General features: G+C 38.3%; 4 protein-coding genes across 7 annotated transcripts in view; 1 reads left to right on the top strand and 3 right to left on the bottom strand.

The window, feature by feature from the left end:
* Nucleotides 1-4053, top strand: part of LOC104602083 (putative methyltransferase PMT25) — a 6927-nt gene extending 2874 nt beyond the window's left edge. Inside the window, exons 4-8 of the mRNA XM_010265652.3 lie at nt 1-67; nt 2004-2178; nt 2305-2577; nt 2949-3143; nt 3246-4053. The exon at nt 1-67 is cut by the window's left edge and continues 44 nt beyond it. Of these exons, the coding sequence (XP_010263954.1) occupies nt 1-67; nt 2004-2178; nt 2305-2577; nt 2949-3143; nt 3246-3462 (927 nt within the window). The 3' untranslated portion in view covers nt 3463-4053. The remainder of the gene's footprint in view (nt 68-2003; nt 2179-2304; nt 2578-2948; nt 3144-3245) is intronic.
* A 26535-nt stretch (nt 4054-30588) lies between these two features.
* On the bottom strand, nt 30589-35932 carry LOC104602012 (coatomer subunit alpha-1). The gene is made up of 4 exons (XM_010265548.3): nt 35544-35932; nt 35059-35303; nt 34103-34597; nt 30589-33958 (listed from the first exon to the last, which is right to left on the bottom strand). The coding sequence occupies exons 2-4, from the start codon at nt 35264-35266 to the stop codon at nt 31005-31007; spliced, it is 3657 nt and encodes a 1218-aa protein (XP_010263850.1). The 5' UTR covers nt 35267-35303; nt 35544-35932; the 3' UTR covers nt 30589-31004.
* Nucleotides 35933-43330: 7398 nt separating this feature from the next.
* On the bottom strand, nt 43331-102698 carry LOC104602014 (uncharacterized). Of its 4 annotated transcripts, none has more exons than XM_088890248.1 (11): nt 102486-102694; nt 102242-102330; nt 100934-101039; nt 73878-73976; nt 73678-73743; nt 63049-63180; nt 62610-62684; nt 58839-58941; nt 45675-45722; nt 43802-43923; nt 43331-43715 (listed from the first exon to the last, which is right to left on the bottom strand). In XM_088890248.1, exons 1-11 carry the CDS (start codon nt 102552-102554, stop codon nt 43614-43616), a joined length of 1011 nt encoding a protein of 336 aa, XP_088746374.1. In that variant the 5' UTR covers nt 102555-102694; the 3' UTR covers nt 43331-43613. The 4 variants fall into 4 exon arrangements, with proteins under 4 accessions (XP_088746374.1, XP_010263853.1, XP_088746375.1 ...); XM_010265551.3 differs by having other exon boundaries at nt 63049-63165; nt 102486-102693; XM_088890249.1 differs by lacking the exon at nt 43802-43923 and having other exon boundaries at nt 102486-102698.
* A 34972-nt stretch (nt 102699-137670) lies between these two features.
* LOC104602015 (aldehyde dehydrogenase family 3 member F1-like) overlaps nt 137671-144179 on the bottom strand; it is a 7392-nt gene continuing 883 nt past the window's right edge. Inside the window, exons 2-10 of the mRNA XM_010265553.3 lie at nt 142555-142623; nt 142189-142285; nt 140729-140935; nt 140380-140504; nt 139828-139932; nt 139545-139717; nt 138862-138952; nt 138612-138761; nt 137671-138051 (exon numbers count right to left, since the gene is read on the bottom strand). Of these exons, the coding sequence (XP_010263855.1) occupies nt 137815-138051; nt 138612-138761; nt 138862-138952; nt 139545-139717; nt 139828-139932; nt 140380-140504; nt 140729-140935; nt 142189-142285; nt 142555-142623 (1254 nt within the window). The 3' untranslated portion in view covers nt 137671-137814. The remainder of the gene's footprint in view (nt 138052-138611; nt 138762-138861; nt 138953-139544; nt 139718-139827; nt 139933-140379; nt 140505-140728; nt 140936-142188; nt 142286-142554; nt 142624-144179) is intronic.

Raw genomic sequence — 144179 nt, 5'->3', positions numbered from 1 at the left:
GGTTATTTTGTTTGGTCAGCGACCCCTGTGTACCAGAATCTGAAAGAAGATGCGGAGATCTGGAAGGGTAGAATCTTATATCTCATCTTAATTTATTTATAATGAGGCTATATTTGAAAGTGCTTATTTGAGAAATTAGTGCTTAAGAATAAGGGCGGAGCTTTGTGGGTGGGTGGGTGGGTGGGGTGGGGGAGTGGAGAGCCATGACCCCCATATGCGGTGAAAATCCCATAATACCAATTTTAAACCCCACTTAGATTTTGGCTCTACTTAAGTTTATTGGCTTTTTTACTCTCCATAGATCCATGATTGTTAGCTTTTGGCCCCCTTCAATAAAAATTCTTAGCTCTGCCATGCTTAAAAATAAGTGATTATTTTCATAAGTGCTTATGAGCATTTGGTAAAAAAATATTTATTTTAAACAAGAATAGTTTATAGGGATGGCAATTTTGTAGGAATTTTTGGGTATCCGACCCGTCTTAACCCTAAATGGGACTTGTTTATCAAAACCCTATAGGGTTTGGGTTTTGACTTTAGGATATCCAATACCCTATCTTCATGTTTATTGGTTTACCCATTTACCCTCATGGTTTAACAATTAAGAACAAGAGTCCAAGAGTTATTGACGGGTAACTCTTGGCTTTTTTTTTTTTTGATTTTTGGTTCTTTGAAATTACAAACTTATTTGTTTACCCATTCTCTTATGTCACTTAGTTTTATTTATTTTTTGACTTATATTATCTTATTTTGCTCTTTTATATGAAAGTGTTCTATATAATGTTGGTTCTTGTTGAATGTTGTTGGTTGATAATGAACTTTGAAGAACATTCTTCTATATACTTAATATTGAAACAAGGACTAAAGTATCAATATTGAGCATCGTATCAGGCAATTTGAATATTGATAGAGATACAAATATGTTTTGGAAACACATGAATACAAACAAAAAATATGGAAAATCTTAGATACACTAGGGAAATACATACAAATTTTATAAATATATTAATAACAGTAAAATTAAGGTCAAATAGCCATAAATAATCATATATACATATACATATCATATGCAAATTCATAATTTTTAATTACTAAAATAATTATTTCATTTTTAAAAATTAAACTTCTATAAATTTTTTGAAACTAAAAATGATTTTTTCGTATACATATAAATTAGTGGATTTGATAAATTCAATGTAATATTATACTCTTAAATGTTTTGTAAACAAAGCTTTTATTTTTTTTGTAAATGATAAATATAGTGTTATTTAATAGATTAAAATATTAACTAATAATTATAAAAAGATATATAAAAATTGTAATATATATATATATATATATACTATTATTAATATTTTATTTGTATAAATTTCTTGGGATTAAAATCATCATTTGATTTAAATTTGGATTTGATAGATTATTTATTTCATTTAGTTATAAAATTTTAATTTTAAATATTATTGCTTTTAATTTTTATTTGGAATTTTTAATCATCAATATGTATTATATGTTTGGATGAATACAAAAGTTAATAAAACTTATTTTATTAGTGGCTTAAAGTAGTGTTAAGAGTTTCTACGCCATCATTAGTTGATTGGGGTTCAAGTCACGCTTTAAATTTTAATAAATGTTTTTTAGTAGAAAGTGTTTATTAACCTTTCAAATCAGGTGGGACGGGTCAGGACAGATTTGAGAAATTGAGAGGAAAGATTAGACGGGTTTGGGAAAGATTTGGCAAAATGAGAGCATTTTGCATAGGTACCCTACTCATTTCCGTTCCTAATAGTACAAGTATTTTAAAAATTTGCCTTTTTCAAATAAATACTTATTTTCAAAATAAATATTTATTTCCAAATGCAGATAAATCCGCTTATTGCAGCCTAAAATAAGTGATTATTTGAATAATCACTTATTTTTAAACACTCGCAATCTTACCCTTACAATCGAATAGCTTTTTCTATTAGCACATGCAGCTTATCACCAACCTTTCTTTCTTGTTATAACAGCAATGTCGGCACTAACACTATCAATGTGTTGGAATCTTGTTACCGTCAAGAAAGACAAACTGAATTCTATTGGTGCGGCGATATACCGTAAACCCATCACTAATGAATGCTACAACCACAGAAAGAACAACAGTCCTCCCATGTGCAAGGATGAAGATGACCCAAATGCAGCGTGGTAGGTTTCATCAATCCTACACATTGGAATTCGTTCTGTTCCTTCTTGCATAGAATTTGAATCCGTCTCTGTCGTCTCTTAATGCTTCTCACTCACTCATCTGGGTACTGCTGCTGTATGTCTAAGGTATGTACCTCTGCAGTCGTGCATGCAGTGGGTGCCTGTTGCTGGGACTGAGAGGGGCTCCCAGTGGCCTGAGGAGTGGCCTCAAAGATTGGAGACGCCTCCCTACTGGTTAAACAGATCTCAGATGGGAATCTATGGAAAACCAGCTCCTGATGATTTTGCTGCAGACTATGAGCACTGGAAAAGAGTGGTGAGAAAGTCCTATCTTAGTGGTCTTGGTATCAGTTGGTCCAACGTGAGAAATGTGATGGACATGCGAGCTGTTTATGGGGGGTAAGGATCAAGGAAATCTGTTGTTTGTTTCTTTGGTTTGGTATAACAGTCATCAAGGCACCACCAACTTCACCAAGGGCCCACTTGGTTCAAGGAATTGGGGATTGGAATAGAAATTGGGATGAATCATTCTAATTTTGACTATTTGGTTGAGCAGAATCAGAATCCCATGCCTATTCCTAGTGGAATGGCATTTCCCTAATTCCCTCCCTTGAAATGAAATCCCATTTCTTCTGATTCCAATTTTCATTCCGATTCTTGTCTGAACCAAACAGGAATAGACCATTTTGATTCCGACTGTGATCAAACAGACCCTAATTACTTAAATTAGAACTGATGGAAAGATGATATGTTCATATTTTGCACTTCAGGTTTGCAGCTGCACTGAAGGACCTAAAACTGTGGGTGATGAATGTTGTGACCATAGATTCCCCAGATACACTTCCCATCATCTATGAGCGCGGTCTTTTTGGGATATATCATGATTGGTGTGAATCTTTCAGCACTTACCCCAGAAGCTATGATCTCTTGCATGCTGATCACCTCTTCTCCAGGCTGAAGAAAAGGTAGGATTCTGTCTTCTACTTGCTGCCATTAAATTATTGTATCGTTTTCTTCTTCTTCTTCTCCTTCTCATTACCATGTTTTAACTGATTTGGATTTCAAAGGTGCAAGGTTGTGCCTGTGATGGCAGAGATCGATAGGATAGTCAAGCCAGGAGGTAAACTGATTGTCCGCGATAAGTCCAGCATTGTGGGCGAAGTTGAGAACATATTGAAATCCCTCCACTGGGAAGTTCGCTTAATCTTTTCAAAAGATCAAGAAGGAATCCTTAGTGCCCAGAAATCTGATTGGCGGCCGAGAACATATTCAGCTTCTTCTTGACTTTCGGAAGTTGTAGTAGCCCTCATGGTATATGGAGATTTTGACCAGTATTTCCAAGGGAAAGCCTGATGAAAGTAGTGCTTCTCATCCTTTGTAGGGTAAGTTAAATTCGACGAATCCGGCTAGGTAGATGCATCTGTTTTGTTTTGCAGATTGCATGTAAATCCGTAAGAGTTGTACAACTATAAACCAATCGAGGAAGAGTTGTAGTTGATGAATGAAGATAGCGTATAAGCATTGGTGTAGTGTAGTCTCCCCAACAGTGATATAATCTCTTTTGAAGGTAAACCAAGGGGGAAGCCTTGTTAAAAGGTGAAAGTTCCTGAACCATCTTGTGGTTGTGTGTAGATTAAACCACGGGTTGCCAAATCAGAAATCCAGGATGTTAGGCTATACTAGTGCTCTCAATTGGAACCACAAGAAACTCCAGCTGCTTCACTACATTTTGGATGAGACTCTGGATCATAGTAATAGTTTTATAGATGTTCAGTTTCATTAAACAAGCTAAAGACTTTATGGAATTATGGTAGAAACCTCATGGTTTGATGAGGCCCCAGATTGTTTACTGACGTACCCCTGATTTTGTACTTGTATTTTTAACATATGCTGTTCTTCTTAATTTGGTAGAAACCACCCTTGTCCAGCTTAGGCATCCACAGAGAACAAAAGATTACTGAAGGTGCAAAATGGAGAAATAACAGTTAAAAAGGTACTCTCTTCTAAAGAGGCCATTCCTATTCAAAACAACTTACCATGCATCACATCACCTCTAACTTGCCCCGTTCACAGCTTTTGGGTGCACCCACATGCTCTTTGAGAGATGGGTTCAAATGCACCCTTCAGATTTAGCAAGTTTTCACAGAGGACTGGATTTTAAACAGTGTAGAACAGAGTCAAAAGACCAACGTAACAGACTTATTTAAAAGGAATTTGAAATAATAAAACCTCTGAAAATATTACCATTAATCTCTAGGATTAATTCCTTTTTTTTTTGGGTAAACTGAAATTCACTGAACTGAAAAGCCAGAGTCTCCGATAAAAGAAGGAATATAGCAAACATTTTATGATCATAATTAAGTTCATTATTTTGATAAAAGTTACAGCTAGGAAAGACAAATCATTCCTAGCATGTACCTCAAAGATCAATCTCCACAACACAACAAAAATCTGCTCATGTAGTTCACTGGAAGTATGGATATGCGCTTGTCATGTAATGAATACCTCGCATCAGGACAGTGATCAGGTGGTATACTGCCACAAATATCAATTGGAGCAAGAAAGAAGACCAATGTGGCATACATTTATTCAGAATTGACAACTAGAAAATGGGAAGAGGAATATCTTTTTTTTGTTAAATGGGTGGTATGCATGACTCCAATTAACTACTGGAGCAATTTAGAGAGTGACTATACAACATGAAGTCTTGACAGAGATGTAGCTTCCCGGTTAGACTAAGTCAAACTAATGAAGATATGAAGAATACAATTACATGCTCAACACATCACTAACATAAATTTAGGAAAAATACTAAAGACAAGGTGATGCTTAAATGCTTTTTCTACTGCAATACATTCTATTTGGCATACTAGAAATGATGCTTCTTTTTTTTTTTGGGTACAATACATTACTCTGCTACTTCTTGAGTTGGGGTTACAGGGTTTGTATCCATCACACTGGATCTAGTGAAAATCAAGCAAACCAGAATGTCTCTTGCATAGGTTTCATATTGTATTTTTCCACTCATTGCAAGATGATCTCTACCAGATGCAGGCTGGACTAAAATAGGTTGTGATGGTCCTGTGTAAGTTCATCATTGGGCTCTTTCTGAGTGTTGCTAAATCTGATGATGCTTCTTTTCTTACACAAAGTGCAGGGATTCCCCCCATGCATCACATAGGGAGCTCCAAAACCAAGCTGCAAGCTCTCAGGGTAGCAACTGGTTTAGCATGAGCATTGGTAATGTAGGACCTCTATGATCCAAAGGTAAGCCTAGGAGGGTAACAATGACATGTAAAGGGTTTAAAGATAACTTTAGGACTAAAGGTAGGGATTTTTAAGAATTGGAAAGGCTTTGGGCCAAATTGTTGCAAACCATAAGATAGGAGAGTGAAAATATAGGAATTTTGAAAAGTCTAGAGCTTTTACCAAAAAATAATGAAAGAAATAAAAGCGAGTTTGAATTTTTCACAAATTTTGTGAAGGTGTTTATTATGGAGAAAATTTATTGGAATGTGAAGGAGATCAATTTGAGACTGAAGCACCAAAGAGAATTCGTACTTATTTTAGGCATAGATGGCATTAGTTTAGAGTTTACTCTGATTAATGCAAAATTTGGTTTAACTGTAAAATTTCTTCCTAGTAAGGTAGTTGTTTGTAATTTTTATATTTGGTAGGGATATAAGTGTAATTTTCATTTTTAGTAGGGGTTTAATTTTAATTTTTAGTTTCTAGGTTTCTTATAAATTCATATTATGTTAGGGCTGTATTATGTTATGTTTTGAAGAATAGAAACTTTGGACTTCTTTTCCTTCTTCGAGTTGTCTCCTCCCTCTCTACTTTCCCCCATTTCTTTCTTTCTTCTTTTCCTCTAATAGGTGCTCCATCAATTTGGTATCAGAGCTAAGGTTCAGTCCCACATTTTTGTCTAGCTCCACCATTGAACCAAAGCAACTACAACTTAATCTGCAATCTTTGTCTCTTTCCACCGACTGAACAAAGGTTAGATGTGTCTCTCCTTCTCTGTCTTCCTTTTCTCCTCCTCCTCCTCCTCCTCTTCTTCTTCTTCTTCTTCTTCTTCTCTCCAATCTACATCTGAACCCTACAACAGCAATCGCCTCTCTCTCTCTGTTTCTTTTTGGTTTGCTTCTCCTTTCTTTCTTTTCCCTTTCTCCTTCTTCCTCAATTATGTTTTCAGCCAAAGAACCTTAACAGTAGCCATCTCTCACCCACTCTCCTTCTCTCTCCTATTGTTCCACTTTCTCTTTTCCCATTGCCTCTTTCTCTCCCAACTTTCCCTTCCTTTTTCTTTTTTTTATTTCTCTTTTCCTCTCTCTTCTTTTTTCTTCTTCCTCTTCTTCCATTCCTATTCCCCACTTTCCCTCTTCACTTTCTTGATGTTACAAATATTCTGCACCATTCCTAGGGGTGGAAACAAATTAATCTTTTCACGATCTATTCAAGCTTGGCTCAAGAAAAGCTTGGCTCAAGAAAAGCTTGATTTGGCTCGGTTTAAATTGAGCATTGAGCTGATCTCAATCCCAATATATAGGATCATTTGCTAATCAAGCTGAGCTTGAGACCAATGAAGCTCGACTCATCTAGCTCGCGAGCCTAATCGAGCCTAATGCTTACATACATACATACATACATAAATACATAATTTTTATTATATGTATAGTAATATTTATATATAATATAATATTTTCATTTTTATGTATAATAATAAATAATTTTTATTTTTTATAGGAAACTTGGCTTGTAGTCAAGCTCAAACTTGCAAGCTTTTGAGCCAAGCTGAATTCAAGCTCGAGCCTAACATTGTTTTGGTAAGTTGAGCTTAAATAGCTAGGTATTCGGCTCAAATCCACCCTTAACCGTTCCTATCCCCTTGGTTATTTTCTTTCTTTCTTTACTTTCCCCTCTCTCCTTCTTTCCTTCTTCTTCCCTTTATTTCCTTTATTTTCTCTATTTCTGCAACCAAGCTAAAAACGCCTCTGCAACAACATCTCTCTCTCCTATTTTTCTATTCCAACTAGTAGCTAATTCTAAGTAAAGAACCCAGTGTAGCAGCAGATGAAACAACCACTTCTTGGGTTGAAACAAAGCTTCAAACAACATTGGAAAGATGTCTTCAATCTCTACAAATTGAATCAAAGTTACATCAGATTATGAAGCCCAAAGCCTTTGTCTTCAACACTGCTATTAGCCAATAGCATGTGTTCCTTCACCAAAACCACAAAAGTGTTTGCTATAGCTGAATCTAGAAATTAGAGGTCACCAGTCCAAAGAATCCTGCATTTAGTTATAGCCAGAATTCCAGAAAAACCATCAAAGTTGAATAGGAAGGTAATTTAGGCACTTCAAGATATCTCCTCTATTTGAGCTTTGGATTAATTCATTAATCTATTGAGTAAATGTTATCAAGTCCTTGGCAATTTTTCATTAAAAAAAAACAAGCCTCTTGTTTCTTATTTCCTACATATATCTCACACCTATATTATTGCATGAGCATAACATAGTTTCTTTTCGGAATTTTAGATTACTTATTTGTGATATTTTAGTTTAGAATTTTGATTACTTATTTGTGATATTTTATCTGTATTGGCATTGCATTCTTATACTTTTATCCCATTAACCTTTCATTAATACCCTATCATTACCAATGTTGAATTTCTACTAGGGTAGAAGCCTTGTCCAAGAGCTAAGAAACCTTGACCAAAGCCCAAGAAGAAACAAAAGAAATTTTCGAAGAGAAGATACAAACCCTTAGTTCAGATATAAATACCCTTAAAGATTTTATGACTGAATTAATGAAACAAACATCTATGTCCACGGGCAAGCATCTTATTGAAGATTCAAAGAATGATCCCCAAGAGTCTACCATAGGAAATAATTATAGAAATGGTCATCCCCTAGGTCCTAGTGCTCAACAACTGGGCATTCTCCAACTCCCACAAGAATTAGCTGATGACGATGAATTTCTAGAATGCGACTTTGAGGATTATCCTAGACATAGATAGTATCACGATAGACATTAGGATAAATTCTCTCCACGTTAATGTTAGGCCCAAGATGATCGAAGAAATTTCCCTAACAATGATAAAATCACAAAGAAGGTCAAAAGTAGACATTTCTAGTTATGATGGTAGGTCAAACCCTAATGCTTTCCTTGATTGGCTAGCAAATATGGAAGATTACTTTGATTAGTATAACATGTTTGATACCCAGCATGTTCTCTTTACCAAGATAAAGCTAGTAGGGTCTACCAAGCATTACTAGTAAGGGGTGCAACGGGACATTGAGTGTCTAGGTGAGGCACCCATCGCTTTGTAGGCTGAAATAAAAGCTAAATTGAAGGAAAAATATATTCCTACATATTATAAAAGGCAGTTATTAGAGTAATGGATGAATTTGAAACAAGGATCGTTGAGTGTGATCGATTACCTTAACCGATTTAAGGATTTGTCTATGAAATGTAATATAAGGGAATAATAATGGGCAACTCTCACCAAGTTCATTAATGGTTTAAGACCTGAGTTGAAAAGGGAATTGAATCTATATTATCCTTACAGCATAGAAGAGGTTTGCCATAAGGCCTTAGAGCTTGAAAAATTCCAAAAGTTGTCTACCATTCATCGTATGTCTTCTCTAGCTAGAGAGGCCCAAGCACCCAAATTGGTGTCTTTTCAAAGGACCAATAGGCTTGCATAGCCATAACTAATGATGTCTAGTGGTAGTAACAGTTCTATCCAAAGAACCAATAGTAACACTATTAATAGTTCACAACAAAAATGGTTGGACATTTAGGGGTGGATTAGAGCCAATCCAAGCCGAATATTTGACTATTTGAGCTCAACTCGCAAAAATAGTGTTAGGCTCAAGCTCGATTCAAGCTAGAGACTTGAGCTCGAGCTCAACTTGATTCAAAAGCTCGCAAGTTCAAGCTCGACTGCATTTCAAGCTTTTTCTAAAAAATAAAAATGATACATATAAAAATAATTTATTTATTTTACATACAAAAAATTAAGAATTATGAAAATTATTTACTATTATACATAAAAATAAAAATATTATATATAAAATATATTATTATATGTATATGTATATGTATATGTATGTATGTATGTATGTATGTATGTATTTATTATAATAGGCTTGATTAGGCTCGCGAGCCTCACAAGTTGAATTTCACTGGGCTCGAGCTTGGCTCGAAGCTCGATCGATTTAAGCCGAGCCAAATCAAGCTTTTCACTAGTTGAGCTTGAATAGTTCATGAGAAGCTTGGGTCATGGCCACCCCTACTAACATTCAATGTTTTAGTTGTCATGGTAAAGTACATGTTGCTTCACATTATCTAAATTGAACTTTATCCATAAGCACGGGTGTATGTAAAAGAGTCTTTTGAGGGTGAAGATGTTGATCAAGTTGTTGAGTCTTTAGAAGAACCCTCTGAGGCTGAATTTGAAGAGGACCAAGGTTGTGATCATCACCTTAGTGTTATGAGGTGTATTCTATCCACTCTTATTGAGACAAATGACTAGAGGTACACTAGCATTTTTAAGCCTATTTTAAATGTAAGGATGTTGTGTGCAAAATCGTCATTGATAGGGGTAGTTCCATAAATGTCATATCCAAATCTACCATATCAAGAATGAAACTTAAACCTGAATCACACCCACAACCATATAGAGTAGCTTGGGTAGATGAGATTTCTTTACCCATAACTGAGAGATGTTTGGTTCCCATCTAAATGGGTGATTATTCAGATAAGATCTGATGTGATGCTCTACCTTTGGATGTTGCTCATGTCTTGTTGGGGTGTCCATGGTTATATGATAGGAATTTCACCCATTATGGTCAACCAAATACATACATCATCAAGCACAATGGGAAATCTATCTTTGTGAAACCAGTTAAACCATCTGAGAAAGACCTAAAAGGGTCTTCCCAATTAACCCTCCAAAAAGGAAACTTTTGCACATTCCGACTCGAAGAGAATTTCAAAGGGAAGGCAGAGAGAGTCAAGTGTAATTTTATTTATTGTGGCTAAAGAAGATGCTAGGGTTGATTTTGTAGAATCAATTATAAATTCACCTGAGATTGCAACCCTACTGAAAGAATTCTAGGATGCGGCCCTAGAAGAATTGCCATGTGAATTACCATCCTTGAGGGATATTCAACATGCTCAAGGATGTGGCCCTAGAAGAATTGCCATGTGAATTACTATCCTTGAGGGATATTCAACATGCCATTGACTTAATCCCAAGATCTCAATTGCCTAACCTCCCGCATTATAAGATAAACCCAAAGGAGCATATTGAATTGCAATAAGTGAACAAATTTTTAGAAAAAGTTTTATTCATGAGAGTTTAAGTACTTGTGTTGTGCCAGTCCTATTAACTCCTAAGAAAGATGGATCATGGAGATTGTGTATTGATAGTCATACAATCAATAAGATCGCAATTAAATATAACTTCTCGATACCTCAACTTGATGATATGTTGGATCTCATGGCCACAATGGTTTTCTAAGATTGATCTTTGAAGTGGATATCACTAGATCCGAATTAGAGTTGGTGATGAATGGAAGGCTACTTTTAAAACAAAGTATGGGCCCCATAAGTGACTAGTCATGCCCTTTGGCTTAACTAATGCACCTAGTACATTTATGAGATTTATGACTCACATTTTATGGCTCTTTATTGAAAATTCTTGGTGGTCTATTTTGATGAATTATTAATCTATAGTCATTTTAAAGAAGACCATCTCAATCACCTTAGGCAAGTTCTTGAGACACTTCGAGCTCAAAAACTATATATGAATTTAAAGAAATGTTATTTTTTGTAGTTGGAGGTCATTTTTTTTCAATTCAGATTTCCTACTAACTTTATTTGCTCTTCACTCTACTTACCCAATTAAATTATACCACCTGTCCCAAACCAAGGTGTCATAATATTTCCAACAACCCAACAAATGTTAACCTTAACCTCCGTTACCTATTATTTTATGCATAGATCTTTTGGGAAAAATCAACTCGTAGTTTTTAGTTCCCACCATTTTCATTACCACTATTGTCAAGCTAAGAGTTTCCCTACAAAAATCAAAGTCTTCATTTACCCCACCAACATTCAACCAAACCAAATCAAATCACAATAAAGGAACTTTGATAAATAAAATACCCAATTTACACCAAAACAAAAGAATAATGCTAGTAGTAGATCTAGGAAATGGAAGAATAAGCTTTAATGTCGTGATATGCACCTCAAATTTAGATCATTCCAACAAAAAAAAACAGAGCAAGTAATCATTAATGGTAACAAATGAAGGTGTTTGTATAGAAATTTTTAAACTAGATGAATTCAATAAACAAGAAGGCAGATCTAAAAAAGCAAAGGGGCTTGTTTTCTCTGGAAAAGGATTGCATCCACCTCTGAACAACAAAGATCAATCCTAATTTGATAGGCTGCCCAGCTTTAAACTGTTATTTGATTCTCTGTTCAGAGTCATCAGATCTGTTATGCTTGGGCCACCATAGAGGAGAGAAAGGGGGAGAGGAGAGAATGGGATCCATTACCCACCTTATTTGAGTTGTTGTATCTATTATCCACCTCATTTGATTTGATAAGGAACAATCAAATCTCTTAACCACCTTATTTGATTGGTCGTTCAGGCTTGAATCGCTTGATATGTTCAAGCTTGGGCCACCGTAGTGGAGAGAAAGGGGGAGAGGAGAAAATGAATTGTTCAAGTATGAGTTGTTGGATCTTTTCAGGCCAGCAATTGACAACTGGTTTGCTAGTTTTCAGTGGGGAATAAACTGTCTCGTGTCATGAATAACTAAAAAAGTGAAAAGTAGGGATTTATTTTTTAAAGATTAAAAAAAGATATAATATTTTTGAAAAACGAAATAAGATAATGGAAGTTAACATTTGATGAGTTGTTGGAAATGTTAAATCTTTTTGACACACAGATAGTAGAAATAGGTGAGTAGGAAATCCACACCCCATTTTTCTAGGATTTGTTGTGTCTTCTAAAGGTGTAGTTGTAGAGTCTTCTCAAGTGAAAGCAATTAGAGATTGGCTAAAACTCACATCCATTACTGAAATTTGGAGTTCCAAGGGTTAACTACCTTTTATAGGCGATTTATTAGAGGATTCAACTCCATTATGGCTCCTATTACTAATTGTATTAAGAAAAGGGAACTTCAATGGACACTATCTGGTTCTAAGGAATTCAAAGAGATCAAAAAGAAAATGATTGAGGCACCTATTCTCCAACTTCCTGATTTTAATAAAGTTTTTGAGGTAGCACGTAATGCATCAAGAGTTGGAATTGGAGGTGTTCTAAGCTAGGAGGGCCATCCAATTGCATATCTTCGTAAGAATCTCAATGATACTAAACAGAAATATTCCACTTATATGATAAGGAGTTTTATGCAGTGGTGTAAGCACTCCGACACTAGAGGCATTATCTATTATCTCAAGAAATTGTATTGTATTCTGACCATCATGATTTAAGGTATTTGCATTCACAACATAAACTAGCTTAGTGCCAAACATGCAAGGTGGATTAAATGTATTCAAGAATATACATTTGTTCTAAACTCATTGTTCTCCAAACCATGAGCATCAATGTGATAGGCTTTGAAAAGTTGAAAGATAAATATCCTTCTTGCCCAGATTTTGGTATCATTTTTCTTGATGTGCAAAGTGGTAATTTATGTGGATTTTGTTATTCATGATGGTTACCTATTTAGAGGATCTAAATTATGTGTTTCCCATACCTCATTGCAAGACTTTTTGATTTGGAAATTACATGCCGGAGGAATAGCTAATCACTTTGGTTGAGATAGAACTATTTCTCTTGTTGATGATAAATTTTATTGGCCATCTTTAGAAAGGGATGTAGCTAAAGTTGTCTTAATGTCGAACATGTCAACTAACTAAAGCCAAAAAGAGGAACATAGGATTATACACACCTTTACCTATACCCCACATTCCTTAGAAAGATATTAACATGGATTTTGTTCTTGGATTGCCTAGAACAGCTAGAGGACATGATTCCATCATTGTGGTTGTGGAAAGGTTTTTCAAAATGGACCATTTTGTCCCTTGCCATAAAATCGATGATGCCTCAAATGTGGCCAAACTGTTTTATAGGAAATTATTAGGTTCCATGGTTTCCCTACTTCAATTGTATTAGATAGGGATGTTAGATTTGTCAATTATTTTTAGAAAACATTGTGGAAACTCTTGGGTACTAAGTTGAAATTCTTAACTGCTTTCACCCACAAACTGATGGTCAAACTAAGGTTGTTAACCGAAGTTTAGGGGATTTACTTAGATGTTTAGTTGGTGAGCACTTAGGTAGTTGGGACTCAATGTTTCCCATTACAGAAATTGCTTATAATAATTAAGTCAAACGATCTACCAACAAAACACCTTTTAAGATTGTCTATGTCTTTACCCATCATACACTCCTTGACCTTGTTTTCTTGCCTCTTGGTGCCCATACTTTTTCTTCTACTAATTTTTCCCAACATATCTGTGATTTTCAGGCTAGTATAAAATGAAAATTTGCTTTAAGTAACGAAAACTATAGACTTTATGCAAATGCACATCGCAAAAGTCAATAATTCAATGAAGGAGATTATGTCATGGTTTGTGTGCAGCCCAAGCATTATCCAAAACACCCCTTTAAAAAGTTATATGCTCGACCCAATGGCTAGGGGTGAGCATTATTTGGTTAATTAAAAAAATGAATTAGTCAAACTTTATTATCTATAATATATATATTAGCATATAATACATATATGATATGTATAAAATATATTATATTGTATTATATTATGTATTAAAATATATAATTCATTATATATGTTGTATAATATATACAATATTTTGGTTTCGGTTCAGTTTTTCATTTAAAAATTCGGTTTATTTAGTTAGGTCTTTAACCGAATAAACCATTTGCTCACCCCTACCAATGGCCCATTTTGCATAATTTGAAATATAGGACCTAATGCATATGAACTTGATTTACCTTCGGACATGGGAATTAGCTCAACTTTCAATGTGAAGGATTTGTTTCCTTATCGAGGCACCTTCGAACCTCCTACTCTACCCGTAGGTGTGCACAACCAGCACTGCTTCACCTTCAGTACCCATACCCATTCTACCCCGAGCTCAGCCTTCACATGCTGAGCAAATTGAGAGTATTCTCCAAGATGAAATTGTCACTTCCAGATTAGGTGGTTTTCAACGTTATCTTTTGAAATGGAAAGGTCACCCTGACATTAGTGCTATTTGGATTTCAGAAGAACTTCATCACCTAGACCCAAATCCATTGGCGCAATATCATTCTCTTACCTCTCTTGAGGGGAGTTCTTTTCTATCGAGGAGAATTGATGGAGATCACTTTGAGACCAAAGCACCAAATAGAATTTTAGGCATAGACAACATTAGTTTAGAGTTTACTCTGATTAATGCAAAATTTGGGTTTAATTGTAAAATTACTTCTTAGTAAGGGGTTATTTGTAATTTTCATATTTGATAAGAATTTAAGTGTACTTTTTATTTTTGGCGGGGATTTAATTGTAATTTTCGTTTTCTAAGCTTCTTATAAATTCACATTATGTTAGGGTTGTATTATGTTATGTTTTGAAAAATTGACACTTTGGACTTCTCTTCCTTCTTCAAATTGTTTTGAAGAATAGTTTCTAAGTTTGTTTCTTTCTTCTTTTCCTCTAACAAGTGTTATATCAAAATGTCATTGAGGGGTGTTAATCCTACTAGAACAAAGAAAAACAAGAAATTTACCCAAGTTGGGCCTTTGTTGCTAGAAGGCCCTTGTGCTTGTCTTTACACTATGCTTTCGAACATTGCTTCAAACAAACAAAGAACATTGGCTTTAAAAAGTATTCACTAGTAGATTTTATAGTGCATAAAATATTCAGTACAAACTTCTTAGTATTTCCAATACCCCCATTGCCTTTTTTTCGTAGACCTTAAGTTTGCTATTACTTATGAAAACAAGTAATCCATAATCCATGCATCCTTTCTTTTCTCTAGCTTAAAACTTAAAACACGATACCATGTCTTCATATTGACCTCTCGTAGAGCTAGCAATTCTACAATAGAAATTTACAAGAAAATGAATAGTAAAAGAGAAACTAAAAATAAAAAAAAAAAAAAAAAAATGTATATAAAAATTAGAAGAAGATCCAAGAGGATGGAGTCAAACAGAAGCATCAAAAAAGTTTCATTTCAGGTGAACTATTTTTGCTGAACATTTCAAGTGAATCTGATGCTTCTCTATCACTAGCGACTTACAAAGGCAAAGAAAATGGAGGGAAGAGCTCTAGTTTAATAGCACTTTGTCGAATCTCCTAATTTTACTATGCTTTCCCTTGCATTCTAACCTTTTCTTGGTCCATGATGGTTCATTTGTTTTAGGATTCAAAAGTTCAATCCCATGTCTATTTAAGCAATAAGCTAAATCAACTTTCAACATTCCATCGGTATCACCTTCAGTGGTTATGAAATCAGCAATGCATAGTACCAATATAACATTTTTGAACTCCCCAATGCTTATCCAAGACAAAGTGATCATCAAGCAAGCTCCTTGACTCCTAAATTTGTAGTGCAACTTCAGTAAACAAACCACACTCAAGACTCAATGAGGACTGTCTTAAAATTATAAACGTCATTATATTCTTTGGATGACTATTGTTGCACCCATTGGATGGTATATGCAAGTTGTTGCTCCTAAATGTAAACTCCCCACATTAAATCTCCAACAAGAAAATGCATCCTCAGATTGAATTGCAATTAGTAAAAAACCAGGAACTCATAAAGAGTACGTAACTCTTTTTTTTTTTTTAATTAGTGCGAAAATTTACATGATGGGTAAAGAAAAACCTTAGAAATAAATATTATGCCAAGAGGGTCAAATGGAAAGACTGCAAGAAAATTATACACAACCATGATGTTTGATGTTTCATGGATTTGACAAGGATGAATGTAGTTTCTAGAACCTTCTTAGGTTTGTGAGTGTGATTTTAGCTAGTCTCAAGCATTCCACTACTGCTGCTTAACAAATAAAGAAAATAGACCGTAGCCAATATAACACATGTTACCAAGCGGCTCTCAAGAGGGAATGGTAGGCAAATTTTCACACCCTTATTCATACTTCTAATATTAGTATAGATAATTATTGCAATTTCAACCATCTTACTTAAAGTTTTATCAAAATACAAATTTACCCTATAGCTGACTCAAATTGAATTCAATGAAAATTCTAGAAAATTACACCCCATTACACCCTAAGTCCAAATTCTAGCAATTCAAGAAACTTGATTTGTGAATATACAATGAACTCTATGACATAAAGAAATTCATTATTATAACAATAATGATCATGTAAATAGAGAGAGAGAGAGAGCTACAAACAGTAGGATTTGGAGAAGACGACAATCCTATTGGAGTAGATGATGTTCTGTACAAATATCAATGTGAGGAGCGCTTTATAAGGAGCGAATCTTAATTCATTTGGTGCGGTCTTTCTCTCTCTTACTCGCTCGTTCACAATTCAAAGGACATTAGGATAACGATATAATGAAACAAGCTCAATCTTCGATGGCAAGTTGGGATCACTTGCAAACAAAAGACATTCCAAGATCATCCCAACATGATCGAAACCGCACATCTCATGCATGGCAGTTTCCACTTTTGTGGTGGATCCCAATCTCATGCAAGATGTGCGGTGTTAGATGATGTTGGGAGGGTGTTGGAACGTCTTTTATTGGCAGGTAATTTAGAATCCTCAGTGGCTACCCACTTGGCGCTATGTGTTAGTAGCTTATCAAAGATCATTCGTTAGTTCATTATAGGCGTGTTCAAATTCGGTTATTAAACAAAAAACCGAATTGAACCAAATAGAATAAGCTAATTCAGTCTGGTTATTTCAGTTTTCAGTCCGGTTCAATTTTATGAGTTTAGAAATTTTGATTTGGTTTCAGAAAATATTCAACCCAATCAAATCGAAAACTGAATTAACCAAAATAAACATAATTCATTACAAGAGCATGGTTATTACCAACTTCTATACTGACTTGGTGCAACTTGGCTTAAACTCGGTGCTCTTTGTCTTGCTCCAACCAAGAACCAACATGCTGGTTCAAGTTCAACTTTACCAATAAAGATGATTGGAGAGATGTTATTGCTAGAGGTGTGCTTATTAAGAGTGTTGTAAGATTATTCCTTCCTATGCTTTATCTACATCTCTGATTTCTCAACAATTTGCACGTACTTTGAATTCCTATGTCGTGACTTTTTGTGGGGATGCATTGGTAAGTCTAATTTTATTTATTTGAAGAAGTGGAGTTCTTGCATTCAAAGTAAGGAAGTGGGTGGACTGGGTTTCATAGATTTCAAAATACTTAATAATAGCGGATGGGCCCCTGCTTCACAAGGGTTGGAATGGAATTATAATATTGCTATTTGCTGTATTAAAAAATACAATGATTTCTTAATAAGAAACTTGTAATTATAAGTATTCATGTCTTGAAACTCATATAAAGACATAAAAGAGATCATCATGTGCTCTTTTCTAAATATTGTTTCAGCAAAGCATCTCATATAAAAGAATACGATCATACAGTGATAGTTTTGAGTTCTACTTCATAGTTGTCCTCTGTTTCACATTGAGAACTCCCAATTGACCCAGACAGTAGGACCATTTGGCCCGAAAACAATCTAGGCAACTGGTTCCGTTTTACCCCAAACCCGGTCCCTAGCCAAAAAACGTTCAATCAGTCAACAACCCGTTGACCCGAGCGGTCGAACCGTCGACTTGTTCAACGGTTTTTGGCCATTTTTATTTTTAATTACTTTTTTAATTTTTTTGTGAGAACGGGCAATTCGTTCAAACTAGACGGTCAAACTGTCGACCTGGAAACTGGTGGTCAAAACGGTTCCATTTCTGGATTGTTTTTTCTAGATGTCAATAATTAAACGAAATAACTTTGTAGTCATAGTCATGGAAAGGGTGGGCATTGCAAGGGATTCCAAAACCTTGAAAGATAAATCCAAAGTGACCTTAAACACAAAAAAAAAAAAAGAAAATGGCGGTAAATCCACCAAACTGGAAAAATCAAGGGAAAAAAATCAAAAAACGGAGTCCAAAGTTTTGCTTTGAAACGGAGCTAAATATACATGCAATCAAAGAAAGAGACAAAGTAGATCATCTTGTAAGAAAATAAAAAAAAAAAAAACATTGCACAAGAAAACCCAAAGAAAAAACAAAAGGGAAGAAATAAAATTGTGGTAAACCCTAGACCATTTTGAACATACCGCACACACTCGAATAAAGCCCACAGTAGAAGAAACCTTTGAATAGTGAAAATCCAAAAGCATAAAAACCATGATTTTCGAACTGTCGTTGACCCAGACAAATGGACATTTCAGCCCGGGTACCGTCCAGGCAACCGGTTCCGTTTTTCCCCAATCCCGGTCCTTGGCCAAAAACCGTTGAATCGATCAATGACCCATTGACCCGGGAGGTCGAACCGTCAACCCGTTGACCCATTCAATGGTTTTTGGCCATTTTTTTATTTTTTTAATTGGGAACCATCTAGGCATTTGGTTCTATTTTATCCCAACCCCGGTCCCTGGCCAAAAACCATTGAATTGGTCAACAACCCATTGAACCGGGCGGTCGAACCGTTGACCCCATTCAATGGTTTTTGGTTGTTTTTTTATATTTTTAATTTTTGTTGCCCAAACGGGTCGTCCGTTCAAACTGGACGGTCGAATAGTCGACCCAAAAACCGGTGGACAAAACAGTTTCATTTTCGGGTTGTATGAGTCACATGCTCGAATGACATAACACGTATGATACTGCTTAATGGAACTCACACACTCAATTTTTTACTTGTAATTTTTGTTGTCAGAACGGGCCGTCCATTCAAACTAGACGGTTGAATCATCGACCCAAAAACCAGTGACCATAACGGTTCCATAATTTTTGTTGTAAAAACGGGTCATCTGTTCAAACCAGATAGTCGAACCTTATGTTTCAATGAAGAATCTTATATATATATATATTAAAGGGAAATACATTAGTATGGCATTTTTTGACCTCAAACAGTTTATGGACCTGGGTTTTTGATCATTCTTTTTGTGATTTACCTTCAAAGGGGAAGAAGTCTGGAGTTTAGGCAATCATGTTGGAATGTAGAAAATTCATATTCTATCAGGTCCATGACCTGACGGCTAGACACCTAAGGATTCACAAGTTGCTAGAATTACATTGAGGGCAAAGGTTACTTTGCTGATTGATCAACAGTCAAATACATGGAAGCATGATTTATTAAACCATCATTTCCTAGTGGTTACACATTTGTGTATAATGTATATATATACATGTTATTTTACATTATATTATATATTTTATATATAAATATTATAACATGACATGTATAATTTATATTATATGTAATATTTTATATTATATAATATATAAAATAAGTTTATATGCATGTTATGTCATTTAATATAAAATATTATAGATATGTAATGTTTTACATATGAAAGACATTGGCCCAGAATCAAGCCCAGGCCCGTGTAGACCTAGGCTAGGGCTTATGTTTCAAGCCCGGAATCCCAGGCTAGGGCGGGCCTAGGCCTAAGCTATAGCCCTTATCATAAGTGCAAAGCCCAGCTCGGCCAGGCCCATGATCACCCCTAATCCACACCTCACTTTTTGATTCCATGTATCTCATATACATTTTATGAATGATCTACACAAAGATCATAAATGTCTAATTTTTGTATTTTATATGATAAATATATTGAAAAAAGGCATTGATAAATTAATATTAATCAATAAATATTAATTTTAATAAAAATGATAGTAAAATAACTAAAAAATAATTTAAATATTTAAAAATATTACTTTATTGATAAAAACATTAAAATATTAATATTTAAATAAATAAAAAAAGAGTGAAAAACGAGCACCTTTGGTTTTGTGCTAGAATTAACATTAAAAATATTATTTTATTGATAAAATATTAAAAAATTAAAATTAAAAAATATTATTTTAAAATTTAAAAATTAAAAAGAAAGAAAAGTATGTAGAAGAGATATACTGTATCAAAATACAGTGTGGAAATGTCGTAGACCCGCCATATCCATGAGATATAAGTGTGGCTGAAATTTTGGGCTATGGACGGAGACAATCCATAGTATATTATGGACCAGTTCCGTCCACGACCAACAGAATGGTGAATTCACCCCATGGCGTGGACCAAAATGGACCATCCACGAGATGAACACACTACCGAATGCCATCTAAATTATTAACAGCCTCCAAACTGCAATCCTCAACTGCATCTATGGCTTTTGGAGAAGTAACATGGTTATCATTCTAGAAATTTAAACATATTCCACCTCGGGCCCATCCTTTTTTTTTTGTGGAAACTGAATTTGCTAAGCGTATAGCCAATTTTGATTCCCTATGTAGCATTTGCGGTCACAGTGAAGAATTACTACAACACCTTCTATTCTCCTATCCAATTGTTATGCATATGTGGTATGTTGCTATTGGGATGAACGTTGATGCAAATCCTTCTTGGGACCTCAAAGACTGGTGCACTGTTGGTATGAAAATTTTGGGGCCATGAAGTGAAGTAAATAGATCCCAATATGAGATTGAATGAAAATGAGTTGTTGGGGCCACTAAGAAAAGAATAAAAAAATTGGGCCCAAGAAAGATATTGGATTGAATATTGAGGATTGAATGAAAAGGAGAAATATACCATTAGATCCAAACCCAAGAGTGTGTTAGGTAGGGCCCACACCTACCACGTAGAGGATTGAATATTGAGACAAAGCCCACCATTCATGGCAATTAGAAAGATTTTCTTAAACTCTCAAATCAATTAGAGAGATTTTCTCTAATCAATTTTAGTGGGGCCCAATTGATTGGCAACCATGCCTAATTAACAATTTGGTTAAAAGGAAAATTTGATTGGATGATTCAAGGAGGATTAGCTTAATTCAATTAATGGATTTCCTTCCTTATGTGGGCCATATTTTCTTGACAAGTGGCACCTTTACAAACCTCTTCCAATCAACCTTTTTTATACAAAGATCACCAATCTGTTAATTGGAGATCTAAACCAGCCAATTTTCTCAAATAATACAAAATTATAATTAAGAGAATCCCTTTCAAATCAATATGTGGGTCCCATGTCAATCAGCATTAAATTCCAACAATGATTGGTGGATTCAAATCAATTTAAATCCTTTGGCTCATCGGCTAAGGGGGAACCTCTATAAATAGACAAGAGGAAGCTCTAGCCCTCCTTTGGACCCTTTCTCCGGTTCTCACACTTCGGCTCCTCAATTCCTTTGCCTATTCTTATTTCTTTCAAGAAAAGGTGGGGGGGGGGGAAGAAGAGACAGCTGCCCCAAGGGAAGAAGGATCAGAATTTTGAATCCTCAACCATTGAAGCACCAAAACAGTTACAGCTTCATGCAACGTCGGTTGAAGGATTCAAGCCTTTGAGTTGCTGCAATCAAAAGCTTCATCAAATTATTACAACCCAAAAGAAAAAGAAAGAAAGTTCTCCTATTTTTGTATGCATACAATTGATCGTTGCATGTTCTTTCTACAACTACAAGTTATCAAGCTTTTCGGATCGTGTCCGTGACAAGCTACAAGTACAGCTTTGGGTTGTGTTTGTGACAAGAGAATCAGAGGGTTTTCTTTGCCAAAAAAAGAGAGTATGTATCCTACTTACATTTCTACAAAAAAATTAAATTTCTTTGATTTATCTTTATTAATTTTTGTGCTCCAAATTTATGCATGAAATTTGTGTCAACAAATTTCTGGCACGCCCGATGGGACCTCTCTTTCATCTCATCTCTCAAGTCGGCACATCAAATTTTTTGTAAGTGATTTGGACACATGGCTCCAAAGAAAATCGTTTCAAGCGTCGTCGGGAACAAGAAAAACTCCACATATAACTCAAGCTCATCCGGATCAAGTGCATTTTTAGCTTCCAACTACAAAAGACCAACCACCCGCCTTATGACAAGGTCCAGGGATCGCAATTGGTTGCACCTCTCGCCTTCTATGAAACTCAAGGGGTTCCTTCAAAAGTCCGAAATGCCAAAAAGGGACCTTTAAGGCTGCCAACGACAAAGGACATTAATATAAAGGAGGCAGCCCCAATGAAAGAATTCATCATAACAAATCCACTTGAGCATCCAAGAGAAGGATTACCCATGTCGGACACGGAATCTAGAACTGGCTCAAGGTTTGACTCTCATCCCAACTCCCCTAAGACTGAAGGGTCCGATTACATACAGACACACTCCTACACTTCGGTAGCACCCGTTATGATGGCGGGAGCTACTACAATGGAAGAACAACTTATTGAGATGGTTGCGGCCATCACTAAGTTAACAAAGATGATGGAAGATAAGGACCTTCAAATTGCTTCTCTCATGAATCGAATGGAACAAATACAAATAACAACATCCAACTAGGGGCCTTCACACCCACTAGGGTACACCCTACAAGTAGACCCTCCCTGAGAGGAGTTGCCAGAACGTACAAACATATGAGACGCCCAACATGCTTCGGTTGCCTCCCTCTCAGTACAACAACTCCAAAACATGATATCTAACACAATACGTGCTCAGTATGGGGGTGTTCCACAGTCATCCTCAGTGTATACTAAGCCATACATTGAGCACATGGATCATATGCCTATGTCGTTAGGGTACCAGCCCCCAAAGTTTCAACCATTTGACAATAAAGGTAACCCTAGGCAACATATTGCGCACTTCATGGAGACATGCAACAATGTCGGGACCTATGGTGATCTGATGGTAAAGCAATTTGTATGATCTCTACGAGGAAATGCTTTTGACTGGTACATTGACCTCCCTTCTGGATCAATCGATAGTTGGGATCAATTAGAAAGAGAGTTATTGGATCGTTTCTACCATACTCGATGTATTGTAAGCATGTATAAACTCACCACCACAAAACAAAAGAAAGATGAACCAGTCATTGACTATATCGATAGGTGGAGAAATCTCTACCTTAACCATCAAGACAAGCTCTCAGAAGCTTCAACTATCGATACTTGTATTCAAGGCACGCATTGGGGTTTGCATTACATCCTTAAGGGAATAAAACCCAAACATTTAAGGAATTGGCCACCCGCGCCTATGACATGGAACTTAGCTTGGCTACCTTTGGAGAACATCACCTGGATGATTTCCAAAGGGAAAAGGAAAAGAAAGATGGTGAAAATGAGATGAAATTGTCTAGACCGATGCAAGTTCTAGCAACCTCAATAGCCCCTCTCAAGGTTATCAAGAAGAAAAAAAGCAAGAAAGAAATAAAATCAAATATTAGCAAGAGAGAAAATCCAAAACTAACTCTTAAGGAATTGGAAGCGAAGGTGTATCCATTCCTTGACTCAAATGTCCCATAAATGTTGGATGCCCTTCTAACCGAAAGCTTATAGAGCTTCTTGATAGTAAATGCCCAGAAGAGGAAGAGAAAATTGATCATCCGAAATATTGTCGTTACCATCGGGTAATTAGCCACCCAGTTGAAAAATGGTTTATCCTCAAAGATAAGATAATGCAATTGGCCAAGTCAGGAGTGATCAAACTAGATCCAATTGAGGACGTAGCGACCACCAACATGACAACCATTACATTTGGATCCTTTGAACTTGAAGCTCTCCAATGCCCTCATCATCCTGTCATCTATGAACTTACACCAGGGGCATCACTAAATCAAAAACAAATCTCCAGTGACCCTTCTACTTGTGGCTATATACTAGGGGCAATACTAAATCGAGCACAAACACAAGCCTTAAGTCCTAAGAAAATCCCTTCACCCTAGTCTGCCATGTCACTCTCAAAAGATGATTGGGCCATCATTACATGTCGAGAGCATCATGTGGCACACCAATCCACTCTACCTTGTGGACAATCAAAGCAAATTAAAAGGAAGGTTCAATCACAGAAACCCCCCAAAAGAAAGAAAAGACAAGGCAAGAACACTGCTATCCAACCACCGTGAGTGATAACTAATGAAGTTCTGAAACAAGCCCCTCAACTTCTAATTACTATACAAGAGTACATAGAAAAAGAATTCTTTTCTAGATGATGTGTAGCTGTGCATACAATCACATGTTACACAAAAAGAAAATGAGTCAAAATTCCCTCCTAGATATGAGCTTAAACTATCTGTATTCCCAGATACGAGCTTAAACTGTCTATTAGAAAAAAAAAATAAATAAATAACTCACTCAATTCACTCCTACATATGAGTGCTCCCAAATATGAACATAAACTGTCTATTAGAAAAAAAAAATCACTCAATTCGCTCTTGGATATGAGCCTAAACTATCTATGCTCCCAGATACGAGTTTAAACTATCTATTAGAAAGAAAAACTCACTCATTTTGCTCTTGGATATGAGCCTAAACTATCTATGCTCATATACAAGCCTAAACTGTCTACAAGACTCTGAGGCTTGAGTATAAATTGCTTTACTCAAAGTTTGCTCCCAGATATGAGCCTAACTGTCTACAGGACTCCCGAGTATGAGTATAAACTATTCAACTTCCAAAATAACTCAAAGTTTGCTCCTAGATACGAGCATAAACTGTTTACAAGACTCCCAATTATGAGTATAAACTATTCAACTTCTAAAATAACTCAAAGTTTGCTCTTAGATACGAGTATAAACTGTCTACAAGACTCCCAAGTATGAGTATAAACTATTCAACTTCCAAAATAACTCAAAGTTTGCTCCTAGATACAAGCATAAACTGTCTACAAGACTCCCGAGTATGAGTATAAACTATTCAACTTCCAAAATAACTCAAAGTTTGCTCCTATATACGAGCATAAACTATCTACAAGATTCCCGAATATGAGTATAAACTATTCAATTTCCAAAATAACTCAAAGTTTGCACCCATACATAAGCCTAAACTATCCACTAAGTGCTCCTAGATAAGAGCCTAAACTATCTAGAAAGCCCCAAATCGCAAGTACAAATCACCTTGTAAACTACGTCATGACTTGATCCTTCTAAAGGTACATAAGCAACCTGAAAAGGTGCAGTCACAAAATAAATTATTTGCATTACTCCTAACCCACACGAGTATAAACTGTGAATGGCAAAATCAAAAACAAAAAAAAGGACTCCTGGCCCACATGACTATAAATTGTGACCAACAAAATCAAAAACCAAAGAAAAAAAAACTCCTGGTCTGCATGAGTATAAATTGCAAATGATTCAAGAAATTTCTGCTCTCGCTTGCAAAAGTGCAAACTTTGCAAGTCAGTGGTTGGAATGCCAATTACAATAACAACCACCAACTTGGGGGGCATTTGTTAGTATGAAAATTTTGGGTGAAGTTCCAATATGAGATTGATGAAAAGGAGTTATCGAGCCCACTAAGAAAAGAATAAAAAAATTGAGCCCAAGAAAGATGTTGGATGCTAATGTATTCCCAAAACAATATTGAGTAGGTTTAAAAGAGAGAGAGAGAGAGAGAGAGAGAGAGAGAGAGAAATATACCATTCGATCCAAACCCAAGAGTGTTAGGTAGGGCCCATACCTACCACATAGAAGATTGAATATTGAGACAAAGCCCACCATTCATGGCAATTAAAAAGATTTTCTTAAACTCTGAAATCAATTAGAGAGGCTTTCTCTAATCAATTTTAGTGGCAACCATGCCTAATTAACAATTTGGTTAAAAGGAAAATTTGATTAGATGATCCAAGGAGGATTAGCTTAATTCAATTAATGGATTTCCTTCCTTATGTGGGCCATATTTTCTTGACAAGTGGCACTTTTAAAACCTCTTCCAACCAACCTTATTTATACAAAGATCACCGATTTGTTAATTGAAGATCTCAAACCAGCCAATTTTCCTAAATAATACAAAATTATAATTATGAGAATCCCTTTCAAATCAATTTGCGGGTCCCATGTCAATCAGCATTAAATTCCAACAATTATTGGTGGATTCAAATCAATTTAAATCCTTTGGACCAGCTCATCGGCCAAGGGAAACCTCTATAAATAGAGGAGAAAACAAGAGGAAGCTCTAGCCCTCCTTTGGTTCTTCCTTGGGACCCTTTCTTCGGTTCTCACACTTCAGCTCCTCAATTCCTTTGCCTATTCTTATTTCTTTCAAAAAAAGGGGGGAAAAGAATGAACGATTGCACCAAGATCAAGGGAAGAAGGATCAGAACTTTGGATCCTCAACCATTGAAGCTCCAAAACTGTTACAGCTTTGTGCAACATTGGCTGAAAGATTTCGGCCTTTGAGTTGTTGCAATCAAAAACTTCATCAAATTACTACAATCAAAAAAAAAAAGAAAGTTCTCCTATCTTGTGCACGTACAATTGATCGTTACAAGTTCTTTCTACAACTGCAAGTTATCAAACTTTTCAAATCGTGTCCGCGACAAGCTACAAGTACAAGTTTGGGTTGTGTTCGTGACATGAGAATCAGAGGATTTTCTTTGCCAAAAAAAAAGAGTTTGTATCCCACTTACATTTCTGCAAAAAAAATAAATAAATAAATTTCTTTGAATTTATCCGCATTAATTTTTGTGCTCCAAATTTAACGCGAAATTTGTATCGACATACACTAATTGGGTTCGTTTGGATAATCCTCTTGAACATTCTGTCTCTACTTTTGCAAAATGCACAATCACTATTTGTGTGTTTGGAAGGCTAGGTGCACATTGATATTTGAGGGAATTAAATTTGATCCTCATCACGTGGTTGCTTCAATTCATTCTTTTGTTCAGGACTTATTTCATTGATTGATTTGAATCCAGTCAATTCTACTATTGCAACTCCTCAACTCCCTTCGCGCCCTCGATGGGTTTGCCCACCGCATATTTGGATCAAAGTGAATTTTGATGGTGCTTGCGTTCTCAAGCAGGAGAAGGGTTAGTTATTCGAGATCATTGTGGCTCATTTATCGTGGCTCAAGCTATTCTGTTTTCCACTCACTCATCGGTTCAATGTGAGGCATTGGCTCTTCTTGAATCTATTAATTTGGTCTTAAAGTTTGAAATGGGCTTTGTTATCTTTGAGTGAGATGCTCTACAGGTAATTGACTCTCTGTTGAGAAGCTTTCTTCACTTCCTTGGCGGATTCACAATATTCTTGCCGATTGTAGAGAACTTCTTTCCAAAATCTCCTACTACTCAATGGTTTTTATAAGATATGGTTGTAATACTATAGCTCATAAGGTGGCACGCCGCGCTCTCGTGGTTCCTAGTAAGCCTGTAAATGGTATTCAAAAATTCGAATTCGAATCTGAGATTCGACATAATCGAATCGAACTCAGATAATTCGAATTGGACATTCGGTCAAATTCAAATACCATTTTTTTACCGAATAAATTATCGGATCAAATTCGGATATACATTGATCTGATCCGATAAATATCCGAACCAATTATATATATAACTAAAAAAAAGTTAATAAAACAATTTCATTGAGAAAATGAGAAATGAGTTTGAAATCCAAGTTTTGACTTTCGAACCTTACCTCTCCCCAGTCTCCACTCTCCATCTTTCAAGTTTCAAACCCTAACCCTAAGTTCCTAACCCTTCGTCCCTCCCTTCGCTGTTGCCGGATGCCGCCCGAGCAACCACCATCATCGGACACCACTCCTCATCCTCCGCTGCCCCGCCTGTACTCTCTTGCCAGTCGTCTCTCATCTTTCCTCTATCTCTCTTCTCTTAGTGACTCAATATCGCTGCCGCCCAAGCAACAACCACCATCAATGGCAGCGTCAGTGATAGGAATCGAGCACCGGTCACCGGCCACTACCATCTCCTTCGTCGTTGCTCAATGCCTCAAGGCCCTCAATCGTTCAGCATCACCGGCCACTATGTTGCAACAGTCCAGCATCAACGGCCAACACTGCTCACTGCTATCGCATTCGCACCGTCGGGAACCCACAATTGCCACCATCACACACTCACACTTGGCCCACTGCCAGGAACCCACGATTGCGGCCGTCAATCCCCTGCATCAAGTAATCGATCGAATTTGAATCGAATCAAATCTAGCCTGATTCAAATCTAACCTGATTCGATTCGAATTCGATCCGTTTATAGGCCTAGTTCCTAGGCCTATCACTTGGTCTTTACCACCAAATTTCCTTTGTAATTTCTGTATCTTCTGATGTATTGGTCCATTGAGTTGAATTAATGTTTTGCCTGCATAAACAAACAAACAAACTTAACCAGTTTGTGTCAATTAGGTGCTCCTTGTATTTAAAGCCCCACCATGTTAATTTTACAATGGATTTTGGATTTCCAATGATATTTTATCTTGATTGTTATCAAAGGTAAAGTAGTTACTTTTTTTCCGTGTTTTTTCACTTTTGTATAAAATCAATATAACAAATATATACATATAAATATTCTTATATTTTCATCCCACATATTTATTTAATCATTCTTCCACTCTTACCAAAACATTTAGGTTGGCGATAACATGATTCAATCATACTAGAGAGAATATTAAGAAACAAATAAAATATAAAAAATATAAAATTAAATTTGTGCTAGATTTAGGACAAAGCATAGCTTTGGAAATAGAAAAGAAAATTGTATAAAGTTCTCTACTCTACGGTTCAAAATATCGATACAAGTCGATATGCCTCAGTACTGTTTTTTTATGTTTTTTTTTAATTTTTTCGAAACTGGTTCAGAGGGGCCAGTTTAAGGCCGATCTACCCCTGAACCACTCACCAACTTGAAACACCCCCTATAGGGGCATATCGGAAAGGCTCCGATATGATACGTATCGGCCGATATAGGCCGATACATATGACGGAATTTTGATCCTTGCTCTACTCTAAAATTAAAACAATATCCTTTTATAAAATTTTCAATAAAAAAATATATAGTCCAGAATGATCTATTATCAAAAAAGAAGTCCAGAATGATCCAGTTCTAGCAAATCCTACTAAGGGCGCATTTGGCTTTAGATTCTCAAAACACTTGTTTGGGCCGGGCCAGGTTCAAGCCAGGCTTTGCCTCTATATTAGCAGAATATATTCAAGCCCAAACCTGAGCCTAGCCCAACTATTGGGCTTAGATCTTGAGCCCAAGCTCAAAGCCCAACCAAGAAACTTAGGCAAGGATTTTTTGTTTTACTCAACTACAAAACTAATTTATTTATATTAAAAAACATCAAAACCAAGGTTCAAAGCATCGATACGTATCAGCCCGTATCGACCGATACATATCATGCCGGTGGCTTCCTGATACGCCCCTACTGGGGGTGTATCGGGGTTCTGACTGGTTCAGGGGTGGAGGATACTTAAACCGACCCTCCTGAACCGGTTTTAAAAAAAAATAAATAAATAAGGGATGAAAACACTATCGATGTCCCCCGATACGCCCCTACCGATGTATCGGGCATATCAATATTTTGAACCTTGCTCAAAACCCAAATATACCAAAAGATCTCAGTATGACTTGAGAAAAAGATAAGAGAAAGAAAAAACTATGTATTATATTTTTATTATATATAACATTATCGAGTCGGGCTTTTGAGAAAACTCTAAGTCCGGCCCAAAAAAAAATCAGGGCTAGCGTTTTGAGCCTGAGCCCAAGCCCGCGAACCCAAAATCTTGTCCAAGCCTCAGTCCAGGCTGGCCCGTCAGGCTACCCAGCAAAAGGAAAATATTCTTCTGGGCACAAATTGACAAAAGAACGAATTAGGTTTGCACTTTTATTTTTCATTTATCAGATGGATCTGATTATGACATGATATCCAATGCTTGCTAATTTTAGCGCAAGTGAGCTGCTTGGTGAATCACAATGCTTGTAGTTGAAACATGGTCATATTTGGCAGAGTAATGAGGGTTGCCGATCTGTTACTATACAAATTACAAAATGAGTTATATGCCACCATTAACAAAAATATCCATTAAGTACCATGTAGCACGCGCGTACCCCTCCAAAACCTTAACCTCAAGATGGACATGACAATTGGCAAGGCACATTAATATCAGGTAAGAAACAAATAAATGGTATAACCAGTAGAAAAATCTGAAATCCACTGGAGTCGACAACTCAGTCACTTGGGACAACGCCAATTTTGCACTCCTCAAATCTCAAAGGAACCAAGACAATGACAAATTGGCTGGCTACATTTTGCACAGAAATTGAATGAAAATACGATTCTGGGTTCTGCGACATGATCGTGATCGGGACTGACTTCAACAAGTAATACTAATTTTAATATCAGGCATGCTACATTGTAATCAAAGAATTGAAATGAACTTTGGCTGCTGCTGTGAGAAAAAGGATAGTAAAAGGGTAAAAGTTCTATTACTACAACCAATTTAAAACCCCATCCACCAAACTCACAGGATGGAGTAAATTGCTTTCTGCACCTGCATACATCGACCAGTCGTCTTACCTATCACTGAACCTTTTAAGTGTCTTTTGCCATTCTTGTTCATGAACAACTAGCAAGAATGGCTAAAGTCAAAATTCTTAAATTGCTTATTACAGTGAAATCATAATTGTCGGAATTCAAAAGAAGAAATGAAAAAAAAAAAGAAATAGAGGGGTAAAAGGAAAGAAAATAACCAAACAATTAAAGAAACTGAACTCTTGCTTTTGAATATTCCTACCTTTGCTCGCCAAGACGAACAGCCAACATAATTGGTGCCACTACCAGCAGGAAAATTTTAAAAAGGCTCCTGATTCAGCAGCTCAATCATCTTTTCTGAGAAGGAGAACAGAGCAGGCCAGATGCATCTGCTCCAACAACTGCAAGCTCACAAACATTACAGAGCTGTCCCTCCTGGGCTGGCACAAACCGCAAACTGCAATATGGGCATGAGACATCCTTCTGCCCCCGGTATATTGGTACATATGTTGCCCCACAAACCACAAATGGGTTTCTGAAATCATAGTTCAATTGGCTAGCATCTTTCATGTTCCTCTCAGCTGCCTGCAGGACTTGCCTGGCCATCTTAGATTGGTTTTCAACAGTGGGGTTAGTCTCCAAAAGCCGTCTAGCAAAGTTTGCAGCTGTGCTGAGGTTCCCTGACTTGTAGCAAACAGTCATGGCATTCAACAATGCAAGCCTCAAGTGAGGCATCTGAAGGTTGCAGTGGGTGAAGTAAGCAGCAAGTTCTTGCTGGCGTACTGGGTTGTCCTTAAGTTCCCTCCTCTTCAATTCCATCTTTAATCCCAGTACGTACTCTTTTGCTATGATAATAAGTTCCTTGACTTCATCTACCTCTCTCCTTGATTCAACAACAATCAGAGGAATGGTGTGCAGGATACTTAGGAAGAGGCGTAGAGCCTCGGTGAATTTCCCAGCTGTTGTTGCCTTGTACCCAGCCTTAAGCTTCTCTTCCAACTGGGAGAAGTTGAACACAAGTGCTGGTGGACTCCTCACATTAGGGCTGGCTGACTCATTCCATCCTCCCTCAAGTGCCAGTGTTATCACTGGAGCTGAAGAAAAAGCACGTAGATGGGTATGGCTGCCAGTATGTAGATCAAGGAACATGGGCTTCAAAGGAGTGAAGTTCTTTATGCCTAGTTGCCTGCTCAATAAGCGCATAGCAGTATCAAAATTGCCAGCAGCTGCATGTTCACCAGCAAGAGACGACCTCTGGATCCAAATCTGGCTTACAGGCATGCCAGGGCTTGGGGCAACAAATACTGCAGAACGGGAGCCAACAGTAGCCTTTGGAGTAACGACCTCGGGTGGGAGCTCCAAATCCTCAAGGTCCCATCCACCCTCTTCCTCATTTTCTCCACACACTTCTCCATCCTCTACCACCACAGCAATGTCACCATTCTGCATGCCATTTGCATCAACAATATCCAAGTCCTCACCCCAATCACCCTCAGCAGCCTCTTCATCATCTTCCTCTGCACCCCTCCCTGCATTATCCAGTCCACCCTCAAAGATACCTTTCATAACCCTCAACAAAGGCCAATCTCCTCCACAGAGAATAGGTGATGGAGGCATCAGAAGCGATGATACTCTCCCCTCTGGCAAGGTTGGAACATTATCTCCCAATTCAGCTGCAAGACGTTCAGCAACATCCTGGAGACCATGGACAGCAGCAGTAACATATGCAAGGGGCAAATGACCAGCATTCTCCAAAATTTTGACACGCTCCTTGACATCACCCAAGTACAGGGCATTATGAAATTGGCCCATCACATCATTTTTTATTTCAGCAATTCTCAGCATTTTAGACAGTTTGTCCATATTCCCTGTTACCAAATACAGGAAGGATAACCTCTCAAAGTTCTTTGTCCTCTGGTATGCATATTCTACAATACTCGCATTGCCCTGGCGCAAGGCCTCTACCCCCAACCTATACCAGTGGTCTTTCTCATCGATCTCCTTAGCTGAAGCAACAGCGATCTGAATGTTACCACTCTCAAGTGCCAAGTTGAATCGAGTTCTCTCATCTTTTACAAAATGAAGAGCAACTTCTGGGAAACCTTTCTGCTGCAAATAGGCAATCATGGCCTGCCCACAGAGCTGTGAGCTCCTGATCATGCTCATAACCTGATCATATCTCTTCTTTAAAAGGGAGAGCTTGAAAACATACTCTGTTGCATCAATTACTATTGTGCGGTTCTTTCCGTCCCGGTCCAAGCAAAATATGGTGTTGCCAGAAACCTTGGTAATGTATATTGGGACATCAAGGGTCCTGATGATCCCACTATCCGCATTAGGAAGGCAATACTTTATATGGTTCAGAGTTGTATATATGAAGACACCATTGTCATCCCAAGCTCCACTTTTTACACGGATGGTCTCGTGAAGAGTGCAACGATGCGTTAGTTTCTTACTAGCAATAATGATAGCATGTTTGCTGAGCAATGCAACAGACTCCATGTCATTTGACCAAACAACATACTTAACAAAAGGAGTCTGAAGATCACCCAGAACAAGTCTTTGCTGCAGGTCAAAGATGACCACTTTATCCTCTGCTCTGCACAACAGATTGCCAGTTCCAGCATAGAATATTGCATCTGTAGCAATAGGAAGTCCACTTTTCTTCACAACCTCATTCTTAAGGTTTTTAACCAATACTTGGTTGCTGCTCTTGTCGAGAACAGCAAACCTGTTTCGAGCCACAAATATGGCTGAACCTCCAATTCCTCTTTTTGCCTCTTGCACTGTATCACCCCTTCCAATGCTGTCTTTGGGTACAATATAAAGTTCATATGAACCCCCATCAGCATCTGAACATACCAAGACGGCATTTTCTGTGGGGCTATAAGACAAAGTCCTAGGGCCTTGGTTTAAGCTGGTGGAACCAGGCCGCCGTATTGGGATAACTTGGTTGTCCTTCTGAGTCGAGAATTCATATAAGCGCAGGAACCGGTCTTTGATGTAGTACAAATTATCACCACTCACAGAAAAAGCAGGTCGTTCTCTCTCCAACTTAAATACAATCATACCACTATCATGACCAGCTGCTAGAAGGTTCATCTCTGGATGAGCTGCAAGAATCCAGAAGCGATCATGCTCCCTACGGAAAGTCTGAACACCTGTCCGCTTTGTTACATCCCACACACGAATGCTTTTGTCCTCTGAATTTGACACAATAATGTCCTGCCTAGCATGGAACATCACACATGACACATTATTCATGTGTCCTCTCAATGTGTCAACTTCCCAAGCCTTTGTATCTGAAAAGAGAGGTTATTTCACTTCAGTTGTTGCTAGCATTCCACAAAGTTCTAAAATCAGATAAAGAAGAAGAGACTGAAGGCAAAATTGAAGAGTAACTTTTTTTTTCTTTTGTTTTGAGGGAGGGTGGCTTATAACATTACCATTCATGCGCCAAAGTTTCACTTGGCGATCATCTGCTCCAGACACAATCAAAGGCAGGCTTGGATGGAATGCAGCCCAGTTGACTCCCCGATCATGCCCTTCTAGGACATATTTAACAACGGCATCAACACCACCAAACAAGTCTGTGTTCATCTGACTAAGCCGCAGAATGTCATCTGCAGGGGACACCGTCTTCTTTCGCAGAGCACCAATATCCCAAACACGAACAGTCTGATCTAATGATGCCGATACAACCAAATCCTCTTTAGGATGGAATGTGGCACACATGACATAATGGTTGTGTCCAGTTAATACAGAAATACAAGTGCGAGATTGCCAATTCCATATTCTGATGGTCTGATCGTCACTTGCACTAACAATCCATGGGTACTCATTGTGAAATTGAACAGTGCGTATGTAATCCAGATGGCCAAGAAGAGTGAACAGACATCGATGCATCTTGTAATTCCAAACTTTAATCTTGTAATCGTCTCCTGCACAAGCCAGCATTTTTCTATAAAACAAAGACTAATGGCCTCTATAACCTTCCAGAAAGCAGATCAGGCATTCAGAAACACAACAATCACATCACAAAAGAACCAAAAATAATGCATAATGCTAAGGGCATTTTATGCATTCGTTAGAGTTTTGATTATTTATATAATTATCAACAACGAAATGCTAAATTTGGGTGTCAAAACAGGTCACCCATGCAATATAATGAAGAACAAGGAACAATTTCTGACACCTAGATCTATTCCTGCAATACCAATCAACAACTTGAGCAATAAATCCCATCAATGAATCTGCTTGAGATTTAAGATTAAAATGGAGGCAATTTAAGCAAAATCAACGCATTCACAAACAACGGGCCTTATAAGTAACTGTGATTGGAGAATTTACAAATGCATGGAAGACGAGAATCAAATGTTCACAGAATAGCAGAATTATGTACCTCCGGAGACAAAGAGCGGCTGAGATTTGTGGAAATGGACGCCACGAACAGGTCCATCGTGCTCGTCGAATCTATCTATAAGAGTACCCATCCTGTAATCCCAAAGCTGGATCACACCGCTGTGAAGACTCGCAAGAATCCATGGTCTTTTACTGTGAAAACTGAGGCCTTTCACTCGATTACTCTTAGTTTCGAATTTCGTCAGCATCGTTTGCAATTAAATTTTAAACCCTAACGACTATGAACTGCATCGAAACATAAAACGAATTTCAGCACAACTTACTCAATCACGGAACACACTAACGCATACCCACAACCACTCCACAGATCAAACCAAGTTCAAAATTGCCAATCAGAACTTGTTTCAATAACCACCGTAACTCTTTGATCCAGATGCCGCAGAGTACAAATCAGATACAGATCTACAAGGATGAATTTTTTCGAGATGACAAAAGATTTCAAGAAAATAGATGAAAATAATTTACCTCAGATCTGAGAAGGAGAAAGTCGGATCAAGCGGACCCTCTGGACGCCTCTGCAGTGGCCACAATCAACGGCAGAGAACGAAGAAAGAGGGAGAGTGAGTGAGGAACGGCGCGTAGGATAAGCAGAGGCAAGAGTGCCGGTTAAGAGGTACGTAGATCGGGAACCCTGAGAAGAGAGAGAGAGAGAGAGAGAGAGAGAGAGAGAAGAGGCAAAGATTTTCAGTTCTCTGGCAGATCTAGCCTCGACTAGTATCTCTGTGTGTATGTTTGTATGTAAGAAAGAAGGAAAACGAGGCGGAGGATCAAAAATAAACGAGGCCAGGGAGATGATTTTTCTCCCTCTCTCTCTTTGTAAATTCACAGATCGAAGAGAAAGAGGGTACTGACACGCGAATTAAAAATGTTTTGGTTCCACCGTGTTAAGGTAGGCGATATTTAAACCTTCTCCGATCTACAAGCATTAAAGAATCTCTGTTGTCAATTTTTACCATTTAGACGGTCGTGATGCTCCGGAGTCGTCTTTCTTGGTCACAAAGGTGCTTATCTGAGAATGAGATATAGGATGGGATCATCAACGGTAGAGATGTGACTTATGGTGCTGTCAAGAGTGTTTTTTACCGTTGGATTGAAGGGAGAATTTTCCCCATTCAAACCCTTCACTCTTAAGAAAAAAGAAAATGTAATCCGAAATCAGATCGAAAATTGACCCGATCGGGTTTGGATAGGAAGAATTTGAGACTAGTACGTGGTATGTGGTCCAACTGTTATTTTGATTTACTTTTGTCGTCAATCTCATCAAGTCAGTTAGCCAGAGGAGAGCTATTTCTCTTCTTGGAATTGGAATTTGGAGGGTGCTAAGAAATGGGCCGGCTTTGGAATTGGATATTGGAAATGGCAATAACCCAATTCAAAATGACCCACATCGGCCCGAGGCTTTGTATCCGTGGTGTGGTGTCGGTGGGCCTTGTGTTGTTCCAAGCAGAGCACGAGGGCTCTTAACGTTCCCAGCGAGGACTCTTATTTGTTGGCTTGGCCCTCCTCAATCCTCATTTTAATTTTTTTATTTTAGGGTCTGTTTGGTTCACAGGTGGAAGTAGAATTGGAATGGTCTATATATTATGGCCTGAAATTCAAATTGGAATCGGATTTGAAATCAGATGGAATGAAATTAGGCATGGTTTTTAAAACCAAATCGGACCAGATGGTCGGATCAGAAAACTGTCGGATTTGAAATCCATTTTCCATAAAATCAGATTTTCTCCAAAAAACCGTTGATTTTGGTCAACAACCGCTGGCCCAGGTAGTTAACCGTTCGAATGGTTTTGCAAATCGGACCCCTAACCGGTTCAGTCTCCGAGTCAATTTGCAAATCGGGTGGATTGGGCCAGGTTTATGGTCATCGCAGGCCCATGCCCGAATTGAGCATGAAGTCAAGCCTGAGCCAGTGTACATTATAATTCGATGCATTCGGGTTGGGTTCGGGATATTGGTAGCTATCTGTATGGACACTTTCCTGTCTCGAATGCGTCTCGTGGTTCCACCAAACCACAGTCAGATTACGATAGACGCTACTTCCTGGATCCACCAACTCTTGCTTATGTTGGTTGAGCGGCTATAAAAATCGAACAAATATGGTTTGATCTTAAGGTGCTATGATATCATACGTCAGGTTGCTCCACCAGAACCTCCAACTTCTGGTGGAGCTATGATATCGAACAAATATGTATGTATGTATGTATGAATGTGTATAATCAGGCTAAGTTCAAGTTGGGGCAAGATTAGGCTAGACTCGGGCTAACTAAGAGTAAGGCTCAGGCCCAACCCGAAAAATTAAAAAGCCTAAATTCTTGGGCCCAAGCCCACCCTAGGGATCGAAAATCCAAGCTCAAATGAGCTCTTATTGTTGGGGTAGGAAACTAATGTGATGTGGATAGATTTTTATAAAGTACTTTTGTACGTATGAAAGTACAAATTTATGAAAAACATGATGTAGCATTTATATTATATGCTTTATACTTTTGTTTTCATACTTTTTAAAAGTACGAAAAATCCTAAAAGCACGAAATCGGTTTTTCATACTTCATGTTTTTTTAGTGCTTCCATTTTCATGTGAACCGGTGGTCACAATTTGATAAAATTCTCAACCCTACCTCTGTTCGCCGTCACAGAAATCATGAATGGGCATGCTTTTGCCAAATAGAAAATGGTATTTTTGTTTTGGAAGACACACTTCAATTTTTTTACCCAAATGGTTTTCAAAGCAAAAATACCAAAGTAAAAGTATTTTATGTACTTTGCACTTTGGTATTTTTAAAAGTACAAAAGTAGAAGTCTATCCAAATAGGCCCTAATTTAGTAAGACAATTTTTAGGTTTAGGCCAACATATTGCATTATCATTTATCATTTTTTGTTCACATCAGTGCCTAGAGGCATTCATGTAGAATTGGGGATGAATCTTGTTTGCCTATAATCAACTAGTGGTGTTTTTCTTTTTTCTATTTTTTTAAGTTATATATAGAGATGCAATTTCTACCCCACCCGGTGGGAACCCACCTCAATGGACTAGGTTTTTCGAGTTCACATCTCCACCCCACAAGGAGCCACCCCACAATGCCCCACGAGACATCACCACCGTGAATTGAGTACATCTCCCAATGATAGTACCAGTCTCGATGATGTCATCATAGGGAGATGTTCCCAATACACGACGGAGATGTGTTGTGGGACATTGTGGGGCGGAGATGTGATCTCGGGTTTTTTTGCTTGAAAGATGGGTTTTGGGATTCTACCACTTGTATGGGTATGAGTAGGCTAAACCCAATCTTCCCTGACCTACATATTGTTGGAAATCATATATAACTTTATGTATTTGATGTTGAATTTAATAATATTTTGAATTTTATGTGAAAGATAATTGATATTTTGTATGTTTTTTACATGCTTTAATCAAATAATTGGAAATCTTGTTGTTTGTTTATGTTATTTTACTATTTATTGCTTATATATAACAAGAAATACTAAGAAATTAGATGTGGATTCTAAACCCAATCCGTCCTACACTTTTAATACAGGAAGGATAGGGTCAAAGAGGGTTTTGCATTTTCATGTGTAGAAAAAGTTTGGATTTTCAAAACCCAATCCATTATGAGTTTTGGAGTAAGTATGAATTGAGAGGTTTAAGGAGGCAGGTGGAGTATAGAATTTACAAAACCCAAAACCACCCTGTTGCTATCCCTAATTATCTAAAAAAAATTTAAGAATAAAGCACCCTAATTATCTATCAAAAAACTTAAGAATAAAGCACTTTAAATAGTTGAACCAACCAGATTTTCCAAATAAATAATGCATAAACAGGATGATGTATTCGAGATCACATCTCCGTCCCACAGCACATCCCCGCCCTGTATTGGGAACATCTCCCGATGATGACATTATTGGGACTGGTACTATCATCGAGAGATGTTCCCGATACATGGCGGGAATGTGCTGTGGGGCGGAGATGTGAGCTCGATGTATTCATGTCTCACCATGACAGAAAGTAGCTGAGACGTCATTGGTAATAAATACCTACTAAGTTTATATTGACAATTGAAGCAAATGCCTATATGTTACTTGGGGATTCGTTACATTTTAGCATTTTTCATCGTTCAACCAAATTGTTGATGTGGCAAGTTACTTAAAGGCAAAAAGTAGAAAAGGCCATTATACCAAACACCTTCAAAAGTTACACCTGCTGAGTGATTACTATTACAGTATTACTACATCACTAAAAATACTAAAAAAATAGCCATTTTTACTTTTCAAAATTAATGGCATGTTGGTCTTCTTTTTAAACTAAATGAAATTCTATCAAAGACCATATGGCTGTGTTTGGTTGTAGTGCAAATTTTGGTCTCACTTTGGTTTTGCTTTTGTTTGTTTGTAATTATCATTTGCATTTTTATCTGATACAAAGTTTATATTTTTTATTATTTTCTTTTTTTTTTTTTTTGCACTTATTGATAGTGCAAATTGTGCATCCCAGAAATTAATACAAAATTCACACCACTTTCCTTTTATCTCAGTTCTTTCTCGGAAGGGGAGATCGGAGACCACATCATCTTGCATCCAACCTTATTACCAGGCAGGTGACCTTCCTACCTTATTACCACATCATGCTTGGAGGTCATTTCATTTTACTTCCTATTGTACTTCTGACAAAATAAATAAGACAGCCAAATCTGAAACAAAAGTAAATCAGCATTTATACAACCCTTTTGTACTCTCATTATCCCAAATATTTACACTAGTGCAAATGAAATTTATACTGCAACCAAACACGGTCTAAATACAAAGGTCCGTTTAATTGTGTAAATGCTGTTTGGCATGTCAGTGGATTACTTGTTTTAGAAATAGATTTTTAATCCACTTCAATAAGGACCAGTGTGGTGGCTGAGTTGAAAATTCATTTCAGCTGCTTCAAAAAAAATGACTGCATGACAACTAAATAGAATTCTCTTGAACCAAGCTGTCTTGTATTGAGACCATCTAATAAGGACAGAAGCTACTACATTTCAATTAAAGCTGTAAAGTGGGCCATGCTGCCCACAATATATATATATATATATATATATATATATAATTTTTTTTCAAAACGGGCACAATACATATTAATATATAGTAAAACATTAATGTGTATATAGGCATACGAATTTTTATTTTCAATTTCATTATATTATTTTATTCTAATTCGATAGTATTTTTTCAATTTTTTGTTGATCTTATTAATTTATTCTAACTTTTTATATTTTTATTTTTTAAATAATTGTACCAATCAATGACACAGCCCACTCCCCTCTCAGAGGATTTGTGCCAAGCAGACAGCCCACATGTCAGCACGGCCCAGCCTGCAAAAGTGCGCTCCCAAGGCCCAATAAATCCTCCAGCTCAGCGGCTTCAACCCTTAAAATAGCCCCTGATCGAATTCAGATTGATGCCCACAGAACGCGCCTCACATACACATCTCAGCGTTCATTGAAAACATCTCCTTATCATGGGGAAATGTTTCCAACACATGGCTGGGATGGGCTGTGGGGCGCCGATGCAAATTCCCTCCGATCGTCACAATTAAGCTGTGTTTGGTTTGATAGAAAATAAAAATTCCCCTCAATTTTCTGCTTCTCTCTTATATTCCGTCGAATCAAAGTAACATCAGATTAATTGTTTGTGTGGGCATATAAACATGCGCTTCATCAATTTTTGATAAATCAATTTAATTCTGAATGATAAATCTAATCGTGGAATTAGACAAAGAAAATTCTTCGACAAAAACTACAGGAAAAGCGTAATAACAATTCCAAACAAATAATACAGATCTATCAGCAGGCGGAAGTTGAAGTCTCCGTCTCTCAATTGGACTTGGATTCGGATTTTTCCTGGGAATCGTTTCTGTAGCGATTATTATAATCTTCCAGCTCTTCGTAGTACACATCCCAGACGCATCGAACGCACCCACTACCGCAGCAATCACCGGGCAATGGCTTTTCCGGCGGCGAAGGAATTTTTTCAGCCGCCCCTTTGTTCTCATCCTTGGCATCGTTTCTCTCAATCAGCATATCTTGTTTATTCTTCTTCGCCGCATCAGCCATCTCTGCTTCCACCCCCCGAATCCGATTGTGGTGGTGGAGGTGACAATGATGAAGGTATCCGCGCGGGAGACGACAAGAAGCCCTTAGATTTCGATATGGAAAGGGAATGGTATCGACAGCCTTCAAAACCACCTCTCCTCCGGCTCCTCCAGCTCTAAGTCTAAGGGTCGGGCCTAACTTCATGACCAATTCTTCGATATCTAGTATCTTTTGTTTATGTATTCGTCGAGAAGCTGCAACGAAGCGGAGGTATTCCATCGTGCATCGCAATATATTCCATAAAAACTAAAAATCGGAGGATCAGACCTATCTAAGAACTTATAAATTCGTCAGATCTCGAATGGGGCCCATACCATAGACCCCATACCCATAGTCAATTTGACCATGCGTCCAATCAAGAGCCCATACATTATCACTGCTATCTGCAATATTAGGGCCTGTTTGGTTTACCGGAGACCATGCGTCCAATCAAGAGCCCATACGTTATCACTGCTATCTGCCAATATTAGCGCCTGTTTGGTTTAAGAGAATAGGAATTGGAGTAGCCGACTGTTTGATTGGACAGAATCGAAAGCCCATTCTCGTTACGCCATTCCCTCCCCTTCCCTTAGAATGAAATCCCATTCCAACTTATATAAATTTAGATTCTTATTTATGTCTAAAATCCATGGTTTTTAAAAATGAATCGGTGACCGAACCGGTCAGGGGTTCGGTTCTAGATTCAAACGGTCCGACCGTTCAACTCGACTGGCCAACCCATTCTGACAAAAAAAAATTAAAAAATTGGAAAACAGTCAAAACCATTCGAACGATTAACCGGCCAGTTCAACAGTTTGCTGACCAAAATCAACGATTTTGGGGGAAAAAACGATTTTAGAGGAAAACGAACCCCGTTTTTCTGGTCCGACCATCCGGTCCGGTCCGATTTTGAAAACAGTGCTGAAATCTGAATGAATCAGACTATGAGAATAGTTTATTCTGATTCAAATTTTAAGGGATTTTGATTCTGATTCCGGTTCCAATTCTAACTGCCAACCCAACAGACCCTTAGATTTCCACAAATTGAATAATCTGATCAATCCAGACCATACATTTGTACTGAACCCAATCATGTGGTGGTCAGTTCGAGCAGAAGCTCCTCCAAATGGCTAATGCACTGGACCCGGAGTGCTGAATTTTTGGACTGGATTTGGCCATTGAGTGGACCAAATGCATTGATTGAAGGACCAGGACATCGCTACATTCCATAATCCTTGATTGGAAAGTAATGACTGAAAAAAATATTATTGTAAAGTGTTCAGTTGGGCCTAAAAATGGATTTTGGAAAATAAAGCTTTCCAGAGTGAGATTATTCATTTTGATTTTTTCCAAATCCCAAGTCATTTTCCAAACAGCAAGCAGAGATTGGTTTTCTAATTCATATCTTGCTTGCAATGTTATCATTTATTTTTGTTGAGGCTTATTTTTCAAAACCAAAACAACTAAAGTAGGATTTGCTTTCATATTGAGTATGATGATTTGTTAAGGGAATCAGTCGTTTTCCTTCATTTCATGTGCAACCAACCAAAGCGATCGTGTACTTGAAATTTTTACTTTTCAAAAATGCCCTTAGACAAAGTCTCAAACAAAGGTCATCTGTACAGTGCAGTAGTGCTCAACCATGGGATCCCAACAATTTTGCAAAGAGTCTATTGACCATTTCCCGTGCTCCTACTGCGTCTACTATGTTCTTTTGCTTGAAACACAACTATTCAATCAACTATGAACGTCCTATGACAAGAATACTTCCAGGTCCCAACTCACTACCATTATGCATTCTACATATATACACAACAACTCCTGTATTTCAAATCAGTCAATTTTGAAATCTCTGTTTCACCAAGAATAATGTATCGAGATAGGATTAAGCTATTGCAGGCTGTGGAACTAATAATATTATAATAACACTCCACACCAATCATAAAATGCATGGGGCCCACAACCATTCAACTTCCGTGTGGCTGTGTGAGCCCCATAAGTTTCGTCAGTGGCGTGGGGCATTATCATTGGTTCAGCTAATCGGAATGCCTTTATTTCTGACATACTGGTTGGGAAAAAATTAGCAAAAAAATAGCAACACAAAAAACAGGGCACCTTTTTGGAGGAATGCAATAAACAGATGGCTAATAATAATCTCTTGCAACTTTGCTGCATATGAAACATCATCAGCTAATCAGTAATCACCTGTATTGCTTATATAATACAAATATGGAGTGATTTCCAACAAATGGATTCTCCAAGAAAAATGGATACATATTTTCTCAACTAAGTTCCTGGCCCACTGGCTCCTTGATAGTGTGTAATTCATCTTCCAAAATTTTAAGACAATTCACTTTCACATTCAAATTCCAGAACAATTGCAAGGCCTTGGCCTGTCTGGCATTCGATTCCAAACTGTGTATATCATTGTGTTTTACCTTGAAGTACTTGGATGATTTCCTCTGTTCTTGATTGGATACCTTTTACATACTCAACCAGAATACGCTGCTGGTATGATCCCCCTTCCTGCACCCAAAAAAAGAAAGTTACAACAACATCAACAATGCAGGAGCATTTGAAATTGCTGTAACCTGATTGTTGAATGGTCTTACTGTTCGGATCAAAATCCGCTCAATTCGTTTCTTAATGACAGCATAGAATTCATCTGGGGAAACTTCTCCTTTGCCAACAGTGAGACCATTTATCAGCAGCCTATTCCATTCTTCCTCAGGTGCTGCAGCACAAATAGAAAAAGAAAAAGATGGTTGTTTAGCAACACCATGGAAGAACCTCATCCAGTTGGATCATCATCATAATCACATAAGCCTTATCCCAACTATATGGGGTTGGTTACATGAATCCTGTGTAGCCATTCCACTCTAGGTAATGGCACATCCATTATTAAATAATGGGCGCTTAAATCATTTCTTACTACTTCGACCCATGTCCTTTTTGGTCTGCCCCTAGCCCTTTAGCCCCTTCAACTTGTAACAGATTGCTTTTTCTTATGGCTGCTGTAAGTGGTCTTCTATGCATCTGAGCAAACGATCTTAGTGTACTTTCTCTCATTTTATCACCTATTAGAGATACTTCTAGGTTCCTCCGAATGGCTTCAGTTTTGACCCTATCATTTCTAGTTTTTCCACTCGTCCATCTCAGCATATGCATTTCTGTCACACTCATTTTTTTGGACATGTTTCTTGACTACCCAACATTCTCATCCAGTTACACACATTATTAACGTTGATGAGAAAAGTAATTCTATGATTACACCAGACAAACCGTAAACACAGTCGATGAATGGCTAGAAGTTCTTGAACGCATTAAAGATCTTTTGGTTAAACAAGGAAATTTTCAAAACCAAGTTCTGATCCAACCCCATGATTCAAGCTGTCCCATCCATCACATGTTTGGTTCAAATATATACATGCACGTAGAATCATTATGTACGGCTCATTTTTTCCCTCACTAGTTTTCCATAAGAGAACAATAAAAAAACATCACTTCCTGCACGAGGCTCATGCTAATATTAATATAGATAGGTTAACCCTTTGGTCCACCTAGGTACTACCTTGTTCTTCATCAAAAGATAAGGCCTTAAGCCCTTGGTAGTTTAGAGTAATTTCTGATCCAACCCATATAACCCACCCAAGCCACCTACCTAGGTTAGAAATGGGTTGAATCATCCATTTGATTGATTTATGGGATGGGCTAGGTTGGGTAAGTTGTATGCATTGGGTCAACTTCAAATGAGATAGATTGGAGCTTGCATCTAGCTTGATTGAGTTGGGTTACAGTGGGTGGGTGAAGGTTGGGTTGGGTGCACGCTCTTAGCCTCTATTTAGATAGGTGTTAAATGAGTTGATGGGTTAAATGGGTGGGTTGTACCACAACCTACACACCACCCGCCCAAACCCAGCCAATCTCTGCCTCTACTGGTATATTTATGGATATGCAACATCAGTTTCAACTTCTAAAACACAATACAGAAAGGAGAAAAGAATTTATAAAAAAAGTTCACCTACCAAAAAGAACTGATAAGATGAAACATCCAGTTCAGGGAAATTCTCTAAAAGTTCTGCCTTAATGATTACTGTGTGTATTTTGAAGCATGTGTTACCCAGCACTAGGTAAGCAAAGAATGGTCCCATGACTTCTGGTTAAATCCAAATCTTAATTGCTATGGAGTTCAATATCTAATGCCAATTTATAGGAGCTAGGTTTTCCTTCACACCCACCAAGAGAAAATGCCAAATGGACAGCTTCTCTGGGAAGAAAATTATGACTGAAATTGGAATTAACTCAATGGATCAATGCTGAGTTTCCATGGATAGATAAACCACACAAACAAGTAATGGGTGAAAAGAGAACATTTTATTTATATAAAAGCTGACAATGCAGGCCACTTGTTAATTTGACAAGTTTACATTCTTCTGAAACTAGTCAACTTAATAGTTTAGAGTAGAACTTTGACAGAAATAGTACCTCTGATTATGTTCTCAAGAAACTCCTCAGCCTTTAAAACTTTACTTCCTGTTCCAGAAATATAAACTGAGACTACCAATCCAGAGTAAACAGTCTAACAAATAAAAACTACCTATCTTGCTTAATACAAAAGAAATTTACATGTGGGCAAGTGACCAAGCTACAAGTATTGGATGATAAAATGTATGATTAGGAGGCGAAAAGTTATTGCTTGCATAAATAATTCATCTGAGAGAATGAAAAGAAAATGGGAAATCTGTAGGATAACATTTCAACATTAATAATTATACAGCACCCTTTACATTTTAAACTTAATAATCAGCAAAAGACAAAAATGGGAAAGATCGCAAATGCAAAATCTAAGAAACAAAGTTAAACTATACGCAACAACATTATCGTTTATATCATTCCTTTCCTACTAGTTTTAGAACTTGTCATTCACCTCATTGAAGAAATATCACATCTATAAATATAATTAATTATACACACTAACAGCATAGGAAGGAAGGATTAGAAAAAATTGAAGCATGATTCAATGACCATGAAGGAATCAACTTCAATCATTATTGGGCATCCAAATCCACCTACATAGAAGTCCAGACCAAATAGGCTATTTATCTCTATCCAAGACAAACTGAGATTTGTTCTTCTTTTGGAGTAATATAACCAACATAGATGAGAAAACTAACTACCTTGTGCTTGACAGTCCCAGGCTTCAGCACATATCTCAGCTTTTACCAGCCAACACCCCCTCACCGGAAAAATAAAGAAAAGAAAAGAAAGAAAGAAAGAAAGAAAGAAAGAAAAACAGAAGAGATAAATTAGGAGATATACTACTGTTGGTGTGAAAATTTTAAGAAATTCTCATGTAACATAATTCACTCAGTCAAATGATTGAGTTCTTATTTTGTCTGTTTTGTTTTTTTGGATAAGGCCCATTCAAGGAATCGTATAGATTGCTCCCCTTAATTACATCTCTACAAGAAAGTAGAAAACACCTTTTGATTCTGACTTAGAGAAATGAACATATAGAACAACAAAAAAGAAAGAATAATACAGTACTTGAAAAGAAATTTTCATTTACATTTCTTTACATACCTCAAGTGTACGAGAATGAGAAACAGAAAGATACAATCGACAAACTTTATAACAAGACATTTCTCTCTTTCTTTTCTACAAAGCAAATTTCTTTCTCACTCCTTTCATCACAATAAGCCACAGTCAATCAGTAAAATTGACTTTGTTTACGAGAAGGGAACTATAGTCAGTAAAATTGGCTATTTGACTGTAATCAGTTTTTTATCCCTCTATCTCATCTTCAAAGGAAGGGAACCAGAATCAGCCTTTGGGAATAAGACTATAGATGGTTTAATCCCTAACCTGTTTTGATAGAGGGACCATAATCAACCAAGTAAAAGCACCTGGCCGTAGATGTTTTTTTTTTTACTCTATTTCCTTTATTAGAAGTAAAACAAAAGCAATAATAAGGATACATATTATGAAAGCAAAAGACACATATAAGAGGCATTTATAGAGAGGACTTCCCTTAACCAACCTGTGTTAGTAAGATTTCCTTTTCTCTTCCCCATCTTCCCCTTCCCTTTTACAAGACCTTTGCTTTTCTTCTCTCTTTACTTTGGCTTTTCTTAAGAATCTCTAAGAGTGGTTTGATCTAAGACACAATTTTCTCCAAAGACACCTTCAGTTTCCCTCTAAGGAGCTTAAATAGGGATTGGGGTAGTTATGCATCTACCCCCTCCCCCTATGTGAAGGACACCTCGCCTTTCCACTTAAAGAGAGGGAACACCCATATAGGACACCTCATTTAGTTTTGATGTTTTTATGTAGGACACTAGCCAACCTATTTACTTGAATTATAAACAATTTTAAGTTTATCCGGGCTTGTTAAAAATTTACTTTCAACAGTGCCACCTTGAGCACAGTGAGCCCAAAATAATGGGCCTACAAGGCTCAAATATGTGATTAGAATCAAAACTTATGGAAATTTTATTATTATAATGGAATTGAGCCTAAATTAGAAGTTTTACTATAATTAGGGCTCTTAGAGTATCTCTCATCAAACAAAATCTGATAGAATCTAATTACTAGATTGATTTGATGAGGCTTCATATTAACTCTCGTTAAATTGAGAAATCCTAGTCCAACTAGGACTCTCAAGATCCTTATATTTCATTATGCTTGACTTTATTAATTGTGTGATTTGATTTGAATATTTTGAGGGTTAATCACAAATCACCTTTGGTTTACCTTTAAATCTAGTTGAAGAATCCCAGTTGAAGCAGGTCTCCTTGATTTTATCAAACCACCTTTGATTTACCTTTAAATCTTGATCCTAAGTTGTTTTGACCAAGATGATTATTTTGTAGGTTCATAAAGTAAGAATCTTGTTTAAGGTAGGTTTTGTGGAGGAGCCGTAGCTTGAAAAGGATTCTTTTGCTCCACAAAAATAATGATGTAATTAGTTTTTGTTTTTTGGCTGAAAATAGAAGAGCCCTAATCTGAATAGGATTCTTGTATCAATAGAAACAACAAAGAGCGATTTCTATGAAGCGAAGAGTGGAACAAAACTCCCTTGCATTGGAAACCTAAAGTGACTAGGACCTAATTGTGCCTATAGCCTGAATGATAGGGACTCTGCTTCTTCTAACATAGCATCCAAAGATGGAAATGATTTATTTCCCTTTCCCTCCCTTTTTTGTTTTTTAATTGATTGATGCTTTTAATTAAAATTTAAACAACAAGTGGGCCCTTGAGGGTATTAATGGTCTACTTGAATTGGAAATATTAGAAGGGGCTGAATTTGGAAGCCTATTAGAAATTTGGGCTTATATTTTCTTTTTATGTGTGTAGGAGGGTTTGAGCTATATTTTCTTTTCATTTAACCCCTTTTAGGTGTGGTCCCAACCTCTTAACGTGTTTAAGAGGACTTGGGCATATATATTCTTTTTATTTATCCCCTTGAACATTTGTCTAAGCCCTTTCAATGATCCTGACTGGACTGAATAAGACTATTTAATTGGGTCTAAATTTAATGAGCCTAATTGGGTTGTATTGGACATTTAATTGGGCCTAAATTTAAAACCCACATGTTATCATTACAAGAGGTTTTGCGATTTCAATTTTTCCCTTATTTATTATTGACTGAATGATGTCTTTGAGAATGAAGCAATCCTTGATATTATGGCTGACCATCCTATGATGTTGACAATATTTTGGATCATTCATCTTGTTCACCATAGATAATCTCTTTGGTTTTGGCAACTTAATTGCCTTCGCCGCTAAGAGATGTTCAAAAATTCCTTCCACATCCTCATTATCAAATGAATATTTCTTTTCTTTAAGGGTTAGGGATTGAGATGAATTCTTCCCTTTTCCTTTATCTTTCTTCTTGAGGTTAACAAAAGTGGTCATTGCTTCACCTTTTACTGTAGGCTTCTTGCTATTTTTCTTCATTTCTAGAGGTAGGTTAGGTTTCTTTACTACAACCTTTTAACTTTCAACATTACTAACCTTGGAAACCAGTACATCAAATGACTGTGATTCACCAATACCTATAAAAGTAGCAGTCTCTCCCAAGAGATTATTAGCACACATTTGTACTGCTGAAGTTTCCTTTAACTACTCAACACATTGAAGATTCATGTTTCTCCAGCGTGTAATGAACTTATTTAAACTTTTATTTGGCCTTTGTTTTGCTTCATCTAGATCTATGATAGAAAATTTCCTCTTTGAGCCAATGAATTATGCTAAGAAAGCACGTTGCATATCATCCCATGTGATAATTGATCCTAGTGCCAACTGTGTGTACCATGTAAAAGCCACTCCTTTTAGTGATTGCGCAAATTACCTTATTAATAAGGTGTTAAACATCATTGACTCACCACATGCAAAACAAAAATGAGCCAAAATGTTCATGAGACCCATTTATTCCATCTAGCTTCTCAAAACTAGGCTTCTGATATCCTAGAGGAAATGGGAGTGTATCATAATGGGTAGGCTATGGTTTCCTGAAACCAAGTACTGGCTGCATAAGAGACACCTGGAACTCCTTTATTCCCTTTGTGATAAGTGCCTTTGGATCTATTTGAGTAAGAGCGGAAATTGATGTTGCCTATTGAGACAATTCTCTAGTAGGTGTACTTGTTTGAGCCGCCAATTGAGCAACAAGAGATGCAATTTCTGCATCCTTTTTCTTTACATCTTTTGGTGCATCTATTGAAATTGTTTTTCTAAAATTGAAGTACTGGCCACCATGACCATCATAGAAGTTGGTTCCAAGTCTTTTCCTGAGAACATGACCACTTCTTGTAAGTGGGATGTTATTTCATCCACAAATTCATCTTCCTGAATTGAAGATTTATAATCTTCTTGGATTGGATTAACTTTTGAAGTGATAGACTCACTAGTCAAACTTGAACTTGAAATGTCTTCAGAACTTTGCAACAATCAAGCCCTTGCTCGAGTGATAGGGCCTTCATAAGGCTTAACTTCTTCATTGGGCATGGTATATGCCCCTGATGCAAAGTAAAGGCATGCTTGTTCAGAAAATATGTATCCAAAGATGAATGCCCATTTTTTAGCTTCCATGCATGACTTTTCTTTCTTTAATCTTTCTATAGAAAAATAAACAAGGGAAATGGGAGCACTACTTCGTGGCTTCTAGCCTTTGGAGGTCTCTTGGACCTATTTTACAAATAGTAATTGAAGATTGTTGCGGAAGTTCTTTAGTAAGAGTAGGAGACTTCTGATTAAAAATGACTTTCTTCTCATGAGAGGAAGAATTCCCCACTTGAACTTCCAAGTTCAACTACCCAAGGCCTCAATTGTGTAGATGGAGGAACATCTAGTCTCTTCCTTTTTTGTAGCCTTAGTAGAGGCTTTAGGAGTAGATTTTTCTACAAAAAATAGTCACCATCATAACCGGTATGTGGTGATTCGTGGGGATTGGGAGAGGGAGAGAGAGAGAGAGAGAGAGGAAGAGAGAGGTACGGTTAAGAGAAAAAAGTGTCTACTGGCTGCCGCCGGTTTTCTATTTATATTAACTTCATAAAAGAATCTGAAATTACAAGTATGCCCCTGGCGGCATATCCTAGAATCAAAATAATAAGAAAAAAGAAAGAAGAAAAAACAAGTAACTGTAACTGTCCAACAGCCTACTAACAGCAGCTATAAAGTAACAATTAAGTAAGCCTTACAACACTCCCCCTCAAGTTGGGCTGAAGATGTCTATCATGCCCAGCTTGCCACATAACTCATTGTGCCGCGAGCACGGAAGCCCCTTTGTAAGGACATCAGCAAGTTGTTCCTTAGAGTTGACATAAGGGATGCAAATTTCCCTTTCTTCCAGTTTCTCCCTTATGAAGTGTTTATCCACCTCAATATGCTTGGTCCTCTCATGTAGGACTGGGTTGCTGGCGATGTTTATTGCAGCCTTGTTGTCATAGTAAAGGGGCATAGGACTATGAACAACAACTCCAAGCTCCCCTAGAAGGTTCTTTAGCCAAAGGACTTCAGCCACCCCATGTGCCATAGCTCTATATTCAGCTTCAGCACTTGACCTTGCTACCACACTTTGCTTCTTGCTCTTCCAGATCACCAAATTTCCTCCCACAAATGTGCAATACCCACTAGTGGACTTTCTATCATCCACGCTCCTGCCCAATCAGCATCGAACAGAGGAGTCTGCACCAGCATCACCCTTCTCCAACAAGGGTTTTCTTGCTATTACGGCCAGGAAAAAAAAATCACAAAAGCTGCCACCAGAAACTGCTAGGGTTTCCCAAAAAAATACCGCCAGACACTGCTAGGGTTTCTGCAGAAACAGCCACGTCCAAACACTTTTAAGGATAGGGCAGGAGGGATCGTAGGTCTTTTTCAACCCAGAGAACCAGCTCTGATACCATGTGGTGATTCGTGGGGATTGGGAGAGAGAGAGAGAGAGAGAGAGAGAGAGAGAGAGGTACGGTTGAGAGAAAAAAGTGTCTACTGGCTGCCGCCAGTTTTCTTTTTATATTAACTTCATAAAAGAATCTGAAATTACAAGTATGCCCCTGGCGGCATATCCTAGAATCAAAATAATAAGAAAAAATAAAGAAGAAAAAACAAGTAACTGTAACTGTCCAACAGCCTACTAACAGCAGCTATAAAGTAACAATTAAGTAAGCCTTACAACACGGTATGTAGGAGGAACTAGCAGATTCACTAGAATGGTTCCTATCATGATTTGGGTAGGGACAATAGCCTTAGCCCTTGCTTTGGTGGATTTCTTCAGGGAAACCACCATTGATTTTGTGATCTTTGAGATTGATGAAGCAATCTTTTTGGAGGCACTTACCTTGGGTGGCTTGAAACCATCCTTGTTGGTAGAGTTGAACATGGCTTGAACACGTAGCAGTTGAGTGTAAGGGAATTTTTGTCCTTTTGTGGTTTTTGTATTAGGGTGCCTATTCAAGGGCTCTTTGTAATTTTGCACAATATGTTAAATGTAAGTTTTCTAGGTGTGAACAGTAACAATCCCAATATTCTCGACAAAACCTCTTCTTCTCCTCCTTTTTATCTCTAACCTTTTAACTTGGTATTAGAGCATTGTAAGATCAAGGAAATCAACTATTGCTGATCATGACTCATAGACAGACCTATTGACGTAAGCATGCCGCTGGTTGACATTAGCAGCCCATACAGTCGGTGGCATCTGTGCGTGTTTCTGATGAACGTTGATGCGCCTTGTTTTTAGAGGAATTTTGGTATAGGTTTCATGGTGGTTTGAAGTTGTTTTATATTTTTCCTGGATTTATTGGATAAAATTGGCGAAAAAATCCAGATTTGGAGCTTAGGGCTTGCATGTTCATATGGTGGGTTGGCTGCTATTAAAACCTCTTGTGTTTGAGTTGTGGTAAATTTCTAAGACTGCAGGAAGTAGTCCCAGTTTTTTTGGAGCCCTAAAATATTTTTAGGAAATTTTTTCCTTCCCCTATTTTGCTGCCAACACCTATTTTTCCTAGTTTTATTGCCCGTGTTTAACCTTGTGGGAAACGTGTTTGGATGTTCAACTAGTGTTGGGATACTGTGGTGTTGGTGAGAAAGATATTTTTAGAGGGGATGTGATCGATGGACTCACATAGAGATGTTTGTGTACCTACCTATGTCCTCTCGGGAAGTAATGACAATGTTGGAGGGCAGATTACTACTATAAAACTTGATGGAACAAATTTTCTTGAATGGACTCAATCAGCTAAGCTTACAATCAATGGAAGAGGTAAACTTGGGTTTATTACTGGTAAGGAAGCTAAGTCGAAGCCCGAAGATCCAAATCATTCCATATGGGAGCAGGATAATCTGGTGGTTATGTCATGGCTTGTATGCTCTATGTAGCCACACATCGCCCATAACTATATGTTCCTTTCAATGGCCAAGGATATTTGGGATAGGTTAACTGCAACTTATTCTCAAGCGGAGAACACTGCTAGAATTTATTAGTTGTGAAGAGAAGCATGTAACATGAGATAGGGGGAGAAATCGGTGGCCATGTATTTTTCTTCCTTACAATCAATTTGGGAAGAAATTGATCATTTAGAGGCTTTGGAGTGGAAGGATCCTGTTGATGATGAACAATACATCAAGTACATTGAGAAAAACCGAGTTTTTTATTTTCTTGTTGGGCTGGATGTTGATTATGACTTCACCAAGCAACACATCTTTAGTTTTAATATTTTGCCACTCTCCATAGCATATTCTCTTGTGGAGAATGAAGAGAGTAGGAGGAATGCTATGATGCAAGTACTTGTAGGTAAGCACATTGTTCTTTGTGTCCACAAATAGACTTGTTCATGGGCCAAGTAGCCCGACAGCCTGGCCCATTATTTTTTAGGCTTGGACAAAATTTTAGGCCCACAGGCTCGGGCTCGAGCTTTAAATACCCAACATAGTCATTTTTCGGGCCGGGCTCAGGCTTTCTCAAATAAGCCCGGCCCGGCCCCAAGCCTGGCCCAATACTATTACACATAATAAAAAAGCATTTATGTTATATATAATAAATATATATATATATATATAATATTTGTTTCTTAAATTATTAATAAATATTAATTTACTATTAGGAAATACAAATTAGTTTATTAATTTATTAAATTATTACTAAATTAATATAATATTAGTTTATAAAAGTACACTGAAAATAAGACATTTTGTGTATAGGCCGGGCTTCGAGCTTGAGCTCGGGCTTCGGGCTTTATATAAGGGCCAGGATCGGGCTCAAGATCTAGGCCCAATGGTCGGTTCGGGCTCGGGCTCAGGCCTACACATTTTCTGTTGATAAAGAGGCAAAGCCGACTTGAGCCCGGCCCGACACGGCCCATGAACAGGTCTATCCACAAAGCTCAAATGTAGCTCTGGTAGACCTAAAGAGGTATTTTGTGAATATTGCAAGAAGACAGAGCACACCAAGGATAGGTGTTGGAAACTAAATCCCCACCTGATGCGTGAGAAGTTTAAAACTGGAAAGAGGGTAAATACTCATGTTGCTACAGCTATTCATGATTCTCAGACTCATGCTTGGGGTAAATCCTCCTGCTCAGGCATCTACTCATGACACCTCTGATGTGATGGAAAAATTGAGAGTCATCTTACTCCATCTTGAAAAGGGTAGGTTGCCTACATCTACTGGTTCACATACACCTTTTAGGGCCTTTGCAAAATTAGGTATTGCACTTGCTTGTCATGCCTCACCCTCTAGCTCTTGGATAATTAACATAGGAGCCATTGATCATATGACTGGTATGCCTTCCTACTTTACCACTTATAAACTATTTTTAGGGAAAGGTAAGATTACCATTGTTGATGGATCTTAGACCCCAATCGCGGATTTGCGTGAAGTTAAACTTACCAACAACCTTTCTCTAAACTTTGTACCCCATGTTCCATAATTGCATAGAAATCTCTTATCTGTTAGCTCACTTACAAAGTCCCATAATTGTTCTGTAACCTTCTTCCCAATCTCATTGTGTCTTACGGGATTTGAGTATGGGGAAGATGAATGGCAGTGGATATGAACCCAATGGAGCTTATCTTCTTGACTAGTCTCCAAAGTTAGGGTTAATGTGTCAGTTTGAGTCCTGACATGATGAGAAACTAAGTCAATTGAAATTGTGGCACCACTGTCTTGGGAATGTGTCTTTTGGTTCTTTGAAATTTTTGTTTCCTAGTCAATTTGAGTCCTTGTCTAGTTATGGTCTACAGTGTGAAGTTTGTCAACTATCAAAGCAATGTAGAACCACATATTTTGCAAATAACAAAAGAAGTAATGTTGCCTTTCATTTAATACATACTGATATTTGGGGACCTTATTCTATTCCATGTATGGGTGGCTATAAATATTTCATTGTCTTTGTTGATGACTACTCGCGGTATACTTGGTTGTATTTGATGAAGAGCGGAGATGAAGTTCCTTTAATTGTAAAAGGCTTCTTCAATATAATGGAGACAGTTTGAGAAGAAAATTGAGATTATCAGATCTAACAATGTCAAGGAATACTTTGAGAAGAACTTACAAACTTTCCTTGAAGAGAAAGGAGTAATTCACCAGAGCTCATGTCCTCATACTCCCTAACAAAATGGGGTATCAGAGAGGAAAAACAGACATGTGATTGAAGTTTCTAGATGATTGTTATTCCAGATGCATGTCCCAACTTGGTTTTCGGTTTTGGGGGGGATGTTGCCCAAACAGCTGGTACATCTTATTAACAGACTTCCCTCGCGAACCCTTCATCTCCAATCTCCTCATCAGCTTCTTTTTACTGATGAGGATGCCTTCCATCTTCCTCTTAAGGTCTTTAGGTGTGTCCAAAGATGTCACATTCTTTGAGTCTACTCCTTTCTTCTCCTTCTTTCGTCCTTCTCTTCAAGGGGAGAGTTCCAATGAATATCAGACTCCTTTATGTATTTCAATTCCTATTTCGACTACAACTAATATTGCCAATCCTTCCTCTTCTCCTCCTCCCCGTGGTGGAGTAGTGCTCCTCCTGTGCCTCCTATTCCTTGGTCTTGGCACCAGTGGTTCGTCAAATGGAAAAAGAGGATGACTCCAACGATTGAATGTCCATTACAATCTGACTTCCCAGACTCAAGTAATTAGGATTCTGAACCTCTTCTTGTTTTTTATGCTTGTGTTGAATCTGTTATTGCACTTCCTAGTGTGGCTTCTAACCTTGACCTCCCTATTGCGATTCGTAAAGAAAAAGGGACATGTGCCTATCTCAAATTATGTCTCTTATGATATCTTATCACCCTCTTATTGTGTTTATATTTCTTCCATTGCTTTTGTTTTTATCCCTCACAGTGTTATTGAGGCAGTGTAGTTCTCTCATTAGAAAGATGCTATGAACCAGGAAATGGAGGCACTTGAAAAAAACCAGACATGGAAAATTGTTTCTCTCCCAGAAGGCAAAGTTCCTATTGGATGTAAGTGGGTTTACATAAGTGAACATCATTGGGAGTGAAAAAAGGTTTGCCGTGTGAAGAAATCCCTTTATGGCCTTAAACAGTCCTCTAGAGCTTGGTTTGATAGATTCAGAAAAGTTGTCTTAAAAATTGGTTTCTCACAATCTCAAGCTGACCATATCTTGTTTATTAGGAGAGTAAATGGAAAAGTGACTATGTTGATACTATATGTCGATCATATTTTTTTTAAGGTATGTCGATGATAATGTTATCACAGGGGACGATATCTCTAGAATTGATGAACTGAAGTCTTTTCTTGCTACTAAATTTGAAATTAAGGACCTTGGAAATCTCTGGTATGGTATTTCCTAGGGATTAAGATTGCAAGGTCAAAGAGGGGCATTTATATTTCTCAAAAGAAATATGTCCTTGATCTGCTTCAGGAGGTAGGAAAGTTGAATTGTAAACCAGTTGAAACTCCAATTGATCCCAATCATAAGTTGGGTGTTGAAGATGGAGATGCCTTTCCTAACAAAGGTATGTATCAAAGACTTGTTGATCGCCTTCTCTACTTGTGTCTATCTAGACCTGATATATCATATGTTGTGAGTGTGGTCAACCAATATATGCATATGCCTAGATCGTCTCATATGCAAGCAATGAATAAAATACTTGCCTATTTGAAGGGGTGTGCAGGAAAAGGAATGTTGTATTCTGATCATGGGCATCTGAAGGTAGAGCCCTATTCTGATGCTAACTAGGCAGGTTCTATTGATGATAGGTGGTCTACTTCTGGCTATTGTACCTTGGTAGGTGGTAATGTTATATCTTGGAGAAGAAACAATATATTGTGGCTTGACCTAGTGTAGAGGCAGAGTACAAAGCTATGGCTCATGGGGTTTCCAACTTGTTATGGTTGAAGAACTTATTGACAGAAATGGGAGTGCAGATTGATACTCAAGTGATATTATATTATGACAATCATGCTGTTATAAACACAGCCCACCATCCTTCATTAGAGAAGGATATAGAGGTTGATCAACACTTCATTAGAGAAAAAGTCTCCAGTAGAAAGAATTGTTTACCTTTTGTGAAGTTTGAAGATCATTTGGCTGATATGTCATACTAAAGGTGTCCCCAAATCAAAGCTTGACAACAATTTGAACAAGCTGGGCATGAGCTTAGCTTGAAGAGTGTTAAGAGTGTAAGGGCACTTTTGTCCTTTTATGTTTTTTGTATTAGGGTACCTGTTCAAGGGCCTCTTTGTAATTTTGCATAATATGTTTGGTGTAAGTTTTCTAGGTATGAACAATAACACACCCAATATTCTTGACAAAACCTCCTCCTCCTTTTTTCTTCTTCTTTTCATCTCTAACCTTTTAATTGAGTTGTTCTCCCAGTTTTCATTCGATGATATATGGAGAAATTGGGTAGTTGCCAAAAGTTTGTCAAGAAAGGACAAAGTGGAGGTTGATTGGTTACCTCCAATTGAAGGTTTTGTTAAAAGAGCTTTGATGGGAGCAACTGAGGTAATCCAGGCCCTTCAGGAATAAGAGGGGTTCTGAGAGATGGAGAAGGTAAACTTGTAGCATTGTTTTCTAGCCCTGTGGGTATGGATGACTCTCTGAATATAGAACTGCTTGCTGCAATACAAAGGGTTCAGATCGCTAGTGAGCTGAACTTGGTAAACATGGTGATCGAAGGGGACTCAAAAGTGGTGGTGGAATGGTTAAAGAATCCAGATTCCATAATTTGGTGCTACAAGAGTGAAATGAAAAAGGTTAAAAGGCTTACCGAAAATAGAATTTAATGATACAATTGGTGAGGAGATCAACAAATGGGATGACGGATGCTCTGGCTAAGCAAGGGGTGAATAGGTCCATTTGTTCTAGCACAAATGTAATTTGATTTTATTTATTGAGAGATAGCACCTTGTGTCTCTCTAATGGATGTTTGTAAAGTTTACCTCAAGTTTTTTTAATAAAATTTAAGTTATTTATCAGAAAAAATGTTTTAACATAGTAGCAAATCCTATCACATTGATCATCAATTGACATACCATCCTTTAATACCCCAATGTACCCAGGTATTTGACCCTACGAAGGATCTCATTGGTTGGCATGTCAAAGGTAGACAAGTCTGATACTCAATCTAATACCAACATCAAATCTAGGGATAAAAAGCAACATCCAGTTGTTCCACCTACCACAAAGTCTAGGAACACATTGGGTTTGGTCTAGTTCAATATTTCTTGTAAACACTCATTCTCACCCCTTAGGTCACAACCCGAGTAGCAGAGACCCATTGCTCCACTACCTTGGGTAGTGTGAGAATGACAACATTGTCAAGATAGACTCCCCATGTCTAACCACTAGTTGTAAACATTTAGGTCCACATTGTAATAACTAAATGGCCTTATACATAATACTAATATGAATTAAGGGGTGATTCAGCAGAACAAACTAATGACATAGGAAATAAATGTTCTTTTATTCATAACAAAGATAATGTACAATACGCCAATTGGAGTTGAGGGCATACACACTATCCTACAATGTATTGTCTCAATGCTCTACCATCATGGAGGAAATATTTGTAATCATAATGGGTAAGTGAAATATATTCACCAAGTTGAAATACATTGTGATAGTGAGATACCACCAAGGTCCCGACTATTTCATATAATTATTTGAATTTTAAGTCAAATACCTTTCTTTGCATAACTACGTTTAGAAAGAACTCTCGAAGCATATAGTTGTAGGACTTTTTGCAACATTGCCTCAAGGCCTGGCTTATCTTCATCTTCTTTTGCCTGCAAATCACTGAAAAAAAGATCAGTACTTTGATCAATCATTCAATTATAAACAGTATAGCATTCAAAACAGGGTACAAAACAAATTTAAAATGCAATGAAGAATTCTTCATACATTTGATACCAAGACAGAGAAATTGAGTCATGAAAGTGGTGCAGTAAGACATGGATCTCTGGATACAATCCTAATACATCACACCATAGTCTTCAGCTTTTTCATTTCCTACAGAAAATCCACATCTTTTACCTTCTTTTGTTGATTTGCTCCCATGATACATGGGATAGGTTTTAGTTGAATTAAGTTTAAGTGACAACCAATTAATGAAACACTTGAATACAGTTTGTTAAGCATTTAATTGTTCTCAAATCCCTGTAAATGTTTAAATCACTGTTTGCTTTTCTTTCAACTACTACGTTCCTCCTGGATTTTCACTCTTCAATGGCTTGATGTATATGAAGTGAAACTTTCCTGTTCTAACTGCCGGAAACAGCCTGTCCTACTTTAGGACTGCTCATATTCAATAGACACAAAATACTCACCATCCATCAAACAAAGCACATTATTCACATGAGCTTAGCTTTGTACTTGAGAAACATTTACCCCTTCTCTGAGTAGGCAAAAAATCAGAGGTTAGTTGTTAGCAGGTGAAGATTAGCTATAAACCCAAGTCCATTGTACAATAAACATGGGCTTCACTGACATGGCAGACTTCACTACTCAGGTTGTTCTTATCTTGTTTTCATGTTTGATATTCTGAACCCCAAGTCTTTGAACCTACATGTAAAACCTTTTTGTTGAGCACCATTTTTTCTCTATTCCGATGACAATGGCTCACACTCCCCCAGCTAGGCTTGTGACAGCTTCTTAGTAAGTGTGCTGTTAAACTCAATTTTAACTAGTGCTCTATCAGAAACACAATCAATTGAATGTATTTTCAGGGACAATAGAAAGATGTCTTATTAGCTTAGCAATTTATTGAAAGCTTAGCTTCTTTCCCTTTGCCCTGATCTTATATTGTCTTTCTTGGTAGACTTTGAGAGGATAATTGAAGATTCAGAATGCCACCGGAAGGGTGACATATGCATCCTTGGGTCCATAAAGACTCGGCCATCCTCTTAGAGAGGCTTGGAAGTCCCTGCTGAACCCCTTGGTTTGATGGATTCTGAAGTTCCGCAAAAGAGGGCATGAAAAAGAGAATATATATGGAGCATTTGAGAGGAGAGAAAGGGTAAAATTTCTGACAGAGATCATGGTTGCCTTTGTACAGGTAGAGTTGTCCATTGGATTCCAAATGTGGACAAATTTACTGATTTCACCTTTGGCCATGTGATGTGGGATGAAAAGCCAACCTTCCTATAGTAATGATTGGGGATTGCTGTGAAAAGAAAGGAAACAGTGAAGAGAACTATTGATGTTTGGTGATGCATCCAAATCCCCCATAGGGGCCCCGTTGAGTAGCGCAGCACGAACCAGAAAATGTACCAACTAAGCCACCCATCAGTTGGTGATAGGGTTTAATGCTAGGATTTAGGACTGTAAATGAGGATAAGTCTAAGAAATGGTTTAGAATTGATAGAGAGGGTTAGGATTCAAAGATAGGATTTTAGAGAGAGAAAATATGCTAAAAATCTTGCATACACAGAATTTTCAAGTGGGCAAAAGAAAGATTCTTTTGATATATTGGAAAGTATGACAAACCAATCAGAAAAAGGCTGAAAGGGTTGCATGGATGGGTGATGGATTAGATATTGTGGTTGGTATAGAGAAAGTGGTTTTAATGGGGCTTTCTGATATATCTAAGTTGGATGGTTTTTAGAGAAAAGTTCTTATCAAGAGTTTTGTAAAAACCAAATAAAGTTGAAGAAAGCAAAGAAACTTATTTGGAGGTTGAGAACCAATTAAAGAAATTGATGTCGTCTAATAGATGGTAAAAGAGAGATTAGTAGTAGAAAAAGAGAATAAGGGTGTAGGGAAAGAACATAAAACAGGATCCAAGAGCATAAAACCCAATTTCTTATTCCATTCTGACTCAAAGAGAAAAAAGAAAACAAATATACAAAGGTCACTAATGTGGCTCGGGTTACCATTCACCATAATTACAAACCCACTTGAGAGGAAAAACATTACAGCTTCTAACATATTGACAAAATGACTGAAACTTCAAAACAACCCTAACAGTGACCCAACTTATAACTTCCAACCCCACATAAAAACATAAAACAACAAAATTACCCTTATGACTGAGATTTCAAGAAAAATTCAAGAGAAATAGAAAATTCCTACACTTAACTTTAGGACCACTTTGGTTCCCACATCACCATGAGGTCAAAGGTTGGCAGGTGGTTACTTCTCCTTTAACTTCCAGGTAGATTAGGATACAGGAGTGGGTTCCACCAGATGGAGCAATCAAGCTGACTTTGATGATTGATCTAAGGGTGATAATGGTCCTGACATGGGAGTGTAAGACAGTGGATTTATATAAGTATATAAACCTGGCTGACCCGACATAAACCCAAGTCAGACTGAACCGGTTCAAACCAGCTATTTGCTTAATCAAAGCTTATTTGCATTAAATAGGACCCCATACCCATATGGGGACCCATTGTTAAGACTTTTATCAAACCTATTAACATTACATCCATCAAACCCATTATGGGGAGGAAAATTGAGATTTCCTCTATCCTTCTTTTCTCCCCTTTCTCTCTCTCCTCTCTGAATCACCGACATAGTTCACTGCCATTCTCTCCAGACTTTCGGAGTCAGACCACCACTGCCAAATGGGAGTCCACCATGCCTACAGGGAGGAGTATCAAGGGTAATGCCATTTATGTGTATTCATTGAGTGGATTCTTGATGGTTCCATAGGTCCCTGGAGCTTGAAGCACATATCAAAAATGTTAGACATCTAGCTTCTAGAGTGAATGTCATGTTCAGATTGATTCACAGATCTGCCAACTCGTAGACAATCTTGCCAGGTCTATGGTAGGGTGAATTGTACTTTTTTCCCTTTTTTTCCTGTTTCATGAATCAACTATATTGATAACTGAGATCACCCGAAGTTTGGGAGGTATCTTATTTAGGCTCTAGTGCCATACCCAGTGGTTCCGCTTGCTTCTCAAGGTTTGGGCAGTCCCACATAAGCTTATGAGCTTATGGGGTGGGAAAAGAAAATTTAGAATAGGGTGAACCCAGGGCCGGGCTGTATTTTGTAAAGCATTGGTTTGTAATGTTTGAATTGTTTCCTCTGTCTAATACAGTGTACTTGGTAGGCCTGCTGTTCATTGTCTGAGCAGTTTAGCTGTTTGATTAATGAATTTACTTCTGTTATCTATCAATATAATAATAATAATAATAATATAACCTTTACAGTTTAGAAAATAAGAGTATGTTTGATGCTCTACGATGTTTTAGTCCTTGTCTTTTTCCCACAGCTGTCATCATTGTGTTCCACACTCCACAGGGAAGACCTAGATCAAATACTAGACATTGAAATCTCCTGGACCTGCAATATTTGTACGCATTGGCAGTAATTGGCAGGGAAGACTGTTTTATTTGTATGCATTTCATTAAGCAAATAAGTAGGATACATAAAGGTCATCCTTCAAGAGAAACATGAACACATAATTGGCAGTAATTTTACAAACAAGAGAGAACAAACAAAACTCACTTGTCGTAATTGAGCATTAACTTCAGAAAGAAACCCCTCATCTAGCTGGCCTTCTTGCTCCCTTTGATTTATTTCCTGATAGACCACAAAAAAGTATTAAACTGCATAAATATGATTGAAAATCAATGACAGGTACAACGAACTTCAGTGTAGAATGAAAAGGAAGCAACATTCAGCAGGCATAACTTCCTTTAATTCTCTAGGCAATAAGTCAATACAATGGATGAGAAAGAAGACAAAAAAAGGACCGGAGATCTAAGCAATACATATCTGGGTATCCAAACAGGTTAAGATGGCACACTGACATGTTCTTGTCCAGATCAATAAGTGTACATATACAGTTAAAGAAATACTACGTTCTTTGTGGGCTTACACAGATTTAGCTAGCCAGGGGGAGGGGAGGAAACTAGAAAAAGACTCGTCAAAAAGTAATAATTACGTTCTCCATCAGAATGAGAGTTTCAGGATCTCTTGGGGGCCAGGAAATTTCCTCTGCTTCATGAACCACAGGTTTTAAAATTTCTTTCAGGACATCTGTTGAGGATTCTATTTTTTCCTGCAGACAAGATAACTAGGTAATCTGAGATACAAAAATAAATAAATAAATAAATAAGCAAATTAAATTAAAAAGAAAAAGTAAAACCAACTTAGTAATGATTTGGGCACATCTTATTTCTAATAAATGGGGCACATCCATTGTTTTAAAAGGCTTAAGACTTGAGGTGAGGCACAGATTTTGCCTCAAGGCTTAAGCCTCACAACTTTGATGTGAGGCTTAAGCCTTTGTCAGAATGAGGCGTAAGCCTCAAGCCTCAAGGTGTGAGGTGTAGCCTGAGGCGTAAAAAGGCGAGCCTCAAGTATCAATGATTACTTAGTGATTTAATGCAAAAAAAAACATACATTTTTATATTTAAAACATATAGGAAAAACACTTCAATAATTATATGCCAGATAAAAAAAGTAAAAAAGAGAAACCAATAAGGCAAATCAAACTCTATTAGTTTTTCTTAGTGTTTTAAGAGAGTTCAATGCAAAAAGGACTAATCAAGTTCTTGGTTTCTTTTGGACAAATAAAGTGAGATTTTTTTTATTATTCTAAATGTAATGTCTCATGTTTGTTATTTTTCTCATTTCTTCTACTAATGGATCTTTTTTAATAATAATAATATTATTATTATTATAAATCAAATCAACTAAGTTGTTTCCTTTCTTCTAAATTGGTTTTTTTATATGAAAAGTAAAATTTTATAGTTGTTAGTTGATTAGTTATTATATTATTTAATGCTTAAATGCCAAAACTTATAGTTTATGGACATGTGTACTTTCTATCATTTTAATTTGGCATATTATATGCTATTTTCATCAATTTACAAAAATTAATTAATTTTCCTTGAACTTTGAGGCTTACCCCTCACCTTTTTGGGTCATTACGCCTCAACTACGCCTTTAGCCATTTAAAACCTTGGGCACATCTTGGAAATAGCCTTTCTGTATATCTGCAGGGATAAGGTTGTGTACATCTGTCCCTCCACACACTCCACATTGGCGGGAGCGTCATTTATTGGGTAGCCCTTTTATACCTCGTGAAAAATTTGCCACTCACCTGACAGCAAGTTTTTCAGAAGACATGCCTGCTTCCAGAATCTGGAATCCAACCTCTCCCTCAAAAAACAATGCTCTGGTGTGGACCACAGCTCTAGACAGGTGTTTAACTAACCCACATATTTAAGAGGGGTCCAGCTTCAGGATCAGAGTTGTGTTTGTGTGGTCAAGAAGTGGAAGACAACAGTCACCTGTTTCTGCACTGCTTTATCTCTGCTAGAATTTGGAATCATTTTCTCTATTCAATGGGTCTTGCTTGGACTATGCCAGCTTCAGTGAAGGAGATGCTGTGGAGTTGGGGGTTATAGGGGTTGTCAAAGCTTGCTTCAGCTGTGTGGATGTCCATTCCTGCTGCAGTCATCAGTACCATTTAGGCAGAAAGGAACAAAAGACTATTCCAAAATATCTATAAGGATTTAGAGGACCTGATGTCAGAGTCAAATCGAAAAGATAGAGAGGAAAAAGAGAACACAACAGTTTGGTGGGTGTGTCATCTAGTGGTTGTTGACACCCTAAAAGAAATATTTATATTAAAGAAAGTAAAAGGACAACTTTGCCCTTAGTGTACAAGAAAAAGAGTACAAAAAAGATAAATGTACAACAAAAGTAAAAGTACAAAAATAGCCCTTTGGTTAGATCTTCTCACTGTCTCTACACTCCCCCTCAAACTGATGCCTAGGAATAAGCATCAGTTTGTCCACGAGAAATACATGTCGGGCCTGAGTCATTGCTTTTGTCAGGAGATCACGGGTGAAGTGGCAATCAACTTCTATGTGTTTGGTGTGTTCATGGAAGACGGGGTTGGAGGCAATTTTGATTGCACTAACATTGTCTGCATGGAGAGGAACGGACGGTGATGGTTCATTAAGTATATCAAGTAGGAGAGCCCAGAGACATAATTTCACTACACACAGAAGACATTGCTATGTATTCAGCTCCAAAGGAAGATTTTGATATAGTGGGTTGTTTCTTGCACTTCCACGAGATAAGAGATTTTGATACACACCAGCCGATAATGGATCGTTGGGTGTTAGGGCATCCAGCCCAATCAGAATCTGCATAAGCCGTAAGGATAATGGGGGATGAAGAAGAGAAGAATATCCAATGTGATAAAGTACCCCACACATATCTAATAATCCGATGAACTGTACATAAATGTGGTTGTCTTGGGGAAGACGCAAATTGGCTCACCAGTTGAACTACATATGATATATTCGGCCGAGCCATGGTGAGATAGATTAAACTACCCAATAGTTGAAGATAAAGAGTAGGGTCTTCAAGAGGAGAACCATCATCTTTACTGAGCTTCAAATTCAGTTCCAATGGAGTATCCACAATCTTGGAGTCACTAAAATTGGCCAGTTTAACAAGATCAGCAACATACTTTTGTTGGTTAACAAAGTAGCCCCAAGAATTTTGGCTTACTTCAAGCCCCAAAAAATAAATCAAAGGGCCCAAGTCCTTCATCTTAAAGGATTCACTGAGTAATCGTTGCAGTTCAGCAATTCCTTCTACATCATCCCCGGTAATGAGTATATGATCAACATAAAGAAGTAAGATTGTTAATCCTTGTTTCCGCCTTAAGGTGAATACAGAATAATCTGAAGAACTCTGGATAAAACCTGCATCAGTGGTAACAGATCTGAACTCCTCAAACCAGGCTCTAGGACATTGTTTCAAACCATAAAGGTACTTCTTCAAACGACAAACAAGTTGTGGATCTACACAACATCCAGGAAGGGGCTTCATATAGATTATTTCCTTCAACTCCCCATTGAGGAATGCATTCTTTACGTCCATCTGATGAATCATCCATTGTTTGGATGCAGATATAGCCATCAAAAGTCGTATAGTAGTCATTTTTTCTACAGGAGCAAAGGTCTCCTCATAGTCTATCCCATATTCCTATTTATAGCCTTGTGCAACCAGCCTAGCCTTATATCTATCTAGGCTCCCATCATATTTCAGTTTCACAAAGTAGGCCCATTGACTTCCTATAAGAGATATCTCAAGTGGAGCTTTGACCAAATCCCAGGTGTCATTCTCAAGAAGGGCTCAAATCTCAAAATCCATGGCATCTTTCCAGTGTGGTTCTACTATAGCCTGTTGGTAAGATCCGGAAATGTCTGTAGTAGATAAAACAACAGAAAAAGGAGCTATGGTTTGGTGAAAAACCATAGCGGTCAGGTGGGCGAGAAATTCTAGAGGAATGACGTAAGGTGGGTGCAACAGGTTCAAGAGGAGGATCAGGTGCACTTACTAGGGTAGTTGGAGTAACTAGATCAGCAACTGGTGGTGGAAAGGAGAGGGGCATTGAGACTAAAGTAGACCGCTGCCTCCTGAAGTAAGTCTGAAGTTGCTGTGGAGGTGATGTTGGTATGCTTGAAGTAACTGTAGAATTAAAACTATGCAACAAGGAAGTAGAGGGAGTAGGAAATTTTACAATATGTTCAAAGGACACACTCTCAAAGAAAATTACATTACGAGAAATTCGAATACAATGAACCGAAGGATCATAACAAAGGAATCCTTTATGTCCAGAACTGTACCCCATAAAGGCATACAAAGATGCTTGTGTAGTTAGCTTTGTGCGCTCATGAGGTGGAAGGTGAACAAAACAAGCACATCCGAAAGACCCTAAGCCTAGATAGATCTGGAGGTTTGTGGAAAAGAGATTGGAAAGGAAAAGAATTGTTTAAGACTGATGAAGGAAGATGATTTATGAGATACACAGCAGTGTTAGCCACCTCCACCCAAAACCAAGAGGGTACATAGGAATCTTATAGAAGTGTTCTGACTACACTCAAGATATGCTCATTCTTTCTTTCTGTTGCCCCATTTTGTTGCGGGGTACCTGGATAGGATTTTTGGAATTGAATTCCATGTTGTTTTAAGTAGGTTTGAAAATCCTCATCAAAGTACTCTCCCCCTGAGTCCGATCGTAGCACACATATTTAGAAATCAAATTGGGTAGTAACATAAGCATGAAAGTGTTTAAATACAGAATAAACTTCAGATTTCTTTCAAAGAAAATAAACCCAAGTAAAATGGGTGCAGTCATCAATAAAGGTTACAAAGTACTTATAACCCAACCGTGAAATAACAGGAGACAACCAAACATCACTATGTATTAAATAAAAGGGAACTGTAGTATGCTCAGAGTGAGAAGGAAAAGGTAAAATGTGACTCTTACACAAACCACATGTAATGCAATCTTTGTTAACATTCTTAAAAGAAGTAGCAGAAATAGGTAAACTACCAGAAGCAAACAACTGATCAAGTTTCTTAGAAAAGGGATGGCCAAGGCGATTATGCCACAAATGCCAATCATTATTACTGTGAGAATTTGAGAGAAAAAATGAATTGATTGTATTGTCTTGGAAGGAGCATATACACAACTTTATATAGAATTACAGAGCTAACTTACAGGGTGATAAAATAGGAAACTAACTTTTCCTAAAAAACTAATTTTTATATCAGTGAGATTCTCCAATTAATATCCCATGATTTAGGATATCCCATGATTCTAAGAAACTAACTTATGTATGTTTCCTAAACTGATGGACCTAAAATTATGGAGAATCAATCAGAGAGTCAATCTTCTACTTTCCAACACTCCCCCTCAAGCTGGTGAATATGCATCTTCATTCCCAACTTGGAGATAAGTCCTTGGAATGCCACACTGCAAAGCCCTTTTGTCAGCACATCTTCCAGTTGACCATTCGTTAAGACGTATGGAGTGCAAATTAATCCGCTATCCAGCTTTTCCTTTATGAAATGCCTATCTATCTCAATGTGCTTTGTCCTGTCATGTTGGACAGGATTGTGAGCAATGTTAATAGCTGACTTGTTGTCACAAAATAATCTCATTGGACCTTCTCATCTGATTTTTAGGTCTTCCAAAATTATCTTGAGCCATAGTAATTCACATACTCCCTGAGCCATTGCCCTGAATTCTGCCTCCGCACTTGATCTAGCTACCACATTCTGCTTCTTATTCCTCCATGTCACAAGATTTCCTCCAAGGAACGTACAGTAACTTGTAGTGGACCACCTATCCATGGGAGAGCCTACATAATCTGCATCGGTGTATGCCTCTAGGGCTAATCCAGTATTTCTTTTAAACAAGATTCCTTTGCCAGGATTAGCCTTTAGGTAATGTAGCATCCTATAGACCGCTTGTAGGTGAACCTCTTCCGGGTTGTGCATAAACTGGCTAACCGCTCACGGCATATGCTATGTCTGGCCTTGTGTGGGCAAGATATATAAGTTTTCCTACTAATCTTTGGTACATTTCCCTATTCACGACTGGATCTTCATTTGCTTCTCCCAATTTGTGATTTGGCTCAATTAGTGTGGAGGATGGTTTGCATGCTTACTTTCCTGTCTCTCTTAAAAGATCTTCTACATATTTCTGTTGTGAGATAAAGATGCCTTCTCTAGAATGAGCTACTTCAATCCCTAGAAAATACTTCAATCTCCCAAGTTCTTTTATTTCGAATTCTCTGACTAGGCATCTTCTAAAGGCTTCCTTCTCCTTTTCATCATTTCCTGTCACAATTATGTCATCGACATATACCAGAAGAGCCGTGACTCCCCCTGCATCCGAATGCTTTATAAAGAGTGTATGATCTCCCTGACTTTGTTTGTATCCGATGGCAAGCATAACTTTAGTAAATCTTCCAAACCACGCCCTAGGTGATTGCTTGAGACCATATAGTGCTTTCTTCAACCTGCAAACTTTATTTCCTTTTAGATTTCCTTTGAAGCCCGGAGGAATATCCATGTATATCTCCTCCTCTAAATTACCGTGAAGAAAAGCATTCTTTACATCAAATTGCTCCAAGTACCAGTCGAAGTTAGCTGCTAGTGACAACAAAATTCTTACCGTATTCATCTTAGCCACTGGAGTGAATGTCTCCTGATAGTCAACACCATAGGTTTGTGTACATCCCTTTGCTACAAGTCTTTCCTTGTATCTTTCTAGAGAGCCATCTGACTTGTACTTTACTGCGAAAACCCACTTGCATCCCACGGGTTTTTTTCCTGGTGGTAGGTTAACAATTTCCCATGTTTGATTCTTATCTAGAGCCTGCATCTCTTCTCTCATAGCATCTTTCCATTTCTCATCAGATAATGCCTCAGATAAAGTATTAGGAATATGAATGGTGTTTAGACTAATTAGGAAACTCCTATGTGATGGTGAGAATTTTTTAAATGACACAAAATTTGCTAAGGGATATAAGGGATGTTTAGTGATTCTCTTGTGCCTTTCCTAAGGGCAATAAGAAGATCTTGGTCAGATGCTAATTCGGAAGAAATTTCTGGAACTGTATTTACCTCATTCTCAGGATTAGGAGTTGAATCTTGAACTTGCACAAGATTAGGATCCTGGTCTCTTCTTCTTGAATATACCTACAATCTCATAGAGTCACAAAGTTCATCATTCTCTGTCATGGGTCTGGTATGAATGGGTGAAGAAGTTGGTTTGGTTTGAGGTGGTTCGATAGGTGCAGATACGGATTGAATTGGTATGGATGTTGAGTTTGGGTGTTGAGAAACTGTAGGTAGACCAAGCGGGAACAAATCTCTGTCATTATCTTCAATGAATGACAAGGACTCCCCCTAAAGATAAGGTTGAGTGAAATATGGTGTTTTTTCTTCAAAAGTGACATCAATAGAGACAAAGAATTTTTTAGTAGGTGGGTGGTAACACTTACAACCCTTTTGGGTGGACGAATAACCCACAAAAATACACTTGACGGCTCTTGGATCTAACTTCCCTCTATTATGGGTATGGACATGGACAAAAGCTTTGCATCCAATGATTCTTGGGGTGAGATTATTTGTTGTACGTAGATCGGGATAAAATTGAGAAAGTGTTTCCATTGGTGTTTTAAATCCCAGCACCCTCGAAGGTAATCGATTTATAATGTATGTGGCTGTAAGCACAACATCCCCCCAATAGGTTTTTGGAACATGCTGGTGGAAAAGTAAGGCTTGGGTTGCAGCTAGTAGATGACCATTCTTCCTTTCTGCTACTCCGTTTTGTTGTGGAGTATTAATGCAAGAGGATTCATGGATAATCCCTTCTTTTTGAAAATATGGGGATAAAGTTTGGTTGAAATAATCCTGTGCATTATCCGATCTAAATCTTTTGATTCTGACCCCAAACTGATTTTGGATCATGTTATGAAAATTTGGGAGTACACTACTTACATCTGATTTAGATTTAAGAAGAAAGATCCAAGAGACCCTAGTGCAATCATCAATAAAAGAGATAAACCATCGTGAGCCAGACACATTTGGAACTGTGGAGGGTCCCCATATATCACTATGGATAAAAAAGAATAGAACTGAACTTCTCTTGTTACTGATTGGAAAGGGCACACGCTTGTGTTTTGCAAATTCACACACATCACAATGAAAATATTCAACACTCAATCCTGTAAACAAGGAGGGAAACATAGTTTTCGGAACTCCTAAAGATGGATGTCCTAGTCTAAAGTAATGAAGCCAAATGGTGTCTTTGTTGGATGATGAAAGGAATGACAGAGATAACTTATCCTGGACAATATTTGATTTGCATGATTCTTCAAGATAGTAGAGTCCATTCTTCTCCTTAGCAAGTCCAATCCTCTTCTCCGAATCCTTGTCCTGAAATATATAGTAAGAAGGATAGAAAAGTACATTACAGTTCATGTCATGGGTGAGTTTTTGGATGGATATCAGGTTAGTGGACAATTTGGGAACATGAAGGACACTTTTTAGTGTAAGTGATGGATTAATATGGATATCCCCAAGGCCAGCTACGATAGTAAGGGAACCGTCTGCAATGGCTATTTTTTGATTGCTTGGGCAGGGGGTATAAGTGCTAAAATGTAGTGAGGAGTGAGTCATGTAATCTGTGGCTCCTGAGTCAATAACCCATAAATCCCCAATAGGTTCATCTGAGACATTTAGTCCGTGAGGAATAGAAAACTTACCTGAGATTGCAAGAGAGCCTGCACCACTAGGTTTCTCCAACGATCCCAGAAGCCCCCTTAACTTTTTGATCTCCTCCTTATTGAACTCGGTCTTGTCTGGAGGCTTTTCTTGGCTCGGCTTATTCGTGGTGAAGTTAGCTTGACTTCGACTCTTCTGTTGTCCCCCTCGGTAGCCCCATTCCCTGTTCGATGGTTTACCATTCAGCTTCCAACACTTCTCTTTGGTGTGCCTTGGTTTCTTGCAATAGGTACACTAAAGAGACTCCTTGTTGTCCCGTGCAGAGGACAAATTTGTCTTCATTCCTTCCAGTATTTTCGGTTGTTCCATCCTTGTAGTCATGGTTGAACCTTCTAGTACTTGGGGTTCAAGCATAACCCCCCTACGGCTTTCTTCAGCATGAACTAGAGAGATAGTCTCATTTAGAGATGGTACCTCTTCTTTGCCGAGAATCTGGACCCTAACTTGATCAAATTCTGCATTGAGTCCTGCAAGAAAGTCATAAATGCGATCTTTTTCGATAAAACTCTTTAGGATTGCTACATCCGCTGCACATTTAGTCTCAATGCACCGATAATGATCGAGTTCTTGCCACAGGTTCTACAGTAAATTTGCGTACTCGGTAACTGTCTTGCTGCCTTGTTTAGTCGCTCCAGTCATGACTTTGATTTCGTACACTTCTACTGCATCACATGCCTTTGAATATGTTTGTCGGACGGCATCCCAGATCTCTTTAGCCGTGGATAAAAACATACACGTGTCGCTGACTTTAGGGTTCATTGAATTCCATAACCATGGAGTCAGCTTCGTCCCATGCATCAAATCTTGGATCTCCTTCCTTCGGTCCCGTGCCTAAGAGATGTCTAAGCTTTCCTTTTCGGGAAGTGTTCCTTGGCTCAGGATATTAGATCTGGCAACTTCAAACTCAGGTCTAAGATGCATTTGGAAATGCATAATCTTCCTTCTATCAAAGTGCTTCTTCATATACTTGACACAACAGTCCGACGAATCCTTTCCTATGTGTACTAACTCATACTCTGCCCAGAGGTTAATAAACCTCTATTTGGTACTGTCTAGAGGTGTTCGATTGCTGATATACTTTCTCAAGATACTTATACATCTTATAGGCAGTCTTGTATCCTCTCACAGGGATTGCAATGTCAGTTTCAAATGATCCTAGGATCCATGATGCAATTTTTGCATTATCAATCTTCCACTGATTAAGACCCTTAATATCTGAATCATCAGGTTTAGCTACAGATCCATCCAGATATAACCAAAGACCATTTGCCTCAACATGGAATTGAAAGTTAAACTTCCATAATGCATAGTTTGTACCATTGAATTTAATAGGGAGAACATCCACCCTTTCTGATGCCATTGAAAGACAAGAGACAGCAATGCACACTTCTAGGAAACAAATAGAATTCAAATCAGAAGGTAGAGAGAGATACCTTTCAGCCGATGTCCAAAAACAGTAATTATAATATTCTGTCGAACTCAGAAGTGGACCAAAGCTGATCCAAACCAAACCAAAAGGATTCAATAGATTTGCTCTGGGCAACACCAGATCTAAAATTTCAAGCTGATCTGATGTCTCTACAAAGAGATCCAAGGAGAAAAAGAAATCTGATGGCGCAACAGTCCAGAAAAGTGATCTATAAAGTTCTGATCAGAAGCTGCCCTAAAGAGAAGATTCAAAGGCACTCAAGAGCCTCCCAAATACTGTTAGGGAGTTCTTGAGACAGTAGTAAAAGAAGGGATTGAAAAGAGACTATATGCAGATCAAATTGTGACCTGCTCTAATACCATATTAGAGTCAGATTGAAAAGACAAAGAGAGAGGAAAAAGAGAATCACAGCAGTTTGGTGGGTGTGTCACCTAGTGACTGTCAACACCCTAAAAGAAATATTTATATTAAAGAAAATAAAAGGACAAATCTGCCCTTAGTGTACAAAAGAAAGAGTACAGAAAAGATAGATGTACAACAAAAGAAGTACAAGTACAAAAATAACCCTGTGGCTAGATCTTCTCACTGTCTCTGCACCTGATATCCATTTCTTTTGGAAAGTTGATTTCTTGGGTCTCGGCTTCGAAGGGGATTCAGGCTTCTCAGTTGGGGGCTAGGCTGAATTCTAGGAGCCTATGGCATCTGTAATCTTGTTCTGTTTGGGTTGTTTTCCCTTCTAAGGTGTTTTCCTTGGGGGGATTTCTTTGTACTAGTATTTTATATCAATAAAATTTACCTTACCTTTTCTCAAAAAAAAAATCATTACAGTGATTACTCTAATTTTTCTATAACAGCACTTTTAATAGGGATATGCTCCAATTATAGGAAATAAAGGACATGCCCAAATCACCAACCCAACAACTTCATGAGAAAACTAATACCATAAAGAAATTATTATATATGATTCTTCCAATACTCAGATATGGTTAAATAACCTCATTTTGATGATTTTAGGAGAGTGGAGAAATTTACATTGGTCTTATGAACTAGGCGATCCACTATGCTCATTACAGATAAAGCCAATTCCTCGTAATCTTTCTGCAATAGGAAAAAAAAATATTGTGCAAAGTTTAGAACTTCCAACATACAGCGAGAACCAATAAAGCCAAACTTGAAATTATCTTTTAAACATAAAAATAGTGATTCAAAATCAAACAAGTCAAAGACCATGCTTTATCATCCTCAGATTTGCATGTTTCAGTTCTTGCTGCAAGCCTTATCCAAAAACTCTCATTGAATGCAAGGACATTTTCAGCTACAAGTTTCTGGAGCTGTAAGGAAAACAAAGCATCAATTAACATATCTCTTACCAAGTATAATAGCCTTATATAACAAGGCAAATGTGAATATTTAGGTGAAATGTCTAGTAAACTACAGTTAGTGGCTTCAAGCAAACAGATCATGTTACCCACATAAGAATTGTCTATTATGCATATGGGGAAACCGTGTGGTTTCCAGGAGAGGAAGCAATCATCAAACAATGGACTTCACCAAGAAAGTGTCAACACTGCACCATGAGGATCTTTATCTACCATTCTATTTGTTAAATCTGCTAATAGCTATGTAATATGTGTCGCAAGGGCACTACAGTCATTTTTTATATTCTATTTGTTAATCTTTCTGTCTTCCTCTCTTCTCCTCTCCCTTCTCTTCTCTCTTCTCCTTTATTCCTCCTTTTCTCCTAGTTTTATCAAGAAAACATTGTAAAAGAGCAGTCTTTGTGGGCCTGAAGACAGATCGATCTGGTTTTTTATTACTTGTGGATTTCCAGTTTGATTTCAGCAGGATTTATATCAGATTGGCCTGAGAGAAGTTTCTCTCATCTTCCCCCTTTATTTCTTAGTTGTGTGCCAAGATAAAGCTTATTTTTTTGTGATGGCTGAATGCTGTGAAGTTTTTTGGGTGTTTTTTAACAACTGTATGGGTCATGTAATCCTCTTGCATCCAGGTATGTGGGATCCGTAGATCTGGGATGATTGGTTGTTGCTGTAACAGCAGTTGGTAGATAGTTATTTTGGTGGCTGCGGTGATTGTGTGGCCCTTTTAAGTGACTCACTGTAATCATAGGGCCTGTCCAGGATTGAAAACTCTGCAGTACAGTGTTTCTGGCTCCCAGTAGTGCTGTCCTGTACCAAAATTGGTGTTATTGGTGTTTTTTTTCCTTTTGTTTTGTTTGTGGTTGAGAACCATGTTTTTTGTGGATGAACAGTGAATTCAAGTTGGCACACCATGTCTTGTGAAACTACAGAAACCTCAGGTGTGTCTTTTAGTCAAGGTGGACTGAGTGGGAGTGTGGACATGAGCTTTCCCATGGCTGTTATTCCTCTAGATGGCCTTAATTATCTAGAGTGGTCGAAGGGAATTAGACTCTATATCACTGCAAGGGGAAAGATAGGGTACATTAACGGAAAAGTTAAAGAACCAAAGTTTGGGAGTGCTGAAGATGACAAGTGGGACCAAGAAAATAATATGGTGATGTTGTGGCTGCTTGTATCTATGCTACCACAGGTGAGAAAAAACTTTATGTGGGATGATACAGCTGTTGAAATCTAAGAACAAGCAAAATCCACCTATTCAGAACAAAGGCACTATGCAAAAATCTATCAGTTGCAAGCTGCATCCACGACATGTAAACAAGGGGAGAGAAGTCTCTCAGTGTACTACTCAGATCTGACTTCAATCTAGGAGTTAGATCATTATCAGAATATGAATTGGAAATGTGATGAGGATGGCAATGCCAAAGCCTACAAAACCCTAGCCTCCCAACTGTGGAGACACTTGATGTGCAGTAGTGATATAGCCCTGTTGTACTATAGTCTTATTCTTTCTATTCTTTTATTTTTCTCTTTCAGCCCTTTAAGGGCCTCTTTGTAATTGTACATTTTAATATGTATATGTACACCTTTGGGGGTGGGGGCCGATTATCACATTTTGACACCCTTGAAACTCTTGGTCTTCTCTCTTTCAAACTAATAGAGCAGGTTGTATCTACCAGCTATGATTCAGTTTGTTGCTTTGGATGTTAAAGGATTCTTTGAGAAGTTTTTTACTACCATTAAGCACTGTTTCAAGGCTGTTTGAGGGAGTAGAAGTTCAGGACTGTTATCAGTCTTGAACCCTGTTAGTGGTGTTAGTGAAGGGGTATTTCAGTCTTTGTACTTGTTGAGAATGCTGATGTGTACTGTTATGTTAGTTCGAGTGCCTCTTACTTAAAGAAGGGCACTCAAGTCTTTTTCAATAAGTCAATAATATAATAATAGGTCTGGCCGAATCAAGGGATTAACTTTTTTCCCTAATTCGAACCAGCCTTTCTCTCTTTTCTCTCTTCTCTCTTTTCTTCTTTCCTCTCCTACTTCTTGCTGTCTACTTTACTCTACAGTCAACGAACAAGACAGAATTCTATGGCAGGTCAAACTTCAACATGGTATCAGAGCTAGGTTCACCAAATCAGACTTGCTAGAATTCTGCCTTCTGCGCATTCGAATTAGGGTTTCACTTGGGGTTCTCAGTTGTGAGTTGGAGACTGGGAAAAGGGCTGAAAAGGAGTGATCGCCCTCTTCCCTAGGAGGTCTCTATGCCTCCGATTGTGTCGTTGGTGATTGGTTGCTGTGGTTTCTAAGCCCTAGTTAGGGCTGGTACGTGTGGTGCAGTGGTGTCTCAGCCCTTCGTATGGTTGGCCTTCAGGCGATGAGGTAAAGTTTTTTTTTATATATTTTTTTTTGTTATGGAATACATGAGAGGTGTAGTACAGTTCGCATGATGGGTTTTCAGATTGCAGTATGCTAGGGTTTATGCTAGGGTTTATTCTGGTTTGTGTGTGATTCGAATGGCAATAGTGTCTACTTAATGGTGAAGCTTCCTATAGTTGTGGATTAATGTTGGTGGTGTTACAAGTGTGGTTTTCAGCTTTTGATATCGCTGAAATCAGTGTGTAGACCTCGGTGAGTAGGGGTTGTGGTGTTGTAGTTTTCAACATTTAATACTGCTGAAATCAGTGTACAGACTTCGGTGAGTAGGGTTTGTGGTGTTGCAGTTCTCAGCTGTTGAAATCAGTGTGCAGATTTCGATGAAGTGTCTGTGTGTAGTGTGCAGTGTGTAGTGCTCCTAATTCAGTGCTCAGAATTAAGGGAGTTCGGCAATGGCAGATAACAGTGATAGTAAACCTAGTGTCATGATATCTACTGACTACCTGAATGTCCAAATGACCTCCATTAAACTGAATGGAGAGAATTATGTCCCTTGGGCCAAGTCTGTAGAGGTTTTTCTGAAGGCGAAGAAGAAAGTGAAGCATATAAGAGAGGAGAAACCCCCCGCTAATTCTCAGGAGTATGAAGACTGGGAACAGGAAGATGCACAGATCATTACATGGTTGTGGAACAGTATGGAACCCAAAATCAGTGTGAACTTCATGTTTCTTGACACAGCCAAAGAGGTGTGGGATCATGCCAAGAAACTGTATTCAGGTCAGGATAATACCACTAGGGTATATCAACTGTATCAGGAATACTTCAATCTGCAACAGGGAAATCAGAGCCTTGAGGAGTACTATGCCAATGTGAGGAATATCCGTAATGAGTTAAATGTCTATCATCCTCTCACTTCAGATGTCAAAGTTCAACAGCAACAGCGAGAGCAGCTTGATGTAACACGGTTTCTGGTGGGGCTGAAGTCTGAGTATGAACCAGTACGAGCCCAGATACTAGGGGGATCTGCTCTTCCATCTTTAGAGGAGGTGTTTGCTCGTCTTCGGAGGGCTTCCATTGGATCTATGGACTCTAATGTCTCCGATAAATCAGCATTTGCAGTGTCAAGAGGCCGAGGTGGCAGAAGTGGGACTCGAGGAACCCAGCCTGGCAGGAGTGGTAGTGGTGGATCTACACATATCCGTGGTGGTGGTCGTACTGGAGGCAGAGATTCAGGGGGAGCTCGTGGTAGAGGACGTGGCTCGGGTCCACGGAAGTGTACTCACTGTGGTTTGGATGGACATACCATTAACTACTGCTATGACTTACATGGTCCTCCCTCGACGTGGGCCAACCATGCCATGACTAGTGACACCAGTTTCAGCCCTACACAGGAGAAACGGTCAGCTGACCCGATGCCTTCTACTCCCTCAGATGGTCCAGGCAAGGAGATGGTGAGTGTTCCTCGTGATGAGTATGAGAGGTTTGTTCAATCCAAGTCGCAGCAGAACACAGCTTCCTTTGCACACTCAGGTATGGCTTGTTTGGCATCCACACCCAACCCCTGGATTATTGACTCTGGAGCCTCCGATCACATGACGGGAACTCCAGGTGTGTTTTCATCTCTCACTCATTGCTCAACATCACAATCTGTTACCCTTGCTAATGGCTCCACGTCATCTATCTGTGGTGTTGGTAATGTTGACCTAGACCCTGTATCCCTATCCTCTGTTTTATATGTACCTAAGCTTCCATTTAATCTTATGTCTGTTAGTAAGCTGACCAAGTCACTTAAGTGCTCCATCACTTTTTACCCTTCTCTGTGTGTTTTTCAGGATCTCAAGACGGGGATGAAGATTGGTGGAGGGCATGAAGCCGGTGGACTGTATTATCTTGATGGTGGTGGACGAACGTCAACGGCTCTTCAGTCATCCATTTCTCCTCTCCAGTGGCACTGTAGATTTGGTCATCCTTCGCTGAAAGTGTTGCAGTCCTTAGTCCCTTCATTGAGTCAACTTTCTGTTTTAGATTGTGAGTCTTGTCAATTTGGGAAACACCATCGTGTTCCCTTTCGTTCTAGGGTCGATAACCGTGTGTCGAGTCTTTTTTCTTTAATTCATTCAGATGTTTGGGGTCCTTATAAAGTGATGTCATATAATGGATACCGATATTTTGTTATTTTTGTTGATGACTGTTCAAGAATGACGTGGCTCTATTTAATGAAAGAAAGAAGTGAATTATTTTCCATCTTCCAGAAATTTTATGCTGAGATCCGTAATCAATTTGGTGTTCACATCAAAATTTTCCGTTCTGATAATGGTCGTGAATACTTGTCTTCATCTTTTCGAGAATACTTGGACCAACATGGCATTATACACCAAACTTCATGTACCTATACTCCGCAACAAAATGGGGTTGCTGAGAGAAAGAACCGCCATCTTGTAGAAACGGCACGCTCCCTCATGCACCACATGAATGTTCCCAAAACTTTTTGGAGCGATGCAATGCTCACCTCTTGTTTCTTAATTAATCGGATGCCCACGTCTATCCTTGATGGTCGTTCTCCTTTTAGTGTCTTATTCCCCAACATGTCTCCGTTTCCGCTTTCTCCTCGGGTATTTGGGTGTGTCTGCTTCGTTCATAATCTGAGTCCCGGGACTGACAAGTTAGATGCACGTTCCATGAAGTGTATCTTCCTTGGTTATTCCCGAACTCAGAAAGGGTACAAGTGTTATCATCCTAGTTCTCGTCGTTCCTTGGTATGTGCTGATGTTACATTCTTTGAGTCTACTCCGTTCTTCGTGGGGTCCGGTGCTGCTGCTTCCCCCACATCACCACCTCCTCTTCCTCTTCCTGTGGCTGATCCACCTCCTTTGGTTCCAGTCATGCCTACGTCCTTGCCTCCGGTGCCACCATTGGTTGACCGTCCACCCATCCGTCACGTGTATACACATCGCCCACGTGTACCGGCTGCAGCTCCTCCAGCTTCATCACCGTCGACAGATCCAGCTCCAGCTTCGACACCAGCCTCCGACCTAGATCTTCCTATTGCCTTACGGAAAGGTAAGCGTACTTGCACCCTTCACCCTATTTCCAATTTTGTTTCACTTACCCACCTCTCCGCTTCCCATCGCCAGTTCATATCTTTGTTATCCTCCGTGGTTGTTCCTAAGGATGTCCAGGAAGCCCTTACCTCTCCAGAGTGGTGCCGTGCTATGGAAGAAGAGCTCTCTGCTTTGCATCATAATCACACTTGGGATCTCACCGCTCTTCCTCCTGGGAAGCAGGCTGTCGGTTGTAAGTGGGTGTATAGTGTTAAGTACTTGCCAGATGGTCGTGTTGAGCGCCTGAAGGCGCGGCTGGTTGCCAAAGGGTACTCCCAAACCTATGGCATTGACTACACGGAGACGTTCTCCCCGGTTGCTAAGATAGGGTCAGTTCGTGTCGTCATCTCTCTTGCAGCTATGTCTGGTTGGCCTCTCCATCAGCTCGATATCAAAAATGCCTTTTTGCATGGGGATTTGCTCGAGGAGGTCTACATGGAGCAACCACCTGGGTTTGTTGCTCAGGGGGAGGATGGTAAGGTATGTAGACTTAAGAAGGCTATTTATGGACTTAAACAGTCCCCTCGAGCATGGTTTGGTAGGTTCAGTGAGGTGGTCAAGAAGTTTGGTCTGAAACAGTGCCAAGTTGATCACTCTGTCTTCAGTCTTGACTCTTCGGCAGGTAAAATAATATTGGTGGTGTATGTGGATGATATCGTTGTGACTGGGAATGATAAAATGGGCATTGACAGATTGAAGGCATTCCTACAGGAACACTTTCAGACAAAGGACCTTGGCAAGTTGAAATACTTTTTGGGCATAGAGGTAGCAAGATCTAAGCATGGCATTAATTTGTGCCAGAGGAAATATGTGCTTGATTTACTGGAAGAAACAGGATTGTTGGGTACTAAACCGGCTGAGACACCTATGGAAACAAATACGAGGCTGAGCAGTGATATAGGTGAAGTGTTTGAAGAGCCTGGAAGATACCGACGACTTGTAGGCAAACTAAACTATCTAACCATTACTCGGCCAGATATTTCATTTGCAGTTAGTGTGGTGAGTCAGTTCATGCAGAAACCTTTGGTCCCACATTGGAATGCAGTGCTAAGGATTGTGAGGTATCTAAAAGGAGCTCCTGGTCGTGGTTTGCTGTACAGAAGTGGTGGAAAACTGGTAGTAGAAGGATACACCGATGCTGATTGGGCAGGTTCTATGTCTGATAGACGATCTACCACAGGCTATTGCACCTTTCTGGGGGGTAACCTGGTAACATGGAAAAGTAAGAAGCAAACAGTTGTGGCAAGAAGCAGTGCAGAAGCGGAATATAGGGCCATGGCACATACTGCTTGTGAACTAGTGTGGCTGAGGAACCTTCTACAGGAGATAGGATATGACATCAGTACTCCAATGAAGCTCTACTGTGACAATCAGGCAGCGGTTCATATCTCTTCCAATCCAGTGTTTCATGAAAGAACCAAGCACATCGAAGTTGACTGTCATTTTGTGAGAGAGAAGGTGCTGAATGGGGTGATAGAAACTGCATATGTTAGTACGGGAAACCAGTGGGCAGACTTGTTTACAAAAGGCTTGAGTCGGGGGAGAGTGGACTACATATGTAACAAGCTGGGATTATATGATATATACTCACCAGCTTGAGGGGGAGTGTTAGTGGTGTTAGTGAAGGGGTATTTCAGTCTTTGTACTTGTTGAGAATGCTGATGTGTACTGTTATGTTAGTTCGAGTGCCTCTTACTTAAAGAAGGGCACTCAAGTCTTTTTCAATAAGTCAATAATATAATAATAGGTCTGGCCGAATCAAGGGATTAACTTTTTTCCCTAATTCGAACCAGCCTTTCTCTCTTTTCTCTCTTCTCTCTTTTCTTCTTTCCTCTCCTACTTCTTGCTGTCTACTTTACTCTACAGTCAACGAACAAGACAGAATTCTATGGCAGGTCAAACTTCAACAAACCCTAATAGATTTCAGGTTCGAAAATAAGAAGAAAGGTAAAGAGAAAAGAGGAGGAAGAGGGAGGAGAAGCAGTAAAACACAAGAGTTGAAAAGGAGGAGCAGAAGCTTCATATTCTGCCGCCGCCACTTTAATTAATATTTATAGGTTATGCTCATTACATGGAAAGGACAGATCTGCCCTTAGTCTTTACGTAACAAATAGAGCAAAAAAAGACTGAAATAAATAACAACTGAAACAACTAAATGACCAATAGCTAACCCTAGGAAGACTAGAACACTTTCTACCCTACGGACACAGTGGGACCGAAGCTGTGGGGCCCACATCAGTGTTCTCTACACTCCCCCTCAAGTTGGGAATAAATGTTTATCATTCCCAACTTGGATAGATCTGCCTCTAGCTTCTTTCGTGGTACAGCTTTGGTGAGGATATCTGCCAGCTGCATGTTGGAGGTGATGTATGGGAGACACACTTCTTATGATGAGACCCTCTCTCGCACAAAATATCGGTCAACTTCAATATGTTTAATTTTGTCATGCTGCACCGGGTTGTGTGCTATATTAATAGCCGCTTGATTATCACAATACAGCATTAGGGGCTTCTCATACTCAATTCCCAACTCCTCAAATAGTGATCTCAGCCAAAGAATTTCAGCCACTCCATTAGCCATTGACCTGTACTCAGCTTCAGCACTAGATCGGGAGACAACACTCTGTTTCTTACTCCTCCAAGAGACCAGGTTACCTCCCACAAGAGCACAATATCCAGAGGTAGACTTTCTGTCATCAACACTCCCAGCCCAATCGGCATTCGTATAGACTTCCACCTTCATGTGGTCATTGTTCTTGAACAGTATACCTCTACCCGGGCATCTCTTCAAGTATGCTAGTATTCTTTCTGCTGCTAGGAGGTGCGTGGTTCTAGGAGAATGCATGTATTGACTGACAACACTAACTGCATAACTGATATCTGGCCGAGTGAGGCATAGATATAGGAGCTTTCCCACTAACCGCTGGAACATAACTTTGTCTTCAAGCAGCTCCCCACTCTCTGCACTAATCCTGTGGTTCTGTTCAATGGGTGTATCTGCAGGTTTGACACCCAGCTTTCCAGTTTCAGCCAACAGATCTAGAACATATTTCCTCTGAGAGACAAAGATCCCCTGTTTAGATCTAGCAACCTCAATACCCAAAAAGTACCGTAGTGCACCTAGATCTTTCACCTCAAACTCTTGATGAAGAAGCTGTTTGAGGGACTCAATCTCATGGTTGTCATTTCCTGTCACCACAATATCATCAACATATACTGCAAGTAGTGTCAATGAGGACTCCACCCTCTTGATGAACAGTGTATGATCTGACTAGGCCTGTACATAACCGAACTTCCCAAGGGCTAGTCTGAATCTGTCGAACCAAGCTCTAGGTGACTGCTTCAAACCATACAATGCCTTATTGAGCCGACAGACTTTCTTACCTGCCTCTGTATCATAGAATCCAGGAGGCAACTACATGTAAACCTCTTCCTGCAAGTCCCCATTCAGGAAGGCATTTTTAAAATCCATTTGGTACAAAGGCCAAGTGTGGCTTGCTGCAAGAGATAAAAGAACCCGAATGGTGGTCATCTTGGCTACCGGGGCAAATGTCTCCAAGTAATCTATACCATAAGTCTGAGTGAACCCTTTTGCAATTAGCCGAGCTTTGTACCTCTCAATGGAACCATCCGCATTGTGCTTCACAGTAAATACCCATCTGCATCCAATTGGTTTCTTTCCTTTGGGCAAGTCAACTAGCTCCCAGGTATTATTTTTCAACAGGGCATCCATTTCAACTTGCATTGCACCTCTCCACTCCGGGACTAATAGGGCTTCTTGCACTGTTCTTGGAATAGGGACATTAGCAACGGAAGTGAGATAGGACCTGTAGGAGGGAGATAGGCAATCATAGGACAAAAACTGGGAGATGCAGTGGACTGTAGATGTAGTGCAATGCCGTTTTCCTTTACGGATGGCAATGGGAAGGTCAAGATCATCTGCAGGGGGTGAGGTAGCAACAATGGAAGGAGTCTCTGTGGGCCCTGGGACTGTAATATCTGGACTTGGAGCCGCAGAAGAGGTTGGAGCTGGCCGGGACTACTGATGACTGGGATCAACCTGCCTGCATCGCCTGTGATAGACTCTCAACTCCCGATCCCCCTGACCACCCTCGCTACTGCAGCCCTCATCACCCACTGGAATAGGTAGGGGAACAGCCCCAAAAGTATTAACCCTGCCCTCACAGCACTCCCCCTGAAGAAAAGGACCCAAATCTCCACGCTCACTACTCTCCCCCTGAGGAGAGACCCGAGAATAGTAGGGTGTCTCCTCAAAGAAAGTGACATCCATGGATACAAACTTCTTCCCTGAGACAGGATCATAGCAGCAATAACCCTTTTGAGTTTGTGCATAACCAAGAAAGATGCATTTGGAGGCCTTGGGTTCGAACTTGGGGTGATGGGGACCGAGAAGCTGAACAAAACAGGTACAACCAAATGTTTTGAGGGGAACAGTGAACAACTCCTCATCTGGGTATAGAAGGGAAAAAGGAGATGACATATCAAGAACTCGGGAAGGAACCCGATTAATAAGATATACCGCCGTGAGGATAGCATCACCCCAGAAGCGAATAGGGACATTGGAGGTAAACATAATGCTTCTAGCCACCTCCAAGATGTGCCTATTCTTCCTTTCTGCAACCCCATTCTACTGAGGTGTATGAGGACAAGTGCTCTGGTGAATAACCCCATGAGTAAGAAGGTAAGATGCCAATGGCTTAGCAAAGTATTCCTTTGCATTATCAGATCTAAGAACTTTGATCTTAGCATCAAACTAGGTTATGATCATTTGGTGAAAGTTTTGGGTTAGGGCGGGAACCTCATCTCGTGAACGCATAAGATAAACCCAAGAAAACCGGGTATGGTCATCAACAAATAACAGAAAATATCTGTACCCACCCATGGAAGGAATGTGATATGGCCCCCAAACATCCGTATGCACAAGATCAAAATGACGATTGCTCCTTTTATTGCTCAACGAATAAGAGTGTCTACAATGTCTAGCAAACTCACAGCTTTCACATTGCAACTGGGACAACTCAACAAACTCAAACAAATTAGGAAATAGACTCCTTAAGGACCGAAAAGACAAATGACCCAATCGGTTATGCTTTGGCATAACCGAACTCACACTCTGGGAAACAAGTGACTTCTTATCCCCTGACTCTTTCCAACGAGAACTCTCCCCGAGCAGATCGATCCCATTCGTCTCACGGCCAGTCCCAATCACCTTCTTCGTCTTCAGGTCCTGAAAAACACACCGGTCAGGGAAGAAGGTTACTGAGCAGTTCATGTGTTTGGTAATACTACTGACTGAAAGAAGGTTAGTATCAAGCTTAGGGACATGCAAGACAGAAGACAAGGAGATGGTATCCGATAGCTTGATGTCACCCTTGCCAGAAATGGGGACAAGAGAGCCATCAGCAATAGATACTTTATCCCTACCAGAAGATAAATGATAAGTGGTAAACAATGAAGGCAAGCTAGTCATATGGTCGGATGCACCTGAATCTATCACCCAACATGGTTCAGTGGTACCTAGAGCTGAGGCATGGCAGGCTGAGGCTCGAGTACTTGAATGTGCGGAAGCAAATGTGGCGGGGGCTAATGGTGACTGCGGTGGCTGAGCTGAGTTCCCAACTTCCCCTTCCAACTGTATAAGAGCAGCCCGAACTGCGGCTACTAAGAATGTGCCTCTTGTGCCAGACGAGGATGCTGAATTAGTATGCACTGCCACATGAACGTTACCCTTCTTGCTTCTTAACTTTGCCGGGACCAACTAAGGATGTAGCTTCCAACATGTTTCTTTCGTGTGTTTGGGTTTCTTACAATGCCCGCATACCACATAACTGCTGTTCCCAATACTGCCTTCTGCCTGATTCTTAAACTCCATTTCGGTCAAGAACCAAAAGTCTCAAAATTAGGGTTACTACAATCAAAAACAGCACTTGGACTATCAACCACAATCACAAAATCAGTATAGAACCAATCTGTACTCACAGTAGATGTACATGAAACAGGTATAAAACTGATCTGAAATCAGTAACCACACACAACTGCAACAGTCCGAACTGTTTTCACCCCCTTAGAAGAGTTCGAAACCCCAAAAGAAAACTGAAAAACAGTTTGAAGAACAATCTGATATGCTGAAGCCGAATTGGGGTTTTAATCAGTCCTAAAAGCAAATTCTCAGCCGTACACTCCAGACAGTACCGTACGGATAAGGCTTGTAGTAGGGTTAATATGAAACCCTAAAACTGATCAATGTTGAGGAGAGAACTATTAAGGTTTGCCGCAGTATTAGATCACAAGGTTCAGTCCAGTACTAGGGTTTGCCACAGGATTAAGACAAAACCCTAGAGAATAGAAAGATAAAACCCTAGAGTGGTTCGGCCACCCTTGCTAGATAGGTCCAACCTATCTTCTCTGATAGTACTTCTCTCAGAAAATAAAAAACTTACACTAGGATGTTCTTCGCTGCCTTCCAAGGTTACCCGAACCATAGCCTTCTCTGATTCTTCCTGATCACCAACTCGCTGCAACTGTGGCAATTCTTCAACAGCTACTAATCCTCTGGATATCTCCAAGAATCAGTCAACAAACTCTACTTTCTCAGCTTCCAGCCTTAGATGGTTCTCATGTGGTCGGCTGGACTAGACTCACATGAAAAACCCTAGCTCTGATACCAAGTAGAAGTTCAGGACTGTTATCAGTCTTGAACCCTAATGGATTTCAGGTTCGAAAATAAGAAGAAAGGTAAAGAGAAAAGAGGAGGAAGAGGGAGGAGAAGCAGTAAAACACAAGAGTTGAAAAGGAGGAGCAGAAGCTTCATATTCTGCCACCACCACTTTAATTAATATTTATAGGTTATGCTCATTACATGGAAAGGACAGATCTGCCCTTAGTCTTTACATAACAAATAGAGCAAAAAAAGACTGAAATAAATAACAACTGAAACAACTAAATGACCAATAGCTAACCCTAGGAAGACTAGAACACTTTCTACCCTACGGACACAGTGGGACCGAAGCTGTGGGGCCCACATCAGTGTTCTCTACAAAGGGCATTTTTAATCAGCCGAAAGTGATAGGCTTTTTCTCTGGAAAAGATGCCCAGCAGGTTAGTATTTTCTTGATTTCTTCAAATCGGCTGATCCAGTCAGCCTAAGATTCTAAAGTTGGTGCCGCCCTGGCCTCCTTTCACTGTTTGTTTGATCTGATTTGAAGTTGGTTCAATTTTAGAGGGGTTTTGATCCCACCTTGTGATCGACAGTCCTAAACATTTTGGACTGGCATCAATCTAAACCTACTGTAGTAAGATTTCTGCTGAGTAATCTCATTCTATTTAGTATTCATCAAAAAAAAAATCTCATTCTATTTAGTGAAGTGTTGCTTCAGTATTGTATTTGGACTGTTTCTGATTGAAGTAGGCTGGTTAATCATCAGTTCCTTTTCCTTTTACTATCGATTTCAGCATTGTTAACTTGTTTTGGACTGTGGTTATTATCCGGAATGGTTGAGAAGGCTGATATCATTTCCATGAAGTTTAATGGAACTAACTACAGTATGTGGAAGTTCCGTTTTGACTTCTTTGTTAAAGAAAAGGATCTGGAAGGATATTTGAATGGAAAGGTTACTAAACCGGATGAAACTGATACCAAGGTTTATTCACAATGGAAGCTGGATAATGGGAAAATGGTTTCCTGGACACTCGGTTCAATAGTATCTCATATTGCAGTACCCATGAGAAGAATTTGAACTGCCTATGGGATGTATTCATACATAAAGAAAGTATACCATCAACCTAACATGTCAAGACAGTATCAGATTGAGTCTGAGACTTTTGCTTATTACCAGGGAGATAGGAAGAATCAAGAATATTATGCCAGGTTTCTCGACCTGTGGGCAGAATATGAGCTTGTTCATATGGATCCTTCGGACTCTATAGATTGTGTTAAGTATCTCCAGCAGCACTTTGAGAAGAGGAAGGTGAATCAACTTCTTATGAGACTTAGACCTGGGTATGAGATAATCAGGTCTAATATTTTGAGTAGAGGAGCTCTTCTAGATTAGGATTTAGTAATGGGTGAACTTTTGAGGGAGGAGACTAGACTCCTGACTGCTACAAGTATTGATGGGAAATCAATTGATTCTGGGGCGGACACTACTTTTATTGTTCAAGGAAGTAAGAAGTCAGGTTCTAAGGAATTCTCCAAAACTCGGTGTTATGAGTGTAAGGAATTTGGATACATTACTTCTCACTGCAAGAAAAGGAATGTTTGCACTTATTGTAAGCAGCATGGTCACATCATTCCAGAATATTATGCCAGGTTTCTCGACCTGTGGGCAGAATATGAGCTTGTTCATATGGATCCTTCGGACTCTATAGATTGTGTTAAGTATCTCCAGCAGCACTTTGAGAAGAGGAAGGTGAATCAACTTCTTATGAGACTTAGACCTGGGTATGAGATAATCAGGTCTAATATTTTGAGTAGAGGAGCTCTTCTGGATTTGGATTTAGTAATGGGTGAACTTTTGAGGGAGGAGACTAGACTCCTGACTGCTACAAGTATTGATGGGAAATCAATTGATTCTGGGGCTGACACTACTTTTATTGTTCAAGGAAGTAAGAAGTCAGGTTCTAAGGAATTCTCCAAAACTCGGTGTTATGAGTGTAAGGAGTTTGGATACATTACTTCTCACTGCAAGAAAAGGAATGTTTGCACTTATTGTAAGCAGCATGGTCACATCATTCCAGACTGTCCGATTAAGACATCTAAGGGTATTTAGAAGAAGAACCAGCCACGTGCATATCAAGTGACTAAGGGACAAACCACTGATATCTCTTCTACCAAGGGTGATTCCTCTATTAAGGGTGAACCTTCTACATCTATGGATGAAAAGAAAATTCAACAACCGGTATCCTCTACTATTTCCTCTGCCTTTTTTGCTATTGGCCTATCTAGTGAGTTTTCTGGTTATTGTTCCTCTCAATCTCATGTTTGGATCATTGATTCCAAAGCAACTAATCATATGATAAGAGCTTACCTTGAACCCCCAGATAACATTTCTGAAACCCACCAAGACATATCATTACTGCCAATGGTGAAAAATTGAATATCATTGGTAGTAATGACTTATCTCTTAAGCTTTCATCTACTACCTCATTTCCTCTTACCAAAACCATTTTTATTCCCAACCTTACTACTAATCTGATTTGTGTTGGCCAACTTGTTAATGAAGGTCATATACTTCCGTTCTCTCATGATGGTTGTCCGATTTAGGACCAGTACATTGGAAAGGTGAAAGGGAAGGTGCATGGACCAGGCCATCTATTTGCATTGGAGTTCGAGAACGCTCAAGCATCAACATCTTCAGCTTATTTCAGTTCATCCTCTTCTAGTTCTTTTGTTGTTCAAAGGAATAATGTTTGGGATTTATGGCATAAACAGTTGGGGTATTCACATTTTGAAAACTTAAAATTTTTGTTTAACTCTGGTTCCATTAAAAATAAAATTCCTTCTTTACATACATTTGAGACATCATGTGTTTCTTGTTGTTTAAGTAAGAGTCACACTCTACCCTTTCCTCAAACATCTGAGCATGCTACCTCACCATTTGAAATTCTACATAGTGATATTTGGACCTTATCTATTGTTTCTCGGCTTGGATACAAGTATTTTGTTTTGTTCATTAATGACTGCACTAGGTGCACATATTTTCTTCGACATAAATCAGAAGTCTATCCTACATTTTGGCTATTTCATGCTAAGGTATGAGTTTAATTTCAGTCTCATGTACATATTCTCCACTCAGATTCAGGGCGAGAATACATTGACGGAGACTTTTTGTCCTATCTGAGGAGCCATGGGATACAAGTTCAACGAAGTTGTCCAGATACACCTCAGTAGAATGGAGTGGCCAAGCGTAAGAACGAGCATGTGCTTAGTGTTGTGAGAACCCTACTACAAGAATCTCATGCTCCTTGGGTAGAGGATACTAGTACCATTGTTTTCTTTATTAATTGTGTTCCCTCTTCTGCTCTTACTAATATATCTCCCTTCCATGGTTATCAAGGTGACACCTAGGTGACTAGGCGGTTTTCAAACTTCGCCTCGCCCAAATTCCATGTAAATTTGAATAAGGCGCACACCCAGTCAGTTAGGTGCATGCCTAGGCAACTAGGCAGGCACCTAGATGCAACTGCAAGACACATTAATACAGCCCTTAATGCATTGATCATTTAATATTTTTATATTGTTTTTTACTTTTTTCTCTGCAAATAATTATTGGTTTGTTTTTGTTATTATAATAGGACCTATCACACATTATCACTCTTTTTATTAGAAGAATACTAGCAAACCTTTTGTCTTTTTAGGGTTTTATTTTCAGAACTGAGTAGAAGAGGGAGAGCTGTCCGGTCAGGTTTGTTTCACACACAGTGCAACTCCAACCCATTGCTGCAATGCTGCATAACCAAAAAGTAAATCTAAACCATTTCGAATATGCCAGGTATGTCAAATGAATCATCATCATCATCATAATCTTCTTCTTCTTCTTCCTAGTTTTCAGCCCACCTTGGACCACTTATTCTTCTTCTTACCCTCTTCGTTTTCAGCCTTTTTTCTTCCTTTTTGTTGTTTTTTCCTCCTTTTTTTTTGTCTTTTCCCTATGTTTTTGCATGTATTTTTTGGAATAAAACAGGGGCTCCATCCCCTTCTTTTCTTCTTCATTTTCCTGCAATCTTTTCACCCTTTTGATCTTATTCATTTACCTACACATCTTTCCTCCTTGAAGGTGATCTAGAACAGGGGTTCCACCCCCTTTTCTTCTTCATTTCTCCGAGTCTTTTCATCATTTTTTCCCTCTTCATTGGTGGTCTGAAACAGGAGCTCTACCCCCGTTCTTTTCATTTTCTTCTTTCACGTGTTTCCCCAGTTTCTTGGTCTAAAACAGCAGTGGAGCCCCTTGTTCATTTTCTTTTGTTTTTTAGTCTAAAACAGGGCTTCCACCTCCCTGTTTTCTCCTTAAGTTCTTTTTCTTTTCTTGGTCACACACAGGGGCTATGCCCTCTTCAGTTCTTCTTTTAAGTCCGAATTTCTATTTCTAATATTCTATGTTGCATGCTTTAAGCATGACTGCAAGAATCATAAGCAGAAATTTCTGTTTAGAGGTTTGTAGGTTAATGTATAAAAGCAAGTAACTAGCACACGAGGGGTGGAAACATGTAGGCTTCCTATTTTCTGATTTCATTGCCTAAGCGAGGCCTAGGTGCCCCATGACCGCCTAGCCTTGCCTTGGCGCCTTTAAACTATGCTCCCTTCCAAAAACTATTTGGTTGTCCTCCTGACTTACCTAGTCTTCATGTTTTTAGGTGTTTTTGCTTTGCTCATCCCCCATCCCATGTACGTTTCAAGTTATTTGCACAATCTGTTATGTGTGGCTTTATGGGATTAGTCTAAGATTTCTTTGCTATGATTCTTCTGCTCATCGCATTCGTGTTTCTCGCAATTTTGTTTTTCTTGAGTTAAATGCCCCATTTTTGCGCCCTTCAATCTCTCTGCAACACTTCAAACTTCAACCATGCTTTAGCTAACCTCTCAGCCGACCTGGGGGCATTTTTGAAATTTTTACAAAAGTTTGGACCTCTAGAATCCGATACCATAGGTACGTAGAACCCAAAATTCCAAATCCAATGACACTAAAATCACCCAAATCCGACACCATTTACCCCTTCATCTTATGACTCGAAGAAATAACTGATTTCGATCGTCCGATCGGGGTCATTTCAATACTGAACCTTACATCACATCAAGTTAGAAATCCAACACCATAAGTATGTAGAGCCTAAAACTCCAAATCCAACGACACCAAGATCACCCAAATCCAACACAACTTACCTATTCATCTCAAGACCCAAAGCTGGAACGATTCTGATCATCTGGTCAAGGTCATTTTGATCCTAAACCTTATCTCGTATTAAGTCAAAAACCCAACACCATAGGTTCATAGAGCCCAAAATTCCAAATTTGACGACACCAAGATCACCCAAATCCATAACGTTTACCCCTTCATCTCAAGACCCAAAGCCAGAACCGATTCTGATCGTCCAATCAGGACCATTTTGATCCTGATCCATATCTCACATGAAATAAAAAACAATCCAATCCTGTAGATGCATAGAGCTCGAAATTCCAAGTTCAACAATATCAAGATTGTCCAATTCCGATACCGTTAACCCCTCCATCTTGAGACCCGAAGCTAGACTTTATCTGAACCCCCCGTTTGGAATCTTCTTCACTGCAACTTCGAACCTAGGGAACCACACAACCAAATCTTTCTCCTAGCCTCTAAGAACCATCTTTAAATTTAAATTTAACCAACTAAGGAGTCTCCAATCAATCAAGCCAATCACCTAAACTTAGAATATTCAATTTAGGCAAATTTGTAAAACATTCCATTTATTGTCTTGATTGATTGAGAAGATCTATCACAAGGCTGTCATGCCAGCCTTTCTTACATTTAATCTCCTTCCATAAACATTTTAAACCTTAACCATTGATCTCCCCAAACTCAAATCTCAGCCATCCATTCTCTTTTAGAATCCTCCCCAAAACTCTATAAATACCCATGTTTTCTCACACAAAATAGACATTCTAGCCTAGGGAGAGAACTCTACACCTATTAGCCTAGAATAATACCCCCCCCCCCACCATGTCCAAAACAGCCTTTCCTCTCCCTCACTGACCTCCAAAGCCTTAGAGGAAATCCCCTCACTCTTCCCATATGCCCTTTAAGCCTTAGGACTTCTCCAAATCAGTCATAGTGCTATTACAGCATACATAGCATAATGTCTTACACTTGTGGACCTCCATCACCTCCCTCACACTTCCATGCACTATGAGAATCATCCTCCTACATCCCTAGAGTCCCTCCATATGAATTTGAAGTCAAGAAACCCCTGGGATCATGTACACATCGAAGAGATGAAGCTGAAAGCATTCTTGAAGCAACAACAGAGCAACAGAAGCAATACACCATCCAGCAGCATTTCCTATATCCGGAGCTACATACTATACCCAAGAACAATCCAAGAATGATAAGGAACCCGTCCTATGAGGATCTCCAAGTAGAAGTTATCAAGAAAAATGTTTTCAAAATCGTGTGATTCACGATTTGAATTGTACGATTCAAATCGAATCGAGGTTAAAATGATACAAATCGTATGTGTAAATCGTTTTTTGAATAAATGTACGATTTGTAATCAAATTGGTAGTTTAAATCGTAAATCGCGATTCCTGGATGACTCAAACAATTATAGTTTGAAAGCTTCATTTGAGATTAAATGACCATTTAACCCTCTTCCTTTCTAAAGTTTCACTTTATAAAGAGGGGCAAAATCTTCATTTTAATAACATAGAATACCCTTTTGGTCGATCAAAGAAGACTTACCATTCAAGGAAAAGACTTGGGCGGGAGACTAGGAGAGAAGAAACCCTCCTCCATTGTTTCAATGAAGCTCCAACCTTCCTTCTCTACTAGTCCGAGTTGAAAGGTAAGAGATTTTTTTTTTTTTTGATTTCCACTGTTTTTCTATTATCTATAATGGTTTCTGTTTTTTTACTGTTCTTCTTCTTCCTCCTCCTTTTCCTCCTTCTTTCGTCTTGTTTCTTGTTTCTTCTCCTTTATTACAGTCCGTTTTTTGGCATGAAAACAGGGGCTCCACCCCATTTATTTCAATCAGTTTTTTGTCATGAAAACAGGGGCTCCGCCCCATGTCTTTCATTCATTTTTTCATGAAAACTATGGATACTTAGTTTCGTCCTTTCTTTTTGAACAAAAACAAGGGATCCGCCCTATTACATTTCCCCCTTGTGTCATAATGTTTTGTCTTGATATTTTTGCATAAAAACAAGGGCTCTGCCCTTTTACTTTTCACCCTTTTTCCATTTACAAACAGGGGCTTTTTCCCAATATTTTTACTTGTTTTCTTACATGAAAATAGGGCTTTAGCCCTGATATATTCCCCTCACCCTTTTTCTAATCACAAAACAGGGGTTCATCCCCATTTTTCATTCTTTTTTACACAAAATACAACTGTATTATGCAAAAATAGATATGTATTTGTTCTTTGTAGGTTAAAACAGATATGTATTCCTTTTTTTTTCTTTTTGTTAATGTTAAAACAGATATGTATTCATTCATTTCACATGAGAAATTAATTTTTTTAGTTGTATAACTTTCATTGTAGTGTCTTACTATTGTATAAATTGTATGGATATTATTAATCGATGACTTGATGTGTGTGGTTTGTTACATTGTTGAACACTTGAAAGTTGAAAGTTAAAATTTAAAACAATAGAGACAAGACTCTATGCTTCTAGACTCTAGAGAACATTATGGTTCCTTTTAAAAAAATTGTAGGTAAGGATAAGTAAATACTCATTTCATTAGTCATTATTCAAAACTCGAAAGATATTAAAACAGCCTTGTAGAAAACTTGAAATGTAGACTTGTAGTGATTAGCGACAAATCGACAAAGTTCTCAACTTATTCTATTTTTTTAGTAGGAAATATGGTGAAGGCTCAAGATGTTACATGGGAGCATTGTGTCAAAGTTGATGAAAACAACAATTTGCATGTGAGATGCAATTATTGTGGCGGGGAATTTTGGGGAGGTGTCTTTAGGACGAAACACCACCTTGCACACACAAACAAGAATATTCAAGCATGCAAAAAAAAACCCAGAGAAAGTATATGAAAAGTTCAAGGCATTATTGGAAAATAAAGAAGGGACAAAGAAACAAAAGGAGATGGAAATGTATGAATCCAATGTTGGGGCCAATTTGAGGGACTTCTATTTTGATGATCACCCGGAAGTAGATCCCAAAGGAAAGAGAAAGGCATCATGCACACTTGATACTTATGTACAAAAAGGAGGAAAAAGTCATCAAAAAGCAACTTTGAATCAAGTGTCTAAGAAAGGTGATAGAGATAAAGTTTGTCAATCCATTACTCGATTTTTTTATACAAATGCTTTGTCTTTTAATCTTGTGAAATGTCCCTTTTTTGCTAAAATGGTCAATGATATAAGTACATTTGGACCGGGACTTAAGCTACCAAGTTATCATGAAATAAGAAATACTTTTTTGAAAAAAAGAGGAGGTAGGAATCGTTGAATAAATGATGGGTGTAGTAGGGGAAATCCGGGACAATCGGGGATTGGGGGTGTTTTTAGGGATGAAAATGGGGTCATTTCTGCCATGTTCTCAGGCCCAATTGGAGTGGGTGACTCCCTTAGAGCTGAGAACTTTGCAGTTATGGAAGGAGTCCAGAAAGCTAAGGAGTTGAACATCACGAAACTCATAATTGAAGGGGATTCAGAGGTGGTAATAGGGTGGCTGATTAAAGATCACAATGGCTTATGGAAGTACAACAATGAGAGAAGGAAATTCAAGTGGCTGGTGCGGGAGATGGAAGTTAAGACATGTTGGGTTAAAAGATTGGCTAATTCCCTAGCTTATGGTTTAGCTAAACAACGGGCAGAAAGGGATTCACTGTTTTGGGCTAAGCTGTAGCTTTAGTGTTTTTTTTTTCTTTTTTTCCTTTTCTTGAGGTTCTTTGTTGCTCTTGGAAGATAAGTGTGTTTGTCTTCCTCTTGTAAATCTTCTATTGATGATTTAATGAAAGTGTTATTGATCAAAAAAATAAATAAATAATCGTTAAACAAATGATTGAAGAGTAATAAGGACTGGAGGAAGACTAGCTGCACACTCATGCCAGATGGATGGACTGATGGTTGTAGAAGGTCCATTATAAATTTTCTAGTGAACAGCCCAAGTGAAACAGTATTTTTGAAATCTGTGGACACTTCAGAAATCATAAAAAGTGGAGAAAACTTGTTCAAGTTGTTTGATTCAGTGATTGAAGAAATTGGAGAGGAAAGTATTGTTCAAGTGGTGACAGATGGCACATCAAACTATGTAACGGCTACAGAGTTGTTGATTCAGAAACAACCAAAACTATTTTGGGCACCATGTGCAGCCCATAGAATAAACAGTTAAGAAAGCAAGATTCTTAACTAGATTCATATACAAGCATTGTTGGGTTCTCAATTTGATGCGCCATTATACTGGAAACAAAGAATTGACAAGACCAGCTGCAACCCGATTTGCAACTTGTTTTCTTACATTAAAAAGTGCTCATCAATAGAAGGATGCATTAAGGAAGATGTTTAAATCAAAAGAATGGGAAAGAAGTCCATTTGCAAGGAAAGAAGAAGGAATTAAAGCACATGACATTGTGTTGATTAATGTTAACTTTTGGGCATTAGTTAAATATTGTGGTGAAAATGTCGGACATCCAAATCATGGTTTAAAATGTCCCTAATTTCCCTAATATTTCCATTTCCATGGGTAGTGACACGAAATTTTACTGGAACCAACATTTCCCCAATGAACATTACCAACACTATGTGGAGTGCAAGAGATAGTTTCCACAACATACTTCCATTTCCACTTCCATGGGTAACAACATGAAATTTCACTAGAATTGACATATTCTCCATTGAACACTACCAATACTATGTGGAGTACAAGAGATAGTATCATAACATAATTTGGTAACAATATTGTAGGTAGGTGAGTAGCAAGTTATTGTCCATCTAATTTATATGATTACCACTTTGAGCTAACTCAATATTCATTTCAAATATAAAGTTAAACATTAGTTTTTGTTTGTGTAATAGATTATTTGGTTAATCTATTACAACCATTTACATTTTCTTGCTTTAACTCATTCTATCACGAAAATCCGAATCTTAAGGTTTATAGGGAAACTTTAGAATATATTCTTTTATCTATAACTTTAGTTTCTTAGCTTTGTTTAATGATTTGGAATAAGGTAACAATTTGAAAAGGTGTTCCTATGCTTCTTTTATCATTTCATTAAATAACATTCTATATTTTGCACATTTAACAATGTTTCCACCATGTCTATAATTTTTACAATATTTCTGTACGATATTTCCAACATTTCTGACATGTTTCTTATATTTGGATGACCGACATTTCCACGGACATCGACATTTCAAACCTTGATATTGCCTAAAAAGTACTCTTCCCTTGGTGAAAGTTCTTCGACTTGTTGATTCAGATGAAAGGCCTGCCATGGGATATATTTATGAAGCAATGGATTGAGCAAAACAAAAGGATTGCCAGGAACTTGGGAAATGTGAAGAAAAGATACAAGCCACTATGGGACATTATTGATAGACGTTGGGATTTACAACTCCATGGGCCATTACATGCAGCAACTTATTTTCTAAATCCAACTTTTCAATATGATGAAAATTTTAATGCGGATTTAGAAATTAAGCAAAGAATTTATGATTGCTTGGAGAAAATGATTCCCAATACACAAGAGTGAATTATAATTGAGGATCAAATTGACAAGTTCAAGGCAGTTGAAGCTTTATTTGGTAGAGAAACAGCAAAGCTTACTCGAAAGACAAAGGAACCAGGTTTGTTATTAGACAACTAAGTCTATTATTTTTTCTTTTGATTGTGTTATGCTTAGTCACTTATATATTAATGCTTGGCAAAGCAGCCATATGGTGAATAACTATGGAGATGGCACACCAGAATTGAAGAAATTTTCAATCCATATTTTGAGCTTAACATGCAGTTCTACAGGTTGTGAAAGGAATTGGAGCACATTTGAGTAAGTAAACCTTCTATTCCTTTAATTATTTAGTTTAGGAGATTAAAATTTATGATAAGGGTATATTATATATGAATATATATAATTCTTGAATCTTGATTTTTAATATTTCTAGATAAATTCAAAAAGAATGAATCTGTTATGGGCCTGGGCGTAGGATCTCGTCACGGGTCGGTCCACGGGGAAAAGCTCCTGTTTTCCCTTGTTCCTCCCCTTCCTAGCTGAACCTATCTTGGCGTCCTAGAGGGTGATTTGTCCAAGAGATCACCGAACTCTCCTTTTACTCTCTTTCTTGACTGGAAATTTGATATCTTTATTCAATAATTTCAGCTCCTTAAATAGGAGATTACAAGAGGTAAGAGTCCTCCTTGTAGGAAGACTCCTTGATAACTAAACTGCTTACAGATAAGATAGATAAGACTCCTAGATAAGACTAACTAAACTGCTTACAGATAAGATAGATAAGACTCCCTACTCAAGAAGGATAAAAACTCCCTAAGATAAATCAGACTCTATACTAATCCTTATTGGAACAGATAAGATAAGAGTAAGAAAGCAGATAAGATAAGGATAAGGTAAGATGAACTGTGGCTAGCTAGATAATCTGATGAGGGTCCCACGTTACTGCTGCTGCCGGCGGCGGTACTTCTTCCCCACGAATGCGTCCATAACAGAATCATTTAGAACAAAAGAGATTGAATGCTTTGGTGTTTGTTAAATACAATCGCCAACTTGGGATCTGCCATGAGAAGAAAAAAGCTGAGCAAGGGCTTGGTCCAATTTGTCTATTAGACATGGAGTCAGATGATGAATGGATAACTGAGAAGGAAGATCCTGCCCTTTCTGATGATACAACATGGATGGATATGGGAGAGTGTTTTACTAAAGTTGAAGGAGTTGTAGATAAGTGAAGGAAACATGGTAGGTTTTAATTTTCTATTATTATAATTTATAATTTATAACTTTATTATTTTATTCAAATAATCATAATTTGCTCTACGCCTCTACCTTAGGTCCTAGGGATTTACACAAGGGGAGAAGAAAAGGGACAGTCCAGCTTCAAGATGAAGACAAATTTGTTTCTTCACCAGATAAAGAAGAAGATGAAGACATTCAACTTGTTGATGATAATAGTGATGATGATGATGATGATGATGATGATGATGAGGATAATGATAGAGAGGATGATGATTGATATATTTTGACGGATAAGGATTCTTAGTTCTTAGTTTTTTAGTTGGCATATGAACTTATACAGAACATTTATAGGGCTATACTGTTATATATATTTGTGCATAGTGGGGCACTTTTTTGTATATTTTGTGTAGGTAACCTAAATAGTATATTGGGTTGCCTCATCTTTTTTGTTGACTAAACTAAAGTCTTGGATATATTGTCATTGTCATGTAAACCTCATATTCATTCATATTCCAAGATATTGCTTTTTATTGACACTAGTCACTAGTGTAACTATAAGCGTGACATTACTATATAGTTATAAGATGTTTATGGGTTAAAAAGCTTGTGCAAAGTCATTTTTTCTATTTTTTGAGAGATTTAGGTATATTTTAGAGTTTTTAACAGTTTTTAAAAAATAAGAAGAAGTCTTACGATTTACAATGTGATTCAATTCAAACCCCTTTACGATTTATGATACGATTGCGATTTTCAGAACATTGTTCCTAAGGGAAAAGAACTAGTGGGATGTAAGTGGGTGTTCACAGTAAATCATCAGGCTAATGGTATAGTGTAAACATACAAAGCCAATTTGGTGACAAAGGAATTTATACATGTGTATAGAGTGGACTACGTGGAGACTTTTGTCCTTGTAGCTAAGATGAATTCTATTAGATTACTTCTTTCATTGGCAGTTATTTTTTACTAGGATCTTCACCAGTTGGATAACAAGAATGCTTTCTCAAATGGTGATTTGGAAGAGGAGGTGTACATAGTTCAGCCTCCTAGTTTTTGTGCCAAAGGTAATGAGCAAAAGGTATGCAGGTTAAAGAAATCCTTAAATAATGGGTTGAAGCAATTACCGTAGGCATGGTTTAGTAAGTTCCGTTCGGTCATGCAGCAGGTGGGGTTTAAACAATGTTAGTCATAACACACATCATTTGTAAAGAGGGGTGAAAAAAAAAATGTAGCCCTGATTGTGTATGTTGATAACATAGTGATACCTAGTGATTGGATAATTGAAATTCAGAAACTGAAGGAATTCTTGGCTACTCAGTTTAAGGTGAAAGATTTGGGTCCCTTATGCTATTTCCTTGGAATTGGAGTCGCCCGCTCACAAAAGAGGATCTTCATTTCAAAGAGGAAATATGTCCTAGATCTCTTGGAGGACAAGAGAAGGTTAGGAGTGAAGCCAATTGATCCAAATCACAAGTTGTGTGGCAGTCAGGGAGAACCTATAAAAGATGTGAAGCAATTCTAGAGGCTCGTAAGGAGACTTCTATATCTATCTATGACCACCCACGACATTGCTTATGTCGTGGGTGTCCTCAGTTAGTTTATACATAATCCCAAGACCATGCATTTTGAAGCTTTCTAGAGGATTCTTGGGTACCTTAAGAAATTTCCAAGAGTTGGTTTGTTGTTCCAAAAGCATGGGCATTTGAAATTTGAAGTGTATGCATATGTTGACTAGGCAAGGACAGTAGATGACAGAAAATCTACCAATGGATATTGTACTTTTGTGGGAGGCAACTTAGTCACATGGAGAAGTAAAAAAATAGAGTGTGGTGGCTAGGTCTAATGCAAAAGCAAAGTACAGAGCTATGTCCCATAGAGTTGCTAAGATTATGTGGATAAAGAACTTGTTAGGTGAACTGGCAATTACAGTCGATAGTCCTATGTCACTCTATTTTGACAACAAGGCTGCCATCAATATCACAGCCAACTCAGTCCTCCATGGCAGAACAAAACACATTGAAGTGGACAAACATTTTATTAGGGAGAAACATGTAAGTGGAGAAGTGTGCACTCCATATGTGAGCTCTAAAGAGCAACTTCCAGACACCTTCACAATGACCTATGTGACAAGTTGGCATGATTGACATCTAAAGTCCCAATTTAAGGGGGAGTGTTAAATCTGTTAATAGATATGTAATATGTGCCATAGGGGTACTATGGTCTTTTTATATTCTTTTATGTTATATTGTGTCATCCTAATATATAAATAGAAAAGTTGGCACCGCTAGCATGTTTTTTGGCTCTCTAATCATTATTTCTCTCTTCCTCTCTTCTCCTCTCCCTTCTCTTCTCTCTTCTCCCTCATTCCTTCTTTTCTTATTGTTTTCTCCTAGTTTTATCAAGAGAACACTATTCACTAATATTATACTCCAAAAAACTGAGATAGATTGTATTGTTTCAATGCCCTGAATCTTGATATGGTCACTTCTAGTAGAGTTCCTTGGCAAACATAACTAGCCGTACATCTTGTTCCTCCTAGTTCTCAAATGTAAGATTACTTTGCCCTTGATAATATAGTCCTTTGATTTATCAAAAAAAAAAAACATCTTTCATTTCCTTCTAGTTTAAAAGTTTAAACACCGACCCAGCAATATTAATACAAAATATAGGAGATAAGTTTGAACCTTCAACTAGCAATGGCAACAAGAGAATAGAAAAGAATCAAATAAAATATCCCAATATCATAATTAATTCTAAAGCTTTTCAGTTGAGAATGGAAAATAAAGTGCATGGAGCTATCAACTTACTTCATTTGCATGTGCATCCCTCAGCATATCAATCAGCTTATCGACTTCCACAGTCCTTTTAAATAATTTTTCAGCATCTTGATTGGCTGCACATATCAAAGTTCTCCTGTTTATTAAACCCAAACATATCATTTACCATCAATAGTTCCGTCCATTAGATATTGGATGAGGAATTATTATAAATGGAATATCAAGCACAACCAAAATATGCAGCTGGTCATAATCCTCTAAACAAAATGAAACTCACATGACCATCCAGCTTCAAATCTAAAATACGAGGATAAAAACACAGAAAGATAAAGAAAGATACTTGAAAGCATTCAATTAGAAAGCATAAGCAAAAAGTATAAGACAACTAAAACCCCCAAACGGAACAAAAAGTGTAAATAACAACTTTCCTTCTTCTGTAACTCTTTTAGGGTGCCCTGAGATTAGTCATAAGGGGAAAAAATTCTATCATGCCAGTCAGTCCACAACTAATCAACCATAACCGACCATAATTCATTTGAAAATGCAAAAGTGAAATTCACGAAGAACCAGACAGGTTGGCCAGGTCGCCCAAACCAAATGGGCAGAGTAATGTCAAAGTGTAGCGACTGAATAAGTTACAAGTATATAGCCAAAAATTTAGCAAAAGTTGATATCTGCAATTTTCTATATAGGTTTTTGTAAATCAACATGCTCTGATTTACATTTAAGACTTTTTTACTGTGTTTGGTATCTCTCTAATTGATGCACTTATATCTGAAAAGTTTCTCTAATTAGTTAAATGATTGAATCACCACTTGTCACTTCGTAGAAGTGTTTTCTGTACTCCTTATATCCTTTTAAAAGTTTTAAACGACAAGGATGCTCCTCATACTCATGTTCATAAAGAATAAACTATAATGGATACTCTGATCAAGAACTCCAACATGATCGTCTAGAGATGTCAGAAACAAATTATTTAGACATAAAAATAAATTATTATCCCAATAAGATCTAATCAAACTTCAGACTTTCATACGGCACCCGAGTCTGAGACTGGAAAGTTCTAAGGCCAAATCGGTATCACCAAGCAAAATAAAAGTAAAAATAATAAATAACCAATCCCTCTACTAAACCAAGCAAGCAAATAATTCTATCCGCTTTCATATGAAATCACTCGTACAGACCAAAAGTATGGCAAGAAACAAACTCCAAAATACCAATTGTAGCACTTCGAGAGCATGCAAAAGATCGTGATTGTCGGGACAAAAAAACCAAGCACAATTAGAGGTAATAGGTAATTCAACATAAATTAACTAAATAAGCAGAAGCATCAATTACCTCCTCCACTTTGTTGAAGTCGTAGCAAAAAATGCTTTTCCTTTCACCGGTCCCCCAGTCCCAATTTTCCATCTTTGAAGCCATGATCTCTGGGTTTTAATGCATAGAAAAGAAGAATAAGAAGAACAAAAAACGTACAACAGAACGGGAAAATTAGAAAACCCAGAAAGCGTACGTATTAACTCAAGTCTTAAGAGGGAGCATAGGAACTGTTAGTAAATCAAAAGGAAAGAGAAGAAAATACCAGCTGATGGTAAGGAGGAGAAAATCCACATCTCAGACCGGTGGGCGCTGTAGCGAATAAAGTTTCCATTTGCGAGAGGCCGAGAGTGCAGGTTGTGTCTCTTTTTCTACTATCTACACGTTTGTGGTATGATACAGAGAGTTCAAGGCGTCAAGGCGGGAGAGGCCACACAAGGCCGTTCAACCGAAATGCCGATATAGATAACCCACGAATGAATGAGAGCGAGAGAGAGAACTAAAGCATATGGGGCTCACGTGGTGGTTGGTAGATCGTGATTGATCAGTATTCCGAGTAGAAGTAGAACCGTTAGTGCCAATGTTTTAAAAACCGACCCGGAGGCCGAACCGTTTTCCTCCGGGTCGCGGGTCACCGGTTCGACCGTTCGGGTTGAACGGGTCAGGGGTCCAATTCCCAGGTCGGACGGCCCGATCATTCGAGTCAAATAGACATTCTGACAAAAAAATAAAAAACGGACAGAACCGCTAAACGGTTTGAACGCTCGGGTCAACGATTTGTTGACCAAATCAATGTTTTTGGGGCAAAATGGAACTAGTCACCTGACCGTTTCCCGATTTTTCCGGTCCGACTGTCAGGTTTGGTCTGGTTTTGAAAACCATGTGTTATATATATTTTTATATTTAATTTATGTTTTTTAATTCAGTTTTAATTTTTTTATTTATAAAAAATATTAAAAATTACAATTTGAGGCTAAAAAGGCTACGATGCGCATAGATCTCAAAAAGTTACCCAAAATAAAAAATAAAAAAAAAATCACCTCAATCAGACATCGGAGTACAAAGTTTGCATGTATTGAGTGTGCAACCCATGACCCAGTCATTAGGTCGAATGGTTCTTGACTAAATCAACGGTTTTTAACCGTTTGGTGGGTCTTGACTGAATCGGACCCAAAATCTTGGCCGGGTGACAATTTGAATGGTTCAACTAGCCAGGACACCAATGGATTGAAAACACTAGTTAGGGCTCTAATTTTTTTTTTTTTTGGTAAAATTAGAAATTGTGCTACACGAGGCAAGGGATAGCACTACCCCAAACATTACAAAAACAAATAAAAGCAAGAGACCAACAAAGACTCATTGAAGGTGACATGTGTCAACCAGTTAGCTGCTTGATTGCTTCAGAAAAAGCATGACGATATCTGACTCCAAGATCCATGAAGCTGCATAAATGACGACACTAATTAATCACAATCTTCAGTCTCTATGGAGATTCACCACTTTTCTTAAGCAGATAATAAGCTTGGAATCTCCTTCAATGACAATTGACTAGTTTCTAAAGTTAAGGGTGATATTGTGAGCTTCCCAAACAGCCCATGCCTCCCCAAGATTAATAGTGGTAACACCTAAATAATAAGATCTAGAACTTCACCATGATGATTTCTAGCGATGCAAGCAATAGAGCATAAACCATTGGGGTCATGAGAGGCATCAAAGTTAATTTTAATGCTTCCCCACTTTAGACTCTTCCACTTAATGAATTTTCAAGATCGGTTCATTGATTGTCCATCAATATTACTAAAGTTGTCTTTAAGATCAAGAAAAATATTAAAGCTTTCTCAAGCAATGTAGGTGGGGGTATTACATTATTATTGAACAATTTTTCGTTTTGATTTTGACAGAAAAAACCATAAAATAGTTACACTCTCTCGATGGCAAATTGGTATTCACATCCACCTCTAATTTCCCAAATTCTACACCACCAACTCCAAATCAAGATATCCTCCTCCCTAGGACTAATAAGTCAAGGACCAATAGCATACCATACTAGTTTTGCATAAATACAGTCCTTAAAAATATGGTCCACATCCTCCTCTTCACCACAATTAGCACAAGTTTCATTCTTCTTAAAGGAGAGTTTATTACTAAGAAACAAGAAAAGAAACATTTTGAGTTTATTACATATTGCAATGGTAATATGTAGATGGGTAAGACCTTTTGATCTTTATATCACTTTCATCTATAACCCAAAATTGCTAGAGCTAATAGAAGAACTTCAATGAATACCATGGCAATAAGTAGAAGATCGACATGATTTAACTGGTAGGGTATTTTAACTTAAATTTAAATAGTTGATTTATGATTTGAAAAAAAAAAAACTAATTGTGGATGTTATTGCAAGTGTTTACATAATAAAATTTAAAAAAAAGGCTTTCCACATGCCTACATACTTATAAATTTGGTAAATCAATGTAAACCTATTTTAATTAATGACATCAATGTTATTGTATATGCAAAATTTATTTTACAAAGAAAAGTGATTCACTCTTATATAAAACAGTTATTCGGTACATGATGCATAACCCCCTATGGTGAAAACAATTTAAGTAGTCTATATATAGTTGATGGTAAATGTTTTAAAGGATACTTAAAATCATTTTGTAAATAGACTGTAAATAACAATGGATTCATCTTTTATTGATGATGGAATGATGAAAAAAAGTTAATAAAAAATCTTGTTGAAGTTAATAACAAATGGATAATCCCATATAATCCAAATATGGATTGTAGTTCTTAATCAGGAGGGGGTGAAAGATAGTATGTTAACAAAATGGTTTGAGACAAATAAAAAATGTAAAGGCGTAAAAAAAATAACATATGTAGAATTAATTCCCTTCTAAGTAGATTTGGAACAAATAAATAAAACAATGAATTAGAAGAAAATAGGGATGATGAAGGGTAATTTGGTCCTCCAAATAACATCACAACACATGGCATCTAAGTGATACCTCAGCACTGAGTAAGCAAATCACCCTGGCAGGTCGGCTAATAGCGCCTCGCCTAAGGCCGATCTAAAGTACCCCGACCTGGCCGACCTAAAGGTCCTTCGTATAAGGAATGACCTCCTTCGGGACCGGCCGAGCTAAGTAGGGTATAAGTGGCAACTTGCAAGGTGTGCTCGCCAACTTATTACATAGACCCGTTACTAAGACCGAGTTCTTCGGAATGATAATGCTTAACCGTTAAGTTGGCTTGCCCGCATCAGCGTCAATCGGATGGAGCTTAGCTCTCTGTGCAGATTACGTAACCGGTGGAGATATTCTCTCCCAACTTAGCAGAAATGGCCCTCCTAGAATCTTGGACCCATTACAGAGGGTCTCTAATCCCTCACACCTATATAAAGGTCTCATTTCCATTCTAAGAGGTACCCGCGATTCAGCTCTTGTACTCTCTAAACTTCCAAGCATTCCAATACTCTCTAATTCTCCAAAAAACTATTCGTTGACTTGAACATCGGAGTGCCCTCCTTGGGTAAAACAACCCAGGCACTCTAATATTGCTCTTTTGCAGAACTACTCAACTTGGGCTTCGACAAAGGAAACCTCCAACTTGGCGTTCAAGTCACCTGCCAAGTGAGAGTTGTCAGATTGCGCAACATCAATTGGCGTCATCTATGGGAAATGCTATAAAAAGCTAAGTTCTCACCTCTCCAATACTTTTATAATAACATCAATGGCTTCTTCAAGTAACCAACCAACCAACAACAATAACAACAGCCAAGTCACTGGGGGGCAAGACCAACCCGCACTAATCCCAGAGGTCCCTCTATGACAATCAAGCAAATCAATGTGCCTTTGACTCCTCCAAGCGTCCCGCCTATGCTGAACTTAGCTTTTCCACCACCTCGGGTGAACGCGCCTCTTCCTATAGTTGAGCCCTCCACAGATCCTACTGGAAATGATGTGCGTCAGTTCCATGAGTTGGTGCAATGTGTCTGGGGGATGAACTCACAAATGAGGGCATGGAAAGAACGGTTCACTACCTTGCTAAGGGCACAACAACAACAACAACCACAACAGTAGAATGCCAAGCTGAACCCCAATCAGCTGCGGCAGCAACAACAACAATAGAACATCGGGCTAAACCCTAACTAGGCTACTGATCAAAACCTGAACCAGCCCCCAGTGGAAGACCAGAGCTGAGCTATGGCACCCATCGGAACAGAAGCCGCTAGCTCGATCGAAGTGTCCTGAAGGAGGCGTCATAGATGTATACACAACACCTCAAAAAAGAGTCAACTCGCCTTATCTATGAGTGAGGTGGACAAAAGAAATGAGAAAAAGGAGACCAATCAGATTAGCAACTTGCCAACATGATAGATATCCCGCACCTCGTCGTTGGCTGCCGAGATACTCGTGGCCCTACGACTTAAAGGCTTCAAGGCCCCTAGTCTCGAATCCTATGATGGAACAACAGGCCCCGTGGACCATATTGATAGTTTTCAAGCCCTAATGTAGTTACACGGGGCTAATGATGTGAGCCTATTCATGGCCTTCCTGATGACATTTCGAGGCATGCTCGGATGTGGTACTCGGGACTGGCCGCCAGCTCTATAAAAGGCTGAAACCAATTCGCCGACCTGCTCACCATGTACTTCGCCACGAGTAAGAGGTGCCCAAAGTCCTCGAACTGCCTACTGAATGTCGTCCAGCAACTAAATGACACTCCGTGAGTACGTTAAATGATTCAACCTGGAGCGTCACCAAATTTCCAACCTCAACCCGACAGTACAACTCACCGTGGCAATAAACGACGTCTGCCACTCCGATTTATGTTGGGAAATCAAGCTAGACCCCCAACCTCCATGGAGGAGTTCCTCACCGAAGCTGATAAGTTCACAAAGGCAGAAGAGGTGTTGGGATCCCGGTTAAAGCTGTATGGAAAGAGAAAGTGAGCAGAAGAAGAAGCGGGGAGCAGTAAGCAGTAGTGAAAGAGTAAGTCACCGAAGAGAAGTTGGTCAACTCGCAGCAAGCGAAGCAAGCCACCAAGAAGAAAAAACAAGTCTCCCCACTAGAGTTCAGGATTGGGTCGGCAATCCAGAACCCCACCAGTCTAGAATAGGAACTATACCGCCCTAAATGCCAAAAGGGGCAAAATTTTAATGCAAATAAAAATAACAGAATATATAAAAAGGTCACCTAGGATGAGGGGTGACCCTGCAAACAAAAAACCTAATAAGTATTGTCATTTCCATCAAGACATAGGTCACGATATTGAGAATTGCCAAAACTTAAAGGACGAGATTGAGGAGTTGATCCATCGTGGATACCTAAGGCAGAAGCTCAAATGAGCATAGAGAGACACCTCAGATGAGTAAGGAGCAAGATAGAGATTAGCCTCCTCGAGACCCACTGCAAGTAAAACAACCCCTTCATGGAATCATCAATATGATCACGGGAGGGTCAATAGTAGCAGGATGCACTACTTTGATAGGCATAAGCTCGGCCCGAGATCTTGAGCACAACAGTGACAATCTGCCAAAGCGACCCTATAGAGAAGAAGTAATTTACTTCATAGAGGACGATACTCGCGGAATCCAATATCTGCATGATGAAACCCTTGTAGTAAAGTTAACAATAAATGACTTTGAGGTAAAAAGAATTTTGGTCAACTTAGGAAGCTCGGCCTATATTATCTTATTGGAAGCATTCGAACGAATGGAGCTTAGCCGATGTACCCTTGCTTGGCTTCAGCGAGGAAGTAGTTTGGCCCCTAGGTCGGGTAAGGGCCCAGTTGTAGCAGGCTCGACACTCAACTCGGCCTGATTCGATCACAACATCTTAGTGGTCGCGACCCCCTCACCCTACAATGCCATTTTGGGCTGACCTATCATGCATGCCCTCTGAGCGGTAGTACCGACCTATCATCTGGCAGTGAATTCCAACATTTGGTGGCATCGTAGTTATGCAAGGCGATAAACTTGAGTCTCACAAATGTTGTGTAGCAATGCTAAAAGCTAAAGGAAAAATAGCCATCGACGTCAACTTGGAACCGCCCCCAGAAAAAATTGATGAGCGAGCTTGGCCCATAGAAATATTGTCCTAGTGCTGGTCTTAGAGGTTGAGCCAAAGAAGACAATACAAATCGGGGCTCGCCTTACCGAACCAGTGAGCTCTAATTTGATAAGTTTTTTACTTAAAAATTTAGATGTTTTCGCTTGATTGGCAACAGAAAGGCCTAACATAGACCCTTCCATTATAACTCTCAATTTAAATGTTGACCCCTCAGTCATATCAATTCGGTAGAGGAAAAGAAACCTCGCCCAAGAAAGATGGAAGATAATAGATGAGGAAGTGGGGAATCTCCTCGCAGTAGACTTTGTTAGAGAGGTCCAATATCCGAGCTGGATTGCAAATCTAGTACTCGTAAAGAAGGTCAATGGAAAGTGGTGCTTGTGCGTCGATTATACAGACCTTAATAGAGCCTGCCCAAAGGATAGCTTCTTACTTCCAATAATTGACCACCTAGTAGATGTGATCTCAGGGTTCGAGCTGTTGAGTTTCACGGATGCATACTCTGGCTACAACCAAATCTTAATGGACCCGACCAACGAAGAAAAACTGCTTTTGTAACTGAGATGGGCTTGTACTATTATAAAGTCATGATCTTTGGTCTAAAAAATGCTAGGATGACCTTCCAACATCTTGTAAACAATGTTTTTTTGACTTAATTGGAAACAATGTTAAATGTTATGTGGATGATATGGTTGTAAAAACTCGGTTTTCAAACTTTCTAATTGCTAACCTAAACTGCGTTTTTAATGTTTTAAGAGAATATAACATGAAACTCAACCCGAACAAATGCATCTTCAGAGTCACATCAAGAAAGTTCCTTGGGTACATAGTAATCCGACGTGGCATTAAGTTCAACCTGAAAAAAATCCAGGCCGTCCTAGATATGCGGCCTCTTAAAACGGTTAAAGAAGTGCAAAAATTAATTAGCCGAATAGCCGCCTTGACCAAGCCCAGGCCTGGGGACGAGCTTAAGCTCTATCTCTCTACGAGTGATGAGGTAGTTAGCTCGGTCCTCATTAGAGAAGTAGAAAATGTTCAACAACCTATTTATTATGTAAGTAAAGTCTTGCACGTTACCGAGGCTAAGTACCCAAACATTGAAAAGTTAGCCTTATCACTGGTGTTAACAGCCCGAAAACTGAGACCTTATTTTTAGGCTCACACTATTGTAGTCTTAATCGACCGACATCTAAGGCAGATTCTCCAAAAGCTCAAGGTCTTAGGGAGACTTACAAAATAGGTAATTGAACTCAACGAATATGATATCCGGTTTGAGCCGTGACCAGCAATCAAAGCATAGGTTCTGGTAGATTTTGTTGTCGAGTTTACATTCAGCACGCCGATCCTTGAAGTTGTCGAGCTACTAAACACCTCGGAGGCATCAACCAGTACAGCACCTGTCCCGGCCCGAGAAGTCTCGTTTTAGGGTAAGGAGCCCCTGATCCTCCATGTTGATGGCTCGTCCAACCAGTGTGGAAACGGGGCTGAACTTTTCCTTTACAGGACATTTAAGGTAAAGCTGGAATACACCCTCTAGTTCGCATTCCAAGCTTCAAACAATAAAGTTGAATACGAGGCACTAATAGCCGGGCTGTTGCTAGCAAAGGAGGTTGGTGCAAAGCATATCATAGTGCACACCAACTCACAACTAGTTGTCAATCAAGTGAATGGGCAGTATGAGGCCCGAGAGCCCACCATGTTGGCATACCTTGCCAATGTTAGGGAGCTCCTACCCAACTTCCACTCTTGGTACATCCAACAGATCCTAAGGTCACAGAACACTGAGGCTAATGTGCTCTCAAAGTTGGCCAGTGCAATAAACTCCATGAAAAGGACGGTCTACATAGAAGACCTACCATGCCCAAGCATAGAAAAGGTGGTAGAAGAGGTCACCCCTATTTTGGCGGTAGAGCCGAGCTGGATGGATCCAATCGTTAACTATCTATGCCATGGGGCCCTACCTAAGGAGCATAATGCAACCCGAATGGTAGAGCGGCAATCAGCTTGCTACATGATTATAGGCGAGCAGTTGTACTACAGGTCATTCACACTCCCCTACCTTCGCTGCTTGTGTCGAGCTAAAGCGAACCAAGTGCTACAGGAGATTCATGACGGCCTCTATGGAGGAAACTTGGTCTTGCCCAAAAAGCGCTACGACAAGGCTACTATTAGCCTAGATTAAAAGCGGATGCAATCGAATTGGTGCAGAAGTGTGATAAGTGTCAGCGACACTTCAACATTCTACACCAACTCGCAGCCGACCTAAGATACCTTACCATCCCATGGCCTTTCGCGCAATGAGGGATTGACATCCTCGATCCCATTCCACCCGCAACCGGGAAGAGGAGGTTCTTAGTCGTGGCGGTTGACTACTTTACAAAATGGGTAGAGGCCGATCCATTGGTATCTATCACAACTTGGAACGTGTAGAACTTCTTTTGGAGAAGCATCGTTTGCAGATTCAGACTACCTAAGGTGTTGATCTCAAACAACGACAAACAATTTGATGATATCAAGTTTCAAAATTGGTATGCCGAGATAGGCATAAAGTAGAATTTCAGCCCGGTTGCCCATCCTCAAGCAAACAGTCAGGCCGAAGTGACGAACAGGGCAATACTTTGCAACCTCAAAGCTCGACTCGCCCGAGCTAAAGGTTTGTGGGTGGACGAGCTGCCCAGAGTTCTATGGGCCTACCGAACCAGTGCAATAAACTCCATGAAAAGGACGGTCTACATAGAAGACCTACCATGCCCAAGCATAGAAAAAGGTGGTAGAAGAGGTCTCCCCTATTTTGGCGATAGAGCCGAGCTGGATGAATCCAATCGTTAACCATCTGTGCCATGGGGCCCTACCTAAGGAGCGTAATGTAACCCAAATGGTAGAGTGTCAGTCAACTCGCTACATGATTATAGGCAAGAAGTTGTACTATAGGTCGTTCACACTCCCCTACCTTCGCTGCTTGCATCGAGCTAAAGCGAACCAAGTGCTGTGGGAGATTCATGATGGTCTTTGTGGAGGACACTTGGGGGACAGGGTGCTTTCCCAAAAAACACTGCGACAAGGCTACTATTAGCCTATATTAAAAGCGGATCCAATCAAATTGGTTAAGAAGTGTGATAAGTGTCAGCGACACTTCAACATTCTACACCAACTCGCAGCCGACCTAAGATACCTTACCATTCCATGGCCTTTCGCGCAATGGGGGATTGACATCCTCGATCCCATTCCACCCACGATCGGGAAGAGGAGGTTCTTAGTCGTGACGGTTGACTACTTCACAAAATGGGTGGAGGTCGAACCGTTGGTACCAATCACAACTTGGAACATGTAGAACTTCTTTTGGAGAAGCATCGTTTGCATATTCAAACTACCTAAGGTGTTGATCTCAGACAACGACAAACCATTCGATGATATCAAGTTTCAAAATCGGTGTGCTAAGATAGGCATAAATTAGAATTTCACCCCGGTTGCCCATCTTCAAGGAAATAGTCAGGCCGAAGTGACGAACAAGGCAATACTCTGCAACCTCAAAGCTCGGCTCACCCGAGCTAAAGGTTTGTGGGTGGACGAGCTGCCAGAGTTCTATGGGCCTGCCTAACTACTATTAAGACGACAACCAGTGAAATGCCTTTCAACTTAACATATGGGGCCAAAGTTGTAATTCCAACTGAAATCAAAGTGTCGGCCTTACGCTCTGAGACATATGATGAGGAGACTAATGAGGATGACCTATGAATTAATCTCAATTTAGTGGAAGAGATTCATGATCTGACCTACATTCGGACCGTAACATACCAATAGCGAGTAGCTCGGTAATATAATGCCCAAGTTAGGAAATGCCAATTTAGAGTTGGCGACTTGGTACTCAGGAAGGTTATGGTACCTGAGCTTGGTTTAGGAAAGTTAGGCCCGAACTGGGAAGGTCCCTATAGAGTCTTTAAAGTAATCGGTGAGAACGTGTACAAGCTTGAAACATTGGATGGGAAGCAAGTACCCTGCTCTTGGAATGTAGACAATCTGACAAGAGACTACTTATGAAGAAGATCAAGAATTTTGAGCTGCATCCGCAAAACCACAAAATTCTACTAAGTAAAAAGATAAGACCACCCACTTTAGCGACTAGATCAAGCCGACCTTACAATAGCTCGGCCAAAAGGAATTCAAAGGGAAGCCATATCACTTTTTAGCACTAAGGCCCCTAGGTTGACCTCCTAGTAGCTCGGCCAAAAGGAACTTAAGGGGAAACAAAATCAATTTTTTACCTTTAATACCCCTAAGCCAAACCACATCCCCAAAGCCGAGTGCCAAATTCACAAGCAGAGTGCCGACTTATGAGCACGTTGGCCAAAAACAATTTATACAACACATCATCTCGACCGCATTAAGGAAGTATGAAAAGGGACACAACATAAAACAAAGTAAGATTCTATTACTGGGCAAGTACATCAAAAAATAAAGAGCAAGAGAAGATAGCAGAAGTAAAATCAATAGGAGTGCATAGGCCCCAAGAAACAAAGTCTAAAAATTTGATAGGAGCACACATGCTTTAGAAAACAACAACTTCAAAGAAAGATTAGACCTGCCAGGCCACTACTAGTTATTGTCACCCTATAGCTCATTGTCGACATCATTCGCCTCTTCACCCTCCTCATTGCCAACCTCTCCTTCTTTATCCGGAGTCAAAGTCTCCCGTTCGACCTACACTACCAGCTCATCTGGCACTGCCTTAACAAACAAGGTGCCAAAATTGAAATCCAGGTGCAGGGTCTTGAGATAACATCGACAAAGCTTGAATCCCCTCTTCATTGCGAGAACAACATTATTGACCTGCTCCTGGGCATACTTAGGTTCTCCTTGGCCTGCTCCAGCTCACGCTGCATGTTAGTGCTAAGCCGAATGAAACGCTAGCGAACCTCATCGGCATTGAGTTGAACCCCCTGCAGCTAGGCCTACAAAGCCTCCGTGCTCACTTGCATCTCACGTTTCTCCTTTTAGGACGAGGTGACCTGGTTCAGCAACACCTAGCCCAATGTGTTCACCTACCAAAGAAAAAAAGAACAGTCAGAACAAGGATTATGGGAAAAGAGAACTAAAACATTAGAAAGCAAAAGACAAACCTAAAAGTTACATCGAGTCATCCTAGTGCCAACCTTAGAAGGGTCCTTCCCACTGTAACATTGCACATCTTTTGGAAGAAGGATGCCTCTCCCCATGCGAAGAGTTACTAGGGGATTGGTGAGGTGGTTGAGGACGAAGACATCAATGCTAGAGATCAAGCAAGGTATGTCTAAGGTGTAGGGACCAGCGGTGCGCTTTTGTGGGCCGACCTGAAATGAGGAAGTGGCTAGGTCTGTGGTAGATGACTTCAGGGGCATACGCTGCAAGCCTTACCTCGACATTGGCCGATGTACCCTCCATTGATGCACGATCGACAACCCTCCTCTTCTTCCTTGAAGTCTTCTTTATCGTTGCCAAAAGCGGAGCTATACTTGTCATATCTGAACAAGACAAAGGAGATGTTAGCCGAGCTAAAAATTAACTTCAGAAATAAATGCAAACAATGTGTCGGTTGACCTACCTATATGGATTAGGCCGGCCTGGATGAGCATAGGCTTAGCTAGAAAATTTTCTACTTGGAACCGCCAACACACAAGGCGTTGAACTTCGAGGTGCAAATCATCATTGAACTCTATATCAACTGCTATCCTTAAATCTTTTCACCATATGGTATCTACATTCCAGTCGACAATCAACACCTCCTCAAAAACACAAACTTTATTTTGGTTGTGACTCCATGGAAATTGGTTTGGGCTAGGCTGAATATAGTTGAATTCATTGGGGATTTGGAATGCTGAATACAACTCTATTATCCGCTCCCCTCTCAGCTCGGTATGGCCAAATAGTGTATCCTCCTCTACCTCTTGCTGAGATGTCAAGGCCTCGACTTGAGAACCCCGACGATCTCGCGATGAGGCTCCCTCCGCTACCCAACAAAAGTTTAATGATCTACCCTCTGAGTGACTCGAAGACATGTTTACAAAGTAAAGGGACTCACCAATTGTGGGGGAAGGTAAGCGTTAACCGACAACCTAACAGCAATACTCTGACAGAACTCTCCTCCAACCGATCACCCACTCCAACAGAACTCTCCTCCAACCAATCCCACCTATCTTCGAGCCGGGTCAAGTGGGTGAGCCAAGCGACTTATGGACAAGTCGGACAAATTACCAAACTGAGAAAGGCGACTACGAGCTACTCCCTTCACCGAGCTTACATCGACTCGAGAGTGGGAGGCAAATGATGAGAGGGGTAATTTGGTCCTCCATATAACATCATGACATGTGGCATCCAAGTGACACCTTAGCACTGAGTAAGCAGATCATCCCAATAGGTCGGCTAGTAGCACCTCGCCTAAGGCCGACCTAAAGGTCCCCCGTATAAGGAACGACCTCCTTCGGGACTGGCCGAGCTAAGTAGGGTATAAGTGGCGACCTACAAGGCATGCTCATCTACTTATTACATGGATTTGTTACCAAGACTGAGTCCTTCGGAGTGATAACGCTCGACCGTTAAGCCGACCTACCCGCATTATGTACATCACCATCGATCGGACGAACCTTAGCTCTCTGCGCAGATTATGTAACCGATGGAGATATTCTTCCCAACTTAACGGAAATGGCCCTCTTGGAATCTCGGACCCATTACAGAGGGTCTCTAATCCCTCACACCTATATAAAGGTCTCATTTCCATTCCAAGAGGTACGCGTGATTCAGCTCTCACGCTCTCTAAACTTTCAAGCATTCCAATACTCTCTAATTCTCCAAGAAACTATTTGCTGACTTAAGCATCAAAGTGCTCTCCTCGGGAAAAAAATCGAGCACTCTAATAATTCTCTTTTGTAGAACTACTTAGCTCGGCCAAACTTAGCTCGGCCTCTGATAAGGGAAACTTCCAACTTGGCGTCCTAGTCACCTGCCAAGTGAGAGTCATCAGATCACGCATCATCAAGGGAATCACAATTGAGAGGTTATATTAAGTTCATCCGAGCTTAGGGGAATGGTTATTTATGTTTGTTTCTCCATTAAATAAAAGGAGCAAAGGGGTATGAGGACTAAAGAATAATCAATGGAAATGCTTATGCAACATTTAAGGAGTCATGCTTAACTCTTGGGTTATGTGATGATAATAATGAATGGCATAAAGCTTCAATCAAAGCATCTCTTTGGGCATTAAGATTATAATTATGAAATTTGTTTTGTGAAATTTTAATGTTTAGTGATGTTATAAATCATTTAGAGTTTTGAAAACAATATTGGGAGGATTTCACAAATGATATTCAATTAACCTTGAATGGACTATCAGTAATATTTAAGGATCTAAATTGATTATTTTAGGAGGTGATTTTCGATAAATATTATTGATAGTCCGAAAAAGTGGACAAGAACAAATAGTTGCATAATATTTTTAAAGATTGTATTTATGGGAACATCGTCAAGTACTCACATTAAAGACAAATATATATATATATATATATATATATATATATATATATATATTAACTTTAGGAATAATAGATGAAGAGCGTTGGGAGTTATAAGAATTTACAAATCGGGTTCAAAGTATCGGAGATAGGAGAGTACCATTTAAATCATTTATGGAAGATAAGGATCTAAATTGGATACAGATTCCAAGAAAAAATTTAATTGACAATATTCATGGAGGAGTTCAACTTCTAATCAATATTGTGTATCCAAATTTCATAAATAAATACTCAGATTGGACATATTTATAACAATATATAATTTTAGTTATGAAAAATGTGGATGTTGATGAGATAAATAAAATTATGCTATCTATATTACCGAGAAGTGAGAGAACATACTTAAGCATTGATAGCTTGATTTTCTACAAATGATGGTGATAGTAAGCAGGATAGGAATCTTCTAAAGCTATTGAACTCACTTAAATTTTTAGGTTTTCCAAATCATCTATTCCAGTTTAAAGTTCGGGCACATGTAATGCTTTTATGAAATTTAAACCTATCAATTAGGTTATGTAATGGAACCCGATTAATAATTGAGAGGATGGGTAATCGAGTAATTTAAGTGAAGGTAATTACAAGGACTAAAATTGGGAAAATTGTTCAAATATCAATAATTGTTCTCTCCCTTCGACATAGAATAACCATTCATTATTAAAACAAAATAATTTCCTTTGTGACTTACTTTTGCAATGAATGGGTTTATTTGCCCAATCCTATATTTTTCCATAGACAACTCTATGTTGCTATGTCCTATGTAACATCTCTACTTGGGTTGAAGATTTTAATTAAAAATAAAGATAATGAAGCAAATAACATTACCCAGAATATTATTTATCATGAGGTCTTTCAAGATATCTCACAACGAGAAATATTAATCTTAAAATTACAACCATTTCAATTTAATATTAATTTTACACAAGATTTCTTATAATGCCATTTTTTTGTATATCATTTCATTGCATAGAATAAGGCCACCATTGCCCACTATTAATAGACGGTTCAATAAACAAATAATGGTGAGAAGATTAAAGAAACAATTCTTTAAGGAACAATTAGTTGAAGAGACATTAGTAATGGCCATTGTTTTAACAAAATTGTCTTGGCCATGAAATTAATGGCATATGAGGTCAATGTTAATAAGAAAACCATAATACAATCAATCACAAGTACTATCTTATATTAAGTTTAAATCAATGATGAAAGATTTGGGTTACATCTGTGTAGGACAAATTTACTATAGGAAACTTGGGTACAACCATGAGGATAAACTGATTTTAGTGGTTAATGATTATTGTATTAACATATACATAATAGGGGGAGAAGGCATGTATTAATGTGCATGAGGGTTCATCTTAGCATATGGTAGAGGATGTTCAAGTTAATGATATTGGTGATGATGTAGGATTAGTTTTTGATGAAATTGAAGATATAGAATAAGAAATGAGTGGTGGGGTTAACGAGGAAGAAGAGTCCACATCTCTTGAGAATGAAACAAAGGATCATGAGTAGGCATTCATAACAACTCCACTCAATGAATGTGAAGGTGACATTAGTATTCCATATTATGAGCCACAATGTGAGGCAGATGGTCTACATAGAGATGAGGGGATCATGAGATCGAAAGTAGTATTAGATTATAAGGTCTTGGATGAGTTGCATTGCATAAATGGGTCTAATGATGAATAACCTATAAGATTTTATGAATTTGTTGTAAATAGAAAGATAGAGAGGCTCAAGTTGGTGGTGGGGCTGACATTTCATAATCCATCTTCTTTTAGGGAAGCATTCGTTAATTATACTATCCTAAATGGCATTCAGTTTGATTATGTGAAAAATAATAAGGAGAGAGTAACTATAGTTTTAAGAAAAAGTGTGGATGGTGCATCCATGCGTCATGGATGTAAGGTCATAAAGGATTTCAAATAAAAAGATTAAAGGCAAATGTGTTTGTGAGCAGACATTCAAAAATGATAGAGTAACATTTGTATGGTTGGCCAAGAAAGACAAAGACAATTTTAGGGATGATCCAAATTGGAGAGCTATTGCATTATGAAATAAGACTCTTAGATAGTTTAGAGTTAAAGTTAACAAATCAAGAGCTTATAAAGTAAAAAGAAAAGCACTCGTTGATATCAAGGAGATACATTCTAAACAATATAAAAAATTACCTGATTATTGTCATGACATATTGAGGATTAACTTAGGGAGCCTTATAAAAATAGGGTCCAAAGAAGGTGCCCCTTAACAGTTTAAGAGGTTTTCTTCAATGTGATTAAGATGGGTTTAAGGAGGGTTGTCACCCCTTTATAGGGCTTGATGGTTGCATCTGAAACCCCCAAACTTTGGCTATTTACTTCATGCAATTACTCTAGATGGGAATAATTGCATACTAGTTAAGTGTGCAAAATATGTTTGTTATTTAGCTTGCTAAACTAATTAAGTGTAATGCTTTTTGGGGTCTTGTTAAGACATTTTAGAGTCTAATTCTAGGCATCGATCATAGGTTTTTTATTTGACACGTTTATTTAAATTTCAATGTTAATTTTTAAAGAATGGGATTTAAGAGACTCTTTGTAGGGGTAGCTTGAGCATATACTATTATTGAATTTGAACAAATGCTTATGGACATGGTTGGACCAATAACAATTTTGGTAGTTGAGTGAGAGAACAAATGCTCATGGACATAATTTTTATCTTTGCCTTTTGATGTAATTGGAGACCCTATGGAGCATGGTTGGACCTTTATATCAGATATACAAAAGGTATGTATCTGATTAGTTTAATATTATACTGTCAAAATATGTTTATTATTCAGATATACTAATTAAGTGTAATTCTTTTTAGGGATTTGTTACAAAGTTTAATTCTAGGTGTCAGGCATAGGTCTTGTGTTCAAGACATACATTCTAATTTCAAGGTTAATTTCAAAGCATGAAATTTAAGAGATTCTTTGTGGGAGTATCTTGAACATATACAACTGTTGAATTTGATTGACATATAGGGGTGGATTTGAGCCAAGTTGAGCCGAATACTTCATTATTCAAGTTCGGCTCGCTGAAATTGTGTTAGGCTCAAGCTCGAGCTCGACCTCGGCTTAGTTCAAAGCTTGGAACAACTTGATTTCGACTACAAGCCAAGTTTTTTTTAAATAGTATACATATAAAAATATTTTTTTATTTTACATACAAAAAATTAAGAATTATAAAAATCATTTATTATTGTACATATAAAAAAATATACATATAAATAATATTTTTATTTTACATACAAAAAACAAGAATAATAAAAATTATTACCATTATACATAAAAATAAAAATATTATTATATAATAAAAATTATTTATTATATGTATTTATATATTTATATGTATATGCTGTATGTATATAATAAAAAAACTTATTTATTATACTAGGCTCGCAAACAAGCCTTTATATTAGGCTCAAGTTCGACTCAAAGCTTGGTTTAAAACAAACCAAGCCAAGCTTTTCACGAGCCAAGCTCGAATAGCTTGTGAGAAACTCGACTCGTGGCCACCCCTAGTGACATATGAGGGTATTAAAGGAATTGGACAAAGATGCATTTGAGTGGGTGAAGAGGGTTCTACCAAACTTATGGTCTATATTAACATTTTGACCTAGGGCACGGAGTGATGACATATGTAATAACTTCTCTGAATCAGTTAATAAGTGGATAATGGGTGTTAGGGACAAGCTCATTATTACCATGGTGGATATAATCAGAAGACAATTGATGAAGATAATTCAAATGTGATATGAGAAGTTCTCAAAGGACAAGGGTCCTATTTTTCCAAATAATTGAAAGAGAATGGAGTAATTATGTGAACTTGTTCGGGATTGTTTCCTTATTTATGCTAGTGGTTCAAACTTTAAAGTTGACTTCTTTCATAGAAGGGTAGTGGTGAATTTTAAGACAAGGACATCTAGTTGTAGTGCCCAAGGCAAAAATGGACTTGAATGCCATTTCTAGAAAGTTGGACAGGGTAGATCTTCTAGCCCAGATCTTGATCAGTTTTTCACCTTTAACCAGCAATCAGGCCCATCTACACCCTATCCCGAAGTGTACTCCATTTGTGCCAACCCGACCCACCAAGTTGATGACTGCCCCACGGCAGCCCAGTTTCCGCCCTTTATCCAATAACAAGTTCAGGCAGCCCAGAGCTTCTCAAGGCCCAACAATGATCCATATTCAAATACTTACACCCTGGGTGGAGAAATCACCCTAACTTTTCTTGGAGGACACATCAATCCAATCTATAGTCCCAACAATATCATCATCCATCTAACTCTATGGCACAGTAGTTTCAGAGGCCACTAGTACAAAGTCAATTCGAGTAGGTAAACCCTAGGAACCAATTGGCCCAACCGTATCAGGGTTACCCACAACCTCTGCAATCCCATTTAGTAGATGATCAATTCATGCAACTTTAGCAACTGATCCTAAATCAGTAGTAGTCCATTGCTAGGTTAGAAAGCTAAATAGGACAGCTAGCCGAAGTTAATGTGAGGAGAGAAGTGGGGCAGTTACCAAGTCAACCGGTTGCAAACCCTAGGAATTAACCACTGGTTTTCCTCCACAAATTCAACCACCTCCTAAGAACCCCTAGTTTGAAAATGCTAAACCTACTACAACCCTAAGGAGTGGGAAAATTTTAGAAGACCCGTATGAGAAGAAGAAAATTGAAGAAGAAGAAAAGGAGCAGGAAGAACCTAAGTTGAGGGGGGGGGGAGAAGAAGAAGGAAAGGAAACTTTAGAAGAAAAACCTTTAACGAACCAACCTGTGGTCCCCTTTCTAACCGCACTTACAACCAGGCTGTTGTGGAAAAACAAAGAGATTCACAACGAGGAAATCAAGGAACTCTTCAAACAAGTCCATATTAGCATCCCTCTCCTCGATGCAATTCAACATGTCCCGGCCTACGCCAAGTTTTTGAAAGATCTATGCACTCAAAAGAGGGAGCCACAGTTGGCTCCACAAAAAGTGATGCTCTCGGTGGATGTTAGTGCGGTCCTCATAAACCAACTACCTTGGAAAGACCCGGGTGCTCCTCTCATAAGTTGTGTCATCTTTGGAATCACTTTTCATCGGGCCCTATTGGATCTTGGGGCCAGTGTCAATCTGCTTATGTCCATCATCTATGAAAGGTTCAGGATTGGTGAGTTAAAACCTACCCCGGTAATTCTACAACTCGCTGATTGGTCGGTCAAGACTCCTCGAGGTGTTATTGAGGACGTCATTGTCAGGATAGAGAATTGTTATTTCCCTATAGACTTTATTGTCCTAGACATGACCCTAACTGAGGAACTGAACCATAACCTGATAATCCTAGGACGACCATTTCTAGCAATGACCAATGCCAACATTAACTGTAAATCGGGAGAAATGGACGTTTCATTTGGGGAGTAGAAAGTCCAACTGAATTTTTTAGTGCCTCTAAGTATCCAAACCTAAGGGAAAATGAATGCAATGTAGATATAGCGGACCATCTTTCGGATAGCTTGTCTACCCCTTGGTTAGCCCTGTCTGAGCCCTATTTGTATGAAGAAGAAAGTGAGTCTGAGAGTCTAGATGGAAGAAATGAATGAATGTGTCTGGCTGAAGACGTTAAACTAAGTGTTGGTTGGGAGGCAACCCAACGTAGCTTTTAGTGTTTCTACTTTTAGGAGTTGAGTTTTTCTTTTGATTCGAGACTAGGTGGTAGACCTTGAACCCCTCAGGAAAATCCTATTCATTGTTCCCTTTGGCCCAAATCCTTTGTGCATCAGTCTAGTTATGTCGTTGAGGACAATGGCATTTAAGTTGGGGGTGAGGAAAGAGAGAGAGAGAGAGAAAATGAAAAAAAAAAAAAGAGAAGCTAAGCCTTTAAATATGTAGAATTAAAATTTCACTAATTTTTTTTCCATTAAAAGAGATTCCCAAACAGAAAAAGTTAAGGAAACTGATAAAAGAATATTGAATTTGTAGAAATTGGTAGCAAGTGATAAGAGTCAAAATTGGTTTCATTTGAATATTGTTGAAACCATTTAGAAATTAGAAAATACTCCCAAGTTTGCCCCTGTAAAGGTAAAAAGAGAAAGATTGAGCAATTAGACAAAAATTCTTCAAAATTGTTAGAGATAGTGGACTACCCTGAATAGTATTTGCAAAAAAGAAAAAAAAAAAGAAAAGAAAATGTCAATGGACACCCTAGACTTAGTAACTGGGTCTCTTCACCTAAGTCATGTGTCAAGATTCGCGTCAAACGGAAAAGGGAATGCCAAAGACACTTACCTAACACTTGAAGGGATGAGAGATTCATCATATGGATTTACAAATCTTGCGGAATAAAGAGGCGAATTTCAAAAATTTTTCTCTCCCTTCAACTGGGAATCGCATTCCCTATTTAGAAAATCATATTTTCAAGAATCAATCTTGAACCATAAACTGAACCAGATCTGAACCAAAAAGAGTATAAGAGGATTATACTTGATACGGAGAAATAATATCTCCCAACGAAGGTGTTCACACCCAAGGAAGGATCCAAAGACTGCTCCCACTGAAAATGGCGCAGTGTAGGATGGAGCATAATTAGTAGTGTTCTTCTCCAAGAACTCTGACCTTCGCAAGAAACAACAGGATGGCACGTGAGTACAGCTTCCTTTCAATTATTTCACAAAGAACTGATGTCAAGATCGAATCTTGACTTCTCCCACAAAGTTGGAGATCGAACTGGATGTCTGGCGGCTGCAGGAAGGAGGCGACAACAAAGATCTTTGTAGGGATTGCAGAAATCTTTCTTTTGTGTTTTCATCTCTGAAGAGGATGTGATTATCTCTTTCTAAAGGCTGCCATCCCCTTCCTTATTTGTAACCCCAAAGGATTAGCTCCTAATCCAATTAGGAGTTGCTGATCCAAATCTTATTTGGATCAAACATCTCTTTAGGTGATAAGGATAAACCCTTATCTTATCTGCAGATTGGATCAACCTTCTCCTAATCTTATTTGGAGGTTTGCATATCCAAATCACATTTAGATCTGGACTCTCTGAGTGGATAGGGTTAAGGTCCTATCCTATCTGCTAATCCATCTCAGAATTCGCCCATATTTAACTTATTAAAAAAGTCCAGTTCGAAATGGGCTTTAGGCCCATTAAGCTTATGTGTTTACTTAACCTTCCTAATTGCTGCCCAGTTGGGCTTCCTTGTATGGTGTGGGACCCAAGCATTGATGTACACATCAGCCACATGGGTTCAACCCAGCCTTTGTTACAAGGCCCGGCCGAATACACTGTTATAGACAGTGCACCCCCTGAAACCCATCAAATGGGCTCTATGGGCCCAACACTTACCCTAAGTGGTCCCTGGGCCAAGCCACCTTGTAACACCCAGGGACTGTGGATAGATGCAAGATTAGCCCATCAGGCATTACCCTCAATGGTCTTACACTCAACCTCTCAACCCATAATGATCAAACACTGCCCGACAAGAGAGGACCTCTCCCTCTACTGCAAGGAACAGTGTTGCACCTTCTACTTATATGGATCCCGGGAATTAAAACCTTTTGCAAACATTTTCAGAAGCCATAATATATATACTTTTATATCTCATATAAAATATATTTTGCAAAACAAATCTCAACGATTGAAATCGACTGCCGGCAGTCTTGGTTTCCATCAGAGAGAGAGTGCATCCCCGATCATTACCTTTGTCCGACAAAGGGGCTGATCCTGTCACTATGATCACCCACTTAGATGAATTCTCAGACTGTCCTAACATACCCAAGTTTTGACCCCCACTAAGGATCTCACTGATTGGTACATCAAAGACAGCCCAATCCGACACCTAATGCAGTATCATAATCAAGTCTAGGGGTCGGGTGTAACTTTCCAGTTTTGCCCATTAATCTCCAAGGTCCAGGGCAATACTAGAAATCTGGTCCAGTTCAAAGATTCGATTAATCCTACACTTTATGTGCCTAGGGTCTCACCCTGGCAGTTGAGACAGACCACCCCAACCGACTTGGTGGCACAACAGTGTCAGTTTAAGGGTATTACACAGAAACATACCGACCCACTGGCTGTGAACATTCTAAACTAACACGAGTCTCATTAAGTGTCCAGTTTAAGGGTATTACACAGAAACATACCAAGGGAACATGAATCAAATATGCACTTTTATTCATTTACAATAAACTCATAAAGTACATCATTCTGATTGAAGCTAAGGGCATACAAAACTGTCTAACAACACTTAGTAATTGAGTCTCTTCTCCTAAGGCAAGTGCATATCAAGTTCAAGGGTAGAAATCCTTTGTCAGAAATGATAAGAAGAATACTCGCCTAATTTTAAAGATCAATCTCAGCTTATCAAGATAGTCTGCAAATGGAAGGGTTATAAGATTTTTAAGCCAAGTTTCTGTAATATTCAAAGTAGGACAGTTTTACCCCTTAAGCCCAATACGATCTATACAAAGTTTGAAAATTCTGGAATCAGGATACTTGGCTAATTTTGTGAGGGATGATCTTGCAATGGGAATGATCTCTTTACTCAGTGTAATTTTAAGGTTGCATTGCTAAGGGACTAGTATGGTTAAGTTGGGGGTGTGATAACTCTGTATTTTGATGACTTAAGGGCATCATTTCAAGGGTATTTTCGGCCTTAAAATAGTCAAAGTGTGCCCTTTTCCCAGTTAAATTCAATGTTGTGACCTTTAAGGGTATCTGTGCAACTTCTGTGGAAAATTGGGGAAGTTACATGGCTGAAATGTAGTTTTTTGGAAGCTGGTGTGAAGTCCAGTTGAGAGATGGGGTGTTTTTGTGAAAAACTGAAAACATGAGGGCGCCTCCTATCTGCTAAACCCAGAATGGCGCTCCTCCTACTTTATTAGCATGCTCCCATCTCCTTAGCAAACCCTAGGGCGTTTTCTAACTCATTCTTTTTATCCTTAACAAACCCTAGGGCGCCTTCTAACTCATTCTTTTCATCCTTAACAAACCCTAGGGCGCCTTCTAACTCATTCTTTTCATCCTTAACAAACCTTATCCGCCCCTAACTGTTAAATCTCCACCTTCCATCCCTTCTAATCTCCACCATACATTCTAGAGCACTCCCCTTTTAGCTTTCTAACCCTAGGGTGCCACCTAACTTCTAATCCTCACCATTCAGCCCCTAGTCATTAGATCTCAGCCCTCTATTCCATTTTCTATGTCAACCATCAACTTTAGGGCGCCACCCACTCCTTTTAATCTCCACCTTTCAACCCTAGGTGCCTTAACCTCCACCCTCAATTTCTAGGCGCCCAACAGCCCTACATAATATTGGGTGCCCTTTCCTTTTCTTCTCAACCTTAGGATTAACCCAGAACCATCGTAACCCTTCATTAGAAACCCTAGGGCGCCCATATCTTTGCTAAAACCCAACTATCGCCCCCCTCTTTCTCTCTAGTCCCAATTTTATCCACCCTTCTCTATAAAAAGGACCTAAGGGCTTCTGACAAAGGGTTGGATTCTGCCCCGAGGTAAGGCGAAAGGCTGATCTTGAGAAGTTCAAGGGTAGAGGAAGAGGAGGATGCCCAGGCAAGAAGAGGGGTTCCTACTTGCAATTCGTCAAAGACACTACTACCACCTCTGGATTTAGATCCCAACCATTAGCTTTAGTTTTAATTTTTGTTCTGTCATTTCCAGTTTCGTTATTTCCTTTTTGCAATTTATTTTAAAATCTTCAAGTAAGACGGAAGGCCTAGCTCGAGAAGTTCGAGAGTTGAAGGAGAGATTCGGAGACTGCTACCTCTGATCGGATTACAAACTTTTTTATTTCGTTTCCTTCATTTATTTGTTTCTGTATTTATTTATTTTTTTGCACTTTTAACTTTTAGCAGTGTTCGGATTCTAATTTTCCAGTTTAATTAATTAATTTCTATATTTTTGCAACTCCCACTTGTGTTCTCTTGTCCAAATTTGAGTACGTATTAATTTTTCCCTTATTTCCCTATGGATACGACCCGTTCTCACCCTTTTACTGCGCTTAACGACAAGCTTTCAGACACACGATTTATCATCTATTTTCTTTTCCCATAATCAAACTCAATTTTGGAAAATGGTGAGCATCAAACACGTGTGGACTAAATCTAATCCTAAAACTACCAATTGCAGTTTTCTATGGCGCTGCCCCAATTATTATTTAATTTTAATAACTTATTACTAATTATTTATTTTTAAGTAATAATTATCAGTAATTATTACTTAATCATTTCATTATATAATTGTTGATATGGGTCAGATATGCAAGACCTGACCCGCAATATCTTTCTTCTTCACCCGCATATAGCTACAGTTGTCGCTCGATGTAGCAACCACTATAGCACATGCAAGGGGCCAACTTCCATGGATTTTCATCCCTAAACACTGTATTTAAGCGGGAATAACACTGGCAGGCATTATTCACGCTAGAAAATGAGATTTTTCATCAATTTAGGTAAGACTTTTCATTGGTTTCATCCCCTGTTTTGGTTTTAGACGCCCGGGAGACATTAAAACTACATTGGACGCCGAAAAATATCCAAATGATGTGGAAGAGAATGATTCACATGCCTAGGATGAGAGAGGAACCTTTCACGATCAACCTGGTGTCTGAGTGCTCTGCCCTGATCTAGGAATGTCCAACCAGGCTTCTTTGGGTCTCTAAATTTCCAAGAATCGAGTTTCTGAATCTCCACGATCTACTAGGACTGAATGACTGCATTACTTAGGATCTTGATTCATTTGGTAGGGGAGGAAGAAAATTTTGAAGAGGAAAGAGGTGTATGAGATGAAATGGGCAAGGGAAAGAGACGTCAGATCAAAGGGAAGAGTCCAAGAAGCTTGAAGTTCTTTGCGTTATATCAACGAAGAACTTCCTAACTTCTCATGATTTTGACGTTGTTGGGCTGAAGAAACGGGAGACATGAAGATCTAATTACATGGAATTAAAATTTTCAGAAATAAAAGAACTTAGAAAACTAGAAAGGGGATTTTGGGGTGAGTTTTGAGGGAGAGACAGAAGTCCACGTGGAAGATTTAATAATTTTTATTTATTATTAATTAATATTAAATTAATAGGCAAAATTTGTTGTTAATTAACTAAAAGTATTCAAAATTATTGTTAATATCTAAAATTTTAATAATTATATTTTTCATTTAGTGTTGTATTATAGAAAATAATTATTATTAATTTAATATGAATAAATATTTTGTAATAAATTTAATTTGTAGTGATTTTAATAATTGTTATTATTTTTATTATTTTTAAATGAAAATTTGATTAACTTTAAATAAATAAAAATAATTACAAAAGTTAACGTTTTTATTAATATCACTAATAATTAACAATTATATAGGAATGACAATGGAGAGGGTTCAATGCAGGGCACTCCATCCCTCTTCCTACACTATAGTCAAGACACTCTACTCCATCCCCGCCCCATCCCTAGTGTTAGGCAGGTTCTGGGCAAGGCAACCACTCAATGTCGGGCGAGTTTAGGGGCAAGGCACCCCACTCGTCATCAAGGATGGGGAATCCCCGCCCCGTCCCCAGTATTGGGTGGGTTTAGGTAGAGGCGTAAATCGGGTCATGCTGGACCGGCATGGCACGACCCGCATGCGGCCCGCACTTTGTCGTGCTAGCCCGTAGGGTGTCTCAGGTTGTGCCTCCCTCCCTAGGATAATTCGGGGGATCAGTTTGGTAGCACGGGCCCATGCCGTGCTGTGGGCCGAGCTAGTCGATGGCCTTGGGCCAGGCCAGGCCGCGGATCGGGCCAAGCTATGAGAGGTCCATTTTTTAAAAAAGTTGAAAAAGATGTTTAAATTTTTATTTCATATGATTTTTGATATATACAATTAGACCTATTCATGAGCCAAGCAATGCCCACTCTATTTTTCTCTATTTGGTCAACTTTTTTTTCTATACAAAAACATGTTAGGGGTACTTTTGGAATAATACTCTATTTTATCTACTTTTATTATTAAGTACAGTATTTTAATAAATAATTTTAATTAATTAATAATACTATAATTACTAAAAATACTGTATTTATTAAAAATGCGATATTTGTTAAAATTCTGTAATTATTAAAAATACTATTTTGAATAAATACAATATTTTAATAAAATACTGCTGATTAATTAATAATGCTATAATTATTCAAAATATTGTATTTATTAAAATACCAAAATTAAGTAAAATATTGGTAATTAGAATTAATTATCAGTATTTATTAAAATTAACTTTATTTAATAAATATGTTAAATTATTAAAACACCGATAATTAATAAATACAGTATTTTAACAAATACTGTTAATTAATAAACATTGTTAATTAATTAATAATATTGCTAATTATATACTAATAAATACTATTAATTAATAAATAGAATAACTAATTTTAGTAATAAATACTATTAATCAATTAATAATGTTGTAATTATTAAAATACTATAATTATTAGAAATTCTATAAACATGGTATTAAAAATAACGCATTTATATTATATATAAATATTATGCAATGCATGGGATTTATTTAGAGAGATTGAAACAAAAGGAGCCTATGGCATCATTGATTGATAGGTTCATTATTTTTTTGGGTTAAATGAATTAATTTGTATTATTTTATTACTTTAACTGGAACTTAAATGGATTTAAATTAATAAATATTAACTCTAAAATTAATAATGCTTTAACAATTTATTAAATTTTAGTATTTTACAATTTAAAAATAATATTTTTAAATTTAATTTTGAATGAAACTTAAAATTTTTAGTTTTGATGTTATTAAATGGGATGGATTTTTATAAAAATTATTTTTATTAGTAAAGCCCATCAACTGTCGGAAAAAGAAAAAAAAGAGTTCCACCACTAAAGCTAGCACTCAAAAAAACCAACCGCAAAGTACTTCCGACCTTCTAGATGTCAATCTCAAGAGAGGAGGTCCTTTTTTTGTATTGAAGAGAGGTCCCAAGTCCTAAGATTCCAACATGTACATGTCACCTTTGGAACACGTTACGGGATTTGAACTTTTTTTGGTATGCCATTGTTTTGCCCTCTAAGCCATTAAATGGAAAGAAACTTTACAGGATTTGAATATATCCAAAAAACTTTTTTAGGCTACAAAAAACTTTTAAAGTTTAAAATTAGCATTTAATACTCGAATTGCAATGCCTACAAAATAGCTTTAAGCAACCAGCATTACATCTTGTACATACACAACATTAAAGATTAAAAATTTAAAATCCTACATCATATAAGGCACATATTTAGTTTATTATAATCTATTTTGACCACAAACTGAGCAATAAAAAATAAAAAAAACAACCATCCACAAAAGTGGAATTTGAAAAGGGAAAAAAATTCAAAAGTAATAAACACACCCATTCAAGCCATGGGAACCAAAAGCTTATTCATAATCTAAATAAAAAGAAAAAATGTTAAAACATCTTCACCACTCCCCCATATTCCTCCAAAGTCAATTTGCTACAAAGCATCAAACAAATAAAGTAAAATTTGACATTAAGGGGGTGTTTTTTTTTCAAATTTTGAGAGGGGGGAAAGTTGGTCAATGGGATTTTGGTTCCCATTGACCAAGAATCCCATGTTCTTTTCTTAAATTTAAGTGGGGATCAGGGAAAGTTTATTTTCCTGGGTATCATTTACCCGGGTAAGTGATACTCATCTCCTAGGTGGGTAAATAACTTTCCCACCTAGGGAAAAAGTTTTCAACACTTGAATGGAACAAAAATTCCCTTTTTAATAATGGATTTTTATGGCTAAAATGATCATTGCCTTATTTACATGAGAAATAAAAGAATATGGATAAATGCACTTACTCGGGTAAGTGTTTCGTAGGAAAAAACTTACACTGCATTTACCTGGGTAAGTAACTTACTGAAAAGCGAACAGGGCCTAAATATTAAACCCATAAACATATTTTACTCTATCATTTTAAATAGGAATAAATCATATCTACTCAACCAAACACAGTTCACATACAGAGGGAAAAGTGTAGAGAGAGATGTCATAAAAAAAAAGAAAAAAAAAAAAAAAACTTCAATCGGTTCAACATCACTGATCACTCTCGTTAAGGGAAGTAGGAAATCCCAGGTACTCAATGACAAAACTCCCTCCACTTTGAACCCATCTTTGTATAAAGAGATAAATGAACTCAATGACAAAAGCTCTCTTTGATCATCAAGCTTATTCCTTCAAGCTCCTTAAAATCTAAAAAGAAAGAAAAAAAAAACGTTGTTCATAACTATTGACAAATAGTTCAAACTCCTAACTACAAAACTTATGGGCAGGCAATATTTACGGGTTCATCAATCGACTCTATCTTAGAATTCTTTAGTGCCAAATCCAAGTCAAAGTTGGGAATAAGATCAATGAGGTCACAGTCCGACAGTCTGAAAATCCATAGAGTGGAATTCAATAAAGTCAACACAAATCTTCAAATGCTTGGCCGAAAGCATTTTCAAGGAATGAATCCAACTCAAACTGAGCTCAAGATCTTCCGCCATGGAGATGAAATTATTGGCAATGGGTCCTCTAAGAATTCTTAGATGGGCTATTACTTTTCTTCTTGTTGTTGCAACTTTTCATTCCTTTTAGAATATTGCTCTTCTTTGGTTTATGTGTCAAGGCATGCAACATGTGAAGCTATAATGGAGACATCAAGAATCGAAGATGATTGGGATGAGTGAGAGAAGATAATCCGAGTCCTTGGAGATGCAAGACTGGATCACAGAATGTATATTTAGAAGTTGAAAGGGAGAAGATAGAGGACGTTTACCCGATTAATGCTAATAATGGTAGTGGAGGCAAACAACAGAAAGAGGGTGCTTTTCCCTAACTCCTAGAGTACGTTGATCACCTTATGCTCTCTCTTCTTCAACAATATCAGTGAACCAACTATCGCATCCTGTTGCTGTCTTTCCCATCTGCAATAATATAGACAACACCTGAAACTACTATGAGTAGTCTTCAAATAAGAAGGTTGTCGCTCTATGAAGAACCCATGTGCTTGGTGACCAGGGGCAGGGAGATAGAAAGTTAGGGTCGAGCCCCACCATTGGATGCTAGAGAATGTTAGAGAAGCATCATATAGAGAAAGAGTGAGAGAGCGTGGTGATAGAGCCCGTGTGTCAAAGAAATAAAGAAAAAGAAAATGCATACCTACAAAAAAATGTGGCCGATTACCTCTGTTTGTTGTGTCAAATAGCTCATCCATGGCCCCCCAAGATGACAATCTGTGGCATTTGCAAGACCTTCCTCCATGGTTACCTAGTTCTATGGTGAGATCACCGCCTTTGGGAATTTACGTGAAGGCATGACTCTCTCTCTCTCTCTCTCTCCCTTGTGTAGGGTTTATGTTTCGAGACACATTGAAAAACTAAAATTTTCTCCTACATTTGATTGGCTAGTTCCACCGCCTTCGGCAAGAGATATGGGAAAACCAAATGTCTCTTGCATTTGATTGGTTAGATTTAGAATATAACGTGGAATTAAAAAACCAAAAGAAAATAAGAAAAATATAAAAAGGGAGAAAATAAATAAATACCTTTGGTGGAAGGAAAGGGCTACTGACATGGACAGACCAATTTTAATATATATAGATAGATAGATATATATAGAATACACATATACGTATGTAGGTATGCATGTATGTATAAGAATATACTATATATAATATATATAATTATAAAATATAAAAGGGTAAATTACAAAGATCCCCCTGAACTTTGTTTTGAGACAAAGACCCCCCCCCCCCCCTTGTACTATGACCGTGAGACAAAGACGCCCTTCCGTTAGCCTTCCATCCAAAAGTGCTGTTACAATATTTTTTAACCCCCATACTACCCTTGTAATAACTAGACGAGAAAAACATTGTTCATCTACCCTTCCGTTCCTTCACATTTCTCTCTCCCCCGATCTCTCTTCTTGCCCTTCCCCTTAACAGCGTCGGGATTGAACCATTTAATTCAATCCCGACCTCTCTCTCTCCATTACTACTTTCTTCAGATCCTGATCTCTCTCTCTCTCCATTTGCCTGCTTTCGTAACCAGTTCAAAACTTTCAACCCATCCTCAAATGCATCCGGATAGGCAACTTCCGCCATCGTGAAATTGTAGAGTGAACGCTCATCTTCTTGTTAGGGTTCTTGACAGTGAAGCTGACATCCCAATTGCTGGTGACCTGAGAATTGTTGATGTTCAAAGAGGAAATGGAGACCGAATCGACTCGGAACTCAGGTACATGAGGACGGAGAACGAGCCACACGATGAAAGTGATGGTGCCGATGATGAAGAACACGACAATAATTGTAGCGATGAAGTGATGAAAGAGGGTAGTGCACCCTTGGTTGTAATCGGGGTATAGTATGGATCGGTGCTGTAGTAAGCTACTGGTGGTGGTGCGATGTATGGGTAGGATGTGCCGGTGGCGATGGATGCAACAGAGTAGTTAGACTGCACCGGAGGGTAGTCGTTGGAATTGTAGCTAGCTTGCCCCTGGTGGTAGCCTTGTGGGTAGCCTGTTACTGGTTTGTTTGGATCTTCCATGGTCGAACTGAAGTCGAGAGCTTTCTAAAAAAAACGACTAAAGTCGAGAGCGAGCGAAGGAGATAAGTACTAGAGAAGAAAATCAGAAGTAGAAGTGGATGGGAAGTGAAACCCATGGTAGTGGAATTAGAGAAATTAGTTTCAGTTGCAAAAAAAAAGCAGTTAAGCAAGGATATGTTCTTTGATGAATCTACCCTTGTCAAGTGGTGGAGAAAACAGGACCCTGAGATCAGGTCAGTGGCTACCGTTATTGCAGGACTCGTGGATGGAAAAGGAAGGATTAGCAGCGGCGATGGGGTCTTTAGGTCAGGATGTGATGCCGGCTTCGGCTCTGCAAGTGTTGCAGGAGAGGCGGCTCCGCAAGTGCTGTAGGAGGAGAGTCTCTAGTTCCGTCAACCACAAGTCCTTCTGTCCTTTTTTTCTCCCTCTGCTGGTTGCCATGGAAGCATAAGAAGTCGACAATGATGATGAGGAAAAGATTGAAGATGGAGAAGATGGAGATATGGACAGGCATATGTTGTTGGACTATCAATTATTGTAGTTTCCCATGATCGCAACATCGTCGACAATGACCATAGAGACGAGATTGAAGATGGAGAAGAGAAGAAAGGGAAGATGAGAAGTGGGTTTCCTCCATCCTTTCATTGCGGAGAGTTGGGAGAGAGAAAGAATGAGAGAGGACGGTGAGGGAAGGGAAAAGAAGAGAGAAAGGGAAAACAATAGGCTAAATAGGTTTTAAGAGAAAAAGGGGCAAAAAAAGAAAATAGAAAAAGTTTAGTGGGGTATTTTGGTAATTTAATGCATTTAGTCATCTGACTTAACGCTCAAGGGGGTCTTTGTCTCATGGTCATAGTACAAGGGGGTCTTTGTCGCAAAACAAAGTACAGGAGGGCCTTTGTCACAGACCCCATAGTATAGGGGGGGGGGGCTTTGTAATTTACTCAATATAAAAATATTCATTTTCAACCTTTCTATCTAAACCCGAGCTTATAGTATTTTAATCAAACTAAGGTGGCGTTTGATAACACTTTTCAGACCTCTAAAGTCTAAAAATGTTGCTTTTTAGACGCCACCTATGTTTGGGTTGAGTTTGAAATTTCAGATCTGAAATGCATTTTTAGATCTGAGTTTGTAAGAGGCAGGCCAATTACTAATGTGCTCAGAAATTTTTTAGACTACACTAAAAGGCAAAATTGCCCATCCTTGATTTCCCTTACCCTCTCCCTCTCTCTCCCCTTGTCTTCTAGCCACCACCGCTAAAACTCTCAACAGTGGTATTTCCCTCTCTCTCTCTCTCCCCCCTGTATTCTCGCCAATGCCATTGCAAAGAGTTGCAGTGGCGTTCAATTTCCCACTCTCTCTCTCTCTCTCTCCCCCCCTTGTCTTCCTGCCATCGCCGCTGCAACTCTCAACAGCAATGTTTCCCTCTCCCTCTCCTTCTCCCTCCCTCCCTCCGTCCCTCTCTCTCTCTCTCTCTCTCTCTCTCCCCTATCTTCCCATCACCGTCACTACAACTTTCAGCAGCGGCATTCGTGTTCCCTCACTCTCTCCCTCTCTCTCTCTCCCCTTTGTCTTCCCACCACCGCCGCTGCAACTCTCAATAGTGGCGTTCAAATTTTATTCTTAATAATTTATTATTATGTTAATTCTTAATAATTTTTTAATTTATAAATTTATACATATTTCCAATTATATTCTTATCTTAATAAATTATTTTTTACAATTTTTATTTGTATTAATCATTAATTATTTGTATTTTTAATTATCAAATAGTTTAATAGGTTTAATTTAATAATTTGATAATTATTAAATATTTTTTTTCATTGCTTCATGGACATTATTACTATTGTCATTATTATTTTAACTTTTAATAATTTATTTTTAATATATATATATAATTTTATTCTTATTTTAATAATTTTTTTATAATTTATCATAATTTATTCATATTTTTCAATATTATTTTAAATTTAATAAATTATATTTTATGAAATAGTACAAATTGAACTCAAAATTACCAAATAGTATGTTCTAGGGGTAAAATAGTAAAATTAAGGAATTTTAGATGCTGAAGGTTTGATCCAACACAAACAACCTTCTCTATTCAAAGCCTCTAAAAGTGGAAATCTATTTTCAGATTTCAGATGCCATTAATATCTTTTTAACTTTCAGATTTATCAAATGCCACCGAAAACAAAACATACATAAGTTTTGCTCAATTCGGCTTGATTACACCCCTAGTGTGATCAAACTGGTTAGGGGTTTGAATCATGGCTCAATTGGTCCAATTTTTTGAAAACTGGTTTAGAGCATATGACTAACAATGATGTTATGATCTAAAATTGATGATTTTATGCATTTCCTGATTTATAATATTGTAATGGATATATGAGCCTATCCCAATTAGGGATGGCACAAAGGTGGATTCGGGGAAAGTTTTGTAGATTATAGACCTTCCCAACCTCCCCAAACCGTCCAACTCTATCATCTCCAAAATCCATAAAGAGTTGGATTTTTAGAATCCAAACCCTCCCCATACATGAAAATGAAACCCCATCCTTGATCCCTACCCTCTCCACATTTGAGGGTGGAGTGGGTTGGTCCACTACAACATCTAATCTCCTATTATTTCCTATTATTTATAAGCAATAAAATGAGCAAATATCAAAATTTCCAATTATATGTAGAAAACACATAAACCAATCAATTATTATTTACATAAGATTCAAAACATGATTAAATTCAACACATAATACATAATTTCATATGCCTTATAACAACAAATTCAAATATTATAAGCATTAAGGGCGTTTTAGTAAATTTAATTTACAGGTCAGGGAGAGTAGTGTTTAGCCTAATATCATATCCATACATGTATGGGTTATAAAATCCCAAAACCTATCCCCATCCTAAAATTCATTCTCAAAAAAAAAAGCACTTCATGAGAGAGAATGCATAGGTGCCCGTTGAGTAGAGTGGAAATTGCCATCCCCACTCACATTAATCTAAAAGGTACGGGTGCTATTATCCTCTAAAAATTGGAAGGAGTTTTTTACTATCCATTATACACAATAAGTTAAAGTAATAGTTAAAAAAACATAGAGGAGGTTTAAGTAATTTATTCTTATTTTTTAAATAAACAAAAAATAAATGGCATAAAAATTTATAATTTTTAACTTTAGAATTCGACTTACTGATAAAAGCAATGATACCTAGAAAATGATAACCAATCAACCAGTATCATAAAAGCAACAACTAATCAGGCTTTTATACATATAAAATAATGTTTTTTTATATGTTCTGAAGGGCTACACAATGGGAGTAGCCCATCCCCTAACCCATAGAGTTCAGATCTGCACCCCACAAGGGGGCACCCCACAACCTCGCACAACACATTCCCGCCATGTATTAGGAACATCTCCCAATGATGATATCATCGCTTCTGATACTATCATCTGGAGATGTTCCCAATACACGGCGGGAATGTGCTGTGGGACGCCCCCTTGTGGGGTGCAGATGTGAACTCCAACCCATAACCCCCCAACCCAGGTGAGCTTACCAACCAGCTGGTTGGCACCTTTGCATATACAATAAAGTTACATAACTAATCAGGCTTGATTCTTAGACTTTTCAACTCAACTGCTGACAGTCCTACGCATAGCCAATTAGGACTCACTTTAAAAATTTAAATGGTTAGACATAAGCCGTTGGGTTGTTAATGGGCTACTTACATTTGACAGAAACAAACAGTGTCCGGTACTAGGGGTGTCAATTGGAATCAATTTGGTCCAATCAGGTCCGGTCCAATATGAATTTATTACAGATGGACCAAGTCTAATCCAATCTGATGAATACTTTGAAATATTTTGGACTAGTCCAATTCAATGTCTGGACCGTCCAACCTACTCAAATTTGTTTTAGTTTAGATTGGTTCCAACTCAAATTTGGTCCATTTATGCCTGTATTTTTATCTTTTACCAATGGATCGTCAATCCAACTCAATACAATATAAATTCATTACGGATGGACCAGGTCCAATCTAATCTAATAAATATTTTGGACCATTAACTCTGGATTGATCCAATTCAATATGTTTTATTGGCCCGTCCAAATTGATTCTGATTTGCATGAGATCCAACCAAAAATCGGTCCATGGATACCCCTAGAGCCAATCCAATTATGTTATGCATTATGCTTCTGCCTTTCCGGATCAGGATGAATCTTGGTTGTTGTGAGTGTATTATCATGTCCATGTGTTAATTTAACGAATGAGTGGTTTTCTTGTCAAATTAAATACGTCAATTATAGTCTGGTCTTAACAGGTTATACACCTGATAGTCCCAATTACTAATTGAATCAGTTCTGGTTTTGCTATTCAGACCCTGTAGGGCCTGGTTCAGAGCTGGTCCTACGCATTTGTTTATCAGCTCGGGCCAGGTCTACCTTGACCAGGACTATAATGAAGTACTAAACTGAACCCATCAATTAATCACGACACACGTTGAATTAATATTGAGATATGGAGTGATGGAAGGTGAAGGGTCTTATAATCTTGGGAGATTTACATCAAACCTGGCCTGGTTTTATGCATTTTAGAATTTAGACATCAGACATTATGTGCATAATAACATTAATCATAAGGGGACCGTGTATTTCCACATCCTATATTTTCTTCATTGGAAGGAGGGAGTAGGTCATATCATTTATGCAAAGTACCAACATCAGAGTACAGTTTTGCATAGCAATGAGGATTAGTCCTGAAGGCTACCCACTGTGAAATGCCCTAACGTGACTCCGGATCTCCTACCCACAATAATTCTATTAACTCCATGTATTGAGAATATCTTCTCGTGCATAATAACATGTAAGAGGATGAGATGTTGCCATGTGTGATTGCGATGTTATATGGGTAAATGTGGGTAGAATTGTCCTGGGTAGAAAATTCGGACTCCCCTAAGGCATCATCTGCTAAGGATTAACTCTGTAGGGATTCTTATCTTTAATTTGCCTTTAATGGAATTACTATCCTTATTTCAGTTTTCAAACCCCGTCCCAAACCCCATACTAAAAAAAATGTGTAAGATTCATTAAAACTGAAGTTAGAAATACAATCTCCTGAGAATGGAAAAGAGTCTGTTGCTCAAGAAGATCAACAGAACTGAATAGCTATGGGTTTTTTTCCTTGGACTTTGATCATCCAAGGTCTATATGATTGTTCAAGCTGTCATTATTTAATGATGTAAACCCAGTATGGAAATTGCTTGATACTCAATTCAACAAATTCTTATTACAACTCTTTGAGAATCGCTTGACATTAAGTACATACATAATACATGCGCATCTATTTACTGCACAAAGGGTCCCTACTAATTTTGACAGAGAAGGTCTGATTATTATCTCTTCAACCCCAGCAGGAGGAGAAGCAACCCAAAATAATCATATTTATAAAGCAACCTGATGAATTTCAACTTGAAATCATTCCACGGAGGGTACCTTGGCTCCAGGTCTAATAATAAGGTTCTTCGAAGAACTGCTTTTTCATGGGTGAATTCATCAAAAGAGAACTTCCCATGGTACCTTCCCATACCACTCTGACCAACACCTCCAAATGGTAAGCTGTCTGATAAGAACTACAAATATAAAAGGAAAATGCTTTAGTTCACCAAACAATATATAGAAGTGTATGTGTGTGTGGGTAGGAGTGTCAATTGGACTGGATTTGGTCCAATCCGATCCAGTCCAATGTGAGTCCATTATAAATGGACTAGGTCCAATCCAGTCCAATGAATATTTTGGATCATTCTGGACCGATCCAATTTAATGTCTAGACCATCCAATCTGTTCAAATTTGTTTTGATTTAGATTGGTTTTAAACCAAACCTGTTCCATTGACACCTATATTCTTATCTTATATCAATGGACCAGATATTGGCTTAATTCTACCCAATCCAATATAATTTATTACGGATGGACTAGGTCCAGTCCAATCTAATAAATATTTTGGATCAGATTGGTCCAATCCAATATGTCTTGTTGGTCCGTCCAATCCATCTAAATTGATTTTGGACTGGACGGGATCCAATCCAAAACTGGTGCATTGACACCCTTATGTGTGTTTGGGTGGGTGGGGGGGTAACAACAAAGTGAAATAAAATGTCAAACACAAGAAGAATTTTAAGTGCTGAAGTACTTGAAATGCAACATCATTAAAAGTTATGCTTCCCGAAGATGTTTGTGATATCATCAGTTTCTTCAGTGTCTCATCTTTGGTGAAGACATATAGGGCGAGAGGCTTCGGTCTGGATTTTATAAATCCAGCACTCTGTTGAATATTCTTCAACTGCAAAAGGACAATTATGGTGTGAATAGTTGAGTTGTCTTCAATACATGCACGAAATTGCAGCATTATTCAGAAAACACCTCGGTGAAAGAATTCTCACCGTGATTATTGGAAGAAATGGACCAAAGATTTCCTCAGTCATGATCTCAGATTCAAGTGGAGGATTCAATAAAATTGTTGGCTCAATGAACCTTGACAAGAGAAAAGAAGATGATAAGAAAAAGACCAGTACTCATCATATAATCTAAGAGGAAGGATGTGACACTGTATTGCTAATATATAATTTACTATTAGGGTGTCTCTATACCAAACAGGAATTTCATATACAATGATGTAGACCATCCTGATCAATGTGTCGATCTTAGTGAAGTTAGGGTCCATTTGGTTTGCAGTTGGAATTGGAATCAGAATGTTTTATTCCCACTGTTTGTTTGTTCAGACATGAATCAGAATGGGAATTGAAATTAATCTGGAATGGAGTTTCATTCCCAAGGGAGGGGGAGAGAATGCTCACTCCCTCAAATGGGGGAATGGCATTCCAGCAGAAATGGGAATGGGATTCCAAATCTGCCCAACCAAACAGTTGGAATCAGAACGTTCCATTCCGATTCCGAGTCCAGACCCCTATTCCCCCACAAACCAAACTGGCTCTTAGATCTGCCTGGATGATTCTAACCATCTCTTTTCCAACATAAAGTTATGTATGAAGGCATAGCATTCCACTGTCATTTCCTTATCCATGATTGGAAAGAGTACTGTTATATGAAGGGCCATAGAAATTACAATTTCTCTTTATCTACTGAACCACCATGAACTATTGAATTTGCAACTTCTGGATCTCTTATAAGCTTATGCAATCTCTCAAAATGGTGCTCATTGATAATCCTGACATAGTCGTTGCATTCCTTTGTGTTTTTACCATAGAATTTGTTGATTGCTTTTTTTAATAAACCAATCTGTGAAGAGCAAGAAGTCGAAGAATAATATCATATTGTGAAATTGTTACTAACTTCCAGATCTTAAATCAAGTCAGAAGGAAGGAGAAATGAGGTTATTTATAGAATACCAGAGTAAATGCAGACTTTTCTTCTACAAGGACATAATCAACTCCTATACATGATTGGCCATTGCAGAGCCCCCATTTCCCCCATGCTATTCTTTTGACAACCACCTTGAATTAATCAAAACATAATTAAGAAAAAGAGAGAATAAAGAATAAAGGAAAAGGAAAGGTTTAGGCCATTGTCCATGCAAAATGAAATGTCAACTACTGTTACATTTGCTTCAGAAATTTAGTTTAGAACATGGAGTACCATCTGCAGAAAATGATCTAATGCCCACCAGCCTACATCAGGTATGGATGCAGTATATGGATAGACCATACAGGTATCCATCTCTAACTTATGTGAATGGAACAGAACAAAACTCAACCAAAACAGCTAATGACACCATCTATATATAATGGTTATTAACATCAAAAGAATGTAATATGATAACTGATTTGGATCTATTTCACCTTTCTTTATGTTAGTAATTTATCTATCTCTGCTCAAAGGTGATCTCCATACCAGATCTTAATGTGCCAGAACAGTAAAAGGAATAGCAATACAGCAATTACCTCCATTTCTGAGGAGCTAAATCGGGTGTCTAAGACAACAGGGCATTTTCCACCTAACTCTAAAGTTACAGGTGTCAGATGCTTCGCAGCCGCAGACATAACGATACGCCCTACACGTGGACTCCCTGATAACATGTAGAGATAGGAGTAGCAAAAACATAAGTTGGAGGCAAATGCCATATGATACTTTGCATGGTTAAGACTTAAGACCATCCAATAAGCTTATACAAGATAGAAGATATGTGATTTAATGGGTATGGGTCTCTCTAGCTATATCCAAATTTCAAAACAAAAAGCCTATGGATTTCTAGTTGTTGTGGAATGTAAATGGTCAAGTATTGATTACTACCAGTGAAGAATATCTTGTCCCACTTCTCTTCTAAAAGTTGTGCTGCAATAGCTGCTCCACCTTCAATAACCTTAATTGCTTTATTGTCCAGGTAACGTGGAATGACAGTGGCAAGAAAAGAGGAGCATGTAGGAGAAATTTCAGAAGGTTTGATAACTGCTGTGTTGCCTGCAGATATGGCTCCGATCAGTGGTTCCAATGCCAGGCCTGAAACCAAACATCTCATTAGCTGGACATGTGAGAGATCATATAAATGTAATTAGCCAGAGCAGTAGCCAAATATTAACAGTTATTTAGAACACCAAAAGAACCGGAATTAGAGATTATTGCCATTGTTAGAGAATAAAAACCTATTTAGGGACATAAAATAAAAGCTTAAGGTCCTTGAATAACACGCCCCCTCATGCAAAAAATCATCAAGCTCAAAGCATGGACAAATACAGGCCCAACCATACCTTATTCTTAAATTTAATTAGTTATAATGAGGGATGAAGATCAAACAGTAGACCACTTTGTCAAACAGGTTCGATGCCATCTCAAAGGACCATTTAACTTAAAAGCTTAAGATGTTAGATGAAGTTTCTGAATAGGTTTTTATTCTCTAACACACCCCCTCACACGAAAGCCCATTGGGTTCGAAGTGTAGACAAGCATAGGCCCGCCCATCCATACCTTTTGCTAAAATTTAATTAATTATAATGGGGTGATGTGGATCGAAAACTAAACGACTTGGTCAAACTGGCTTTGATACCATATCAAAGAATCATTCAACTTAAAAACTTAAGCTGTTAGGTGATGTTATTGGCTTGGATAGGTTTTTATTCTTTAACATGCCTGCTCACGCGAAAGCCTGTTGGACTTAAAGTGTGGATAAGCAAAGCCCACCCATACAATCTCAAAGAACCAAACATCTCAAAGTCAGGCTCCATTACAATCTCAAAGAACCATTAAACTTAAAAGCTTAAGCTGTTAAATGAGGTCCCTAAGTAGGTTTTTATTCTCTAGCATGCCCCCTCACACGAAAGCCCATTGTAATGGGGTGGTGTGGATCGAACACTAAACGACTTGGTCAAACTGGCTTTGATACCATATCAAAGAATCATTCAACTTAAAAACTTAAGCTGTTAGGTGATGTTATTGGCTTGGATAGGTTTTTATTCTTTAACATGCCTGCTCACGCGAAAGCCTGTTGGACTTAAAGTGTGGATAAGCAAAGCCCACCCATACCTTTCAGCGAAAACCATAAGAAGGAGAGAGAGAGAATACAACTCAATTGGTTTCTCAAAGTCATGCACCCTCACATTGTATATACTTCTCAGTTTGGAAAGAGTACAAATGCAAATATATACAGAAATAGAAATTAAATTTGTACTCCTTCCAAACTGAGCCTACAGAAAATAAATTGATATCAAGCTAGCCAAAATAGTAACAAAGAAAAGAAAAGCAAAAACATAACTCACTCATGGGAAAGTTCCAAGAGGAGAATATGATAACAAGGCCAAGAGGTTCGGGCAGCAATTCAGCAGTTGCAGGGAAGAAAGCCAGAGGTAGTTTAGTCTGCAAATTCATATAAAATTTCCGTTGCAGAATTATATTAACAGAATTTTACCAAAAGAAGTACATTGACAATGCCACAATGTACATTAATGCTATAGGTTCCATCCATTAATCATAAGGCTGTTTCTGGGTTTAATAGAAAATAAGGTAAGAAGTATCTGTTTCTCTTACTTCTTCTTCCACCATTTTTTGCCGTATGTTATAACTTTTGTCTTTTATGGTGATGAAACAAATGTATAAATGAATAACCAGAAAAAAAAATAACGTACCTTTTTTGGTGCAACCCATTTCTCCAAGCAATCCAAATTGTGCGTCAGTGATTTTATTAGGACTCCGACCTAAAAGGTAAAGGTACATGCAAACTAAAATATTAACCTCAAAGACAAAGAAAACCAGGAATCGGTCATGTTTTATCCCAAAATCGCTTTTTGGCTAAAACCTATTGATTTGGTTAGCGAATTATTGACTTAAGCGGTCGAATCATCAACCCGGATAGATTGTTTTTTGTTTTTTTTTTATTTATTTTTTGAATCATTCATTCAGACCATTCAACCTGAAAACCGGACCCAGAACAATTCCCTATTCAGTCCAATTTTAAAAACCTTAGAAACAACAGAAATCATAGAGTCCAGATTTACAAGATTAACAATCCAATTAGGAAAAGGAGAACAAAAAACAACCAGCTTCACAAACACCTCTAGGAGAAAAAGGATGGTAATTGTTGTTGGTTGGCGGGAGGCAGGAGCACATATAAGTAATTATAAATCATGTATGTACTCTATGTACGCGCATATCTTTAACAGTTTAACTAATGGCCAGCAGGAAGGAGCAAGGTTTCAAACTGGACTAAAGGCCGTCCAAACCCAACCTGAAATCAAATTTTGGGAATCTTATTTTAAGGTTTTGGGTATAAGGTCCAGATCAGATGGGATCGCAGTCTTGTGCATTTCATGATGTTTGATTCGGATTGGTTTATATTGAGTTTCAGGTTGAGTTCGAGCCTAATTTATAGGTTTGTTTATTGTTCAAATTGATGGCTTGTGAGACTTGTGAGCTTAATCAAGATTATATTTTATATAATATTTTTATTTTTTATATAATAAATAATTTTTATTTGTAAAATCAAAATATATTTTTTAATTTTTATATTAAATTTGGACTACAGTCAAATTCGAACAGAGTTAAGCTGAACTTGAATATATGAGCTTTTGAGCTGAGTCAATTTAGATCTCAAATTCTCCAATTCCAACTTAAATTGAATCCAAGCTCAAATAACCAGATATTCAACTTGGTTCAACTCAAATCCATCCTTTATCTGCTCCCTGTTCAAAGATAATCATGGAAATACAGAGATCAAATCAGTCCCCCACTTATCATGTATCTGGTATTATCATCGGGAGATGTTCTTAGTACACAGTGGGAGATGTGATGTGGGATGTTGTGGAAGGCAATGTTGTGGGGGGGCTGATTTGAAGTTGGAAATACGCTAGATTTGACCTGTTTTCTGCACTAGCCACTCTTGTGTACTGCATAACACCCCATAGAGTTTACATCTGTGCGTGCCCCACAACGTCCCACAGCATATCTCCGTTATGTATTGAGAATATCTTTCGATGATAATAATAGAAATGATAATGTCATCATCGGAAGATATTCTCAATACATGGCTGGGATTGTGCTATACTACGTTGTGGGGCGCAGATCTGAACTCCACCCCATATATGGATAAGTGAAAATTTGACCCCAGAGTACGACCCACCGTGAACTGGGCCAAAATTAAAAGATGAATAAGGGTACAGAATGGGCCAGTTTGGTTGGGTTGAGGTCAGCTCAAGCCCAATCTGAATTCTGAAACGAAGGGTACTTCAGCCAACCTAATCCAAGTCTAACCTGT

The sequence above is a fragment of the Nelumbo nucifera genome, chromosome 6, assembly GCF_055504915.1.
Source record: "Nelumbo nucifera cultivar China Antique chromosome 6, China Antique-T2T, whole genome shotgun sequence".
In the NCBI taxonomy this organism is placed as follows: domain Eukaryota; kingdom Viridiplantae; phylum Streptophyta; class Magnoliopsida; order Proteales; family Nelumbonaceae; genus Nelumbo; species Nelumbo nucifera.
The sequence above is the reverse complement of the archived record's forward strand: the minus strand, read 5'-3'. Positions and strand labels throughout refer to the sequence as shown.

What these genes read in the sequence shown, in the direction of transcription:
- LOC104602012 (XM_010265548.3), bottom strand. Translation starts at nt 35,266, where the DNA reads ATGCTGACGAAATTCGAAACTAAGAGTAATCGAGTGAAAGGCCTCAGT. An exon ending in GCCGCTCTTTGTCTCCGGAG is followed by an intron (nt 34,598 to 35,058) that starts GTACATAATTCT and finishes TGGCTTGTGCAG; the next exon opens with GAGACGATTACAAGATTAAA. An exon ending in GAAACTTTGGCGCATGAATG is followed by an intron (nt 33,959 to 34,102) that starts GTAATGTTATAA and finishes CTCTCTTTTCAG; the next exon opens with ATACAAAGGCTTGGGAAGTT.
- LOC104602014 (XM_088890248.1), bottom strand. Translation starts at nt 102,554, where the DNA reads ATGGAAACTTTATTCGCTACAGCGCCCACCGGTCTGAGATGTGGATTT. An exon ending in ACTTCAACAAAGTGGAGGAG is followed by an intron (nt 101,040 to 102,241) that starts GTAATTGATGCT and finishes TTTAATAAACAG; the next exon opens with GAGAACTTTGATATGTGCAG. An exon ending in TCTTGAGAACATAATCAGAG is followed by an intron (nt 43,924 to 45,674) that starts GTACTATTTCTG and finishes TTTGTGCTGCAG; the next exon opens with CACCTGAGGAAGAATGGAAT.